Here is a 144,179-nt window from a genome sequence, read left to right as displayed (position 1 = left end):
CATCCTGATGGAATAAGCTATCATGGCATCTGTGTGATGGCATCATTGCACATGAGTCATCATTTTGACCTCACTTCACTTTCCTGCAGCTATTGCCGATAGGACTAGGCAAAGAAGTTCCCTCATATTTTGGGGTGTGTGTATACCTACTAATTTTCAGTTAGTTTGATGAAAGAGAGTTTGCCTTAGAAATGTTTTAAAGGCAATGACTTTGGGGAACTTTCTATTAGTGAAGTGTGTTGTGTTTCTATTAGTGATGCATGTGTTGATTATCAGTTAGTCAAGGTGTGTGCATGTGTGGGTAATTCCTGTCTTTTATAGGTACCATAATAATGTCTGCAGCAATCCTAAGACTCCTTGGCTTCTTATGTTTCCCTTAAGTACCAATGGGAACTCCTCCCATAATATTTATCAGCAGCAGTCCTACTCTACTAACAGGGAGTTCTTTTTTGACAGAGAATGTCAAAAGGCCATTTGTGTCCCATCTTATATGAAAACATCTATCAAATTGATATGCCAACACCACTGACTTCACAGGAGCTTTCTTTTTGACACTGAAACTTCTATGGTGTTTTTGGAGTTTCACTGAATAAGCAGTACACTATTTCTAGGCTGAGAAAAAAAAAAGTAGGAACCATTAACTTCCGTCTGTAAGACACTTCCTCAGTCCCTGTCCATTCTGTGTTGATTTCGGCACCCTGATTCAGTTTGTGTGTGCCATTATAATTCTATCTAAATAATAAAGAACATGTTTCCTTTCCAATTTCTCCTCTGCTTTTTGATTCTCCCAGGATGCATTGTCCTATGAATTTGTAGTTCTTCAGATCTCTTCTAGAGAGCTAAGTCAATTAAGATGCATAAGTCAATCTGTAATTTGGTTCATACTTAACCACAGTGTGGCATGCTTGTTTTTAGTTTACCTTACTATACAAATCTACCCATTGTGATTTAGTGCTAGGTATGAACCAAGCCAGTATAGTTGATCCAATAAGCCAGCGGCCCCCAACCTTTTGGGCAGTAGAGTTTGATACCGTAGAGAAGGTTTTTTTCTGTAGACTGGAGGGGTCATGGTTCTGTGTGCTGCCAGCATCCCGCCGATGGGGTTTCACTTGTTTGTGCAGAGTGGTTGCTGGCATGCCATGGACCAGTGCCGGTCCATAGTCCAGGGGTTGGGTACCCCTACAATAAGCCATGGTTTACAATTCTGCTTGAGGTTTATCAGGGAACCCAGCTTATCATGATGTATGTTACTGTTATATATATTCAGAAGTCTGTCTATTTTCCATAATAAATGAATGCATAACAAATTTTGCCTTAAATATGTTTCTTATAGGTCAATTTTGAGCTAGGAAGTATCACACAATATTTGAAGGAATGTGCTATCTGAGGCACAACTATTGCAGTCTGTGTATGGAATACACAGAATAGATTCCATTTGATTTATTTACTTAAAATTATAGAGCAACAAAATGATTTGACTTCCCCTCTCTTTCATTTCATTTTTTGTTTCCTTTTGGCCATTAGCTTCAGGATCTAGAAGAGATTATAAGAGACGTATACAAGATACAAAGTATATATAGTTGGCTAGTACAGCAGTAGGAAGCTCATTTATTCTGAAATTGCCCAAATTTATTTTGAAGTGCAGAACTATACAAACATCTCCTTTAAAGCTACTCATTTCAAACTTTTATAGAAGCCCAAATAAGGAACCATGTTAATTTTGTGTTACTCCAATAATTCTTTTCAAGATTTCAGTCTTATTAATGAAGAAACTTTTCTTCATCCAAAATAATGACATAATAACACTATGATGCACATTCATTTGTCAGTTGCCTATCCTATTTTTCATTGAATAACTGAATAAAATTCTTCACTTGTTCCTTTTGCGTTCTGCAATTTTCATGTTCCTATTTTCCCTTTTTAATAAATCACCAATTATAGTAAACTATTATGGCGTTGCACCAAAGGCACTGGCTTTGTAAGATCCATAACAATACATCAATATTGTATATGAGATTTTTGTCTATACGTCCTTGGTTTAAACCTATTTGTTTATCAACAGTTTGAAGTTACTATGCCCTTAGAAAAAGTGACTGATGATCTATCCTTTCACTTACAACTGTGATACCATTCCCGTAATCAAGTGATCATAATTCAGGTCCTTGGCAAATGGCTCGCATTTACTTATATAGTCCAATATGATTGCAATGTGCAACCTCCCCAGGTGGCTTCCAACAAGCAAAGTCAATTGGAAAACTGGATTCACTTAACATTCATGGAAAAAATGATCATAACGTTAGTTTTGTTTATGTGATGGCTCACTTCACAACCATGCTGACTTTTCATGCAATTGTGGTTGTACAGCTGTTTAAAGGCTTCTTTGTCCCACTTACGTCATTCCTAGTGCTATGCCATGTATTTGAGGAGGCTGTATAAGACCTAACAAGTGCTATGGGAAGGGTTGGTCAGGCATAATAGAAGCAAATGACTTTGTGGAAAGTAGGCGGAAGCTTGCAGCCCTGCAACTAGACAGAAGGGTCATGTCCTCAGCAGCCTGAATTGATCAATATGATATGGACGGGTTCCAGCTACTGACATCACCAGTGACCAAATAGTCAATAAAACATGCCAGATCATATTCACAGCAAAAAAAAAAGATGTTAGGAAAATGGGTGAGGGGAGGACATGAAACCTCGTGTATAAGCTGGGGGTGAGAATGAGGCATCTCCATGAAATTGCAGGAAATGGCAGAAAAAGTAGTAACCAGGACATATTTGTGCCATGGTTAGGAATAAATGAGGAAATGCCCAGTTTTATTTGTAGTTCATTTTTAGACAGTAAATACTAACCAATGGATAGAATTATGGTAAATTGGTCGACCTGACCCTGACTTCATTTTAATGCTGTTTGGAAAAGTGACTTCTGAACGCACATTTTCTTCTGCTGAAACAGATGCCAATTCCTTTCTTTTGCTCTTGGGGCTATTGGTAACAACTTCTTATTGTCCTTATTTATAAGGTGCCATAAACATTAACCACATTTTACAGACACATAAAGGATAAAATTCTTGCTCTCAGAGGAGATGGCAACATTGCTCAGACTGAAAAGATAAATGTAAGATAATAATTCAAAGTGATGGTGCTGAACAGGGAATTAACTACAGTGGGTCTTTTCATATAAGCATCTGTACAGAAACATCGGTGAAGGAGAAGAAAATCCTCTGGAGCTATGAAATTTGGAAACCAGCCCAACAGATGTTGTATCATATGCCAAAGCGGGAAGAGTAAAAAAAAAGGTGTTGAAATAACTATTAGATAGAAGAGCAGGTAAGGGCCACATGGGGCAGAAGGACAGGGAAAGGGAAATAGGGTTTCTCCAGTAACAATGATTGTACCTTGGTACCTGTGGAATACAATAATGACAGTTGCATATGTTGCTGAAAATTGCAGGCTAGGATCTGTTAGGACATATTCATTTCTTAAGCCTTCTGAATCAGTTTGAAGCATTGTGGTTGTCTTCAACTCAGCCTGTTTCAAATGTTTGAAACAAACGCACACATTCCACTTCACTAAATCTCCTTATCCCATTCCACACAACAAATAAATGAATTGCTCACATACCTCCTCCTCCTCCTCCTCCCTTCCTTTACATTATAATGTGTTTTACTTACATATAATGTACATTGAAGAATGGGGCCAGAGGGTGCAGTAAGCATTCCATAAACACAAAGACTCACATGAAAAGGACTGTTATATGTGGAAATAACATATATGTATTTGCCTGTTACACCTAAGAAAATATGGAATCAAAGGGACTCAACTTTTGTTTAAGATGTGACCTTCTGGAAGGATTACTGGTTATATAAAACTGTATCTAACAAACAAATTATGTTTCGTAACTTGTTATGTTGTTATGTTCCAAAGTAAAATGTCACGTTCCTTGGCTGGAGTGGGGTTGTATATCTTGGCTTAAGAGATGCTACTGTCATTTTGACCTGAACAGAACTGGTTAATGACTTATTGTGTTCAGAAGACTTCTAGCTTACCTTTGTGCTATTTGTGCAGACCTTCTCAAGATATTACAGCCTTTTCTTTTGTATAATTGGTGCATATTCATTGATCATGTACGTTAAGCAAAAGCTGTAGTGACATGTATTTAAAATAAGAGTGGAATTAGAGCAGTTAAAAGTATGCCTTTCAAAACTGTTAGGGATAGAAATAATTGAATATTGTTCAATCTTAGAATTTTTTTAACTGGTTGATTAGTCCAGTTTTCAAGATGAGTGCATTTGAAATAAAGGACTTCGCCTGTCTTTTATAGATCAGAACTGCTTGGAAAAAAATCCAGTCCTATTTATTTAGAGGGGTTTCTGATACCACAAAAAAATCAGAACCAAAATCAAGACTCGAAGAACCTGTTTGATATTATATCAGATTACTCTTAAGTATGGTTAAAAATGTCTTCCACCATAAGTTATGGGGGATGAGGTGCCGTTTGCAAATGTCCATTACAGTCCCTAAATTTTGATATTACTTGCATTATTCTTTGAGCCCATAGTTTATGTCTCAAAGGCTCCTAATGTGCCATATTCCTTCTGCAGGACTAGCTTTTGGAACTTAAAATAAATTATTAATAAGGACAGGAAGGATACTTCTGGGCAGATATGCCCAACTTGAGCTCTCTCATTTAGAACTGCTAAATGACTTCTTATCACTTTATACTCATCTTTCCTAGGGCAGACATCTATGGCCCATCAGTGTTATAGATGTCGTCAGTCACTGGCATGAACATGATTAGGGCAGCAAGGAATGGCTTAGATAGGGAACGCTTCCTTATGGTAAGCATTTGCCTGCAGTGATTGATGCTGATGTACCCTCTAAACACATCTACATTTTGCATTTTAAACAAAGCTATTGCAACAGAACTGCTCTCCGTCAATCAAGGCAACAGACGTTGCTTTCTCGTTGTCTACCTGGAGTAGATCTTTTTTCTACTAATCTAGGACAAACAATATGGGGAAGTACAGCAAGGATATTCTACTTTGCTACTTTTAACATTCAGTTAGAACAAACGGGGGCATCTAAATAAACATTGTATATTATTCTGACAAAGTAGTGAAAACAGGCTTCTCAATGATGTGGGAAAAAGTGGGGCCAGTATTTATTAATTTTATTTATTAATTGCCCCAGACTCAAGAGATTTTGAATAGCTTATGAAACAAAGTATAATAATGAAGTAATACTGCTAATAAATAATCATAATAACCGACATCCCGGGACTCCAAAGGGATCTTTTGGAAGAGTGAAGTCTTCAGAAAATGTAAAAGTAAGGACCCCACTCTTAGGGGGCTTTCATGTCAGGGGACAAACTGTTCCAACAGGGTCAGCTCCACACAGAATTAAACTGCTCTTTTCATGGCAGAGCAGTTGGGTCCCTCAAGCTTAGCCTAATGTCACCTAGACAGAAAGGACAAAAGACTATATAATCTTTAACCTGAAATCATGTAACTGCATCATTAAGAGAAGAATGGCACTTGTAATAGCACAATTACTATTTTTCTAAATATTTTCAGGACACTCAAACTAAGCGTCAATAATGAGTAAGAAAGTCAAACAACTTCCATGGATAAGCCCATTGACAGATAAGTCAACCCTCAAATTTTTATCCCAAACACCACGAAAAAGGCTACACCCATACATAAACCAACTGTGAACATTTGAAATGGAATCTGTTCTGGAAAACAATATTTATTGAAACAAAATATGAAAAAAGAAGACTCAGAATATACTGAAATAACAAATGCAAATTTTGAGGGTTAGCTTCTCTCATTTTCCCTTTCTTTATCCTTTCTTTCTCTTTGGTCTAGGAGCCATTGGATTCTTTCCTTTGGACCTCAACAGATTACCTATGAGAGATGAGAAAGAAAAACAGATCGACTATGTGGGTCAGTGGTAAGATGTTCGCTAAATTTCTTTGAGATAAAGATGAGGTTTGTAGAAAGGCCTCTGTTGCTAAAGCTTGGAAGCAGCTGACAGGAGTAAGTAATGGTAATGGTAATTTGTAGTGCATTATCCACAAAGCAGCCCAGTGACAAAGCTGCAATAAAGAATGTGTCATGGCAAGTGACATTCATCATTTGTCCCTAATGGGCATTCTATTCACATTTTTTTGTCAAGAAACTAGAGCTCATTTCCTTCCCTCCCTCCAATTTGAGTGAGCTGAGATCACATTTGAATAAGCAAATTGAGGAAACTGGACACAGTTCCCCGGAAGACTCTGCAAACTTCATTTCCCTCTCTTCCATTCTTTGTTTATTCATAAATAAGTAAAGATATTCATTCATTCAATTTCTACCCCACCTTTCTACTCTAGCAAGTACTCAAGGTGGTACTCATGCGGCTGGCTTATATTTAGGGATATGCAATTGCTGTCTGTGTTAGTTCTCTTCTAGTTTATAAGTGGATTTCTAATAAAAATCAGGGGAAATCTGCACGTTTTTGCCATTTGTTGTTGTTGTATGTAGGGCTTTAAGTAGGGCAAAGATCCGATAGCAGAGGGTGAACCTGAATGTGCATATTAGGCAGGAGACCTCCAAGAAAAGTTTATCAGGAGACAAAAGGAACAACCACACAGGGAAATTTCCTCCAAATCAATTCCTCCCATATTGAATGTCAGCTAATTTCAGTCCAAAGTTATGTTTAGAGATTTTATTTTTTTTAATGAAAAAAGAAAGATCAGGAATCTTGAACATGTCATTCACAGTAAGCACCTGGACAGCAAAATCGTCCTGGTCATAGCCTTTCCTATTAGGGTGGGATGTATTTTATACTTCTTCAAATGGTAGCATGACTTTCTAAATTTGTATCTGCATATACATCAGCATGGGCAAATTCTGTGCCAACCAGTGTTATCTTTTGCTCATTCTAGCTACACATTAATCCTTACCAGAACAGATCTTGCCAAACATATTGCTCAAGAAATCTTATGAGAACCTCAGATTAGGAATTAAGAGACATATCCAAGAATCCCAGTGACAGCACTTTGTGACTGTCTTAGTCTATTGAATTGAAAACAATTGCTCCATTTCTGCTCAGGCAAGCGGGATCCTTTCATTTTGCCTAAACAGAATGCTAAGAATAGTTATCTTGTGAATTAACAGAAGGAACCTCAAACCCGTTTAAAGAACAAATTAAAGGGTAAAATGGCTCCTTGAAACTTGGTGCCCGGCAGATACAATCTGGCTATGAACTTCCATATTCCCATCCTTTAGCTATCTCCTCTGAAATATTGCCATCTGGTGGGCCCTCAGAAAGGTTCCTTCTGCATGGACTGCCAGCCTGGCTCTTCACCCAGGCTTGGGGCTAGAATAAAAGTGGGACCTGCAAATACAAGAGTATGTAGAGATTATCAAATGTTGTGACACTGTAGTTGAGCTATACGTTGTTCTCATGTTTGGCTTGTTTTATTTATTTTGGGCTTTAAAGACTATTATTGTGAATCACCTTGAATTATCTTGCATAAGATAGGCAGTTACCTATATTTCTAAATAAATAATTCTGGAGGTGCCATTCCAACATATTTGAAAAACAAAATATCAAGCTATGTTCTTAGCTATTTTGCAACATGTATTTTAGAAATAGAGATAGAGCAACAAAATAATAGAAATCCCTAAACAATCCCCATCTTTGGATAGTCTTGGATTTATTCTTAATTATAATCTCATGATCCAAGGCATAATTCAAGGCATGTTTAACCACACAAGTAAATGTCTTAAAGAGAGATAAAAGACTTCAAATTTTATAGATATATGTTGTTGTTGTTTGTTGCGAAGTCATGTTCGGCCCATCGCAACCCTATGGACAATGTTCCTCCAGGCCTTCCTGTCATCTACCATCTTCTGGAGTCCATTTAAGATCAGGCCTACTACTTCAGTGACTCTATCAAGCCACCTCATTCTCTGTCATCTTCTTCTTCTATTGCCCTCAATCTTTCCCAGCATTAGGCTCTTCTCCAGTGAATCCTTTCTTCTCATTAGGTGGCCAAAGTATTTGAGTTTCATCTTCAGGATCTGGCCTTCTAAAGAGCAGTCAGGGTTGATCTCCTCTAGGACTGACTGGTTTGATCGCTTTGCAGTCCAAGGGACTAGCAGCAGTCTTCTCCAGCACCATAGTTCAAAGGCCTCAATAGATATTGATATATCGATATATGTGGAACCACACATATACTGTACATAACCTCCTAACCCTTTTCTTGTAAGGAGAATAAGCAACATTTAAAAAATGCATGAAACAGTCAATGTCTGAACAAAAAACATCTTCATTGAACATTTTACTATGACAATTTACTACAAGCAAACATATAACAAAGAGACAACTAATGAAAATCTAGGTCAGTTTTGACAACAAGATAAAGCCTTTTGTGAAGCATCTTCATATGTAGTTTGGTTTAGTTCTGCTTTCAAAAGAAAACAAAACATGCTGACCTAAAAGATACTTGTCCTGGCTTCTAAGTATAATGAGAGATGCTCTTTAAAAGAAAGCAAGTTCCAGCTTCCTTTTAGTAGTTTTCATATCATGTTGCCATTAAATCAATAACAGGGATGAGACACAAGCTTTTTATCCCTTGTGCCCTAGACTTGCCTAAGTGTCCTTCACGTTAAGCCAGAACTCCAGAATTCTCATCATCATAGTGGAAAACGCTGCTCTTCATAATCTCATGCTGGGAAATACAGGCAGAAACTACTGAATCCTCTATTCTTATCAGATGAATTAATGTATGTAAGCATGTTTCTATTAGCTCATATTCTTGGAATGCTTTATCATGGCAATCTAGATAGTCACAACTGGTTCCAAATCTTTGCCTAATAGTCATCAAGCAGAGTATTTAGTCCCTGAAACATTCTCTATTGCTGATTGATCACAGACCTGCAACTCAAGTGCTTTGGGAAGCTTACGCACTTAAAAAAAAAAAAAGAAATAGCAATTGTTGTAGATTGAGCAATGAGAGGCTAGACCAGGGCATGGATGCAACAAGACTTTATTAAAGTAATAAAGGACTGAACGTGTTAGCCCTGCCTGGAGCAGGCTCACAGCGAACAGCGGCTGGCTGAACCCTGCAGCTGGCTTTTATAGCCGGCTGTCGAGGGAGGCCAGCCAATGAGGGGCAGCAAACGCCCCGCAGCATGAACGGACCTGGGTGGGGACTTTGGCAAGTTCCAGGGACATAACACCCCTTCCCCCAGATGCGAACACGCATAGTCATTTAAATAAGCGGGCGGTCTGTGCTGGCGCCCGAGCGTCGTAACTCCGGTGAGTTACCAAGTGTCTCAGAGTTCGAGGAAACCGGTAGGGTTGGTGATGGGGTGCAGCCTTGCTCTGAGGTCTGCGCTGGTACCGGTGCAGTGCTTCTGGCCGGCGATGTCGTGGCCCCATCTGCTGGTTCAGGTGGAGGACCCATCGGGCAGTCCCGGTCTACTGCTTGCTCCCTTGGCTTGGGTGATGGTGGTGAAGAGCCTCTGGCATGGTCTTCGATGAGAGTTTGGTGAGGCACCTGGGGGCCGACCTGAGCCCACGATCCGGCACTGGCGAAGGTACCCTGTCGCTTCCTTAGCTGGTCCAGGTGCCTTCTCCAGATGCGGCCGTCTTCCAGCTGGACTCCGTATGACCTGGGGCCGGTGATGGCTACTATCACTCCTGGAATCCAAAGTGGGTCTCCGGCATAGTTCCTCGCAAAGACATGTTCCTGCAAGACAAAATCTCTGACCCCCGTCATTGAAGCGAGAGGGGTGTCAGGGCAATAGTGAGGGTGGAGCCTATCTAACACAGTTCTTAGGCGTCTACCCATCAGAAGTTCAGCAGGGGATTTGTTGGTGACCATGCAAGGGGTTGAGTGTTGGCTTAGCAAGAAGCGGGAGAGTCTGTGATGCCAATCTTCTTTGCTGAATCTGGCTAACGCTTCTTTTGTGGATCTAACGGCTCTCTCCGCCAGTCCGTTGCTGGCAGGATGAAAGGGGGCCGTGAAGATGTGTCGGATGCCAAGATTGGTGGCAAAGCGGCTAAATTCTGTTGAGGCAAACTGGGGGCCATTATCCGAAACTATGGTATCTGGTAGCCCGTGTGTTACGAATAGGTGGGTCAGGACCTTGGTAACCGCTTGCGTGGTGGTCATGGATAGTTGGGCCACATCGATCCATTTAGAGTATGAATCTCACGACCACCAAGAAGGTTTTGCCGTGTATTGGTCCCGCTAAGTCAATGTGTAGCCTTGACCAAGGCGCGTTGGCGCTCTCCCACTTTGTGGGGGTGGTGACTGGAGGGGATGGTCTGGATTCCTGACAGGGTTGGCAAGAGCTTACCCACTTGACGATGTCGTCGTCCAAGCCAGGCCACCAGGCGTAACTCCGAGCCAACGCCTTCATCCGGACGATGCCCGGGTGGCCCTCGTGTAGTGCCTCTAAGACTGGTGTGCAAAGTGAGGCCGGAATGACAACTCGGGTGCCCCACAACAGGCAGCCCTGTAAGCTAGATAGTTTCTGTTGACGGGTCTTAAAAGGTGTGAATTCGGCTGCGAGGTTAGAGCCCGGCCACCCCCTCTTCACCCAGTCCAGTACCTGGGCGATTGTTTTGTCCGTCTTGGATTTGGTGGCGATGTCGAGGGCGGTGACAGGAAGGTCGAGCTCGGTGACATCGAAGATGGCATGGACCGGGCCGGGTCCTCAGCTGGAGCTGGCAGGGGCAGCGGCTGAGGGCGTCTGCGTGGCTTAACGTTTTTCCTGGGTGGTGGATGAGCTTGTACGAGTAAGCCGCCAGGAACAAGGTCCACCTCATCATTCTGGGAGACAACACTTGGGGAGTCTGCTTGTCTCCAGATAGAAGACCCAGGAGAGGCTTGTGATCCGTGATTAGTTCAAGTTGTGGCCAAAAAGGAATTCATGAAATTTCTTTACCGCTGCCACTGCGGCTAAAGCCTCCTTGTCGATTTGACTATAGTTACGCTCTGTTGCTGAGAGCGTTCTGGAAAAGAAATTGATTGGTGCCTCGGAGCCGTTGGGTAGTCTATGGCTTAATACGGCTCCAATCCCGAAAGGGGATGCATCCGCTGCTAGTACCAATGGGAGGTGTGGGTCAAATTGAATAAGGACCGCGTCTGATGTGAGCAGTGATTTGACTGCGCGGAAAGTGGTGTCTTCCTTGTGTCCCCAGTGCCAAGGTGATTTTTTATCTAAGAGCCTGTGTAAAGGCTCTGCTACTGATGCTTTGTGAGGTAGGAATGACGCATAAAAGTTCAATAATCCCCAAAAGGCTTGTAGCTCGGCTTTAGTGGTTGGCGTGGGTGCCTCATGGATTGCCTTGACCTTGGATTCTAGGGGGTGAATGCCTGAGGCGTCAATTCTATAGCCCAGAAAGTCCACCTGTCTAGTGGCAATGGCACATTTCTCCCTTTTAATTTGAGGCCATGCTGTCTGAACCTGTCTAACACTGCTCTGACTCTCTGGAAGAGTTGGGGCCTGTCCCTGGCCGAGACCAATATGTCGTCAAGTAGGGCACTACGCCTGGGAGGCCCTGAAGTATACGCTCCATGAGAGATTGGAAGATGCCCGGGCAACACTTACGCCAAACTGGAGACGCCTGCACCGGAAGGCACCCTGTGGGTCACAATAGTTTGCAGTTCGGCTGTTTGGTTGTCAACAGGGAACTGTTGATACGCTTGTGACATGTCCAATTTGGCAAAAATGTTGCCAGGCTCAAAGGTATGCAATAAATGTTGAATGACCGGGACTGGGTAAGCGCTAACTTGTAGAAAGCGGTTAATTGTTGTTTTGTAATCCGAACAAATTCTCAGACTGCCATCCTTTTAAGGGGTGTGACAATTGGCGCCTCCCATTTGGCGAAGTCTGTCGGCTCAATGACCCCTTGCTTTAATAATTTATCCAGCTCTGCATCCAGTTTAGGCCGAATGGCGAATGGGACTCTACGAGGTTTCAGCCGGATTGGAACCGCTTGGGGGTCAACTGCAAATGAGATGGGGGTACCATTATAACACCCCAACTCATCGCTGAATACGTCTGAGTAGTCAGTGAATAAGGAGTCAGTGTCAGAAGCTGAGACAGCATGGACTCCTGTTAACCCTAGGCCGAGGTAGGGGAACCAATCAAGCCCCAAGAGACTGGGGAGGTTGCCGTTAACTACCACTAGAGGCAGGTGGCCTTTGAAAGCTTTAAAATTAACAAGGAACTTGCCTTTGCTGAGTACTGGAATGTCCTTCCCCTGATAGTCCCTCAAGGTGATCTGGCACTTCTGGAGCTGGTTTCTGGATAGTCTGGGCTGGATTTTCTTGAGAGTGCTCCAAGAGATGATTGAGAGCGCTGACCCCATGTCAACCTCCATACGACAAGGTTTACCTTCTAATAAAATGGAGAGTGTGATTTTACTAATAGAATGACAGGTGTGGTTAGCATGGTAGCAAGTGTGACAATTTAGTACTTGCCTTTGGGGTCCAGAATGGGAAAAGGAAGGAACCTTTTGTGCTGAGTTGTGCGCGGCCTGGCAGACTCTGGCGATGTGGCCTTTTTTGTGGCAATTGTTGCAGATGGCACCTTTGAATTTGCACGAAGCTCTCAAGTGAGGTCCGCCACAGGATAGGCACAGGATGATGTGTTTGGGTGCACTGTTGCTTTCTTGCCTGGTTCCTGCCTGTGGTTGTTTGGCATGAGCGAGGTGGTGGATGTCTGTTTGATCGTTGGGATCATATTCGTTGACCACCTCTTCTGAGTGAATGGTGGCGCAGCTTTGTTTGGGAACGGGACCTTGAATTTCGGTGGCTGACTGGGTTGCCAGTTCTGCAGCCAAGGCTTCCTCGACGGCCTGGGAGAGGTTGAGATCCTTCCTGGCAAGTAGTCGCCTTTGGAGGTGAAGGTCTTTGACCCCGCAGACGAGCTGGTCGAGGAGCATGTCATCTAAATAGTTCCCGAACCCGCAGTGGAGAGCTGCAGTCCTCAAGGCGGCCATATACTGGTTGACGGTTTCCTTTTCCGCTTGCTTCCTCATCCGGAAGGTGAAACGCCTCGCGATCTGTGAGGGCCTGGGGGAGTAATGATTGGTGAGGATCTCCAGCAATTCTGCCCAGGGGACATTCTTTAACTCACGTGGAGCAACGAGTGCTGTGGCGGTATCAAAAACGATGGCTCCGCAATAACTGAGGAAGAATGACTTCTTTCTGTGCTCCCCAGCATCAGCCAGACCAATGGCATCGATGTAGTGGTTAAAACAATTTTTGTATGATTCCCACTTTTCTTCATCAGGCTTGAACGGTGGGAAGGCTGGGTTGGAGTTCATGTTGAGAACTTCTGCAGGTTACACTGCTGTGAGATCTCTCTGGGACAACAAATGGCCCTTTGTGCTCTTGTCAGGCTAGTGACTTCAGCTCTTGAGAGGTTACACAGAATCTCTCTGTTCTCTCTGGGTTACGCTATGGCTCAGGCTGCAACGGTCGTTGGCAGCGTTATTTGAATTTCGCGCTCCTGGAGAGCGTAGGCGGTAGTGGCTGACCGCAGCTGACAGTGATTTGAATCTCGCGCCCTGTGCTGGCGTCAGAGACTCCCGGAATGGCAGCACCGCGCTGTATTCCGACTCGAATTCAAACGACAGCCGTTTGAATTCCGCGCTCTTTTTGAGCTGAGCGGCTGCGGCTCGCAGCGCTTCACTTTCCCTGTAGCTTGCTAACTGAGCGGCTACAGACGCTCTTCCTTTCGCTTTTGCTGACCGAGCTCTCCGGCGGCGCGGCTGCGGCTCAGCAATTGAGTGATTTCAGCTGTTGCGGATTGCCTCTGGTAGCCATCCCACCCTCGTCGCCAGTGTTGTAGATTGAGCAATGAGAGGCTAGACCAGGGCATGGATGCAACAAGACTTTATTAAAGTAATAAAGGACTGAACGTGTTAGCCCTGCCTGGAGCAGGCTCACAGCGAACAGCAGCTGGCCGAACCCTGCAGCTGGCTTTTATAGCCGGCTGTCGAGGGAGGCCAGCCAATGAGGGGCAGCAAACGCCCCCTCAGCATGAACGGACCTGGGTGGGGACTTTGGCAAGTTCCAGGGACATAACAGCAATAGCACTTAGACGTATATACCACTTCACAGTGCTTTACAGCCCTTTCTAAGAGGTTTACAGCTTTGCTGGCTGAGGAATTCTGGGAGTTGAAGTCCACAAGTCTTAAAGTTGCCAAGGTTGGACACACCTGGTTTACAGAGTCAGAATATTGCCCCCAACAATCTGGGTCCTTGTTTTACCGACCTTGGAAGGATGGAAGGCTGAGTCAACCTTGAGCCTGGTGAGGCTCAAACTGCCAAACTATTGAGCCACCCCCAAAAGACCCATCTCTGACTTCTTCTCTTCATCTGCGTTAAGCGCTTTCTGAAATCTTTTCTATTCAGCTTTTTCTCGCAGGTGGTCCATTCTTGGTTGTAAGCAAAAAGTTAAGAGGAAATTATCAACATGTGAATAGCTTTATTAAAAAAAAGCTGAGCATATTTTTCAAGCTGCCCATGCATGTTTTTAAATATTTTCTATCTCACCTTTATTACATTTTTATAAATAAATAACTCAAGGCAGTGAACATTTATAACATTCCTTCCTCTTCCCATTTCCCCCTTTCTCTTCACAACCCTGTGGGGTAGGTTGGAGTAAGAGAAAATAACTGGCCCCAAGTTACCCAGCTAGCTTTCATGTCTAAAGCAGGACCAGTGGTGAGATTCAGCTGGTGTAACAACTGATTCAGTGAAACTGGATCCTACCTGTTAGGAGCCAAGCCAACGCATTTTACAACAATTGCAGCTTCTGAGTTGTATTCCAGGGCAGCCCAATGTAAAGCATGTTGCAGTAGTCAGGCTCATGTGGGCATGGATCTCAGTTGTGAGGACTTCCCAATTCTGATTACATTTGGTTTTAATCATTAAGAAATCATTATGAAAGGTTTTAGTAGTGTAAATCGTAATATATGTTATCTGCAAGATTTAGTGGCTTTGGTAATGTATTAAAATTGAAGTCAATTTACAACTCTGAAAATGGAATTGTTTGAAGTGATTTAATCTAGCTTTAGATCATTTTCTGCCCCAAAATAGCATTCTTCAGTCCAGTATAATTATTCATAACCAGCTTGCTGCACTCAGTTGAATTGACAGGCTACAGGCTGTGCAACCTCCTCCCTCCCGTTGCCCTGTGAATATAGCATTTATCTGTGTGCGGGTTTTTTTTTTTTACTTTACTATTACATTGAGGGTTGGGTTTATATCACTACCATCCCCACCCTTACTGATTTATTTTCTTCTTCCAGCTTGCCTCTACCTCATCTGATCAAAGTTGTCTTTGTATCGAATATATTAAATATATATTGATAATATTCTGAATATTCAGTAAAATATTATATTTTACTGAAATTAATGCAGCTAATAAATCCATGTTCATGTTATTAAACAGAACAATTTTGGGCAGGAATTAATATTATTAAAATTATGTTATTTTGGTGGTGTTTCTGAAATAAGCAGACTGAAAGGAAACTTGATTACTGTATAGCACATACTGACATATTTAAAACATTTCTACATTGTTAAAAATTAGAGCAATATCATATGACAACCACAAAATGTAACCTGAGGTTGATCATATTGGTGAAACAATTTCTTATTTTATCTTTGGAGTTAAAACAAAGAGCATTCCATATAAAAACTGGTGAAATTAAAGGGTTGGTCCCAATTTGTAAGCAAACTGACCAATTTTAGATATCAAAACTATTTTCTGGGTTTTGTACTCTTTTAGGCTCCATGAAATTTTGTAATACACTTACAAGCTCAAAAAAAAAAAGAAAGAAAAGAAAATACACACAAAATATTTTAGATGTGTAGGATGATGTGTAGGAAAATAGATTTAAAAGTCAGTTTATAAATTTACAGTATTATGTCATTTTTTATTATATTATTAAAAATGTCAAAAGCACTATGAACATTAGTGTAATTTTTAAAAAGGAATAAATTGATATTCAAACGGAAGAGAACTGACTTATAAAAGAACAAATGTGTGCACAGGGTATGGCCAAAAGAACTAAAATGGCAGCCACAATGATGTGGTCATTCATTCGTTGATTCATTCATTCAGTTTTATTGAACTTGTATGCTGCCCATCTTGTTGAAGGTGACTCTAGGCAGCTTATAGACATTGAATAAAATACAGAATAAAACATTAAAAGGGTAACAGTCTTAAATTTTAAAATACAATTAAAATAAAACTAAACAGGATGGAGAGGAAGAAAACAAAGTGCTCATAGACAGGACGTGAGGTGTTCTCTACTCCATCAGCCACCTCAATGTGTCACATCCCCGTTAGGACCCCAGGCTAGTTCACATAGCCCTGTCATCAAGGTCTTTCAGAAGGGTGGAAATGCATCTGACCTTGGGGGAGGGGCAAGATGTACTAAAGGTCAGGAGCCAAAGCAGAAAAGGCTCTTCTTCCAGACTCTGACTGCCAAAATTCCTTGGCTGACATACCCTTCCTTCTGTGGCACAAGAGAGACAGGCTAATCCCATCAGAGTGAGCCAGACCCATGCCATAAAGGGCTTTAAAGGTGATAACCAACACCTTGAATTGGACCCAGAAGCAAACTGGCAACCAGTGCAGCCCGCAGACCAGTGATGTAACATGGGTTATGTGACAAATGTTCTGTCCTTTTTTTTGCACATACGTTGCACAGACAACCTCTCTCATCCTAAGAATGCATATTGAATTCTCACTTATATGGAGAAGAATTCTCTTTTGATGATGAGCCTGCTTATATGCTGAGCTATCACTAAATCAGTGCGGAATGCAGATTTCCTTTGATAATTCATCCACATTGTCATCAGGGAATAGTGATGCAAAAAACTTCTCTGTTAAAGATTTATATTCCGGCTGTGCAATTCAAATTGACATACGTCAGTCTTTCTCTATTTTTCTTCTGCTGCCTGAACCACGTGGAAACTATGACCTCTGGCACATCTGAAATATTCCAAGTTGGAGAAGGCTACATTAAGAACATAGATAGTCCTTGACATATGACCACAGTTGAGTTCAGAATTTATGTTGCTAAATGAGAAATTTGTTAAGTGAGTTTTGCCCCATTTTATGACTTTTATTGCCACAGTTATTAAGTGAATCATTGCAGCTGTTAAATTAGTAACACGGTTGCTAAGTGAACCTGGCTTCCCCATTGACTTTGCTTGTCAGAAGGTCACAAAAGATGATCACATGATCCCGGGATATTGTAACAGTCATAAATGTGAACCACGTGTTAAACATCTGAATGTAAATCATGTGATCATGGGAATTCTGCAATGGTCATTAGTGTGAAAAATGGTCATAACTCACTTTTTTCAGTGCCTTTGTAACTTGGAACTGTCACTAAATGAACTGTTGTAAGTTGAGGACTATCTGTAGTCAAAAATGAGTTAAAACCATAAAGAATACAGTAAACCATTAACTTCATAAAACTGAACCAGATCATATCTGAAACCAAATCATATCTGCACATCATAAACATTGTTCATTCTCCTATTTAGGAGCCACTTGCTTTTATTAAAGCAGTTGCTTTGGTAGTCCTCTCTCTCTCCTCCAGGGTGGATGTAGCATGCTTTGTTCTTGTTAGTTGGGGAGTTATGTCCGACCCATCGCTACCCCATGGACAACGTTCCTCCAGGCCTTCCTGTCCTCTACCATCTTCTGGAATCTATTTAAGCTTAATCCAACTGCTTCAGTGACTCCATCCAGCCACCTCATTCTCTGTCGTCCCCTTCTTCTATTGCCCTCATTCGTCCCCAGCATTATGCTCTTCTCCAGTAAGTCCTTCCTTCTCATTAGGTGGCCAAAGTATTTGAGTTTCATCTTCAGGATCTGGACTTCTAAAGAGCAGTCAGGGTTGATCTTCTCTAGGACTGACCAGTTTGATCGCCTTGCAGTCCAAGGGACTCGCGGGAATCTTCTCCAGCACCATAGTTCAAAGGCCTCAATTCTTTGGCGCTCAGCCTTTCTTATGGTCCAACTTTCACAGCCATACATTGCAACTGGGAAAACTAAAGCCTTGACTATACGCACTTTGGTTGGCAGGATGATCTCTCTGCTTTTTAGTATGCTGTCTAGATTTGCCATAGCTTTCCTCCTCAGGAGCAAGCATCTTTTAATATCTTGGCTGCAGTCCCCATCTGCAGCGATCTTGGAGCCCAGGAAAATAACATCTTTCACTACCTCCATTTCTCCCCCATCTATTTGCCAGGAATTGAGAGGGCTGGATGCCATGATCATAGTTTTCTTAATGTTGAGTTTCAAGCCAACTTTTGCACTCTCCTTCTTCACCCACATCAAAAGGCTCTTTAGTTCCTTTTCACTTTCTGCCATAAGAGTGATATCATCTGCATATCTGAGGTTGTTGATATTTCTCCCGGCAATCTTAATTCCAATTTTTGATTCATCTAGCCCTGCCTTTCTCACGATGTGCTCTGCATATAAGTTAAATAGGCAGGGCGACAGTATACATGTCATGCTTATACATGGCATGCTTATAAACTCCAAATTATACCATGGATTAAAATCGGCCACAATTCTAATTTTTCCAATGTGTCATTGGAGACAATGCAAGTAATTTAAATGGTAACTAATTCAATTGCCAGGCTACTCAAGGCAGATTTTTTTAAAAAATATGGAAGACCGGCCAGACTGCAGCCAGACTGTGGGCTCCATTACAATATCAGGATCACTGAAAGTACAAAATGCCAAGCAGAGGACCTGGAAAGTAAAATAAAAGATTATCTCTGAAATAAGGTTTATTAAAGATAGGTTACCAAGTTACAGTGATTCATAGCATAAGAGAAGTGGCTAACACCAATGTCCTTCCAGTCAAGTCATCTAAGGTACTAGACTCTGACAGTGATCAGTCTGGACAGCCACTACCAGAGACAGAAGTCTAATTCTATATTTAGAGACTTTTAGAGTACACTCATTGAAATAATGGCACTTACTTCATAACTAACTTAAGGCTCATTGATTTATGACCGAAACTGGGATGCAGCCCAGAGGATGCAATTGATTCAGAAAATGTGTGCAGTGTTTTTTTTTAATTACATTCACTGATTTTTCCAGCCAGTTTTTTTTTTAACTACAACCAAAGATTCCCCCTTCCCCCTTCATTTTCTACTGTCCACTTCTGCTTTAGGAGATTCCTGAAGTAATACCTTTCCTGAATCCTCAGGGTAGGTGATAACGCCCCCCTCTTCTGCCTCCAAACCCTGGCTGTGTTAGATGTGATCAGGAATTGACAATTTCTTCTTCAACTCCAGTCATCCTGGTCCTAACACCCAAGGAGGAGATTTCTATTGGCTTTGGAAAGGCCACTGTGGTTGGGACCAACCAAATGTCAGAGTGAAAACCATTCCAGAAGACAGGTGCCAGGAGCAGAAAAGACAGACCTCCTAGTCTCGTCAGATGGTATAGTTTTAGGGAGGAACCCTGGGACACACCCACCCTGTTAGACAGGTGGAACAATCAGATAGCATTGGGGGCAGAGGTGGTATTCAGCAGGTCCTGACCATTTCTGGAGAACCGGTAGCAGAAATTTTGAGTAGTTCGGAGAACCGGTAGTGGAAATTTTGAGTAGTTTGAAATACCACCTCTGACTAGCCCTACCCCCATCTATTCTCTGCCTCCCAAGTCCCAGATGATCGGCTGGATCTTCGTTTGTTGCCCTGCATAGGAAAATAGAGCTGGAAAGCAGGTTAGTGGGGTAGGTAAGTATATCCAAACCATTATTGGCTGGACTAATTTACATGGAAGCTTATGGCATAAATTTAGGTGTTTAGTGTAGAATAAAAAGGAAAGGATACCTGGTAGGGCAAAGGTACCAATGCCGTGTGTGTGATGATGCTAAATGCTTCATAATATGCAATAAATGCCATTTCAACCAGATTTATTTGTACATTGTTTTATTTCTCAGTTTGAAATTATCTGCAGCACAAGAATACATTTTTTAAAATTTAAACAGGTCCTTTTTCTCCCCCCAAAGAGAATAGAAGTTGAGTAGATATTGTTGATTTTACTTCTGAACTGTGACACCTTGCTTAAATGCACAAGCTTCCCATTTTTGGGGGTGGGGGGGAGAGAGGGGTGTCTCTTAAGCATCAAGCTATAGGAGCTGAGCCTGGTTTGGGCCACAATCATTTTAGGCTACAGGTTGGAAACTCAGCTCGAACATGTAAAAAAATTCAACTGCTTACATTCTTCAGTCTTTCTTTATAATCGCACCCCCCTTTCCCCTTTTCTTTTAGTTGTTTTAGCTTGGTTTCAAAATACAGTTTTAACCGTTTCAGAACGGGCATCTAGTTATGAAGAACAACACAATGACCCCTATTTGGCATAAACAATCTTGTTTGGCTGGGGGTTTGAAGTTCCTTTACGTTCCACTCCAAAGTAATGCCCGTTATTTCTCAGATACAAGCGGAATGAGTGATCTGAATTGATCTCCATCAAATCGAGGAAGTGTTTTTTTTTCCCCCATTCAAGGCCAGAGGTCTCTATTCCCAGAGAGGAATGTAAAATAAGAGCAGCATCTGTTGCCTTCTGGGCTCACAGAAAAGGTTATGTCTCACAGACATATAAATATAAATATGCAAAGCTTTGGAAGGGACAGAGTACATCACAGGATTTGGGTATAGGCTCAGCAGAATGATGTACCGCTTTGGGAAGGTGCAGTTTTGCTAGCGTCATCACTATATCCTAATTAGGGCACTTACCTGCCTGCCTAATCTAATCCTGGATTAGCATTTGGATAAGATTTCAGAATTGCTATAATTGTACTTGCAGATAACAAATCATTCTTGAACTTAAAGAGACTTTCCTCACACTTAACCATTGTATATGCAAGATTGTTTAAACTGCTGTAAAGAACAAAATATATCTTTGCACATTCGCAAATACACTTCCATATGGGGTTGCCTGTTCTTATTGCTGGTTGAGGGTATTCAGCCCCTCATAAATCACTGCTGTGGCAGATTATTGTAGTTTTCCTTTGGGACATGACTGATCATGCTAAACCAAAACTGCAAAAGCCCCCTTACGCCCTACAGAAGGCCAACTGGATCACCTACAAATACGAAGGAAAATGCTTTTCTTTTTCTTGGTCTCTTACTTTCACTGAATATTATATGGACTATTTAGTACAGAGTGTTGCAGCTGTGGGCTTTAATGATCCTAAAAGGGCCCAGTAGTGAAACAGGATCTATATTTCTCCTAAGACATATCGTACACCTACAGAATATATTCTAGATGGCTCAAAGATATGGGCCCAGTTTTTTTCCATGTCAGAGTCAGAAATTCTGCTGTTACTGGTGATTGAATGCTGGAAATTGTGGGTCTGGGTAATTTAAGAATGGCCCCCCAATCAGTTACAAGGCTAAGCAATCTTAATTGATCTCAAAAGTGATTTAAGATCAAATGTGATAAGTAATTGGATATCACACTCCCAGAAAATCTTAGAAATGTAGATTAGACTGGAAGCCACCCCCACCCCCCCAAAAGCCCACTTCCATATTACTACTAAGAAAACAGTGGAGAATGCATCCATCAAGTCACTAGGAGTTAAATTTAAGGTGAAGAGATTTTACTTTAGCTTACAAATGACTGCAGGTTGTGTACAATGAAAAAATAGGTTCACACATTGTACTAAAATCATAATGTGATTTGTCATCTGAATTTAGAATTAGAATCACAGAGTTGGAAGGGGCCTTGGAGGTCTTCTAGTCGAACTCCTTGCTCAGGTAGGAAACCTCACTCCTATAGCATTGTGGTTGTCCAATCTCTTCTTTAAAACTTCCAGTACTGGAGAATTCACAACTTCTGGAGGTAAGTTGTTCCACTGGTTAATTGATCTAACATGTTTGGGTTTGCCTGAAAAATGCCATACGATCAACAGTTATTCAAACTCAGACTCAATCAAGATAGAATGATGAAGGAAATTGTGGCTTTAAAAAATTTAAGCAAATCATAGTTTCATCCATACAGGAACAAGAAATAATAGTTTCTACATTGATCTTCCTCTTTCCTGTTTGATTTTTTTTTTATTATTATTATTTTCTCTAAGTAACAAAGAGGCATTCTTCTTGGACATGCCTTTGAAATGTACCTCCCAACTGAAATTTAAACTATGCCTGTAACATTAGGTCATGAACAAAAGAAACTATCTTATGAAATAAAACTATTGCTCCAGCTGGCCCAGCATCTAATTTTTGGCAGTGGCTCTCAAAAATCTCCTTCAGTCGATTTGCACATCTGCAAACAGAGGCACCAAAGGATACATCTGGGAATTTGTATAAGAGGAACAGGTAGCCTGTTTTTTCTTCTACCAATGATTAGTGTCTTGGAGAAAAACTGTTGTTAGGACAATAGTAGTAAGGGAACACACTGGAATTAACCTAGAAAGATCTTCTCCCTCCTTCCACCCTATGTGAAGAGAGGAACGAAATTTCAAACTTTGAAGAGTAAAAATGAATCAGCGCATCCTTTGCCATTCCTCTGCAAGTGAGGTTTACACTACCCCAAACAAAACTGCGAGGACAATATAATAAGACTCTGCTATTTTAATGGACTTTGGCCACAAATAGTTGCCAATGGGTAGCATAGCAGTACTTCGTTTATGATCAAATGAAATGAAGGACATTTTGCACAATTGGGCATTCTCTTGTTTTCCCCTCTTTATCTTTTTTTTTTTAAATCCTTTGGACTACAATATCAAGATAGCAGAGATTAATTAAGAATACAAAGATTAAAGCCTCTTTTCTCATTATCTGTGGAGAGGAGATGGGAAGAAAACACACAGCATCCACTTGGCAATAAGCTTTCCCCCCAATATGTCTTTTATGTCTTTTATTGGGGTTTTGGAGTGTGTATATGGTAGTTTGTGCGTTTGGCAACTCCTTTTCTAAACCAGCTTCAGTTGTTTTGTTACTTTGGCTCTTTGAGTATAATTAATTGCTGGAACTCAAAAAGTGCCTGAAAACACAAACCCAAATACCATCGCCTTTTGTTGAAATATTACAAATTCGGAGAAAAGATTTAGCTGTGCTTTTGGCACCAGAGGGCGACTTGATGAAATTCAACTAATCTCCCAAAGGGATAATCTGGACCCAGGTCAACTTGGAAGACAATTTTTGATGACCCTGAAGCTCTACTTCTACCATCTTCCACCTGGTGAGGGAAAACATACCAGCAGATTTTAACCTGGCATTCATAAGAGCTGAGAGTTAAGTCTGCAACTAAAGAAAAATCGAGGCTGGACAACTTCTGCCTTTCCATCTTGTGACCAAAACCCTGGCAAGAGCGATCTGTCCTCCCAATGGCAGTTTTTTAGGAAGTGGGCTTGTGGTAGAAAGGAAGAGAGATAGAAGCCATCCCCATATACTGCTGACTTTGGCACAGCCTGAAAATAATTTATTCCCCTAGACCAGGGATGTCCAACCTTGGCAACTTTAAGACTTGTGGACTTCAACTCCCAGAATTCCTCAGCCAGCTTTGCTGGCTGAGGAATTCTGGGAGTTGAAGTCCACAAGTCTTAAAGTTGCCAAGGTTGGACACCCCTGCCCTAGACTCAGCTATTCAGGTTGGATTCAGATGAATGGCTAAAGATTAAAAGAATAAGTATTAAATATCTCCCTTAAGGAATTTGATATAATTCTCTTAATACGGAACGTGAGTCCATATTAAGATTTGAGATATTTTTTTCCTAATCCACGAAAGGATCTATCTAATATCAGGATTTGCTGAAAGAGCCGAATAAAGGCCCTAGTTCAGGACACCTTTTCATTTTGGCTTGATTGTTGTGGGCAGTCCGAGTCTTGAGATTCATACCAGGTGTTGAAGAAAGAAGGAGAGTAGAGGTTTTTAAAATAATATCACACCAAAGAGAAGAAAGGAATTGTGCTGGAATTATTATTATTTTTTGTATAAGATAGGGTCTGGACCTGTTCTCTCTGCATCCTCTGAAACGCTAAGACCTTCCTCCCCCAAAAAATGTACTGTATCTCCAGCTTGTGTAGCAACTATCACTGAGAATGTTCTGATTGCACAAGAATAGGAAAAGCCAGATGCTCAAGATCACAGAATATCTTACACAGTCACACCTGCTCTTCCCAGTAGGAAATAGGCCTCTATGTACACATTACAAATAACTTGAATTTGGCCTAAAGGTGCTCCTTTCCAAAGAAGCAACTGGCACCTGGGCCTGTGCCTTGACACCCCGTATCAAGTGCCAGGTCTACTGATGCCCACATTTTTTTAAAAAAAAATCCTCTCATACCACCATGCTATAAATGCTGTGTTTGTTTGTTTTTTACCCCATCATTTCCTGCTTCAAATCTCCACATCCTTTCCTCAGAAGGTGGAAAAAGCTAGGAATCAGCTGCCCTAGATAGTGCAAAGAGCATCACTGCTCAAGGACTCCAAATTTTCCTTGGTTCCCTCTGCAAGTGCAAGAGCTTAGTTGCAAATTTCCCACAAATTAAAAAAAAACCAAACTTGATTAAAAGAGTTTCCATCTCTGTACATGATAATCTTCAGATGGCAGGCTGCCAGATGAATGTTAAATAATTCCTCCACAGTAAATGATTGAAAATAAAAGCTAGCTGCCATTTTTGGTTTCCTTTTCACGGCTGCTTCTCTTTCCAGTTTGTTTCCTGGGCTCTCCAGGTGGGGTGGGGCAGGTCAGACCTTGGCCTCCAGCATCTCAAGGAAGAGTTTGTGCATGGGGACTTTGCCTTGCAGTTTGATGCTGTAGAAGTGCTGCACAGCTTTGGCCGCTGTTTGCCGCAGGAGAGGCAGGGTCAGCAGCAGCTTTCCTGCACGTCGTGGTTCCTCATGACGTTGACTCAGCTCGTAGTCCTGAAGGGCTTCATGGAGAAGATCTTGTAGTTTCTGCACTGCCTCCATGTCCTCTATGTGCATTGAATCTTTAGAGGAAAAGCAAAATTAAGGAGGTAATCAGTCTAGATAAACGGGCAGGGAATATATTTAATCTCAGAACATAGTTTTTCATGAGAATAGAATAGAATAGAAATAGGATAGGATAGGATAGGATAGGATAGGAGAATAGAATAGAATAGAATAGAATAGAATAGAAGAGTTGGAAGAGACCTTGCAGTCCAATCCTCTGCTTAGGCAGGAAACCCTACATCACTTCAGACAAATGGTTATCCAGTCTCTTCTTAAAAACTTCCAGCGTTGGAGCATTTAGAACTTCTGAATGCAAGTTGTTCCACTGATTAATTGTTCTAACTATCAGGGAATTTCTCCCTAGTTCTAAGCTGCTTCATAAAAAAGAAGCTATCGGGAGAACCAAGAGAAACAGCTTCTGGAAGGTGTATCCTATCTGAGAATCTATGCAAAAGGAATGTTGGAAGAAACAGACATACCACTAAGTCAATCTAATTTTTTTGCATTAAATTATGTAGCAAAGTTTTTAGAATATGAATAAGATTATACCTGAGATATACATTCCTCTCTTCTTACATTTAATCTTTTTGATTTCAAAATGAACAACAATGTCAGCCCTTGGAGCTTTATATCATGAGCTCAAAGACCGACCTAATTAATGTGCTACACTAACATTCTACATTCTCAAGAGATTTCTCCTTCTAGATCAACTTGAAAATACTGAAAACTAATTTAAGAAGCCTTGAAAAATTGGAGGGGTTTGCCTGCTTTTTGCTAATGAGATATCAGTTTGTATGTCTATATTTCTGCTTTCTAATTTGTATACCAATACGTGGATTGGAAGAATCCTCACTAAATTATTTTGAAAGCTCTTGCTGCAATTATGTGAGCTAGTAACATGTAGCAAAAAAGAAAGGCAATTAGGAACAAAAGCAACAAAAGCACTAATAATATATTAAATTTATATGACTACCATATCAGGGAAACTCAAAATCAGCCAAAACATTTATTTTACATTAAATTAAAAATAAAAAGCTATATTTACTGTACTTTACAGTTCATTGTCTTCTATTTTTCCAAACGACCCAGATAAAGAGGTGAAGGGAATGTTTATCAAATTTGCAGATGACACAAATTTGGATGGGATGCTAACACTCTAGGAGCCAAATAATTTCAAATCAATTCTGATAAGTCAGAAAAATGAGATGAAAACAATAGAAATATTTTTGTTGTTGTTTCACTTAGAAAACAAGAAATAAATATATAGGAATGAATGAAACGGGGAATATCTGGCTTTGTGTTCATGAAAAAGATCTTGGAAAAATAGTTGATTGCAAGCTCAGAATGTAATTTATAGTTGTGTCAATTGAAAAACAAATTCTGAATCACCGGAACTTATTTTTCATTTTATTCTGCTTTTGTCAACCCACTTCTGAATCTCTCTTCTCCTGCAACTCGTACAAAGAAAAGATAGCTGAGGCGGGATTTGATAGCACTTTTTAAATACCTGAAATAATATCATGTAGATATCACCTGCATTCTTTTGTTCCAGAGTGCAAGACATGAAATAGTGGGTTTAAGTTAGAAGAGGGTAGATTTTAACTGAATGTTAGGGGGAGAGGGGGGAATCCTCTTCCTAAAAAAAAAAAAAGCAGTTTAATAATCAAACTAATTGAGGGATGGTGGACTTCCCTTTTATTAGATGTGCTCAAATGAAGGCTAGATAGCCATTCACATGGGGTGCTTTAATTTGGATTCCTGCACTGACTAATGAGTAGGGGGTCAATGGTACATAGCCTTTTTCAATTCTGTGATTTTATTAAATTATTGGGTTTCTCTTTTACCTCTGCCCACAACACTGGGAATTTTTTCTAGTAGGATACTGGTATGAGCAGACAAAACAGTCCAAAATGCAGATATTTGGACTGTTTTGTCTGAATTAGACTTTTGGAAGGCAATGGAATTTTACCAACATGGTGACTATAGAAATATGGGGGAACATGAATGACTTACTGTCAGGGGTGGGATTCTACCAGTTCGCACCTATTCGCTAGAACTGGTTGTTAACATTCTAAGAAGTTTGGAGAACTGGTTGTTAGAAGAAATTACTGGCCTAATCCTGTAAGGAAGGCAGGAAGGAAACATTCTGGTGTTGCTTACAGAAACTGCTTCTCTGTTAACCCTTATTACATTCTTGGCAGGACTAGACTTCCTATCTCAGGAACTTCTCTGGAGTTTTTTTTTTCCTCCTTTGCTGGTACTTTGCTTGTGTGGGGTGACCATTCAAAGTTACAATGGCACTGAAAAAAGTGACTTATGACCATTTTTCACACTTACTACTGTTGCAGCATCCCCACAATCATGAGAGGCCAGGCGAGGAGATGCGTGCCTCCATGTGAGTGATATTGAGTTGGCCACGCCAGCCAATAACATGACCACCAAGCCATGTCCACCCAGTCACATGACCACCAAGCCACGCCCACCAACTAAGCCATGCCCACAGAACTCGTTGTTAAAAAAAATTGAATCCCACCCCTGCTTACTGTTTGTTATTTTTGAACAGAATAGAAAGGGATTTGTATTTAGATAATACAAAGGAACAGGTTTAGAGACATGGTGCTTGTTTAACTGGCTGGTAAGCAAGAAAATAATTGGCTGATAGCTCACTGTACTCAGTTTTTGAGCAGAAAGTAAAATAACTGATTGGCTGCTAGGTCTCTGTAACATTAGTGTCATAAATATACATAAACATGCTAGGCTTTTAGTGTCCTTTGAGCCGAAAGATCCAAAAATAATCAACCCACCCAGATCATTTTCACGTGCATTTAAATAAACAGTTCAAAAGCTCTGCAAGATGATAGGTTGGTGGAAGAGCAAAAAAACAACTACAACCAAAAACCCGTATATAACAGTTGTATAGTAACAAATGCTCTTATCAAAGAGGCAGTTGTAGACTCATCAAGCTTTCCACCCTTTTTTTCTCAAGTGCACAGAGGACCTAACTTTGATAAGTGATTATAGAAATGAGCCAATATTATGGGATTTATTTCTAGCAAGCCAATGCCGAACTGTTATCAATATAGCTCTGATGAACTGTTAATTACAAAATCAATAATTGTTCTTTCTTATAGAGGTCAGGAGATGGGGAGCTATTAGCCTGAATTCAGATGGAGGGTACTTTCTTCCCAAGTTGTAACAATGGGCTTATTCCTCCTTTCAAAGCAAATGTACCATTTTTTTACTCTTACCAAAAAAAAAAATCTCCCCACATTCCCAGCTGCTAATCCTTTTGTCCACGACGTACCTGAATTGGCCAGAGCCAGAGCCTTCAGAGTGACAAACTCTTCCTTCTCCACCTTCAGCTTTTTGTACCTCCGCACCAGCTGCAGGATGGCCAAATAGAGCTCCAGGAGCCCCGTCAAACGTGAATGTTCCTCATCCATGATGTAATCTTCAGCATAGACCAGTTTATCCTCATACGGTAATGAGCGATACACAATGCCCAGAATGAGGATTTCCATCCAGGCGCTCTGCAGTAAGCTCATCTGGTCTCCCAAAGAAAGGTTAGAAAATCCTGGCAAGGCAAAGGAACAGCAGATTAGGAATATTGGCTGAGTAAAGGCACTGGGTTGCTGCTTCCTAGAAAACTGGCAGAGGCAATTCACCTTATGGTTGTTGGGGAGTTTTTTCTTTTGACATAAGAAATTAACCCTAAAAACAATTGCAAAAATGGATCTTAGACTAACCTTTCCAAGTGCCGTTTTGTGACTTCAACTCGCAGAATTCTTTGGCTGTTACAGGAAAAATGTCCGTAGACAAACTCCCCAGTGGAATGGTTTTGACTCTGAGCCAGTCCTATAGGCACACTTCAATAAGACAGAGGCCTATTCAGATTTTCAAAAGAGAAAGCAGCTTCACATAAGAAGCTACTGTCATGCCCTTGTTGGAGTCTGACTCTGAGGGGGAGATTGAGCAGCTGACAGGGAGTGGGAGTGTGGCTCCGGTGGCTGTGGAAGAAATGAGGGAAGGGCACAGTCTGGCTGGGCATTCATAGAAAGTCCCAGGGCCATCCCCTCTTCATCCTAGGGCACGCAGGGAGGAACAGAGAAGGGAGCAACGTGGCTTATGAGAGAGAAGAAGGCCCTGATCCCTTTCATTAGTTGCTGCTGGGAGAACAGGATATAAGTGGGGTGTTTGCACACAGCTCATTGCTGGAAATAAAGCATGCTTTATCTTGGTTGAGGCTTATCTGAGTTTTGGCGTCCTCCCAACTGTGGGTGCTGCGTTATCCTTTGAAAGTCTGCAATTTATCATCCTGGCCTGTTGTGTTAATTACTTTAGTGTGATTTGTGTTGTTGTTTTATTTCTAATTATCTTTACTTTGGGTTCGGACTGCATTTCTGCCCTTCATAAACTGTTTGTTATCCAGCTGAAGATAACTGAACATTGGGGCCAAGTTGGAGGCATTAAAGGGAATCTATTCTACTTTTGTGACTTTGTTATTTTTGTGTCACGCCCCAGGTCATCATAGCTACTTCCTATTTATCTGGACAATTATTCCTAGAGCTGGGCAAAGCACTCCCAAGAGATGCTTCACCGAATACCATTCCTGAAGCGCTGGAACCTTTATTAGAAGGTCCTCCTAAATGACTCTGCATACAAAACCCCGACTTTCATCAGAATGAACAGCAAAGTGAAGTGGTGCAACTGTGCAAGTAAAGACAACGAGGAAAGTCTTCAAATTGGCTGCACTGATCCCTATGGAGAATGTAACTGCTTTAATATTTCAAAAGCCAGTGCTTCGGTCTTGCCAGCATGCCTTGTAATATGCCCTTTCGGGATGTTTTGTTCCAGTCTAGTCATTACCGTGTTAACATGACAAGGAGAGAAAGAGAAGGATGATGCGCTGTACTTAAAATCGTCCTACCCCTTGGAAACCAGTCAGTTACGTTATCACAGAAAACACTACTTCAAATGCACTTGTATTTCAGCAGTATCAACAGTTGGGAGGGAGTGAGGAGGGTCAACAAGGGCAAAATGGTAGTTGCAACAGCCTGATCAAAGCGTAATCTTTTGTATGTGTGTGCAACATTACTATACAGAATGTACAAACGGAGAAAGGTTTGACCATGACTCAAAGAAATAAGGACTTAATATTAGCTATCACTGAACCATGCATTATTTCTCCTCCTTAATAAAGAGTTGAGTAAACAGTTTACTCATAGAAGGAGAGGAGGCCTTATTGGAAGATATAAGTTCTCACCTTATCTGGGTAAAATACTTTGGTTAAGCCGCTTCATCAAAGCAGCAACATCTAACTTTAAGAAGTCAAACATGATTTGATTGGGAGCCACCCAGTGTTGGCTGAAAGATGGGCAGCTGTATACATGTTTTAAACAAGCAAACAAACATTAAATCACTTATGGAATTCCAAATACTGTAACTGTATCTTCAGGCCCAGGGGAAAAAGAACTGCCCTGCAAACAGATACACTGAATTAACCGTCAAAGTAAAAAAGGTAAAACACAAACAAAAAGCAACAACCTGTAACTAAGTCCATCAGAACCAGTTAAGTCTAATGACTGAGAACAAATCTGCTTTCCAACTGCAGATCTGCAAAAAATCAAAAGTAAGCTTGAAAAGGAATTGTTCCGTCAATGAAAACACAGTTTGGCATTCTAGCAAGTGTGGAAGAGGTAGCAGGGAGATTTTGTAGTATAAAACATAAGGAAGTGTAACAATAAACTTATCTCTCAATATTCCAATTTAAAATCCTTAGAAGTGCTAAGAAATTTACACCAGTATCACTAAGTATCCCACTCTTGAGATAAAATTACCATTATAATGATACTCAAGAGAGTGCCATACTATTTTCATTCTTGTAATATGAATATGTTTGCTTGTGGGATGCTCTTTCAAAATGATTGAGAATAGGCAAGAGTCCTTGTATAGAAGATTTCCCCCCTTGCTAGCGATACGAAAACAGAAGATAAAAACATTATTGGCAGCTACAGCCATGCCGCACGTACCTTACAATATGTTAAAATACCATCTCCAAATTTGTGCCTTTCAGAATATGAGAATTGAATCTCCTAACACTTCTGAAGGTACCAATTTGGGAAAGAATGTACTAAGAGGTCAAACCTTGGACGTATTGTGTGAAGACTTAGTTAAATAAAAAACATACATGTTTCTTCTATAGAGGATACTTCAATTTCATTACTTGGTACTAAATAGTATATAAAAATAAAAAGTATCAGCAGTTTGGCATAAAACTTTTCCATGTGTCTTATGAAACTATTCTCCTCTTCTTATTTTAGTCTAACTGCTTTCACTGTTAGCCTAGAGTTCTTTTTTATGACTTAGCGATGTGCATGTCTCATTAACTGTGATCTACCCTTATCCAGAAGCCTTTATTCCTTCCCCCAAAACCCCTCAGCTCATGCAGTTGTGTGTGCCTTCCTGAACTGGACCAAGGGAGCCAGGATGTTTTGATTCCTCTTGCTATCAACCTAGCAATTAACAAAAGAGCCAGTGATTGCTATATTGACTGGTCGGGAGGTCTATTTTTCTATCTCAGCTATCTCAACTAAAGGAAGAGAGGGCAGAGGGATGGGTCAGTGGCATTTATTTATCACTATACCCTGTTTTGTATTTGTGTTGCCAAAGGAGGTATGGGGTGATAATGGCATAGCAGTCCTTAGACATCCAATTTCCCTTATCAGGCCACTGAATAGAAAAGAGGCCGCAAGCCACATTAATTAACAGATACCAATCAGCTGTCACATGTTATATGTGCGTGTATGAAGTCTGACAGGTAAGTGGTATGGATCAATAAAGCACTAGAGAAGAGGGCAAGAAGAAATTAGAGGACAGCTGAAGAGGAATCTGGGGCACTCTGGAGATGAATTACAAATTCGATCTTTGTTTGGCAAATGTGGAAAGGCGCTTGACTTGGCAAAACTGGGCTGCCATTCAATGGTGACGACAAACTTTTGCTCTGTCCTGTATGCCTTCAACAACAACCACCTACAATCAGCCATGGTTGAGTAAAGGAGCTTTTTGACTGTTACACTACATATACTTAGCAACAAAATTATGTTCTTAAAGCTTTACATTATAATATATTACAATATACAAAATTCACAGACTATTTTAAAGTCCATGCTTCAGAAGAAGTTCTAATTTTGACAGTAAAATTAAAACATGAAGATTGCCCACCTTTTTAACACGTTAAAGACATTAAATCTACTCCGAGTCAGCAAAGAACTCAAAATCTGAAGATGAAGATATTTTGTGCCAACCACATAGAAAGGTCTTCAGCCAGGTGAAGGATTACATCAATTTTTTTCATTCAGGTTGTTCTCATTTTGACTGGTACAGTTAAACATTTTAACTATGCACTTTGTGCTTGGATCTTTCATTAAGATATTCATCAGACAGTCTAGCTTGTTTTTCACTAATTTCTGAGACATTGCTATATTTAAAAGTACATACAACTTCAGATTTTGGTTTCAGTATTCTCCAGCTTGAACCAGAGTGGATGATTAAAACTTCTTTCTCAGGTTCAGTTCTGTCATCTGTCATCTATCATTTATGTTTGCACAATCATGTCACCTCAACTAATATTATTAAATATTTTACATGAGACAAAGATGCTTTTACAGGAGGTAACTGGACTATCTTGTTTTGCTTTGAAGACGTTTTGCTTCTCATCTAAGAAGCTTCTTCAGCTCTGGCAGAACAGTGGGGAATGAAAGGATTTATATTCCTTGTAGCTGGTCATTTGTAGTTTATCTGTGTCCTCAGGATCACTTGAATAGTCTTGCTCCTGTAGTCTGCATTTTTTATCTGGAATTCCATTCCTACTCCCACACCATTCAAAGGGTGTTCATCCCAAATTGTATGCTAAAAGTAAGGTGACCAACTTTTTTACAATGAGAAGGAGGACACAAATAAATTGAAGAAGAAAAACCAAAGCCACTTGCGTGTGGTGCACTCATGTGTGCAGTGCACTCTTGCTCACGACTCACTCTCTCAAAACAATTCTGTTCCTAAAAGGAACCAGGAACACTACTCAGGTGAAGCTTCTTGGATGAGAAGCAAAACATCTTCAAAGAAAAAACATCAAGTTACCTCCTGAAAAAGCTCCTTTGGGACAACCATGACCTGGATGACTGAGAATCTCTACAGAGGTTTACATGAGAGTCTGATGTCACTTTTCTTTCCTTAGTTAATAATAAAAAGAAATAAGTGTTGTTTATTCCTCACTGATCAAACACTGCATTCATAATTTCTACTGCTCTGGTGCTCTTGAATGACTCTCCAAGAGTCAACAAGTGCCTATTAGGCTCCTGTTGAACACTGATTCCTTCATCCAGGCCAGAGGTGGTATTCAGCAGGTTCTGACCAGTTCTGGAGAACCGGTAGCGGAAATTTTGAGTAGTTTGGAGAACCGGCAAATACCACCTCTGACTGGAGATTTTACTCCTTCCCCTGCCACACCCACCAAGCCACGCCCACAGAACTGGGAGTAAAAAAAAATTGAATCCCATGACTGATCCAGGCCTCACTGAAAGTTTATTGTGGAGGAATGATTTTCATTTGTTTGGTCTGCCTTCCCTTCCCACATTTTAATGAAAGTTCTTTTGGCATTGCTTTATTTCATTTTTATTGTTGCAATTTAGTATTTTTAAATAGTAAGTATTTGTGAGCTATTTTATTTTGATACAACACTGAATGAAGAATAAATTTGTAATGCATTGCACCTTTTCTGAGGCTCCACTGCAGTGATTTCATTTCCCATCTTTCCAATACAAAATTTGAAGAGGAAACACAGGAGACTTTGTTTAATTCCCATAAGAAAAAAACAACTATAATTAAGTATAAGAAAAGAAACCGAAAGCAAATGTCTAATGTTGCATTTTATAAAATCTTGACTTAACAGGCTGTTTAAGAGGAAAGAAATATCCATTAAATCTAAATGTCTATTAAATTCAAATCTGTATCATTGACATAATTTATACCATCTGCCCAATTACAGAATTGACATTTGTATATTTGTATCAGGAAGAGTGATTTAGATGATGTAAACATGTGATTTTCATAATTACACAAATGTCATTAATTGACACAAATGACTTATATTATGTAAATTGTCCAGTTCTTCAGAAGCAACACATGTTGTCTAGTGTAGTAAAAAAAAATTGCTATTGCACCAAGAGTATGCTTAATGGAAGTCTGGAGAATCAAGAGTTTACTGTATATGTATCTTTACTGCAGTTCATGTTCAATAGTGCAAATCAGGTTTGATCTGATTCAAATTCCAAAATTCATTTGTAAAGTTGAACCAACTTGATTTGGACTTTTGATTTTCAAAAATCAATCTACTCATAAATTTTTGAATTGATTTGGACTTTCAAACTGATGCATAAAAATGTGGTTTTGCCCATAAACAAAAGTCTTTCAAATTTTCAAGCCATGTTTATATCTTTCCAAATCCATTTGGAAATGCAATCATTTTATGTTTAAAGTAGCTCATAGATTCAATCTGAAAATTAATTTTGGGGGGGCAGATTAGAAACCAAAAAATTTTACCCTTAGTGCAATACTTAGATGGAGAACTGCTACAAAATTCCAGGTTTATAGATTGGATTGGGAAATTAAAACAAGAAAGAAAAGTATTGTATAATGGCCAATTACTTATGCCACTTCCAAGAAAATGCATTAATGTAGTCACCAAGAATCAAGTTTGACTTGAGGGCTTTATTTTTTTCAAAGATTAGCATTCTAAATAAGAACATTTTTTATTAGAAAGAAAGGTTCGATTGACTAATTTATTATGTTTTAAAAAGAAGATCATTGTAGGTGAATCATTAGCTTAAAATTCAAGACATATAAAAGAAAAGATGAGAAAGATTTCATGCATGGATAATCAAATTTATGAAGATTACAGTAAATTGGTATCATTTAAAAATGATAGAAACATTTGATCTATTAATAAGTCTTAGACAAGACACCTAAGATAGGGCTTTCATATTCAGTGACAGAATGTCACCAATAAGATGGAAGATAGAAGAAAACAGTAGATATCTGTTTATACTGTGATTGGTTTGTAAAAATCACGAAGGCATCTCATACAACTATTTGAAACAAAAGACCAGAATTAGATACAGAATTCAAAACTGTTGTTCTGGGAACCAGGAAAATCAATTTTGCCCAAGCTGTGGTTCAGAATCTTCAAAGACACATCAGGTTGGACCATTTCTTTTCTTAATCTTTTTCACACGGAATGGCTTGTAAATTGCTTTTTGGATATTAAGAATCTACAGAAGGACAACTTTTATTATACTGGTGTCCTTTAATCCTCGGTTAAAGAAGTTTCATATAAGAACTTTGTTATTTGGAAATAAACTTCTGGAATGTTACTTAAAAGGAATAACATTAACACTTTTAAAAATAGCAGTAACAATAGCACTCAGACTTATATACCACTTCACAGTGCTTTTACAGCCCTCTCTAAGTGGTTTACAGAGTCAACATAATGTCCCCAACAATCTGGGTCCTCATTTTACTGACCTCAGAAGGATGGAAGGCTGAGTCAACCTTGAGCTTGGTGAGATTTGAACTGCCAAAGTGCAGGCAGCCTGCAGTCACTTGCAGTAATGCATTCTAACCACTGCACCACCAAAGTAAAAAGATTTGTAAAGTTGGCTTATTTGACCAAGATTAAATGTGTTTTTTTTTCCCCTAACAGCTTTTAATGTTTTTTTCTGGACCGGAGCTCCTTCTCTTGGAAGGACCCCCAGATTAATGTCAAAGCTCTTCAATTACAGTTGTAGTATTTAAATTCATGAAGTCATAGCCTTACATTCTTTTTTAGCATTTGAAAGCCAGAGTTTTCAAAGAGAGAAAATGCATAATTTGTAGCAAGTAGTTCATAATCTATTAATTTATTATAATTTCTGTCATCCTGGAGGGCCATTAGCAGCTGTAATAAAGAGAGAGGTAATTATAGCATCTGAGATCACTATAGACACATCTGCTGTCATTCCACTAGCCGTATTTCATTCTGTGTGTGGCTTTCACCTTCTTAGCCAGGGTAGTAGCAAAATAGGTACCTGGGGAGAGCCCCTCTCATCACAACCTCTAAACAGACATTTCTTCTACTTGCAGAGACTTATCATGGAAGTGGAAGCAACATCCCAGCCATTAATACAAAGGGTAGTTGCAAAGCTGGAAGGGATGGAATGCAGTTCAGTGGTGAGAAGAGAAAAACCAAATGCACAGGTGTAGAATAGGTGGTACCTGGTGCCAGCAACATACATGAGAGGAGCCCTAGTCTACAAACACTGAAGTATGAGCCAGCAGTGTGCTGCAGCTGCTCCAAAAAAGTTAATGTCCTAGTGCTATCAACACAGGGATAATATCAAGATCATGAGAAGTGACAGTGCTGCTTTGTACTCCACTAGTGAGATCACTTTTGGAATACTGCATCTAGTTTTGATCACTATACAACAAGGTGTTGAAGTTCTAGAGATAATGCATAGAAGAGCAATAAAGATGATTAGGGGACTGGAGGCTGAACCATAGGATAAATGGTTGCGGGAATTGGGAATTCTAGTCTACTGAGGAGAAGGATTAGGGATGAAATGATAAGAAACCTTCCAGTATTTGAGGGCTGACTCAGAGAGGAGAGAGTCAAACTATTCTCCAAAGCACCTGAGAGCAGGACAATATGTCATGAATGAAAGCTTAACAAAGAGAGATCCAACCTAGAATTAAGGAGAAATTTTCTGTTGGTGAGAATAATTAATCAGTAGAATGGTTTGCCTTCAAAAATTGTGGGTGCTCCATCACCGGAAGTTTTTAAGATGAGATTGGACATTGGTTTGAAATAGGGTGTAGGTCTCCTGCTTGAGATCTCTTCCACCTCTATCATTCTATAATTCTGTATAATACTTAATAAACCCCATAAACACATACGGTATTTTTATATATTCAGAAAAGGGTGTTTAAGATTTTTTTCTCTGTCATAGTTTGATACTGCAGGGAATTTGCACTCGAATAACGAACTTCTAGAGGCAGGTTTTGGAAATATGCAGACTTTAAAATGTGTGCTGTATATACACACACATGTCTCAGTCTGTTGGCAAACAAAAGGAAAGTGTCACTATGCCAAGTTTAAAAAATCTCAATACACAAGTGCAATTAACTATGTGTATTACATGTAGTTGAGCCCTTCCTTTCAACTAAATATTATTGATGGATATATAATTCTTTATTAACAGGGAATGCAAATAATTGAACTGAAAAATCAGGTCAGACTGCTAAATTTTGTTAATGAAAATACAATTTAAATAAATGTTGTATAAAGTACTGTATTATCTCATATTAGAAATATCATAATACAAATATGGATGCTTAGAGCAAACTGCAATGATGATACACATGCAGTGAACTCATGAAAGAAGAGTCACCATTGTGCACTTGGGTTCTGACACCTGACATAGTATGTCACTCACATTTTTGAATCATGTTGTTGTGATATTTGTTTCGTCACTTCCATCCTCCCAGCCCCACCCTTCCCCACTTTGCTAGCTCCTCCAGATGCTATTGGGGGGTGAGTTATAATGCACTGACTTGGTAGGTGTTTGTTTAAAGTCTTGGATCGGTTCTGCCACTAGACAAATGTACCTACAGCTTCTCACGACCATCCACATGTTTTCCAATTCAGTTTCATTAATTTCATTAAAACAGCCATCTTCATTATTTCACCTGTGCCTATGCCAAAAACAAAGAACTAGCAAGTGAATTATATGCTCAGAATTTATATCCCCAAATGCAAGATGAAATCCAGAAATGATTCAATTACTCAAGAAATCAACTTCTTAAATAACATGTCAATTTCCAAATAATGGACTTCATTTTACAAAATGGCACATTTTGCTTCTTTAATAAATAATAAAGAAGGATGCAGTCAACTGTGGATCAGAGAAAGACAACAGCAGTCCACATTGTATCCAGAAAAACAATGAATATATTATCTGGGAAATGCTCCATATATTTTAGGTAGATACATACAACGTATAGCATATGCCCCAGCAGTTAAAAATGTGTTATTGCTGCAACTAAAACTCCATCTGGGCAATAGAGTGTCTAGTTAATTATGAAATGATCTCAGAAATTCTCAGGCAGGAAAAAACATATCAAAATGAAATGATTGGTGTGAGCTTTACAGAAGCCTTAGTAGGCTTTGGCCCATGATTATCCTCTCTATTAATTCTCTTCAGCCCTTGGGGTCTTCAGGCTGAGTTGCCTTAATCAGTAGCCTAACTCGGTTTGTGCTGAATCAGGTCCTGGCAGATTGTCCAACTAGTGAGCAGTGTAATCCCTAACAGAACAGGCCTCCTTCAAGAAGAGCACTACCAGGATTAAGATTTGCTGAGAAGCAGTATCTACAGACTGACCTCTTTCTCCAAATCTCTATCTACTTGGATTTTTCAGGTCAAAGCTAAATATATAGTGTAATCGCCAGGAGCTATGGATACATTAATTTACACAAATAAATCAATAATTGTGCTGGAAATCATACTACAAGCAAAAAGGATATTGAAGCTACAGTCTGTCCTCCTGTAACCTTTGTTTGCTAAAGATTGATTTTCCCTGTAGCCCCTATGTGCATTAGCTCAGGAAACAGAAACAACACAATAACAATAAACAAGATATATTTGCACAGTTTCATTTCCACCTCCTGTTCATCCCGGTGACATTAGAAAGTGGAACTCATAGATCTCCTTTTTAGTCCAAAATGTATGTTTCCCCTTCCACATATTGAAAGCAACAACAGAAAGAAATGTTTTGTTATTCATGACATGCTGAAGAAGAGTGGATTGCTCCTGTGCCGTTCAGCAGACAAAAGATCCGTTACAGTTTACAATTCCCTTACATGAATAACTTTATCCCCACTTTGTGTCCATCTTAGCTCTCTCATCTTACCTGGGATGTGCTTTGCCCAGCCAATGATCACAACAAGCTCTCTGTCTGCCAAGTCACAGAGCGTTGTCAATGCTTTGATGTCACTTTCCGGCATGGTCGGGTCAGGCATAGCATAAATCTTCTCTGGCTCAGCCACCAGCAAGTGGGAGACTATTTTAGTCACTGAAAATCCCAAAGCAGAAATTAGAATATATTTGTGGTGAATTCCTGCAACTAAAAAAAAATATTAAAATCTTTACAAAAGAGAGAGCAAGACTTTTTTGTTCCTCTATTTGTTTTGCATATGCTACTTGAAATCTATTAGAAATATAGTACTTTTCATCTTGATCCAGCAGTTCACTGGGCAATTCTTCACCTGATATTGGGTCCTTTTAAAATGGAAACTTCATGCTGAATCTGTAAAATTAAGCAGGCAAACTATATATCCTACCACCAAGTTGTGACCCTTTCCTGATCCCCACGTATCTTTAATCATGTTTATTTATTTATAAAACATTTTAACTGCCCATCTTACTCTAGGGTAACTCTTGACAAATTTAAGGTGATTACTGATATCTTTAAGATTCTTATAGAATAAATCAAGTTCCATTTCTGAAAATGGTGAATATTGTAACTAACCAGTATCATATTGAAATGAATTTTCTTAGGATACCAGTATCAGTGCATATTTTCTATAAAGGAAATGGAACTCTCCTGAAATAAAGTGAGGATAAAAAACAAAAGAGCCAATAACCCTTAACCCTGTGTCTGAGAGAAAATACAAATGAATTATGATTCATTTCTCACTTCTCTCTATATATTTTTCTAATTATTCATATGAGCAATTTTTACGTGAAGTGCCTTAGATTCTGTTAGTACATGCACACAGAACATAATTCTTCTGATCTTGTTGAATCTATTAATTACAGACACTGCAGAAGCAACATAGATTCTTTAGGGTTCTCTAATGAGGACAACGCCCCTATCACAAAGGGGCCTTATTTTTTTGAGGATATTTTCAGTAGGTACATAATTTCAAGACGAACCAAGAAATTATTAAGAGGACGCATTAAATTAGGGAAGAGCAATATTTGATGATCAGGAATAGCATTAATTTGGAAGTTAGAAGGGAGAGAATTGGGAGGTAAGAAGGGATGCCAACAGTGGCTAGTATCATGTTTCATATATGGATTGAAATTTTAAGGATGGACAAGGTTTTTTAAATGTTGACTTTAATTATATTAAGGTTATTTTAGACCTCTTATCATAATTTCTTGTCTTTATGTACACACTGATTTTCATCAATCACAATCAGAGGAGGTTCTGGGTGGAAAAAGGAAAGTTTTGGAGCCATATATAGTTGCAGGGAGATAATTTGCCAAATCCTGGTCTAATTATTGTACAAAAAGCACTCTGTTAATCTATGGTACTAGATAATTAATCCACAAGCAATAATATAAATATATTGATGATGAAGAAGGACTATAATTAAAGCGTATGCCTCATACAGGTAAAAGCACCAAGCTAAATGTCCATTTGGTGTGAACATCAGAACTATTTTTGTAGTCTGCCAAATGCTTCCAGAATCAAATATCATTACTACCTCAATGTCCTATCATGAAATACTTCAAAAATTATTATCAACTGTCTGAGGGAAAGAGTATCAGCAATGGACAAGCTGATAAAGTAGCAAGTTTAAAAAACACCTTAAAAAAAGACTTAGTGATGGTAGGTCATCATATCTGTGTGGAGGCTGATCACTACATGGCTACATGAGCTGGGAAATAACAGTGTCTTCCTTATATTTATACAAATATTTTCAAATTGAAAAGTATGATCATGCAAACATTATTGTCAGAATGGCCTTCATTATTGAATCAGCTCTGCTCTCTCATCCTGACACATCTCCCAAATTTATTCTGCCATCCTGTGAAAAACAGAATTGAGAGATCCAGAAAGAAAAGGTGGAAGAAAATGTTGATTGTGTCAGTAGAAATGCTTTCTATCTAACATTTAATTTAGCTTTAGACTTGTACACTATAGCCTCAGATGACCTTATTTAGGCCATGGTATTTAATTGCTGTATAATTAAAATTATTGAGAATTTGATTCTCTCAATGAAAATTTCAGGAGATCAATGAAAATTGAAGGCTTAATCCATACGGAGAGTGTGCAACTGGCACCTACATGGTTTTTTGGCTGGAGGGGAAATCTGTAAACTCAGATAAGTACTACTTTCGGAGTCCAGTCTTCTTTTGTACTTCTGGCGGCCTCCACGCACTCGATCCAAACGCACTCCTGCAAGCAAAAGAAGGAGATCTTAAGGATCTTACGGGAGATTCTGAAAGGGGGGGATGGGCATTTCTTTACCATCAATAGCAATTATAAATGGAGAAAGATCGATACTACAAAAAAAGGGGGGACACAAGTATTCCTAGTTTAACTGTCAAATATACATAAAATGGCTTCTAAGGTTAACAGTTTAGATAAAAGCATAAAATATATGTATTCACATGCAATTCTTTGACAGTTAATTGGAAAAGGAGACCAGCTTCTTCCAAGCTGTGCAGGATTATAGGACTCAGTATATAAAACAGAGGCAAAGCTACATCATTGTTCCTGAAGTGACTCAGGAATTAAATAATTTCCTCAACAAATTAGTCTGCAAATACTTTCTAAAACCAGAATTTCTGAGGGCAAAAATTGGGGCAAAAGATTTAATCTTCCTTTAGTACAAAAGATGCCCAGTATGGCATACTATCTTTGATAATATACTTGTGGTAATCTAAAAAAAACCAATGTATTTTTCCCATTCAGTAATACTGTTTTATTTCCATTAATGTCTGTATATATTTCAACTAATCTAAATATAGTTTTCAAACAATCAGCCCAATAAGAAAAAAGTCTTAAAATTGCATTATTAATTAACTCCAAAATTGGGTAAAACCATTTTAAGTTTTCTTTCACTGAATATTAATGAATATACATTATTTCTTCGTGCCCTCTTCCAAATTAGACATAAAAACATATTACACACCTTGAATGTTATCCTTTCCTGTCTTTCTAAATCAATAGACTTGTTTTACTTTTGTATCAGTTGTTCATTAATATCTATGACAACCTGGCCCAACCATTAGGCACAATGAAGCAACCATCTCAAGCAGCAGATACAGGAGAGCAGACAATGGCATTGATTTGGAAAACAGAGCTGGTCGTGGATGGTGCCATCTTGGCTTTTGCCTTAAGCAGAAAAAATATTTGGGCAGGGTGAAGAGGATAGCAATAGTTATTGACCCAATTCCCAGAACACCAGTCTGATTCTTGGGTAATCTATAGTTTGTAAAAAGGAGAAGTAATTAACCTTCATAAATATTACTGAAAAATTGCAACCTTCAAATCACAAGGAATTCTTCTTGCCAAAATCACTCTACTTTTTAGCTGAATTTGTAAGTGCTTTCTATTTTACTTCACTGACAATCTGCATCCTTTTTATCTCTTTCTTAAACAAAGTCATGCTGAACTTTCATTCAGGCTCATAGACAAAACATTGTTCAATAACCTGAAAACATTACCATTTTATTTTAGGAATTTATATATGAGTTAAAATGCTACAGCTTTGGTCATTAAGGGTACAATCAGTTACCAAAGTACTGCCATACCCCTGTTAGAGCCTGAGTCCGAGGAAGAAGACAAACAGCTGACAGGGAGTGGGCATGTGGCTCCGTTGGCTGTGGAGGAAACTGGGGAAGGGCAAAGTCCGTCTGGGCAGAGCAGGGAAGAGGTAGAACAAGGGAGAGGGAGTTCAGAGGAAGACCCAGGCCCACCCCCTCTTCATCCTAGGGCATGCAGGAAGGAATGGAGAAAAGAGCAATGTGGGTTGCATGACTTACAGGGAGGAAAGGGCCCTGATTCCCTTCATTAGCCACAGCTGGGAATGAGAGGTTAAAGGAAATGCATGCTGAATGCAGCAGCTGCTGGGAGCAAATGTGAGTTTATCTTGTGTTGACTTTGCTTATCTGTGTTCCTGGTGTCTTCCCAACCATGTTGAGTTATTACTGTGCCTTTATGTCTAGAATTCTTGCTCCTGCCCTGTCAGATTAATTACCTCATTTTGATTGGACTTATAGTTACAGTTTTTGTTGACCACGTTTTGGACTTGATTCTCTGCAGCCAAAGGCTGTTCCTGGGAGAGTTTTTCTCCAGCCAGAAGGTAACCAGGACAAAATTGGAGCTAATAAAAGGACTCTTACTGATTATCTGACTGTGTTGCCTTTGTGCCACACCCTGGGTCATCACAAATACATTCAGATTAGAACACAGTCAAGCAGGGCTTACAGGTCAATCTTTTCACATGTATGTTGAGATGTAAGCTGCACTGAGTTTCATAGGACTTCTAGATCATATTGGAACAATGAAGCCTTAAGATGTGAAATTGTTTTTTTTAAGTGGGATCCAGTTAAGGACAGTTTTTTTTGTCATCTTTAAATACCATTAGAAGAATGGAAGAACTACTTATTCTAATGGTATAATGCTATTCTAACCTAATGTTTAGACAAACATGAAGCTAGATTATAGAATAATTGTTGACAGAATAATTTATAGTAACAGCTTAACTTTATTCCAGGTCCCATGCAGTCTTGTACAGTTAGTAGTGCAGCCCCACAAGAGTGTAAACTTTTAAAGGACATTTGTTGTTTATCAGCTATATTATATATTTTATATATGGCCCAAGACAATTCCTTTTCACTCAGGGAGGCTCAGGCAAGGCAAAAGGTTGGACATCCATGCTTCTTACTGTATATTCTTAATTTAAATCTGGATGCATCGGAGATCCAAATCAGGACATTAATATTTTGTTTGTTTGTTTATGCCATGTATATGGCTTCCCAACCTGCAACTCTGAGTGACCAACATAAAATAAAAACTTCATAACTTCTCAAAAACTCCACAAAAACCTAAAAACAAAACATGTAACAGCACAAATTGAGATCAAGATCTTCAACAACACAAATTATTAAGGAGATAGGGTTACTAATATCCCGATTCAGTGTGAATTCAATGATCCAGTGGATAAAAACCAAGTTTTAAAGTTTTATTTAAGACCAACAGAGCCATCTAAATATTGGGGAATGAAATAAAAGATGACTATGTTGTTCCAAAGGGCAGAAGCTTTATCAGTAAAGGCGTGCCTTCTGAGTCCATTAGATGATATTAAATTTAGATTAATAAAGAAATCCAATTTATGCCTTGTTGGTTAGACATCATGATTCAGGCAGATGTAATCAAAGATAAGCAGTCCCTGTTCTCACTCTGTGCTGTGAAGAATTTTCTAGGTAGTGACCAGTAACTTGTGTTACACCTGGAAACCAATAAGAAGCCAATGCAACTCTGATGTTCCATGGATGCAACCATAACTATCTATTCTGCATTCTGGACTAAGCACAGATTCTAGATGATCTTCAAGGATGGTAGAATACATTGCAAAAGTTCAAGTGGAAGATGACAAAAACATGAATAACCATGAGCAGCACCTCCTGATCCAAGGAATAGTTATGCAAACATTCTTTTGGCTTAAGCAAAAGACTCTTTTTATAAAGTTATGAAAAGACTTTTTGGTTGTATCTCCTTTTCAAGCAGGAGCTTGGAGTCCAAGTGAAGATCCAAATTGTGTACCAATTCTGACTGAGAGGGTGCAACACCAAACAGAACTAAGACAGAAAGTATCTGGGAAGGACCTAAAGCCCACAGCCACTGGAACCTGCTTGAGCTTAGACAAAACATAGTTATGCCCATCCAAACACCAGGAATATTTTACTAGCATCATTTAGCTGACTGGGAAAGAGTTTTATAACTGCATATAATCAGTGAACTGATATTTAACTCTACGCTATCAGGTATTATCTTTCATCTTTTTGCTTCTTAGTTCTACACTGATCACACAAATGGGTATCATCATATCTCTTTACATGATGAATGGTAAAATTCATCTTATCAATGCAGATTAATTCAAAAAATAGTTTAATGTGCATATGGCATTTTTAACACATCTGCATAGCGTACAAATGGTGAAAACTTTGGCTGTTGCTGTAATTCTGAAAATGCTAAGACATCTCTAATCCACATGGTACTTTCAGAAAAATATATATTTATTATTATGGTTTTCATAACATATCATATCATATATCTACAGTAATAATAGTCTACAACTGCATCGAGCCAATGGATATGGATTTTGACATTCTGTCTGAGAACACACTGTATATGTGCTTATATTTGTAGTGGAGAGGGCTATATGGGTATGCAAACTGTATTGGCTAATGTATATACCAATGCATATGAAAGAAAAATGGTTTCTGCTTGCCATGTTCCGACTGTCATGCACTTTCTTTTCAAAGGTGCATGCTAATGTCTAATGTGGAATTTTTCAGGCTAAGTTCTGGTATTGAAAAAAAATGAACAGATAGCAGCCAAATAATACTGAAAATAAAATACAACACAACAAAAAATTAAAACATGAACCACACAAAATCTAATAAACTATACAGATTGGGAATAAGTATAAATACATTTAGACCACTCTGGAATTATCAGTATGTTTAATGGCTCTGAATTGTTCACTATATGTAACAGGGAACATTTATACAAGGCTACGTCAAATGCTATGATAACTTGGCCATATCTTCCTTAGAGCAAGATTTGGTTAGTAAATTGAACCATCCAAACTTCAGTTCCAGGAGTAAGACTCATTACAGGATAAGGAAAGAAGTCACACAATTTACTAAAGAAATATACATATATATTAAAACATTTTGCCCTCGGTATTTGGCCGGGAATGTGGCTGCGCAGGTTGCAGAGGAATTAGGCATTCTCAATCAGATTAGAGAAGCACAAAAGAACTTAAGTGTATTAGAAGAGATAAGAGACAGAAATGCAAGAAGATTTAACCTCCACATCTCTTTTCCTTGTTGTGCATATGTCTTTTCATTCAAGGACTTTACCTCATTAATTTCCAACAAGACATTGTTCTCCTCCTGTTCCTGCATCCTGTTTGACACTCCTTGAGACAAACACTTTAATAAGGTCACTGTTGTTTCATCCCAACACAGACATCATCACAGACAGTGTTAAAGAGACAGGATGTAGGCTAGCTGATTTATAAACATTTCATTCAGCCTTGCAGATGTCATTCAGAGAAATTCTAAGTATTTGGGCAGCAGAGAAATGAGCTCCTATTTATTCAACCAACAGGCTGAATAAACAGATACATCCATGCCCTAACAAGTTTGTAATCTCACTTAAATTTATGGAAATGCAGCTCAGCGTGTGAGGAGCTGCATTCTGAATGTAGCTTCTCATCCTCCTCATCCTCAATGAAAACAAATGAGAGAAGCATTAGGAAATTGTACAAACTTGTTGGATAGCATAAACATTATCAAAAATTATTAAGGTAACAGAAACATTAGGGCACTAGATTGTAAGATAAGCACTCAGTCCATTCTACCACAAGACCCCTCTTAAGCATACTTCATATGGGCAGATTCAATTCTGGCAAAGCATTGCCTGATATATCCTAATCCTTCACTGCATCCAGGGCTTTGAAAATAAAATCTAGCACTTTGGACAGTTCCTTCAAGACTACTGGTAACAAGTTCATTAACTTCAAAATTAGTTTACCAGGACTGTCCTGCAAGCAATCTTACTCTCTCCTATTGTATCAACTGTAACCAGCTGCCTAAAGGCAACCACATTGTCTTCTACTTGAGGACAAAATAGATTTGTCTCTCCCTCTTTCTAACTTGCTCTACCCTTGAGTGAGAAAGACTTCTAAAAAAACCCTCTTAAATTCATACAGTCAAAATACAATCTCTTGAACTTTAATTTCAATTTCTTTGCTCTCCATCAGTCCATTGTAACTTCACTTTTAAGCATCATATTCTTCAAATGTCAACCTACTGCCAGAAGTGTAGACTTCTTTCCACCACTCCATGGCCTGACTTGCACTGGATGAGAAATTTAAGAGAGAAGCAGACACTAAAATGCTTGCATTTAGCAGAGACGGACAACTTACCAGATAGGAAACATGTGATTTTTCAGATTATTGCTGAGAAATGGCCATGATCTATAGATTCTGGAAATGTATATAGAATGATTTATGGAAATTATATAATTTGAACAACTTACCTTTTTAAAAGTCTCAATCCATTGAAATTAGAAATGGAGAAGTAGATGATGACAGAATTGAAAATTTGCAGAAACAGGAACAGAAACAGGATGAATATACTAAGCATAAGATGCCAACAAGAGGATGCCAATTGAAAATGAGATCATAGTAAGTTTCTGCTTTTAATGCTAACTGCTGAGATTCAAAGTCTGACATTAGCTAAAATTTCATAACAGAGCCAAGTCATGATCACTGTGTGAGAAAAACTGGGAACTGTTAGCAAAAGGTTCTGCAGTGCAAGCTGACATTCTACAGTACACCTGATCTAGTTTGTTGCTTCACTAGACAGAAAACAATAGGAAAACAAATTCTCCTGCTACCTTTTGAAGCAGCTACCAACCATGATTTAGTACTTTTGCATTGGGAGAAGGAGGCTATCTTAACACAAAGCTGTTTTAAACAGTCCCAATTAGTTTACTTGCCTAATTAAAAGAAAACAAAATTCATTCTCAATTGTAATTTATCTGAATCATTAAATCTCCATGCATTTAAATGACTTAGCATATGAAGATAATAAAATGGTTTTTCCCCTTTGGGAAACATAATGATATGTGTGTGTGTGTGCGTGCGTGTGTGCGGGCCTGTATGCATATATTGGTACATAGAGTGTTATGAAATACAACACTTAACCAAAAATTTTCAGAAGAGACTTTTCAAAGGGAAAATTCTAAACCTTTTTTTTTTTTTTAGCTCTATGCCAAAACAGCACATTTTGTTGAATATCTTCAAGATCAACAATGGTAGATCTCTGGGGAAGAAGGCAGAGCCTCCTTGCTGACGGACCGTAGATTGTGACTCTCTGCGGCTATGGTCCGTGCTCTTTTGTTGGAGAGCCCCAATCATTACGATTAGGGGCTGAAGCTGCCTTGGAGGGGCGGCAGAGTAAGGGGAAGCCACAAGCCAGGTTGAGGGGAGCCACATCTCCCCCCCCCCGGGCTTGGTCTTTTTCCCCCCGAAGATGACTGCAGCAGTGGTTTAAAATGGCCACCCCAAAGAGGAGGACTCAGCTGGATTAAGATTTGTGCAGGAGAGAAGAAAGAGGTGGATAACATCTGAACTGGGACAACTGGGCAATACAAGTAAGCAAAAAGTACCCCGGGATTAAGGTAACATGGAATTTTTAAGAAAAGAAAAGTGAGCGGCGAAATTACAAAGGGACAGGGGGGGAAAAAGAAAATATTTTTTACAGCTAAGCGGGGCTTCGAACGGGAAAGGAAGAAGCTGGAACTAAAGATTTAACTAAATTGGACTAAAATATTTTGGGAATAAACAGGCATAAAATAAAGCTGGATTTAAGATTATCAAAAAATAATAATAATAAAGTTTACAAATTGGAGACTGGACTGTGCTGGAATATTGAGGTTCGAAAAACCCTAAATAAAAAATAGGGGGAAAAGGTGAAGTGCCACCTTTTGACAAAAACCTGAGCTCAAACAAAAGGGAAAGCATCCTATTTCTGAATGAACTTGTGTGGATATAACACTAAAGAAATATTGAAACAAAGTAAGAATCTTAGAAAGTGAAAGCAAAACCAGAATAAAGAAAAAAGCAAGGAAAGACTGACTGTGGGATTGATTGATCTTTTTGGTATAGACCCTGGGCTGGAATAACTGAGAACTTTAGAAAATTGAAAGAAGAAAGAAGGAAAGTAAAAGTGTTTTTTGTGGACTTTAACGATCATAAAATATAAGAGTGTGTAATGATAATATCTCTTCAGGAATTAAAAATGGAACTTAAAAATATGAGAGAATTACTACAGGAAAGAGGCAAATCACTTTGCTCTGTGTTAGAAGAAATGGAAATGGCGATTGAAGAACAAGAAGAAAGAGCTTCAGAGGAGGAGGAGTCGATTCAAGGAGAAGACATTTTAAATAGACAATCAACACAAAGAACACTACAAAGAAGTGGGGAAAGAAGGAAGGTTAAAAAGTTGAGATTTAAGAAGGCAATCAAAAGGGGGAATACCTGTAAAGTCAGGAAAGGCAGAAAGACCCAGCAAAAAAGAGGAAAGGAAGATATTAAGAAAGAGAGGGGTATAAACTGGAATGAGAAAAGATATGAGGAAAAGAGGAGGAGGAGAAGCAGTAAGAAACAGGTGCATGAAATAAAGAAATACGGAAATAGTAAAATGTTGAAAAGAAATTTTTTCAGAGATAATGGTTGATGAATTAAAAAGGGGATTCTGCAGGGTGACAAGGGGTAATAAGAATATTTCTGCAATTAAAAATATTTAGAAAATAGGGTAATATAGATACTGATAACTCTTCTTAAAAATCAAGGGCGGAAAATATGCTGCGGAATCCAAATGAAAAGATGTAATGATTATAATTGTAACTTCTTAAAAATAATGGTTTATTGGGAATCAAGATGAGGGAATAAAGGTATATTTTAATCATTGAGGTGTCACACTCAAAACAGTAAAATAGGGGAAACCTATACTTGTTTTTTTTTAAGTGTAAAAATTTATATTAATCTAGAATTTATAAAAAGAATATGACAGACTAAAGTACCAACTAAGTTAATAAGTTAATATAGACTATTAAAAGCAAGGAGAGACATTGGTAACTTTATTATTATTATTATTATTAGGCAAACACATATTGTTTATCTTTATTTTTAAAATAAATATTAAAGGATTATATTTGAAATAATTGAAATGAAACAAAAAGATGTTTCGATTGAGATTAATGAAAGAGGCTAGAATTAATGTGTTTGTTTCTCTCCTTACTGAAAACTTGGAATGGAAAAGGTAATAATAGAATTAAGTATGCATATATGAATGTATAATTGCTGTCATATTTGTATGTAAAGGTGATGACCTGGAAATATGTTGTCCACTAAAAAGAGATTTTTGTTTTTAATGTGAAAAACTGAATAAAATTTGTTTAAAAAAACCAAAAAACAATGGTAAATCTGAGGCATTGGGGGAGATTCAAAATGCAGCTGGTCTGCCAATATAGTGATTTAGCTCTGTGAATGCTGTCACTTCTGAAATACATTCATGGAGGAGAAAGGATCAAAAAGGAAAGAATGGCTATCCCTCACAAGTAAAAATGGGAAATATTCTGAGAATTTGCTTCCAGTTCTATCACTTCTGAAGATGATGGAAATACGGGAACAGCATTTAGTTCAGTTCCTACATTTCACTATTTTTATGTAAAATCTGTTAGATAATGTTTTGAGGCAATAAAGCCTGCACTGCATGCTAGAATGACTCTTCCATGAAAGACCATGGTAGAATGACTCTTCCATTAAAACCTGCTCCTCACTAAACGCAAGCTAAACTATTTGAGGATGGCCCTCGGGTATACCTTTGACTAATCCCTCTTCTTTTGGGATGTCACTATCTTCATGCTAACTTTATGAAAGAAAAAGAAAAAAATGAATTCAATTTTGTAGAAGGAAATTATTTATAGGAGATATGAGCACCTTTTGGATAACCATGACCCCAATGACTGAGTATCTCCATAGACATAGGAGATATGATGAAAAACAGCAGACCAATTCTGGTGAAGGACAAAATACAAAAGCAAGTAACTGGGCACCTCTCTGGGCACATCTGAGACTGTAAGAACTGCTCTTATTATAACCTCAAAAGTGATCTTCAGCAAACCTGTCACAACCCTACAGCCAAACTTTAGAAGGCCTGGTCTCCTAGGGTTGCTCAGTACCCATATAAGAACTGCTCTGAGTTTGTCAGATGAAAGCTGGGTTGTATTTCCAAAAATTAAACATGAGCACTGGATCGGGGAAGGGATTTTTTCATCAAATAAACTTATATAATGATCAGCTTCATATGCTACACTTGTTCCTATTTATCAAGGTCAACCTCTTTCATGGTCCTTGCATCTCATAAATCACTGCCCCTATCTCTATTTCTTTGGGGATATATCTAGGGAAGTATGAAATGCTAATTGTTGCTATTTTTCAGGGTACAATCTCCTTACTCTTGGAAATCTCTAAACTTTAAATACTACCTGTGGGCATGTGGTGGTAAATGCATCTTATCTTGTATACAAATGGACTATCTATATGAATACTAAAGCACCAAGCAGCACAAAGTCAATGAAGTCATATCCTGCAGTTTGACTGCTTTTCAAAGCTCTTGGTAAGTGTAGAGAAAAAAAAATATATTGTACCCAAAACAACAAATAGTTTCCTGCCTTTTAAATTAGTAGCAAGGCAGCTTTTAAAAAAACAAAATCATATAATTTCCCAGCCTGCTTTCTGATGTTTTCAGAAATTCTTTTCATTCCTAGGCTTACGCTTTCTGATTTGTTGTTTTGGTTTCTGAATAAAGTGCCATGGCATGGAATCCAGCAATAAAAAAAAAATTCTGCCTGCAATATGACATTACCTCATGTTTCAAATAAGGCTGACAATTTTCTAACCATCCTGTTGGTGCCACTTATGTCACAGAAGTTCGTTAAAAACATCTGCGCTCATATAACTCCTCTGCTGTAAAAGCAGCTGTTCTGGGGATCCATTCAAGTGGCAATTCAGTGTGGCTGAGCCAGGTGACATCTGCCCAACAAGTTTGAGATCAGATGTTCCTTCATTGGTCTGATAACAACAGCTTTTGGAGAGAGGTATTTTTCCCTCTTTTCTTAATGGATATTAAACAATTTCACCATTTTGTTTTTTTTCCAAAGCATTGGCTAAAGACCCAGTTTGTTACAAGTGAAAACAGCCAGATGTGTAGAGATACACATACACGCATACACATACAAGGTTTCCTATATGTTAACTTATAATGCAACAGAGGTACATGAGATAGTTGGGATCAGCTACTTTACACTATGGTAAAAGTTGTTCTTAACATAGCTCAGTGTCTTTACAAATACACTTATAGACCCTAAAATAATCTGTCTGAAAATGGGTGCTGTTCAGTGAGAAAACTCTACATCATTGGCTTCATTCATCTAACTGTGTAGAAAAATGGTATTTCTGGCACAGGATTGAAACAGAATGCTCTATAAATACAAAGCCATTAAACCTGAGGCAGCAGCAACCTGATCAGGGCTGCCTTTTAATTTCCTGACATGAGCTGGCCACTAACCCAATTACCCAGAATCCCCGGAGGAGTCTTCATCCTTCCCAGGAAGCACAAAAAGAAAGCACAAACATTCTGTCTGGATGTCAGCGGAGCTTTCACTGAAATCAAATATCCTTCAGAAAACACATGGAAATCGAAAGCTGGGGGAAGGGAACTCAGCAGGGACATTTGACAGACAGACAGTGTTCTAGAATGGCAGCATGCCACTGAAAGAGATTTAAGGAGAAAATAAGGTGGGTAATTGTTGCCAACTGAACATTTATTTTTTAACCAAGTACCTTGATTACAAGCAGTGGCTATAGCAGAAATGACTTTGGATTTCTGGTGCTTGCAGTATCCTATTCAGTGACCTAACACCTGTCTTGGTTTCTCTGGCCTTGATCTTCCCTCTGCCTTTGAGAATTGCATGACAAGCAGAGATTTAGCAGCTGAAGCATTTTTCACAATGGAAATGCTATCAATAGGAAAGCATTATTGATAAAATTTGGCCTGTAAGTTAATGTTGAAGGCAACAAGGGCAGTATATGGAATAGTGCAAGGTCTTTGCAAAAAGAAGAGCAGCTTTAAAGTCAAGGCTCGGCTCAAACCATTTTTAGTTGAATTTTTGTTCAGAATGCAGCCAACCTACTGTGTATTTATTTCCAATTCCGGACCATCATTCAGCAAAATCAGAGCTCTGGTTTTCAATCAATTGTTAGAGAGCAAGTAGGATCTCAATTTGTTTTTTTCACATACAGAGATATGCTTTGTAGTACTCTTTAGATCTTCCTTGTAAAGATAAATGGCAGGATGATGGAGATTATACCGCAGTATATTTAGAAAGCGCCAAATTGGGAAAGATTTCTATACATCAAAAATCACATCTACAAGAGTCTTTGGGAATTTCTGATAGTCATCCCCCATTTGAGCATAAAGCAAGAGCGCTGGCAGAGGGCTGCAGGAGGCCATTGCCACTGAAAATGGAATCCGGACAGCCCCCGCAAAGCCCTCCTAAGCTCTGTTTTCACTGGCAGAGGCACTGTGGGCCAATCCTTTATTGTTTCCAGGGCAGCCCCATGGGCCAGATCTAAGCACCCCACAGGCCAGATCTGCCCCGCAAGCCTTGAGTTTGACACCCCTGATCTAAGACATTCAAAGCTTTCCAATAACTCTCTCTCACACAGAGGAAATATTCAGAATAGCATTTTTCTTCACCACTACTTCAGAAGTTCAAGATCACAAAAGAATGGCCTCAGCATAATACAGAACTGAAAGGAAATATATATATGAATACATGACATTTGAGCTCAGTCATCCATTAGTGTGTCTCCTGGTTTTATTAAAATAATACCAGAATTTGTAAAACAAATATCTAGTGTCTTCCAACATATCTTCTCTATTTCAAGCATGCTTGAAGGTCAAATTCTCCTTGCCAAAATCTGGAACCAATTTTTTTCCTCCAAGGTCATTTCTGAAAGCAAAGCTGTATATTCAGCAAAAAATACTTTATGCCACTTTGGACAATCTCCATAGATTTAAAGCCCCTGAAGGAATATTAACTGACCATTTTTTTTGTGAGAAGGATGATTAACTATAGGTTAATAACCAACATACTGAATACATGTGCTCTGGACTTGTATCTTATAATTTAAATAGGTAATTTTTCACTTAGAATTTTAGCTATCTTGGTGAGTCTTTACTCTGCAGTATAAAAATGGAAGTAATTGAGCTGGCTCTATGCTCATACATCCTTTTAGTTATAGTGCATTGATTAGGGTTCTCTTAAAGAAAACAGCCACGATATCTGAGAAACCTATTGATTGTTCACTATGTCCCTTCCTGCTTTTGTTTCTTATTCACTTTCTGCATTGCTCTACCAAGCCCCAGTATCTACATCACACGGGTAGTCTTTCATAGTCTTAAAGTGTCCCTTTGGAACCTTACTTTTTCCCTTTTACTTTCCATTGACCCTATTTGCCAATATGAATGCTTATCTTCTGTCTTTTCTCTTTGAGGATGTCAAAAATTATTCCTCAGTAAGCGAACAATAATATGTAGATGATAGAGTGGGACTGAAGGGCTATGGTGCATATGTTATTAAATGTGTGTGTGTCAAGCATGAAAAATGTTGATTTCCACTGATGCTTCAGAGCAAGTATCAAGATTTATTTTTAAAAAATAAATAATAAAGCCTTAGGATACAAATAGTTTGTATAAAATTTGAATTTAGATTTGAACATTCTGTTTCCTTTCCAAATGAAAATATATAACAAAAGATAGGGCTAAGGCCTATAGCTGGTGATATTCAGCTGTTAAACTGAAGCGTTTGGCAGACAATATGGGGAGATTAAACAAATTAATGGAGAATAAAGCTAATCTTGTTAGCTCTAGTCATGCTGGCTACATATTGCCTCCAATAAGGAAGGTACAAGGCAGTGTGTCTTTCACTAAGGTACAGATCTATGTGATACTATTATATTCATGTCAGCTTTTTAGTTTTGCTAGTCCAGCCAGACATCTGCTGAGAAAAGAATGCTGAATTAGACAGGACTGTAGTTTGAGGCAGCAGGTTTCTTGGGGTCTTGTAATCATACATCTACAATGATACTGATTAAAATGATTGTAATCATTTTATTTTCATCCAATTTAGAGAGGTTGAAATAGCCCTAAATACTGAACATGGAAAAATGGGGAATTAGTATTATTGTTTGTGTGTCTATCAGTCATCATTATAAAGATGAGTCTTAGGCAACAAGAGAAGCAATATTGTTTTTTAAAAAAACTAGAAAATAAGAAGACAATGTAGAAAACTGATCTTTAATTACAAGATATCCTATAGTCTGGGGTCATTTCATTTTCTGTAGTATATAGACTTTTACATGCCTTTTAGAATAAAGGCAAGTAGTGTTTAATTAAATATTAATAAATGGCATATAGGGAATAGTTTGATAAGTTAATGCATTTACAAATACTTCACTTCCCAAATTTTCCTGAGGCTTTTTACCAACTGTCTTAATGCAGGGAGAATGAAATGACCAACACCATCAGGTTATACTTCAAGCACTGTATTTCTGAATCTTAGAATTACAGTTTAGACAAATGGCAGCTATGTATATCTAGTTCTGCCATTATTCTATTAATCCAAAGATAAGCACACTGTAGGTCTGAGGTTATAAGTGCCCCCTGCCCTACCTCCCTAGCAGCCTCAATTCACTTGGCTACAATTTGGTACTGCAATTTGGCATTCAAATGTCAAAATGTCTGCAGGCTTCAGTCTGAAATATTTTGTACATGTGTGTTTAGAACATACTGTATATCCCTTGAAAGCAGATTTTTTTTTGTCTGAGGAGACATTTAACATTGGATTCAGCAATGCAGCTTTTTACAATTACTTTAAGATCTCCAGCTTTTAAAATACAAAAATGGTCTAGTTTCATCTGATCTTTTTTCTCCTTTCTGCCCAAGTACCCATTTATGTCAAATAAGGATGAAGACAGATACAGATAGCAAACAGAATCTAACTCCCCCTCCCTTTTTTTAAGGGATATCCTAATTATGTTTTTCATCTTAGTATTCTTCAGGGCAGTCCTAGAGGCAATCTGAAACTTTCACCATATCTAGCACAGCCTAATTTGAATGGCTGTTTCCTCTTCACTCATTGCATCTTGAGAGCAACAATACAGAGACTCAATCACTCGAACATCATCCATCTTTTAACCTGTTTTCCTCTTCACACCTGCTGCTGCAGATGGAGAAGCCCTGAGGACTCAATAGCTTGCATGCTGTATTCTGTGGAGGATTTAATAAAGGAATTGCCCTAATAATAAATGGGTAAGAGAAGGCTGTTACACAAATGAGATCTTTGCCAGCTCATCAGAGAAACAGAATCTGTAGAAAAAAAGTTTTTTTTCTCTATCATCTTCAAACAGCAAAACCAAGAAAATGATTTCTCTGTGGTCAGTTTCTTTGAAGTATTTATTTATTTGCTTTACCCATGATAGTTTACAAAAATAACCAAAATATAACTTAAATAAACAAAATAAAATGAAAACAGCATGTCAGATTTAAAAAGTGACCATATTTGATGATAATGAGCCAGAACACCCCATCAATACATATCTGCTGATGGGCTATACACACTGTATACCCTGGCCAAATATCATTTAAGGTTGGGGTGAGTAAAACAACAACAAGATGATGGCTATGACTGAAATCCTGCAAACCACAATACTACTTCAATGGTGCCACTCAATCTTGACTTTTTAGAAATCTTCCTGTTCCGTTATCTGAAGACCTCCCCTTGGATCCTCCTGAAGCAAGAGACCGTGAGGTCAGACTAATTGAACTGCTTGTTTTTCAGCCATTCTCCTATTTTGTCTCACTTTTATATTCAGACAGAATGCGGCCCACCTTACCTTCTTTCAGCATCCCCACTTTGAGGCATTTCATAAAACGACAGGCCTGACAGGATTTGCGCCTCCGTTTTGTGATTTCACACTCATTGGTAGCTGGACAACTATATTCAATGTTCCCTGCAAATAAGAAGCAAAACAAAAATAAGGACAGATGTAAGGATGCCCTTTAAAAAAAGCTATCCTGAAAACAAATAGGAACAAGAGCATTCATCAAAAATTTTCTGCCAGAATCAGAGGAATTAGAAGACTAGGAGCACCAATCTATCAATGTTCCTTGGACCAAGTCACTTTTTGCCTTTTAAATATTTTAATGACAATATTGTCTGAGGATTCCTATACTGGGCCCATTATGTCAAAACATAAGGGTCTAAATAAAACATTGCATTTATTTATAGTATTTATTTATCTTGGGATAGAACAATCCCAAATGGTGCATGTGAATCCCAGTCATTTCCCAATGAGTCTCCATTTCCCCCTCTGAGCTGCTTTATGGCATATTAATACAGAGGTGGTATTCAGCAGGTTCTGACCAGTTCTGGAGAACCAGTAGTGGAAATTTTGAGTAGTTCGGAGAACCAGCAAATACCACCTCTGGCTGGCCCCACCCCCATCTGTTCTCTGCTTCCTGAGTCCCAGATGATCGGCTGGGTCTTCTTTTGTTGCCCTGCACAGGAGAAAGGAGCTGGAAAGCAGGTTAGTGGGGTGGGGAGGGAATGGGATTTTGTAGTATCCTTCCCCTACCATGCCCACCAAGCCACAGCCATAGAACCAGTAGTTAAAAAAAATTGAATCCCACACTGTATTAATATAGGAAGGGTAACCAGCCCAAGGAGAGCTTTGTGACTCAATAGGACTAATCCTCAGTCTCCAATGAGAAATTGGCTGTATCACACCAATTCATAGTAACGACTTTTGAAGATGACATAGTTTCAGTAAATAGTTTCATCTTTAAGACAGATAGAAATAGCGGAACTTTCAGGGCAATATTTTGGCTTCATTCTTTAGGAATGACTCAGAAAGCACACGAATAGTTGAACTGGCTCACCACACTGTGAAGTGATGTAATGCATGTTTCTCTCTAAAGAGCATCCTTCTGCCCAAACACCATTTAGTCTAAAGCTGAACTACATATCTGGAGGCAAATATTTCTTTCCTTCTCTTGGACACATTAATACAAGCACAATTACGTAAATGTAGCTTTAAATTTTTCTTGGCTCTGATTAACTCTGGCAATCAAGACAGTAGTTTGCAAAAGCCCTTTGCACAGAATGAGGTTTGATGAGATTGATGGAGAAAGAAATGCCAGAGTTCTTGGGCAATCGAGAATTAATTTCTTTTGCTTTCTTATCAAAATAAAAACACTGTGTGCACAAGCTAAATCTCAGCAAGGAAACAGTGAAGAAACTGAAAGTATTTCCCCATTTCAGCTTCTTAGTTTGTGGTGTTAGTGGCTTTTGAACAAAGTTTTCACCAGTAAACCATCATTCCAAAGGAAGCATCAAACACACCAGCACAATTAAATAATGTAAAAGATAAAAGAGATTTTAATAGGCTGCTCTAAAAACCACTTTGTTGCTCTAAAACCAAACTTGTGAATTTTCCTGCCATCGTTGTAAGATCCTTCTAACGCAGGGCTGTCAAACTCCTGACTCATGGGCCGGATTCATCATGCGCGGCCATGCTCATGCCTGGTTTAGCAAAGGGGGAAACAGTCTTGATACGTCACATGATGCTGCCGTGACGATGTGATTTTCACGCCCCTGCTCTAATGGGTCTGCCTTAACAATTTGGTAAATACATCAAAGGGAAAGGGATTCTGGGGTCATGAATGAAATGAAAAAGTAACTCCTCAGTTGATTCATTAGAGCTGATTCTGAGAGTCAAACAATTTTCAGACCTCCAGGCCTCTATGTGAAATCTCCAGCAATGAAGTCCATCCATTCCCATCCCCATTCCCTTCCCTTTGAATTTCCTTGCACTGTCAGATTTTCTCATGAGGACCTGTACTTCCTCTTGGCCAATAATATATGGTCTCATGCTTGAATTCAGAAACAGTACAGTTATTAGAATAAGTACTGTGGCTGAATGAACCCATGACAAAAAACTGTTTATTGCATTCCCTTCAATATTAGTAACTGCAGCCTCAATTTCTCACAAAAGACAGCATGTGTTTTTCTCACAAAAGACAGCATTTGCTGATTCAGGACCAGGCACAAATACAAACAGGAAAAAAAAAAAACTCTGAAGAGCAAATTATGTGATATGCTAAATATACTCCCTGTACCATCTTTACTCAAAAGTAACTATGAATACTGAACTGGATTAAGATCACCATGCATAGGAGAGCAGGAATAACTCTCTCCTTTCAATTTAGGGCTACCACATCAGAATCCATCAGGGGCAGCAAAAAAAGTCTCCACTCTACTTAGAGAACCATTCTAGGAAGATGGAAACTATAAAAGGAGGATCAACCTTCTGGATACCATTCCAGGCTGTAATATCATAGGAAAAGGTGATTTAGACTGACACTGTCCTTGCTACATGCAAGAATTCAAATTAAAGCATGCATGACAAGAGATTGTCTAGAGTCTTATCAGATACATTCCACCTCTCTGATGACATCTATTACATATTAAACTGGTCCTAATTTTCAGAAGTATTTATCATTTGACTAGAATTAGTCTTGCAGTAAAGTAAGATCATTATTTTCCAATCAGTACTCTGGGATGATAGAGACTAACTCTTGGTATTTAAAAAGTGCTCTGATAAATTCTCCCAGTCTTGTCTTTTAAAAGCTACACATTCTTCAGTGGCGGGATTAAAAACTTTTTGCTACCAGTTCTATGAGAGTCGCGCTATGAGAATGTCCGTCTTAGGTCCTGGATGGGTTAGCACTTCTCCATTTGAGATTGAACAGACTTTTGAGTTTTACCGGAGTTGCAACTATTGCTTGAGAACAATTTGCAGTTAAGGTAGGAAGACCTTCATGCAAGTTCATCTTGTGCGCTAGCTGAACCTCTTCCTGGTCTGGGAAAGCCTTCAGTCTCTCATGTGCTAATAGGGGCTGCCCTTGAAGACCATCCAGAAACTTAAGTTGGTCCAGAGTGATGGACATACCTCTGCTCTATGAGTTCTATTAGTTGCCAATTAGGTAGGCAGGCGGGCAGGAAGGAAGGAAGGAAGGAAGGAAGGAAGGAAGGAAGGAAGGAAGGAAGGAAGGAAGGAAGGAAGGAAGGAAGGAAGGAAGGAAGCGTTTGAAGGAGTTTTTGAGGTTTGCCCCTTCCAACATTACTGCCATTTTAATTCCACAGTTTCTAGAGCATCATGGGGCATTTTACACATGGCTCCTAGCCACCTGACATTGTTAGACAGCCTAGAAAATAATTAAAGGGAACACAAGGGGAGTATTAGAAGTGGACTGTTCTTTGTCACTGGAGTTTTGATATTTTTCTCATACAATGTACCTAAAATGAATAAAGTAGGGGAAACTGAAAATTTACAATTGTTTCTAGTTCACACTAATTGGATTTCTCTTATACAGGAAGTACAAATAGTGCTGACATGTCAACGAGCAAACATAGCTTTCCCTGTTAAGATCACTTTTACCTAAAGGGGAAAAATCTGTTTGGGAACAAAACCAGACATCAGTAACATGAGATCATTCACTCTAAACTTTTTCCCAAGATCAAACTATGTGTTGTACCAGGAGATCTTTGGGAGGGGAGGATGAACAGAAAGCTCATGGAGACCATGCGTTTGATCTTAGATTTGATGCTGTACTGGGACAATGAGCAGTTGACTCTATAAAGATTGTCTCTGCAATCCAAACTGCTCCCCTCAGCCTTCCTTTCCAAAACAGGCATTGGAGAAAGGGGAATTAAACAAGCTAACAGATACAAATACTTCTCTGATACATTAGCAAATAATAATTTTCATGCATTCAAAGAAATAGCTTAAGAGGCTCATAGGAAATGGAAGTCTCAAGTGGTATAAAATGGCCTAAGAAATATTTTATTTTTGTATTTATTTATAACAAATTTAGCCTGCTTTTCATTAAAATTAGTACCAAAGAGGATGCAATAAAACAAGCCAATAAAACCATACAAAATGCCATTAAAACAATTCAAAGGCATAATAAGACAACTACAGCCTCACACTAAATGATGCATCAGCATAAATTAATCCTTATGGTGAAATAATTAAATCTAGAAATGGCACGGTCTCTGCCCAGAGGTCTGCTGCCTAGAATGAGACAAATATGTGTTTGTTGGAAGAGGAGGTTGCAGATGTCTAAGGCGGGGAAGTGAATTGGAAGATTATGTTGCCAAGGAAGAGTCATGAGTGTTGTGCAAATGCTTTGATGTAGACCTGGTCAGATATTGCCTTTTCGCATACCTGCAAAGCAGTGGTGGGATTCAATATTTTTTACTACCGGTTCTGTGGGTTTGGCTTGGTGGGTGTGGCGGGGAAGGATATTATAAAATTTCCAGTCAAAGGTGGCATTGGCCAGTTCTCCAAACTACTCAAAATTTCCACTACCGATTCTCCAGAACTGGTCAGAACCTGCTGAATACCACCTCTGCTGCAAAGACAGGCGCAACGTCCATATACTCTAAAATGCTTTCTTTTTTTACAAATCTGAAACTTAGCATATTGCAAGGCATGTAATTCTTACTCTTTCAGCAATGAAGCATTAAATACAAAACTGAACTCTGCTAGAGAGAACTGTGACATATGCGATGAAGCCTCACATATGGGTGTTAATATGAAAGAATGACTATTTGCTGGCTGAGGGGAGAAATAGTTTGTTTGGATTGCCCCCAGACACTTCCACTTTTAAGTCAGGAGTCAGAGTGATCAGACAAGGGTCTCCACCACAGCAGAGATCTCTGTGGTAAAGAGGGAGATGCCATATAACATTTCTGTCTTTTTTAGGGCCAGACTCAAATGGATTGAAACATGCAGCAATTGAAAGAAATATGATTTGGTTATGATTTTGACATAAGAAGTTAGGACCCACTTAGGATCAACAACAGGAGCAGCTGTTTTCCTCCTTGTCGACCTGTATGCTGACAACCTTGCTGCTACTATAGATTTACATTCAGGATACAGATAGATTGGTCAGAAGTTCCATAAGCTATATGCATCTGTTTCCATTCAGTCTACAATCTTGGCACTGCACAGTAATTTCAATAATCAGGGCAGTATCAAATATCTCTAAAAGCTGGAATCTGAAATGCAGGCTTGATCTTCAGTTAAGAATTGAACTTCAGTGGCAAGGCAATCAGTCTATTCAGCTGCAAACTTACTTTTTCCAAGTTTGCAATTGGATGGATGGATTACCTTGCCATTGCAGTTCAGTTCTGAATCTTTGCCTTTTAAATGCACAAGAAGGTAGAATTTAAAAAACAGTAAATTTGCCCTTTCCATATTCCTGCATTTTATCTTCTTTTCTTTTTTTTTTACAAATCTCAGAATGCAGTTCCTGTAAAGTATATTTAATGTGCAGTCAATTTCATACAGGAAAAGCAGTGACGCCATTATACAACTGGTCATAGTTAGGTTGGATGTCCTAGGACATAGCATTACAATTACAATTCCCAGCCCATATTGCCACTATCCATGGTGCTTGGGGCTGTTGGAAGTTGATGTTCAACCATTCTATAATTCTATACCTTCTTCTCCAGTAAACTAATGGAATGACCCTTCTCCACTTTTCCAAACTCTACCTAATCGTGTGTGTGTGTGAGAGAGAGAGAGAGAGAGAGAGAGAGAGATTGCATGCATACACCTCCCCCAGATCTCACCAGCCAGTAAGTTGGAGCTTTTTGTTTAAATATTGCTTTAAGTCATATTAATTAACCAGACTGTGCCTGAAGATCATCACATTTAAAATAGACCTCATTCAAAAAGGAAGAATCTAAACAAACGCTCTCAAAATATTAATGCCCACTAGGTGACTTTGTATGTATTTATAAAAACAACATGCTGCAATTGGCGAAGATGGATAAGGACATTTTATTTATGAATGAAAGTGGATCAGCCTGTTTGTTAGGCTTCCCATACACAGCAATAAGCAGAGTTTCAAGAAAAATGCAGTTTTCCTATTGCTCTGTCAGTTTATAAATTTAAGTCTGCACAAAATTTATATCCATTTTTGTATATCCCCCAATTCCCCCAATACACGCATTGTTGCATGCAAATGTTCTGCATATATGCATTACTACTGTCTAATTCTATTCATGTGTGCATTTTATGATTGGAAAACTGCAATGCAATGTGAGCCAAAGTAAACAGCATTCTGGTTTATATTCTGGAAATTATATATTAAGGTTGTATTAAAAGAAAACAAATTTCTCTTCCATCCTTTACTCTTATCTGAGGAAAAGCCTACAAAAGCAGATGATGTATTCCCCACAAGCAAGCAATTCCAGGACAAGCTAGACTATTGTCTTCAAATATTTAACCAAGTTCTCTGCTCTGTTGTTATTTTATTTTTACCCCATCACAAAGTATGTCAATTTCTTTTATGAGTCCTGGGCTGCCTGCCAGAAGAAAAGATCTACTCACACCACCTTGCAATTTCTGTAAGTGCCTTGTGATAAAGTGATGAGATTAACTCATCAGGATTCCAGTAGCCTTCTTCTACCTGGCAGTCATGCTGTCACTTCAGTCACTGTGGACTAGGGGCAATCTGGCAGACAATGATGGAAAGAGCTCCAAGGTATGCTCAGCAGCTAGAAGAGGAAGCAATGCATGCCAATGAGCAAGGAAAGCTACATGGATATTTGCAGGCTTACATTTGTCCATGAGAATATGCTCTCTGAAAGTGAGTTATTCCACTGTACCACATCTAATTGAATCAAATGAACATTTCCCAACAATGCTTGAGGAGCCACACGATGAAAGTGGAACCTAATCTAGGAAGCAGCTTGTCATGCCCCTGACTGAGGGAGAGGAGGAACAGGGAGTGGTCTACTCAGGAGGAGAGGGCCATGATCCTCTTCATGGGTTGCAGGTGTGAGATCTGCATAAGAGTCTGGACCTGCATGCTAACAAACGCTGGAGACAAATTAGTGTTTTATTCCTAGAGAAGGTTTATCTTGGTTGGCGTTCTTCCAGTGGACTGTACCTGGTTATGTTCCTGAAGTTGGTAATTATTTATCCTGGTCTGTCCTGGAACTTTATTCAGTGCAGTTTGTTTTTGTTTTTTGCTTCGTTATCTGCTCTTTGAATTTGAACTGTGTTTCTTTTGTTTGGAATGTGATTTTGAAAATAGTTTAATCTTCAACTGCGAACAATTAAACAGTGAAGCCAAGTTGAAGGCATTAAAGGACCTTTATTTATGTTTTGGATTTTGTTATATTTCTGATACACTCCGGGTCATCACACAGCTCGGAGCTTTTTCAGATACAGAAAGAGATAAGGAAGTGTGAGATTTAGCCTTCCTAGGTTGGTACAATTACAATTACAGTCCTTGAACTGCAAAATATGTGCCCAAAGCCCAGGTTTTTTTTTTTCCTGGTGGATAAACAAAGTCAAATGTGTGATCCTGCAGCCCCCAGAAGTTTGGTAAATAAGGCAGGCAATCTCATGTATTAACTAGAGGTACCTTCTAGGACAGGTGTCATACTTGTGTCGTCATGTTGGTGTCATGTGATGTTTCGGGACTTTTTCCCCCTTTGCTAAACCGGGTGTGGGCGTGGCCAGTGTGTGACGCATCCTGCGGCCTGCGAGTTTGACAGCCCTGTTTTTAGGCCTTATTCTACTTCTACTTTTCCTTTCCCCTACCTCACCTTCCAGGTCAGAAAGCTGGGACTAGAAGCTACTATCTACTATTTTTATATTACCATGCCTTTGGGTATCAATTGTTTTGAGATAAAACAGTTGCTTTTACTCTTTTGTATGGATTTTGTTTTGAACATAATCTACGCAGAATATTTGTTAGAAAATGGTAAAAATGCTGAAAAATAAATAAATTGTTCACATTCCATGACTGAAGACTGTCATTTTTATTTCCCACAATTTTCTCAACTATAAGAAGACTACTGAATGACCATTGCAATATATTGGTTCCTTCTGATTATAGAACATCTTTGCATGTTATTAGGGACCATCTGCAATACAAAATCCTTCATGGAAATCCTTAGAGGCAGACCCATTAGGCTACTTTAAGAGCAGTTTCCACATGCTTCTTTATTTTATAGATTGTTTCCAAATGGTTTAACCAACTGGAATGTATCAAACAGGGAAACTTCATCAAATCACTTTTTAGAAACTAGCTATTTAACAGCATTTATATATCATCTCCAAATGAATTATACTCTTGAAGGTTTCCAAGATTTCATTCATAAGGTATTCTATTCCTCTGAAGTAATGATTTATTCTTCCAAATGGCCACCAGGAATCACAGGATTGAAACAGTCTCAATGTTAACAATAAGAAACATACACTATACTCAAGCAAATGCCATATGCCCACGAATCTTGAAGAACTGTCCTTTCAAATAACTCCAAGGATGCATTCTCATATAACCTGGTGACCATTTATGAGGACTGCATCATATTACTTCCCATTCTTTCCCAACCACCTAAAACACATCATAATATTGCAGCCAATAGATAAACTTCCAGAAAATGTATCAACACTGAAGGACTTATCAGGTTGGAAGCTATACCTGCACTAGCAGTAAAGCCATTACAATAGTACAGTCACAATGGGCTGATGACAAATTAAAAACATTTTATTCCATTCCCTAGAGTATGATTCAAAAATCCTTCCTCTGTTGGGATTGAATAGTACATGGTTGCAGTTACACTAATGTACAGATATTTCTAATGTAATTCAGAAACTATTACTTGAAAGTAATTTTCCATTAAGTTCAGGAGGAATTTCCATCATTTGATAGACATTACTGCCTCAATTCAAGATTAATACATCTATCATTTTCTATCTAGTTTTGAAAAGCAATAGGTACTAAGATTAAATGTAAACCTTCAGCCTATCTGGTGTTCTTATCTTATAGGTTTATTAAAGTAATAATTGAAAGCATGGGGATCCACTGCGAACAGAAGTTGCTTTGTCTAAACTCACTTTTACAAACAAAATGTTGAACTTTGATGCACAATAACAGGCAAGACTAAATGGTAAAGTGTCACAGACTCTAAAAATCTGTGCACAGTTTTATGTAACATGGTTACATTCTTATTTTAAATGGAAAAAAAGTGGCTGGGTTAATCAAAACTCTTCATTAGAACTTTTCCATCACTTTTAAGAAGCTACAGGAGGGTAAAATTTGTTACTGGAGCAGTTGCATTGGGAAAAGTTAAGCTTTTCTGCACTACTAACCTGGTTTAAACTTTTATACTCCAAACACCACTATGTAATAGGAAAAAGATAGACAGGAAAAAAGTACATGTTTGCAATTCTAATTGCTTTTCTGAGGGTTAATAGCATATTCAAAAGGAAGGATTTATATCAGAGGTGTCAAACTCAATTTCATTGAGGGCCACATCAAGGTTGTGTTTGGCCTTGGAGAGCTGGCCAAGATGGGCATGGCCAGCTTGACATCATTTGTGTCGGGGGGGAGTCCTGTGGTCCCCTGAGCACACTGCCTCTGAAAATGGGGTCCTGAGCTCTGTTTTCAGTTGTGATGGCCACCTGCAACCCTCTGCCAGCGAAAATGGAGCTTGGGAGGGCCGTGTGTGGCCCTCCCAAGCTCCACTTTTGCTGGCAGAAGCATTGTGGGCCAGTCTGTTACTGTTTCCAGGGCAGCCCCATGGGTGAGACCTAAGCACCCAGTGGGCCAAATCCAGCTCCAGACCTTAGATCATGGAAATGGAGCAAGGGAGCATCAAAAAGATCTGCATCTGCTTATCAAGTAAACAGGCAGTCAAAAGAATCTAACTTTGCTTTGGCTCCCAACAAATTAGGCAATTGGTTATAATTAAAATGTTCTCATTAATCTCCTACTGCTATCACCCAAGACTGGAGGGCCAGTTATGAGATTTGTTCCAACATAACTAATAGCTTTCAGAGAAAAGGATATGAGCTGAGAAAATCTGGATGATCATCTGTCCAAGATGTCATGTCTATAACTGATTATTTGTAAAAACCCATGTGGTTCATAGGCAGATATAAGGATTAGTCCTGGGCCTGGTACTCTCTAACATTTTTATTCATGATTTGGAGAAAAAAGGTGAAGGAGAATGATAATCGATATTCAGGTGAAAGAAAATTAAGTGGAATAGTTTACATTCTTGAAGACAAAAATGAAATTCAGCATGCTATTCCTCTGCTATAGAAGTCAGCTAAAGTATTAGAGTGAAATTTAATAGAGACAAATGCAAAGTTCCTCACATAGAGGAAAAAAAATCAAATGGACATATATAAGATTAAGCATACAAGGTTTGATAATAATATGCCTGAAAGAGGTCTTTGAATTCAACTTGATCTAAACATTAATATGTGCAAATGCAAATTGCATCAACAGAAATATAAGTTCTATACAAATTGCAGAAAGTAATAGTTCTAGACTACCAAGCATTGATCAGTGTCATCTTGGAGCACTGTCCTCAGTTCTGAGCACGACAGTTGAGAATTCATGAGAACTGGAACAAAGTACTATGAAGTACAGCCATGTGGATAATCTGAGGATTATATACCAAATCCTATGAGGTGAGATTAAGAGAACTGCTATGTTTGCCCATGAGAAAAGACTCCAGAGTGGAGATAGAATAGCACTTGCCAAATGCCAGAAAGAATGCCACAGAGAAAAAAGAATTATTCCATAGTGCAGGACATAGGATAACAGATGCTGCTACAGAGGGACAGATTTTGATTTAATGTTAGGAGAATGACACAGTGGCTGAAGATTGGAAAATGTCAATCTATGCTGCAATGCCAAAACAAGAAAACTTAACACTGTTCAAACAATATAATATTCTTATAATTTCACATGCTAGTAAAATAATGGTTAGGATCATTCAACACAATTTAGAGCCCTCCATGGAAAAAGAAATGCCAGTCATTCAAGCTGGCCTTAGAAAAGGCTGGAGAACCCACAATATTATTGGGGATGTGTGTAGTCTAATTTAGAAAGCCAAACAACACCAAAAATAAGTCATGACATAGTTAATGGATTGAAGAAAGGCCTCTAATTGTGTTGATGACATCAAACTGAAATGTGCTCAGAAAATCTTATTATCCTCATGAGAAATTTATATATACTATGAGCAGAACATGATTAAACAGGCTGGCTCAAGGATGGCAAAGGAGTGTGACAAGGCATTCCCCCTCATTTATTCCATCTATATGTCAACTGTATATTGAAGGAAGGTGGATGTAAAAACATGACCATGGTTTTAAAATCAGAGGAAGAAACATTAGTAACTTGAGCAATGCTGATGACCCTATCCTGATAGCCAAAAATGTAAAGGATCTGCAAGCCCTAGTAATAAAAGTGCAGGAGCACAGTTGAAAACATGGGACTAAAATAAAATTTAAAAAAATGAAGACGCAAGCTAATGACAATAGGTAGAAAGGTAGAACAAACAATCCTTAGAACTGATAATGAAGATACCAAAAAGGTGGATAGCTTCTGCCTTTTTAGGATCGACCAACAATACTAAAAGGAACAAGCAATCAAGAAATACACTGCAGGCTAGCACTTAGTAGATCAGCCATGAAGACATTGGAGAAGATATTCAAATGCCACAATGGGTCTATACCTACAAAGATCAGAATTATATAACCGTGGTATTCTCTGTGATGCTATGGAAGAAGAAGGTGAACTTTGAAGAATCAGGATAGGAAGAGCATTGGCATCTTTGAAAATTAGGGTTAGAGAAGATCTCTGAGAAAACTATGGATAGCCAAGAAAACAAATAAATAGATTATTGAACAAAATCAACTCAGGGTTGTCACTCAAGAGACAAGTGATCATGTTAAAAATATAATTAGTACATAATGTGTACATTATGTGAAGACTGAGTTCTCTGAAAAAGGCTCTAATACTGGGGAGAAAATGAAAGGAAAGAAAAGATAATAAACAGCAGCAAGGTGGGTGAATTCAGTTTTTTAAAAAGAAGTTTAGAAATGAGCATTTGGAAAGAAAATACATCTAAAGAAGCATATTTGGGAGAAAATAGATTCAGCATTATAAGCTGGTATAGAACTTTTATATGAATTATTAGCAGATACAGAAAATAATGGATTTATGAATAAATATGCAAACATGACATTGATTAGAAATTAGCTGATCCATCAAGCTTTAGAGAAAGATAAATTGTTCTGTGACAATTTAGTATTTCAATATTAAAGGTCTCTTTTCTCATTTTTAAAAAACCATGAGAAGATTGTGGAAAAAAAATAATCATTTCTTATATATGTTGAAACTTTCTTTTGTTAAATTGTGAACACTAATAACTTTGTTCTCAGGTTCCAATGTTCATGAATATGTTTTAAACCAGGGGTCCCCAGCCCCTGGGCTGCTACTACAGCTCATTCAGAACTGGGCCATGCAAGTAGGTGGGCACTTGTGCAAGCGGTGGGTGCTTACAAAATGCAAAATATTTCAGATTCATCAATTGCACAACTATAGGTAAGGGAATGCATGTTATAATACACTGAGTCTAGATAAGATCCAGTTTAGTGTAGTGGTTAAGGCATCAGGTTAGAAGCTAGAAGACTCAGAGTTCTGGGACTGCTTTAGGCATAAAACCAGCTGGGTGACCTTGGGCCAGTCACTCTCTCTCAGCCAGAGGAAGTTCAGCAATGGCAAATCATTTCTGAAATCTTGCCAAGAAAATGGCAAGGACTTGTCCAAACAGGTGTCAACACTAATTCGAAGGGACAAAGAAAACGTCTGTATGTACAGTATTGATATGCACACATATTGAAAAATGAAGCAGGTATACTTTTGTAGTTTGAAATGTATTGATTAGAAAACTGACAGAATAGCAGATTAATGGCTACAGTTTACCACATTATATTACTATAATAAGGTCAATAAAACGCAGAGATTTTTGCAGCACTGCCATTCTCTGAATTGAAGGTTTAAGCTTTATAGCACTTTTCAGGTGCATGCCCTTGTAACTTTTTATAATTTTTCTTTCAATGTAAGATCAATTTTCTTCCTATATTATAGAAGGGAAACTGAGTGTGATCTCTACAAGTCAGTTCAGCTGGAACAAATTCAGTGTTTATCTGTTGGATTATATTTTACTTGTTTGATGCATGCATAAGAACTAAAAGCAGCTAGAAAGTCAAAATGTCATATTTCTTTCACAGATGGTTTTCACTAGTGGTTAGTTACTGCTGACAGTTTCAACATCAATAGGATATAAAGAAAATAAATATGTCCATTTAAGAGATTTAGTACAATAATTATATTACGTGATATAATTAAAATGATTACCATCATTTTCTGTTTAAAAAAGAAGTGGCATTTGAATGTCTAATTATTTATCTGGGTCTAAGAATAACTGTTTCGCAATAATTCCTAAGCAGCGGACCAGTAGTTAACTTACTAGGATGTTTACAGGAATGGTTAAAAAAAATCAAGATGGCAAGCTTGCAATGGAATAACTTTGTGGTCTTGAGAAAAGAGAAGGAAAGATTCTGCCTAGGACACAGACAAGAGGGCCTGCCCTAATGGATCAGGCAGTTAAAACTGGTAGGTGGGAAGAAGTTTGTACTTACAAGAGCAATGTCAGCCCCACCTCCCAGGCTAACCAGATAGGAAAAGAACTAGAGCGGCAGTAGTCCTTTATGGTACGGCTACATTAATAGAATCTTTCTGTCCCCCTGGTTTGATTGTTCCCTAGGCAGCATCTCTCCTTCTTTTTCCTCAAGGCCACTAATGTGCTCCATCACATTGTCACAACCATGCGATCAAAACTTACCCCCCCCCTTTTTTTTGCATCATTGCAACACAGGTAAAAGAGGATAGAGCTTTGGGGGCTTCCATCTTCACCTTTTTTATTCCCTCATCCAAAATGCCCACTATAAATAACATTTTATTCTTGAAATGTCAATATTAATCTGCAAAAATATTACTGATTTCTTGGCTTGGCACAAGCTTCATAGTTCAAAAAAAATGTTGGTAGCTTAATACCACAAAAAAAGGCATCTATTTTCAAAAGTAGAAAATGTTCCTAATAGTCTAAGAATATTTCTCTCTTAGAGAAGCGACACGAACTGAATGAAAGAGTGCTTGAATCTGCAGGATGAAAAAAATTAATTAAACTTTCACACTGATAAGAAGAGAGTTAAACATCTACTTTTGAGGGTAAAACATTTAGCGACATCTTTGGCACTCACAGATTTATATTTGAGCCATGGTGTCCCAGTGGTTAGAATGCAGTATTGCAGGCTGACTCTGCTTACTGGCAGGAGTTTGACTGTGACTGGCTCAAGGTTGACTCCTCCGTCCATCCTTCCAAGGTCAGTAAAATGAGGACCCAGATGGTTGGGGGCAATATGCTGACTTTGCAAATTGCTTAGAGAGGGCTGTAAAGTACTATAAAGCTGTATATAAGTCTAGGTGCTATTGCTATGAACTAACATCCCCAAACATGCTGACTGCGGAATTCTGGGAGTTGAGGTTCACAAGTCTTAAAGTTGCAAAAGTTGGACACCCCTTATTTAAATATGCAAAATTTGCAAATTTCACTTACTGAGACTACCCAATAGCCTAGAGAGTTCTTTACATCCCATTCTGGAAGGTGCTACACCATCTCATTTGCTGTATATATCTTCCACGCACAGAAACAGACAGTTCTTCTGGCCTCAGAACAGAACTACTCTTGTATTAATTCCAAATTTTGGAATGCTTTTAGTTCAATTACTGATTCTCACCCTTAACATTTTGAATAGGATGTAAAATAGATCTCCTTAACCCAGTCTTATATAACTGGCAGTATTGTTTTTCCCATTATAGTTATGGCTCTAACTATTTTAATAGTGAAAGTAACTTTTTTGTCTAAAACACATTTGATTATGTCAATGAGGTAGCAAGCATAGAAATCATATAATCTGACTTGCCCAAAGTTGACAGCCAGGATTTAGAAAATGCACTTATGGTTTTGGTACCCAATTATAGGACGACAAGAAAAATGTTGCTATGGTTAGTAAAAGATACTATTATGCCTTTATTGTAATCCTATGCTATCTAAATTCACATTTTCTGGTTGCTCGCTTTTCAGCTCTAATCTCCTTGAATATTCAAAAATATTTAGCCATCATCAATTCCAAGATAAAACCCTATAGTGAATTCTGTCTGTCAGCCAACAAAAGCAGTGTTTTGATATAACCATTTCAGTTTGCTATCACCGGCCTCCTACCTTGAATTGTTCGTTTGAAGAAGGCTTTGCATGCTTCACAAGAGGCCACTCCATAGTGATATCCAGATGCAATGTCCCCACATACTAGACATAGCCTTTTCGGGATGGCATTGAGCATATATTCGCATTTAGTGGGTGAATCTTCCATAATAGCACTGGCACAGTCGTCATATCGCTTGCGGCAAGGTCCTCCACCAATCCCTGCGCTGCCAAACATGGGTGGTGAGTCCAGGCCATTAGAATGGCCACCTATAGTGATGCCATAACCACCACTGGCATCAGATGAGCCACTGGGACTATGGTGGCTGATGGCGTCAATTCCAGAGGATGGACTGGATGGCTCAGTCTTGATGAAAGATCCACAACTGGAGGTCAAGTGCCGCTCATCAGTGGACATTCTGCCTAGTAGCCTGTGGGTTGCAAGAACAGGAAAGAACCCGTTAGCTGAGAGAAACATTCTACCTAGTTCAGATAGATCCCATTCAGTCTGCTGAATAATGCAGTCAGAGGTGGTATTCAGCAGGTTCAAACCAGTTCTGGAGAACCAGTAGCAGAAATTTTGAGTAGTTTGGAGAACCGGCAAACTCCACCTCTAACTGGCCCCACCCATCTATTCTCTGCCTCCCAAATCCCAGCTGATTGGCTGGGTCTTCTTTTGTTGCCCTGCACAGGAGAAGGGAGCTGGAAAGCAGGTTAATGGGGTAGGGAGGGAATGGGATTTTGCAGTAACCTTCCTTCAGGAGTGGGGAGGGAATGGGGATTTTCAGTATTCTTACCCTGCCACGCCCACCAAGCCATGCCCACCAAGCCACACCCACAGAACCAGTAATAAAAAATTTTGAATCCAACCACTGAATGCAATCACTACTAGCATACTTTTCTGATAAAGCCCAGATAACTTGTGTTAAATCTAAGAAACAGAAAGCAGAAATAGAATAGGTTACACTTGGAAATTGAGCAGCCTTTGTACATTAGATTTATAAATAAATAAATTTTAAAACACAATAAAACTGAGGTACTGAAATTGACAAATTTAATTTCCTGAAATTTCCTCAACCAATAGATCACCAAAACATAGCTAGCCCTCAAGATTTACAATACTGAAACTTATAGAATTTTCCCCTAAAAACTATATTTGTCAAAGAGAACAATATATAAAACTGAATTGGGAAAAGTGGCTTGAAAAAAAATTAATTGGGCAAAAAAATAAAAGCAGGCTAAATGGACATGAACATTCATATGGAAAACAGTAATAGCAATCACAAATTGATATCAAAATATGATAGAAAAATATCAGTAAAACTAAAAGAAAGGAAATTAACAGATTCATTTGCCCTTGGGTTTTTGAATGATGTAAGATAGTTCTAGAAAAAAAAAAAGCATCCTTGACTATAACACCAAACTGAAAGAAATGTGATGTCCTCATTGTTCTTCATCAGGGCATCACATAAACTTTTTTCCCCAGTTCCTTCTCAATGAATCACTGTCTATGTTTTTACAATACTGCAACGTGATCCCAGGTGTTTATTCTTTTCTTCTGTTACATCTTTTTAGAAATACATATATAGCTGGGGGGGAAGCTGATAAATTTTAAGGACAGAGCAGACAGAGTGGCAGATGTATGACTTTAGGAAGTAGTGTTTCTCGGCTCCTCTATATGCATGGGACCTAGGCAGCGATGAATACAACTTTTGCCCATATTCAGCAAACATCTCTGACACCACTGTGGTACAAACACTGCAATAAGATTTGAGATTTCTGCTAGCTGCATCCATCTTTGTAAGTTCCATATGAATCATTTTCTGGCTAATTGGCACGATTAGTGCTTTAAAAGCTTCATGCAATTTTTAAAAGCCAGAGCAATGAATCATTATCACACCAGTCCTGCAGGCAGATAATTTTCATGAAATCATACTGAAAAGCCAATCAGGAGCCTCTTTCCAACGTCTTAAAATTCTGAGTATAGGAAGAATTAAAACAAAACAAATGCCCAGGTCTTCTCCGCAATGGAGGCAGACATGCAGTGTTTAGGGATTTATTTTAAAAAGGGGGAAATGATAGAAGATTGCAAAATAATGAATATTGTGGAGAGAATGAATAGGGAAAGTATACCCCTCTATTGGAACACTAAAATCCATGCAGTGGCTCACTATATGACGTACATTCAGGGCAGACAAAATCCCATGAAACTGATACAGAATACAACGAAAAGAACATTTCCTCATTTTTGCTGACAGATCAAATATCTTTCTCTCTCTTCCATCACCCTGTCAATTCCATCCGTTGGTTTTATAATAATGCAATTTATCTGTTCATCATTTTTTTCTCTCCCCATCCATTTTTTTCTTTTATATGATGTCTTTTAGACTGCAACCTTGTACAAAGAGCCTTCTTTCTATTTTTCACTTTTAAAAAATAAGTGCCCAGTAAGCCCTTCTAAGAGTATTCTTCATTGAAGACTGGAATAAAAACTCCATTAAATAAAGAAATAAAGAAAATGAAGTAACCAATACAAAATGAACCTATTGAACTCATTGTCCTCATATGTTATGATCCCTGGATGAGAGAGTTTTAGGATTTATCAAGAATTATTAGACTAAATATAAATATATAAATAGCTAAATAAAATCTCCATGTTCAGAACAATATTACTGTAAAAATGGATGCAAGAGACCAATAATACTGGAGAACCTTTGTCTTCTTGCAGTACATCCTGATGCACGATAAATAATCCTTGTAAAATTCTTATACTTTCATGTCCATCCTGCAAGGTTCATATTCAATGCACCCATCATTCTAATAAAAACACCAGTTTTGTTTAAAGTGAAACACCATCCCATATTTGCTCTTTTGCTGGGCCCACCTAAAATGAATGTACTGTAAGTATAAGGAAGGCACATAAAACCCAATACCATTTAGTAAGACAAGGTGGACGGGACTTCTTATCCAAGGATACATCCACAGCAAAAAAGCATTTTGCTTGGGACTGCTTACTTAAGCAAAGATGTTAAATGAGAGAGATTTAATCCAGCTCTCTAAGAATCAATGAAGGCATCTCCATATTTCTGGTCTGAACAGGCGTACAAAATCTAACCATGGCACATTTCATTCTCCCTTTCCCTTCTTTCTTTTAAATAATTTCATGGCTGTCCTCTGGATCCCCTCTAAACTGTCTCAGGAATAGTAATGTACCTAGACAGGAATATTGAAACTGAAATATAGATAGATTACTCAGGGGAACAGAGAGTCTGCTTCCTAAATCAGAAGTTTGAACTATTACTTATATAGTTGTCCCACTAGTTGCTCACTAGGACTTGTATCAGGTTGCAGACTGATATCATTTCTATCCCCTCAGATTTCTCTAGCACAGCATATTTTCCACTTTGCAATCTATTAGCTGTTGCAATACTTCCTGCTACTCTCATGACTACTGGCAGAACTTCCATGCGGTCCTAAAAGCTTGTTAGGCACAAACCTCTCCTTTCCCAGTATGACAAACACAAGCTGCTCCTGAGACACCCAGGAGACCATTCCTATGTAAGAAATTAGGCAGACCATTCCCTATGCAGGAATTCTGGATCCAGTCTCTCAAAATCATTTCTATATTGAATATAATATATTTTGAATATATTGAATAATGATGTATTTCATTGCACTGTTCTCAGCCGTTAAGAAATAAAATGGTCTTGATAAGCCTGATCCTTTTATCAAAATACAATTGTACCTTTTGGAATTCTTGTGAATCGTGTACTTATCTTATCTTATCCTACTTTGTTTGGGCATATTGTTGTTGTACATTTTGTTGCCTTTCTTCTCCCTTGTCTTTGTATTTACTCAGCTCAAGTCAAAGGAAAGGAATAGAGAGGGTTGCATAACTTAGTAATAGTGTATTGCAACATTAACAACAAAAAGTTTCAGTAAGCCTTTTAAGAGAACTAATTTGGTATATTAAGGCACATACTAGAAACTGAGAGACTGTGAGTTTTACTCCCACTTCAGGCATGAAGCCAGCTGGATGACCTTGAGCCAGTCATTCTCTCAGTCCTGAAAAGGACACAATGGCAAACACCTTCTGAAAAAAACTACCAATAAAACTGTAGGGATCTGTTCAGTCAGTTGGCAACTGACTGAACTGCCAACACAGACTTGAAGGTATCTTCCCCCCCACTACAAACCCCCCACAACCCCCTCTTTTTAAATAAAATATAACTCCCTGAATAAATTATAAGGAAAGCTTTCCGTTTCAATGAAGAAGTTCCTGGAGCTTAACATTAAACTTTTTCCATTCAAAAGGCAGTTCTGCTCTGATACTACAGAAGTTGAATGGGACACCTTGGCTCACCCAGCTCACAAGATTGTTTAAGCTGCTCAGTGCAGAAGAGGCAGAGATCTAGCAGAAAAAAAAATGTGGAAAAAATATAAATAACGCGAGTAATTATTAAGTTATACTCCCGTATCTGATTTCTTTTTTAAGAATTGTCCTAAATAGACTGAGGATAATAATGGACATTTGTAAATTCCTTTGAGAAGGTGACTGAAAAGCAATAGGCAGGATTAATGGAAAGAAGACTTTCACGGGAAGACGGCATTTGCATCTCTCTGTACTTACAATGAGATGCATTCAGTGGTTTAGAGGGAGAGGATATGATATTAATTGGCAAATTGGATTTGCTTGGAGAGTTCACTAATGAAACACCGGGAAGCTGGCGATTTTAGATCTTCTCATTTTAGCTTCCTCTGGGGATGAGCTGCATAGAAGATGATGAGGTGAATTTGAATCTCTGGGATAATCTTAGTCTTGGATAGCTGGGCATGTGATATTGTGGAATCAATAAATTAGGATTTCCTGTCTCAGGTTGATTCATGGGATGAGTTTTATGGTTTTAGAGTCCAAAGGGAAAACAAAAATGAATTTGCATCCCAAATTAATTAGCAGTATACTCAACTGAGCCATGCACATCGATAGTTTCTTGGTCTAAATATAGTTGTTGCAGCTTTTTTGATGCTGCAGCTGACAGTGCCAATGAATTAAAGCAGGAAAGTACATTCAAGGGTACTCAGGTTGGTTGGATTGGTATATTTTGATTTCCAGGTTTACACATAAAAAATAAGACTGAATATTACATATTGGATGTTGGAAAAAATCTTAAATAAAATTTAGAACTTTTCTGCCAACTGTATTTTGATTATCTACCATGTTCCTCAACATATGATAATTTCCAGAAGGCAGGCTGACAACAAACAGATATCCTGCTGGGGAATATGCTACCTCTTATCAGACCATTCCCTATGCAGACAGATTGCCTCAAAACTGAGGTCCAAAATTAAGATTGTCCTAAAAATCAACACGTTTTTATAAAGTAGTATTGACTGGATAGCTTCCATCCAATAGCATACCTCGAAATATTATTTATTAGAAAAGCCTCTCTCTTCTGACACTAGAACCCCTTTTAAAACATTAGTTTAAAAAGCTGCTCACAAACATCTCAGTTATATGCTGTCTATGGGCCAGTGGTTGATCATGCCTGCTTTTAAAATATTCTTTTGATTCAGACAAATGAATCAAATGTACTCCTTTGAAATAATAATGTAATCTGTCTATCTATCTATCAAAAAAATAAGTGATAAATGATAAAATGATAAAATGATAAAAGGTAATAGTCTACAGTAAACATAAATCCACAGCAAAAAAGGAACAGCATTATATAAATATAACCTAAAACAGAGAGATAAGTTATTAGATAATTTTAGATCTAAATAGTAGATCAAAGCTACAACTAATGTAAACTACATCTAAATCTAAAATATATTAATTCTTTTTTCAAAAACAAACAAGATGGAACAGAAATACACATTGGTATACATTTCAAAACCAGGAATTACAAGAACCAGGAAGTAGCAGAAAATTCTCTTGTCATTACCTGGACCTCAGAATGAGAAAATACTTGGGCAAGAAGAGACTATGCTGTAGCAGATGATCTTGGTAGCAGGGCAGATACAATTGGAAAGCATTCCATCAGAGATCCAGAATCTTGCAATTTAATACAGTTTTAAAAGGTAACCTGAACTAGACTGAAAATAATTGGAAGGAATGTAGGTGACTGATTTGCATAACATGATTGCTACATCAAGTCCCATTCAGATTGACTTCCATCTGGACCAGACACCTGTTCTATGCATGACAGAACTAAATAGCCATGACCATCAGGTACTGAGCAGACAAGTGGTCCTTGCTGAGCATTTTGTTCCATAAGTTATTTAAAGTCTCAAAAGCTGTTGCAACCCATTTACTTCCAGTGACAGGCTATCCTAATTGTTCCCCCACATGGAAACTGTCACTGTTAATTTATATCTCAAGCAGAAATGAACTGACAAACATTGTAAATTTTTCAAATATTATCCTCTTCCAAATAGAAAAAGGTCTACTACGTATTCTGATCATATGTTAAGACTGCACGTTTGCCACAATAGACAAATCTAGTAAAATATGAAGAAGCTAGGAGCTAATTCAGCACCCTGGACAGTTCTAAATGTACATTCATTGAAATCTATAATACTGAACAAATCTTGAGGTAGCTTGTGAATTTTGGGAATTGTTAACTTCTCTCAAAATTTAACTTTATATAAATTGAATTGGGGGTAGATTAGGAAAAACTATCAAATAAATGCCCCCATACAAATAAGAAATTTGATTTTTCTTTGGTTCTACTTTTAGAGGTTACCTCTCTTTGCTTAAGAATCCATTGATTATGCATTATTGACAAAATGGGCAATTGTTTAATTGCTTGGTATCAAATTTGATTTATTGAAAATAAGTTATCAATAGCTGTTATAATAAAAGGATTTGCTTAAAAATGTCCTAATGATTATATTTTAAAATGCAAAATGGGGCTAAACAACATTGCTCTGACATTAGCCTTTTATTCTATATTGTTGCCTTCCCTCTATTTAAAAAAGTAAGGAGATTAAATCTTAGTACATACTAAATTAGGTTGCAGTCCTGCCAAAGTACAATTGAATTGTGTAATATTTACAATTGAATAGATATGGGCATGGTAGCTTATATGTGCTTCATTAATATTAGGAATGAAAAAGCTCCCTTTTCCATCTAAACTCTTCTTTAAACTGCTACTTTCATCACAATAATACCTTCAGAGAATTTTTAGTAAAGAATAATATACTTACCTATACAGATAATTCTCAATTTACAACCACAAGGCAGCCCACAATTTCTGGTGCTAAGTGAGACAGTTGTTAAATGAATTTTGCCCCATTTTACAATCTATCTTGCCACACTTGTTCAGTGAATCATTGAAGTTGTTAAGTTAGTAACAAGGTTATTAAGTGAATCTGGCTCACCCATTGACTTTGCTTGTCAGAAGGTCGTAAAAGGGATCACTGCAACCGTCATAAATATGAGTCAGTTGCCAAGCATCTGAATTTTGATCCCATGACCATGGGGATGCTGCAACAGTCATAAGTGTGCAAAATGGTCATAAGTCACTTTTTCAGTGCTGTTGTAATTTTGAACTAAAAGAACTGTTGTAATTCAAGGACTACTTGCATTCGTAAGTAAATGAAGATCGAAATATTCACACCATACATTTTGAATGTTTAAATGTTTTACGTGCATCTATTCATATATTCAGAGAAATGTGTGCTTAAAAGGTAGGGCCATGCATATTATCTGACACTGGGTTCCTTCTGTATATTTCAGTCCCAATTCTCCCAAATGGATTTGCTTGAAAATTAAAAACATCTGAGATTGGGACCCTCCATAAACATGAATCAGTAATCTTAAAAATAGTAACATTTATCTGTCTTCATATATTCTGACAATAGGTTTCTCCTCTACTTTCATAGATTTTCTAGTTCCCCTCCAATTCACTTAAAATGCATAGTACAATATGGGAATTAATGTGAAAAAATATGCTTTAGAGACTAATTGAGGTTTATTTCCACAGGGGACAATACAATCAATAATAACCATAAGCTTGGTTTTTAATATTTCAGTGTATACTCAAACAAGTTTACAATAGAGGTTTACTTCATATATAAGATTCTGGGGATGTATCTTTTTAAAATGTAATAGAATATCTATCTAGATCAGGGGTTCCCAACCTGGGGTGCTCGCACCCCCTGGGGGTGCGAGACGATATTCCAGGGGGTGCGAGAAAAGTCCAGGTAAATAATAGGATATTGGCTATATGTTGGCATTTTTATTTATTATGCAATGGATTAACTTTGTTTTCATTTTAGAGTTAAGTATCGTTATTTAGTGGCTGTCACATACATAGCTGAAAAGATTCAATCCTACCATATATTTAACACGTTCAGTAGTTCCTAAAGTCTAAATTTCAGGGGGTGAGAGGTTCGAGTGAAATTTCTTTAGGGGTGCAGGGCGAAAAAAAGGTTGGGAACCACTGATCTAGATATTACCTTTACAGACAGCATTCTGCAACCTAGGAGATAAGGTGACGATTCCTTTTGCGAGACTGAGACTTGGATTCAGAATTTGGAATAACAACCAATCAGCAGATTAACTGTATCCAGCATGCAGGAGATGACTATTATCTGCCATCAAGTTGCCATAAATACAAAAGGAAAGCTAATATATATACACTGTAATTCACAGACCTAAATTTATCCATCCATGTACTACTTACCAAATCACATAATAAATAACATGAGGATATTTAGCTCATTATCAAGTAATTAAATCAGTTGTAAAAGGAATATTTTCTACTATGTCTAAACTAATTTTACAGATAAATTATATTAATATCATTAAGGCTAAATTTTTATACACAGCTAGGAGTAAATACCATTTAATTCAATGGGATGTACTTTTAATATGTTTTAGTAAAACATATTAAGATTATATTACTAATTCCCTAATATTTCATAGTTTTCTGAAGTGATCGATTGCTAAAACTTTGAAAACTAAATAGGTCAGATTCAGTTTAAGATAAATTGGTAGGTTGATTCTGCTCAAGGAGTACTATTGTCAGGCGCAAAAAAACAGGGCCATACATGAAGTTCACATTAATCTAATTTCTTACATGCCTAATTTCTTACATAGGAATCTATTCAACTAACAATTAGCACTATTTTGGCACTAGGAGAGGGTTAACAGAATTCAAGAGGGGGTTTGTGAGGGCCTCTTCAGACACTTCCCCAGACACTGCTCTGGACGCCAACTCAAACGAGAATGAGTCAGTCCCAGGCACATCAAGAGGTGGGGTGTCTATACATCTGGAGGGGCTGGTGGCTCTGAGCTGGGAGCAACAAGTTCAGGCATGGCAGAGTGGTCGCAGGGGTTATCAGAGGAGCAGCCAGATGAGCATGGGTCAGTTGAGGCACAGCTGCAGCAGGATAGCCCTGAGGCTTCAGATGGAGACAGCATGAAGCTGGAGACAGGCCAGTGGAGGAGGAGGAGGAGGAGGAGGAGGAGGAGGAGGAGGAGGAGGAGGAGGAGGAGGAGGAGGAGGAGGAGGAGGAACTGCCCCCCGATCTGAGAGCATGCAGGGTGTACAAGAGACAAGAGCAACAGAGATTGGCCTAGCTACTCTTGAGGTGGCAGTCTCGCCCCTCTTGATGGGCTGCACCAGTTGTTGGCTATTTAGTGCAGCAGGAGAAGGGACATGACCAGTGGTGGAATTCAAATAATTTAACAACTGGTTCACCCAGGGTCAAGTTGGCTGTTGTGGGAGGCATGGCCCATCCCCATCCCCAGCTGCAGTGCACATGCAAGATGGGCCTCCTGAGACGGCCAACCTGACCCTGGGCGAACTAGTTGTTAAATTACCACCCTCCATCAAAGTGGATCTTGGGTGCTACTCTGCAATGAAGAAATGGGCAAAGGAGCAGCTGGCACGAGGGAAGGAGGAGGGAAAGTGGTCTTCTCCTTCCCTCGCACCAGCTGCTCTGTTGCCCATTTCTCCATTGCAGCACAGCGCCGCACCCAGGATGCACTTTGATAGCGGGGTGAGTGGGTAATTTAAAAACCGGTTCACTTGAACTGGTGCAAATCAGCTGAATTCCCCCGGAAATGACTCTTGGAACAACACATCCCTTTTGGAGTGTACTGTTTGCCAATTTTTAAAGTGAGCTTCCTGACCCTGGCCGTGGATTTTAGACCGTGGATTTGTGCCTTGACTCTTGGAGCTGCCTCTCAGATTTGCCTTTGCCTTGAACCCTGTTCCCCAGACCCGGGTGGTGGACCTTGATCTTTGTACCCTGCCTTGCTTCTATTTTGTCTTGCCTTGTGGACTGCTCCAGCTTTGTGGATTCCAGAACTGAGCTGGGAATTAGTTTTGGGGTGGGGGGGTTGCTTGTCTTGATGCTGGACTGAAAGACTCTTGGAAAAGGCTGGAAAGCTTCAATAAAACCCTTGAATTCTCCATGCTGTGTGTGCATGTAAGTTGGAGCGGAGAGGGTTGGACTTGTTATACTTGTGGCTACACAGAGATTCTAGGCTGATTTTTCTTTTAACTCCTACCCCCCCATCCCAGGTTCTGCCACTCCTCCCCTTGAAAAGAACTCTTGAAAAGTCTGAAGGAACATCACACAGAAGAAAATTAAGTTTTGTCCTCCATTGTTTCAGATTTCATATCACCAAACAATGTATTTTAAATATAAGAAGATATTCTGGCTGGATGTTAGGACATATTTCTAACAACATAATTTGAAAAATTTATCTAGAGAGATGGTGGGGCATTTTTCATTGGCCATCTATCAGGGATACTTTAATTTGGATATCCTAAAAAGCCCCTTTCCAACAATAAGAATCTGAGGTTCTAGGACTGAAATTAACTTGATATAATTTGATTTTAACTTGAGTGGTTCAAGACAGGTGCTTACAGCATTGCCAATCAAAGGAATCATGCAATTATTCCATCCTTCACTGGACTCTTTCTGAATAGAAAATTTGCCAAAGTGTGAGACATGATAGAAGGGATAAAAATGGAAAATGACATCATTTTGTATAAATAAATGAATGAAGCAAGTTACTAGAAATTCAGCCTCGTCTGAAAACTTCTGTATACATATATTATGCCCACTGAATGTTACCCTGTTTTGACTAGTTCCTTATTCTCTGAACTGTTGTTACATATGAGAGCAACACATACATAAGGTCCATACTCATGTACCCTGCAACCTACTTATTCACAACATTTAATTATATGCTACAAACTATTCTGGAGCAAATTTTAAATGTTCATTGTAAGTCATAATTTTGTCTACTTTTCCTCATTGTAAAATAGAACTATGAAAAAGAATTCGCTATTTATACTGAATATAGCCACTGTAAGAAGTGAAACAAATGGCAAGGTAGAAATCAGCAGTTCTCAGGCCAGACAGAAGCTTTTATGTTAGCAAATGGATTAAGTTATATCAACTGAATGAATGGGTGCTTCCAATGTTATGACTATGAAAAGAAGGCCAACTCTGTTCTGTGCTGATTTAAAAAGATGAGACAAAAGGCTAAGAACTGAAACCCTGCAATAGACATATAAATACAGGTTTTGATTTCTGGATATGGCAACAGACCAATCATGCACACACACAAACAATTTTCACACCTTTTTATCTACGGGAGTCTTCTATCAGTAAGTTCCTGAATATGAAAAGAAGTGTTTGGAGAACTGAGGCACATTGCTATGTTTTAACAGAAGCCTGATACACACACAAATACATCATATTTTGAAATTTAGTTATACAAACACTTCTGATATAGAGAATTTATTTTGGGTTTTTTTAAAATATCCTTTGATCACCCTGAATATAATGAAGGAATGCTGAAATACAGATATTAGTATTGTAGGCTGGAAGTGGTTGGTGCAGTGACAGAGAAGGTATCACTGCCACTCAGCTCTAAACTTATAGTCTTCTAGTCTACATTCAATCTTTTGTAATTTTAATTTGTTTTCATATTTATAATAGTTTTTATATTTCTATTTATTATGTTGTAAGTCACTTGGGGTCATCTCAAATAGAGGGATGGATAGTATGTAAATTTAACAAAGAAATATAAATAAATAAACAGCTTATATAAGTGTTCGAAGAATTGTTTGAAGAGGAATCATTCTGGGAAGCAAGACGGACAATATACAAATTTAATAATAAATAAATAATATAAAAAAATAAAAATTCAACACAAATATCGTTCAGCATAATACCACTGTTGCAAAAGAAAGTTTTCTAATGGATTGTATTGATTACTTTGTATAGATGTAATAGGATTATAATATAGAGGATTATATTGGTACATTTAGATATTTATTTCAGCACCCACATATTTAATCAAGACAAAATAACCCAAGCCTGTCTAAAAAGCAGCATGGTCTTCTACCTACTTTCTAGTCTCAAGTTATTCTGTAAAATTTCTGTTAAAAAATAGCATACTATAAACTGAGAAAAAATGCAGTTCAGGCGGTTGAGGTTAAGTCAGGCAAAGAAAACCCAACTTTCATTTAGTGCAACAAAACCAACAAGGCCAAGAGTTCCCAAGGCAAAATAAACTGAACTTTTTTTTTGCATGAAGAACACATAGCATATAGAATTACATTCCAACATTTATACTCTAGTTGAGGCAGCCCATAGTGGTACAAAGAAAAAAGGGAGGGGAGGGGAATAACAAACAATCCTCTGCTAAAATAGGCATAATTATGAACATTAAAAACACATTATATCTTTCATAACTTCAACTATTGTATATTATGAATCAAATGTTTAAGATTAATTATTCCAAACTATTTTTAAAAAGCAATTGACCGATACTCAAATACAGCTCATCAGTCTGGAACCCACATTACATATCTGATATTAACACTGTTGAGAAAGTCCAGAAATATTTCACAAGAAGAGTTCTCCACTCCTCTACTTGTTGCCGAATACCTTATGCCACCGGACTCGAAATTCTAGACCTAGAAAACCTAGAACTACACCGCCTTTGGTCCGATCTAAGTATAGTGTATAAAATCATACATTGCAATGTCCTACCGGTCAATGAATACTTCAGCTTCAACCATAACAACACAAGAGCACACAATAGATACAAACTCATGGTTAACCGCACCAAACTTGATTGCAGGAAATACGACTTCAGCAACAGAGTGGTCAATGTCTGGAATACTCTACCTGACTCTGTAGTTTCTTCCCCAAACCCCAAAAACTTTAACCTTAGACTGTCTACTATTGACCTCACCCCTTTCCTAAGAGGTCTGTAGGGGGCGTGCATAAGCGCACCAACATGCCTACCGGCCCTGTCCTATTGTTTCTTTTATATATTTTTTATTTTTCTTATATGTATCCATGTGTTCATAACTATGTTTTTACTTATACCTATTATCTTGTAAGCAATGGACAAAATAAATAAATAAATTTAACATTTTCTTCTTACTTTAAATACAGTTCTTCAATATTCAATAATTAGATATTAATTCTTCTATTTACTACTTCTTTAACTTGACCTTTTGTGGTATGATGTTGCTATATTGCTAAAACACTGTCATCTGATTTGAGCACATCTTTTTTTCCAAATTAAATGAGTATTCTTATGCTCATTTTGTCCATGTTGCCATCTTAACAGTGTTTTTTTTCCCTTGATTGGATGCAACATTCTAAATATGACCTGTAATGTAAGGATACAAATTCAAATTACTATTTATTTCATCTTCTGAAAAAGGTGAGTAAATTCAGTTCACAAAAATTAAATTATAGTCAACACTGCTGAAAAGTATCTTTTTAAAAAAAAATACAAACTGAAGTGAATGTTCATTTCTCAGCTATCCATCAAGCCATCAGATCACTTTCTAGTCAGAGAGGAACTGCATTCAAAAGTAAATACGACAAATAAGAAGTTTATGTTAGATGTAAAATGAATATCATTTTTTTTAAAAAACCATAATCATGTAGTATTCTAAAAATCTTATACAGATAAGAGGGTCAAGGTGGAGGGGGAATGTGACTGAAAAGATGATTATGATAATCAAGATGAGAGAAAGTCAAGACTTTGCTTCAGAGAAGTGTGTGGTTCTCTACAGGCAAGCTGAAAAGTTTTTCAACATATTTTTCTCCCCATGGCAAGAAGCAAGTTGCTTTGAAAGTTAAGGGACCTTCAAAGATTATTTATCTTGTGATTAAAGCACCTGAGGGATGCGGTTAGTCTTACTGAGCCCATGAAAGCTACCTCTCCTGATTAAAATTTGATAGTTTGTCATCCAATCAGTATCAAGGGTTGTCAATGGAAACAATAAGGATAAATTCCATTATATCTTGTTAGGTCCTCTTACTTATAGCTATCTTACTTATAGTTAGGTCCTCTTACTTAAGGCTATACATAGACATGACATCAGAGAAATATGAATGCATCTCCTGTTGTGTATATGAGTGTGGGGGTAACAGCAGTTCTTCTGAGGAGTAATTTCAATGACAGCAAAGCATCTGTCCTGCATATTAATTACATAATGAATATAATGCTTCCCCATAGGCCTAACATCAGAACTGCTTGCCTAGCAACTAAAGAGGTTACCTGTTAAATGCCAACTAGAAAATCTTAAGGGACTTAATAAACAGAAATTTGGGGTTGATGTACTGACTTTCAGACGACAATATAACCTTTTAAATTTGATTTCTAAAAGTGAGCTGGAGTTCTTAAACATGATAATAAAAATATGAAGAGATGGATCTGGCTATCAAAAGCACATAAGGAGTAACAAAATATGATGTGCTTGATTCTATAAAGAGAAAAAAATAAAGTTAGAGATGAGAAAAAGTCTCTGTTGTGTATTCAGCTATCAGCAACAACTCACTGAGCAGCTATTACACCAGCCCAGGAAATGACATATTTACTTTAAATAGTTCATGCCCATCCATCCTCTGAAGCCCCTTCTTCCCTTCAAAGCAAAACAGAAACACTCAAAGCCTTACTAGTTAGGCTGTGCAAAGAAAGTACACACAGAGCACCTCTTTTTTAATCATTAAAGCAGCTGTTTCCTATTTCAGTCTGGTGTAACTGTTCCACATACTTCTTAACACTACCTTCATAATGTGTGCGTGGACAACCACTTCACTTTTTATAGTGAGATAAGACTTTTATTGGTTTTATTAGCTTTGTTGAAGTTGTTTACTTAAGATTTTAAGAAGGTATTCTTAGCTAATGTATTTGCCTAGAGTCCAAGGAACAAGACAGTTTATAACTGTGTGCAACAAATAATATATAAAATTATTACACCAGCTCAATTTTATACATAGCAATGAAAATCATCATAGATATTCTAGAATGAATGGGACCTAGACCAGAATTCTGCCCCTCTTGTGCAATACCAGAAAAGAAACTTTTCTCTCGTGGAATCTAAAATTGGATTTAATGGGTTATCTAAGTGGTGTTGGATTTCCTGTAACTACATGAGGGAAAAGCTGCTGTCCATGGTGAGCTGCTAGGAAGACAGCAACCTTTGAGAAGAAAGAGGGGTGGGAGCATGTTTTGAAGATACTGACCACATTGCACACCCCACCCTCCTCACTGGTCTTCCCTACTGTGCATGTTCTACTTGCCCTTGGAATCCTATCACTTATTATCACGCTGACTTCTCCAGATGGGGCATCTGGGCTATTGATCTGATAAATAAACAGCCTGCTCGCTCGATCAAAATGTTATTTTGCATTTCAATTACTGTTCACTAATGCAACCTTCATCCCGCCAAGAGTGCTGCTGGCAATGACACTCGACCTGGCATAGGCACTGTGAGGAAGCTCAGCAGCAGTGACTGCTACAAGCACCTAACGGGACTCGACCCCCTTCCATTAAATATACAGAACAGAAAAGGAAGAGAGTGTCCTGCAAGAAAAGAAGACAGAAGGGACAAAATGCAGAGCCTGCCTGAGCCTATTATGGTCAGGAGAAAGGTCACACATATCTGAATCAGAGTTATTCCTGGCTTTTACTTAATTGGAGAATTCATTAGATCTTTGGTGGGTTGTTCCGAAGCTGGATTGAGTCCAGTTAGTTACAACATCCAAGAATTCAATGTTATAAGGACTGAAAATCAATTTGCAGTGATGGGCCAGCAGTGTAAACATTGAAACAGGAAGGGTGGGGGTGTTGCAGTTGTTGCCGCTGTTTCGCTTGCCATTTTGGCAACAGAACTCCATCCAACTTTTAAATGTTCACTGCTTTTCTTTGCTACTCCCATCACCGTCAATGCCAGGACCACAGAACTGGCTGTGTTACGGCTTGGCTGACTGCCAGTGCTACAGCTTCTTGAGGGTGGCTACAAGGGGAAGCAAATCCTCTGCTTCCTTCCTGCCCTGTGATCCGAGTTTGACTTTGAAGGGCCATGCTTGAAAAGAGACATTAGCTTAGTACATCTGTTAGGGAATACAAGACAGGATGCTGGAAAAGATACAAAAGAGGTTTCCAATGACAAGCCTCTAAAGAAAAGTTTACAAATCAATAACAACAGCCATACAGAAGAAAACAAAAGGAAGCAGCAAAGCCATATTGCACCAAAAAAAAGAGGATACATTCTACAGACCATCAAGGTTTAGTATTTAACAACCATAAATAATTATCCAAGTAAATGAATCAGCTCTGCATTTCCTAAACCTTTGTAAGTGAATTACAATTCAGCAGGATCACCTACAATCTACAAATGTCCTCTGTCTCCCCTTTCCAGGTTTTATTGATTTTGTCACTTTTAAAAGATCTCTTATTATAACAGTAAACATGGCTTAAAACAATTAAAGGTCACATCATAAAAATCAATGAGGTAACAGAAAACACTATGAAAAACAGGCAGACCAAGAGAAGGACAATAATAAAGTGCCTGAAAGCCTCTGCAAAATGAAACAAAGTTAAATGCCTGGGATACTTCTTGACAAGCAGCAGGGGAGGGAAACTGCTTTGGGAAGCAGGATTGTGTTTTTAGTTCTGTTCTTTTGCCCTTGTTAGCAGCACGTCCACAAAATGACTCTGCACCAGTTCAGAAACAGTTCTGGATCTCTGTGATCCCACAATGTTGGCTGAGTTTGGTAGCGGAGCCAATTTATTTCTGATTCAGCTGCTTTGTAACCCAAACTGCAACTCTAGTTTAATCCCTCTCCTGGCTCCTCAAAAGCAGCTGACCTTTTAAGAGAAATGATCTCACCCATATTGAGTTCCAGCTTCTGCAATCTAAAATGTTTCTTTAGAACTAGCCACCTTCACTTCAGCTACCACAGCATTCTGCAACCATGCAGTGCAGAGTTCCAGCATGATATAAAAGTTAAAGTTTTGAACTGAAAGTGGGGAAAACTGAGGCATTGGTTTCCTTTGAACTGGAAACCTATCAGTGGCTCTCTATCCTTCAGTTTGTCTCAATCTCATCTACACCTCAAGGCTTTTGTTATGGGGAGAAATAAAAAGAGGGAACACAATATATGCTACTTCAATCTCCAAATAAAAAGCAACACGGAAATTCAATAGATGTTGATAGGCAGGTAGGCATTAGGAAAAGTACCTGCTGCAAAACTGATTGGATGATTTTATGCCACATTCATGGCTCTAAGAAAAGAGAAAATGATGTCTTGGTAGCCAAGCAGCTCCACCCTATGTATTATAACCACTCAAATTATTTGCAAACCACCAAATACACAAAACACGTACTGAAATCATAGACTGGGAAGAGTGCTACAATTTTATTTTATTTTATTTTGCATTAAATGGAAAGAGCGGATCCACTGCAAACTCCTTTGGAGGAGTACTGGAATGGAAAGAGTCCTACTAGTAATATAGAAATGCTGTGGAAGTGCTCTAATATCTGAAGAGGTTGAAATGTGTTAGTTCTTCCAATCCATAGTATTGTTCTAACACAAAGTGCCCTATTCTTTTTGCCAGGCTTTTCCACACTCCCCTCAAACAAGGGTCTCACTTCCTGAAACATGGACAAAAGTTGAGAAGAAGCTGGCTAAATAAGTGCAACCTTGAAATCACAGGGGAGAATATTGGATCTTTCTCAAGGACAGTCCTGAGAGCACTGCAATTAGAGGAACTGTTTTGAGAACAGAGCTTTCAAGGTGCATCATATACAATGTCTATTGTGCATCCTGTAGAACCAGGAATATTATTTTTGAAAATTGCCAGATATTACAAGTAATGGAGTTTATGCCTTTTATTTGATTGTTTATAGATTTTAAGAGAAAAAAACCAAATTCCAGAAACTCTGGGCTTTTGACACTCACAGGTAGAGTAAGAAAATCAGAGATAGGCACCCAGAGAATGAAAAATCATACCAGACAAAACCAAATCTTACGGAGACTCATCACTATCCTACCTTAAGACTTGGAGAATAACTGAGTTACAATGCCTTTCAGAACTGCATTCAAGTGGCAGCCCCTGGAGGGATACTCTTCTATAGGGTAGGTACCATGACAAAGAGGCACAATTCCAAGGTCCCACCAGATGACATGTTTAATTAAGAATATCTGAAATGTACTTACTTTGCCAGATTTTCATTCTTTTTCTTCTTAATACAAATGATTACAGGTAGTCCTTGACTTACAACCACAGTTTGGGACCAGGATTGCTATTGTAAAGCAAGATGTCACATGACCACATTGACTTATAAGAGCAACCACAGCACTTTTCCATCGAGATTGTTAACCACGAATCTCTATCCAAGCCTTTCTGGACTTGGTCCCTCCCTGTCCCAAGCTTTAGTAAGATAAGAGACTGCTTCCAGCTCTCACCACTCACCTATTTCCCGCACGTTTTCCCCTTGGCAACCCTGCCTCCTGCCTTGTGAGGTAGCAAGCAGGGACTGCACAGCTCTGGGGATGCTTCCCATATGCCGGGAACCTCAGCCACCACAGTCTGCTACACCCAGCTGCCTTCTTTCCTAGTTCCCCACATGAACCTTTCACCTTTTGTGCCCAGTTGTTTTGCTGTCTTCTTTTGACATCAACATCCACCTGAACACTATAACTTCTTCAATGATTGCTTACACATGAATCCCCAGCTCACCCAAGGAGCACAGTGGCAAGCTGTAGCTCATGAAACCCCAGCAAGCGTTTGTTTGTTTAGCTGCCTGCTCTCCCCACTTCCCACATGGTTCACCAGTTTGGCCAAGGAAGCAAACGATCAAGCATTCACTTGATAATTTCCCATGCTGACCTTTCATCTTTTTCTATCCCCTTTTCGGATCCAGCTTCTCCAGGGAGACACTTTTATAAAGATTGTGCAGTGTTCCAAAGGCTCAAGGAACCATGTGGAGGAAACGTTCGCTGGAGAAGCTGGGCACAGCTGCTTCAGCCACAGTGGCTGGGCAGAAAAGGTGAAAGGTCGGTGCCGAGTGAAGTGAAGGCAGCAGGGTGGGCAAACGCGTGCTGGACCTTGCTGAGCAAATAGTTAATAACTGAGGACTACCTCCATATTGCAGTTACACATTATAACTGACAAGCCAACCAAAGAAGATAAGCATTATAGATCAAAATGAATCTATTTTAGAGGAACCCAATAGATTATTCTGTCTATGGAGATTCTCAGTCATCAGGTCATGGTTGTCCCAAATGTGCTCCCCCCCCCCGCCCAAGGCAATTGGATTTTCTTGTTTTTCTTTGAAGACATTTTGCTTCTCGTCCAAGAAGCTTCTTTAACTCTGACTGGACTTCCATTGCCCACCATCCAGTCAGAGCTGAATAAGCTTCTTGGATGAGAAGCAAAATGTCTTCAAAGAAAAACAAGAAAGTCCAATTGCCTCTTGGCGGGGTGGAGGAAACACCTTTGCGACAAGAGATTAAATTAGTGCATAGGGTGTAGAGTATCTATCCCTGCCATAGGCCCAAGAAATATGTCCCAATGTATTTGAATAATAATGATCCATCTTTGCTTTCAGTGTTGACTATCATGTATAACAATCATGTGATAATATTTGGGAGATTAGGTCTCTTAAAATATCTCATTCCAATAAATGTTTTAAAATATTGAAAAATGAAAACACATATACATTTATACCAAGGGGAAAGAGTGGCATGAATTAAGAGGAAAAGCATCACCTTTTCAATATCAATAGCTGGTGCCTTCAGACAAACAGGCCTTGGTATGTATAACATCTCTTCATCTTTCTCTCCTCTTCCCTGTTTACAAGCACCTATACAATTCTACTATTAGGAGCAATTTTTGCAGAAATGGGAGACAAAGCTCCAGAGTGCAAAGAAATCACGCAAAGTTCTAGGCTATTTAACTGTATTACCCTTAGTGATATTCATATTTTTAAATATTCAGTAGTTATTTTAAATTTTATTTTAATCAATTGGTTGGAGGTTTTATTTAGCTATTTGTATGGATATTTGCACTCTTATTCTATTAATTTAATCAAGCATTATATATCTTATGATGATCCTGTTACAATTATATTGTAAACAGCAATTGTCAGATGTTAAGAAGTGTGATATAAAACACATTATAAATGTATCTAATAAACTAAGCAAAAATGAGAAGTCGGGAACATATATACTTTCCTCTATTTAAATGAACAGCAAAAGCAGCTTCCAGGGACTATAAATTGAATCCAAAAAGCAGCTCTTCTTACAAGCTAGATTGGGAGTGATGAAAAGATCCAACTGGGCTTTGAGAAGTAGCAAAAGCCAGGGGGACATGGAATCAGGAACATTTTGGGCAGGAAAAAAAACTTCCATTGATACAATATATTGTTCGTTCACAACCTTTGACGATTTTATCCACTTTTTAAAGTTAAGCATCCTGACTTGATTACTTGAATTAATATTTATTTGTTTGTTTATATCTTGCCTTAATTATTTTTACAAATAATTCAAGGCAGCATCCAACATATTTTCCTCCTATTTTCCCTGTGAGGCGAGTTGAGCTGAGAGAAAAATGACTGTCCCAAGGTTACCCAGCTGGCTTTTATGACTAAGGCAGGACTAGAACTCACAGTCTCTTGCTTTGTATCCTGGTGCCTTAACTACTATGTACAATATAAGATCAAACAATATTATTGTCTGATTTTCACAGTATATCACGGAGGGATGGCTTGGCTATATATTTGCTTGCATATACACACAAAGAAAGACATATTTCTATGTGTCAGGTTAAACTATATAAAGTGCACATTGTAGCATTAAACACTTATGCAATGTATATTTTCTGGAAAAATAATGCACATTTTGTCCATTTTTAAAAAACTTGAAACCTCTGCAGAATTGTGAAAGAAAAAAGTTATACATGCAAAAATGAAATGGACCAAAATAAAGTAATTCATCCATCTTATATTTAAATAGAGCTGCAAGATTTCATAATTATATTAATTTGTTTCAAGTCTTCTTATTTATTTAAAAGTTGCTTTTGTTGAATTGTGACCAAATTCCTTTTTTTTCATAAACACGCATATAAAATGAGTCCAGAAGATTTATTCTACCTTATTTCACATATAAAGGAAATTCTTCCAAAAGGATGACAGTTAGAATGTCTATATGCAGCAGCTGAAAATAAAGGAATCTTGCTTTTTCCTTCAAAATAATGTACCTATCCAGATGCAAAGTTCCTCAAATGATTGATGGTTTAAAGCTCCTACAATTAATCAACTTAGGCTGTAACCAAAAGTTCTCTGCAAGGTTTTGTAACGCTCAGACAATTTTTTAGATCCCTGCCTTCAAGGATAGGAGAGAGAACTCTGTTTTCAGAGGGTAATATTCTCAACCTTCCACCACTTTAAGGCCATAGAAAGGGGCGGCTTGCATTTGTAACATTCTAATATGTGGACAACACTAACAGGAGACATTTCAGGAAACACTATGGATCCCAACTGTCATGCCCCTGGTGGAAACTGACTCTGAGGGAGAGGAGGAACAGCTGACAGGGAATGGAAGTGTAGCTCCGGAGGTTGTGGAGGAGGCTGGGGAAGGGCAGAGGCCAGCTGAGCAGTCAGAGGAGGACCCAGGCCCATCCCCTATCCATCCTAGGGCATGCAGGGAGGAGAGGATAAGGGAGAGACATGGTCTCCTCAGGAGGAGAGGGCCTTGATCCTCTTCATGGGCTACAGCTGTGACAACTGAATAAGAGGACGGACATGCGTACAGGTCAGCGCTGGAAATAAAGTGTGGAAATATCTCTATCCTTCCCAGTGTGTGTTCTGTTATCTGTGGATGTTTTCTAGCCCTTATCTTGCCTGGTTTGTGTTGCTTTTTTCCCTCCTCTTGTAACTGTTTGTGTGGGAGTTTTTTTGTCTTCCGTCAAGGATATTTGGAGCTTGGAAGCAAAGTGAAGGAATAAAAGGGGCTTCACCTGTTTTCTGTGACTGTGTTCGTTTTGTATCCCACCCTGGTTCATCACATCAACTCTCCCATTCCATCACCATTCACCGCTAACACTAGCCCCATAAAAGTCTGAAATGCAAATAGAATTACTCAAATATTGAATTTCACTTAATTATCATCAATTAAGGAAAAGCTAATATGGAGAGAATACCCGCAAAAACTTAAGAAAATATGTATGTATGTATGTATGTATGTATGTATGTATATATGTATGTAATTCAGCTTTGTTCGGGTATTTTCCCACGTCATTATAGTTGTGCTTTTAAAGTTGTAGCAATGTTTCGGCAGAATCTCATCTGCCATCATCAGGCTTCTGTATTGTGTTCACAGCCGTTTCTGTTTTAAATTTGGTGCTAGCCTACTGCTGTGCCAGAATGGTTTTTTTTTTTCATCCTGATTGGTGGGAGTCTTGGTCTGTGTTTATTGGTCTTGGAGTTTGCTGTGTTCTGCTTGATTGGTGTTTCTAATATCTTCTGTCTGTTTTGTAGCTTTTTTTTGTCTTGATTGGCTGGCAACATTGTGTTTCCTGTATTGGAGGCTTTTAGTGTGGCTTGGCTCCAAGTAAATGGATGGCTATCATTTGTTAGGACGCTAGGTTTCATCTGGGTGCCTGCTTGGGGTGTGTTTGTGCTGGAGGTAGGGATCTGTTTGTGCCCAGGTGTTTGCCTGGCTTGTAGTGTGGAGATTTTTTTGTTTGTGAGTGCAGGCTCTCAAATGATTGACAGTCTGGTGGAATCATCTCTTCTATTCATGCTTTCAGGTCTTTTTTCAATCTCTATGGCTTCTCTGATAATTCTGTAGCTGGGGTTTTCTATAGTGGCTAGGGTTTTGGTGCCACTGAGTCGATGCTATGACCTGTTGCTTTCATGTGTTGGACTAGTGAGGAAGTGTGTTCCAGCTTTTTTACTGCATTTTTGTGTTCATCTAGGCAGGTACTTATTCTTCTATTGGTCTGTCCAATATATGTGGCAGGGCATGATGCACAGGGAATGTCATATGTGCCTTGGTTTGCCAGGTCAATTTTATCTTTGGGGTTTCTTAGGATGGCTGCTATTTTTCTGTCTGTTTTGAAGGCAGTCTTGATGTGATGCCTGTGTAGTATCTTACTGATTTTGACTGTACTGCCGCTTATGTAGGGCAGGACAGCTGTTCCATAGGTCTGTTCATCTTCTAGGTCTCCATTATGTCTCAGTGTGTTTTTGTGGATCAAGCCAGTGATTTTGCTTGTGTGGAAGCCGTTGGCTGTCAGTACTTTAGTCAGGGTGCATAGTTCAGTCTTTATATGTGTCTTGTCTGCCAGGTGTTTGGTTCTGGCAATTAGTGTTTTGGCCACGGAGTTTATCTGTGCTGGGTGGTGGTGGGATTGGGCATTGAGGTAATGGTTGGTGTGGGTTTTTTTTCTGGTATATGGTGTGTCCTAGTGTGCCATCTGTTTTTTTGTAGATTAGTACATCTAGGAATGGTAGTTGTTTGTTTGTTTCCGTTTCCATGGTGAATTTGATTTTTGGGTGTGTGCTGTTTAGGTGTGTTAGGAAATTGTTTAGGTTTTCTTTTACATGGGGCCAAATCACAAATGTGTCATCAATGTATCTTAACCATAGTTTGGGTTTGTGGGTGACATTGGCTAGGGCTCTGGATTCGAATTCTTCCATGAACAGGTTTGCAATGATGGGTGACGGTGGTGATCCCATAGGGGCTCCTTCAACTTGCTTGTATCTTTGTCCTTTGTATATGCCCAGGCAAACACCTGGGCACAAACAGACTCCCCCTGATACCTCCAGCTCAAACACACCCCAACCAGGCACCCAGATGAAACCTAGCTTCCTAATAAATGATAGCCGTCCGTTTACTTGGAGCCAAGCCGCACTAAAAGCCTCCAATACAGCAAACACAATGTTGCCAGCCAATCAAGACAAAAAAAGCATTTCCCGTGTAAGATTGACAGCATCTTGGCAATGTTTCGATGCGGTCCCACTTGCCATCTTCACGCTGGTGCTTTCGGCTTCATGTTTGTGTGAGCAAAGTGTGATTGGAGCCGCCATCTCCCCATATATACTGGTGGGGAGGTCAGTTCTTGATTGGTTGATGGAGTTGATATTTGCAGATTGGCTGGCTTTTTCGTAAGAACATGTGTCGCTGAGGTATTGGCTGTGTGTCTATCCGCCTCCTGTGTTGTAACGGATTGCCACTCACAATCTTACATGGGAAAAGACCCGAATACACCAAAACCTGCATACCTGTACCTGTAAAAATCTATGAAAACACAGACACACACAGACACAGACACACATATATATGGTATTCAGCTTTGTTTGGGTATTTTCCCACGTCATTATAGTTGTGCTTTTAAAGTTGTAGCAACTTGTAGAATCTCATCTGCCATCATCAGGCTTCTGTATAGTGTCAGGCTTCTGTATAGACTCACAGACGCGGGTACTTACATGTATGGCATTCAGCTTTGTTCGGGTATTTTCCCACGTCATTGTAGTTGTGCTTTAAAGTTTAAAGCAAAGCACAACTACAATGATGTAAAATACTGAACAAAGGTGAATGCTATATATATATATATATATATATATATATATATATATATATATATATATATATGCATGGAAGTCAGGGAATGGCAGAGATGATTCTGAAGATTATTAGGTACACAGCTTCATTGGCCCTTCAGCATGTAGCTGATGCTATTTACATTTTCATTAAAAAAAACATTATCCTACTTAGTAAATATCATGGCTCACTCATGTATTTGCTAGATATCAGTTCCCAAAATTCTATTCTATTTTAACAAAGAAAGAATCATGAGTTTCAGTATGCAAATTAAAAGTTGGAGTTATGCAAATAAGATTCTTCAAAGTCACCATGTGTGAGGGAAAGGTTGGCTCATACCGGGAACAGTATATAAAAAAAAAAGGTACATATACCCACCATTCCTGACCCTGAATAGCCTTGCTTCATTGACAGAATGCAAATCACCTGTCCCAGTGGAAGATTTCAGGAGGGCCTCGAAGCAGCCATGCCAACCTTTCAACAATCTGGGCTGCTTGGCTGCTTCAAGGAACAGAACTAGGAGGGCACTTGCCTCAACGAATGATTTGTACTGCTGTTGTCTACATGCCAAATGGGAACAATACCATCCCAAAATGAAACCTACCCTATTTTTAAAGTAGGGCACATAGCTGATATCACTGGAACTTATTACATACTCATGTTCTGCAGCCTGACTCATCACCATTACCAATATCTGCAAAGTGCTTGATTTAAATAGATTGTTGTGAAACAATTTATAGGTAAATTTACCCATTTCGTTTTGATTAGACAATAAAGGTTACTTGGTGAAGCCACTGGAACACTGGAACTTGAATCACTGAATTTTAAGCAGTTGAAGCTTGCAAAGGCCTATCAAGGTCAAAGTAAGCTAATTTAAGATTATGAAGACATAACTGAAAATTAAAGGGCTGGAATGATATAAAAAGCCTTTAAAGAAAGATTATTTAGACATAGATTGTCATACTTCTGACCCAGAACTAATCATTGCAATGCTTTCTACATTCCAAAATTGCCACAGAGAATTACAGTAAAACACTGCCAATATGATGGAAAGCCATTGTCAGTCCATATAACAATACTGAATCGATAAGATCAGTGCTCTGACTTTAAGCTTTCTATATTCAGTATGAACCATTTAGTTCTGTCAATGCCAGTTTCACTAGAGTTATAATTTTTCCCTATTTACATTTACAAAAAATATGTAAACCCCTGCATCACAGATTAGAACACCAGATTTCAGGACTATTCTGTGTATAAATATGGGCACAAAATCTGAACATAACTACTATAGCAAATTCTCACAAGACTAAAGGAACTACGGTTTTGTAAGGTTAAAAGATGCAGGGACTGTACCATTGGGCAGAATGAGGAGACTCATGCAAGAGTAGCATCATGCCATTAACTTTATAGCAACACATATTATTGGATGCTTCTTCAGTGTCACTCAGTGTTATTACAATATATTCTGCAACATACACTGCATCCACACATCCACACAGTTGACTATACAGGCCTATTGTAATAGAAACAAGTCTCCCAAACAAATTCACATTATAACAAATTTGTTCCAGAATTTACAAGTTTTTTATATTATTGATTGCTATTGGCATCAAGTTTTTGAGATCAACCTTTTCAATAGAATATCGAAACCTATCATTTTCAGCAATTTATAAAATACAAAGAATTCTGAGGTTCACCATTTGTATATGTTCAGTTGTGATACAAATGCTAGACCCAAATATGACCTATATAAATCCTGTATAAAAATGGAACTGTCTTTATTATTCTGCAATCTCATTGTTGAACTATAACAATTAAAAGGGGGGCGAGGCATTTTATTACTAGCATTGTTATACAACTATGAATAAATTTTTTTACTAATCTATTATAAATTACTCAGATTTTTCTCTACTAATACATGTCCTTCAAAATGCTATTCATCACTGAATCTATTCCACTTCAATGCAGTCTCTCCTTGAACATTCAAGGGATTGGAATCATGAAAGCATTGGGTTATAAGGTGTGCAATAACCTGTCAGATCACTGTTTAATCAATCGACTTAAAATAACAGTAGGGACTAATTATTAATAATCAAGGAAAATTTGATTATTTCTCTGCAATGCAGTGCTGACTGGATAGAAATGTACATGCAGAACTAAAGTTCACTGATGCAATCTAAGGAAGTTAAACTGCTGACTGCTGCAATTTGATGAAGAAGGTGGAAAGAAGAAAACACACTAAGCACGGACCGGTAGCATCTTCCAGATACATGTTCACTGCTATTTTTCAGACCCATCAACATTCCTAAGCATGAATATCTTTAATACCAGGCCAGACCAATATGACGCTGTTCCATATCATTTCCTCTTACTGACAGTGTTTCTGAATCTCAAGAACCATGTAGTATTCCCTAGTTATTAGTCTTCTGCATGCAGCGTCTATCTTCCAACTGTGATTCAGCTCAAAACAAGACAAACAGTCCATCATCTCCAGCAGGTGGAGCCTCTTTGGAAACCTGAATCAGTCTAACTACAGAATATAGGAATACAAGAGTTGGAATAGAACTTAGAGGCCTTTTAGTCCAGCATCCTGCTCAAGCAGGAGAACCATTTGGGACAAATGGCTGTCCAATTTCTTCTGAAAAACTCTTGTGATGGAGCACCCATAACTTCTGGAGCCAAGTCATTTCAATAGTTTTCACTGACAGGAAATTTCTCCTTAATTCTAGGTTGCATCTCTACTTGACAAGTTTCCATCCATAACTTCTTGTCCTGCTCTCAGGTGCTTTGGAGAATAAGTTGACCATCTCTTCTCTGTGACAGCCCTCATATATCGGAAGACTGTTGTCATGTCACCCCTGGTCCTTCTGTTCAATAGTCTAAACATACCCCATTCCTGCAATCATTCATCATGTTTTAGCTTCCAGCCCCCTGAAAGCTTTGGGGGGGGGGGGCTCTTTCTAGAGTCCCAATATCTTTTTGTATCATGATGGCCAAAACTAGATGTGGTATTCCAAGTGTGGTCTTACCGAAGTAGTATAACACTTTGGTAAGTGTTCACATAATCTTGCTACTATCCATCTGTTGATGCAGCTAGAATTGCTTTGATTTTGGGGGCAGATGCAGCACCCTGCTGGCTCATATTTAACTGGCTGTTCACTAGAGCTCCTAAATCCCCTCACAGTTACTGCTGTTAAACCAGGCATCAACCAGGTATCCTATACATGTGTGTTTGGTTTTTCTTACCTAAGTGTAAAACCTTACTTTTCTCATCACCAAATTGCATTTTGTCAGACAGGGCCCAGTGTTCAAATCTGTCAAGGTTCTTCTGGATCTTAAGCTTATCTTCTAAAATGTTGGTTATTCCCTCCAGCTTGATGTCATCAGCAAATTTGGCGAGGTTCTCTTTTGTCTCCTCATATAAATTGCTTATGAAGATGTTGAAGAGTACTGGGCCTAAGACAAAATCCTGGTATACCCTACTGCATGCTTCCAATGTAGTTCCACTGAGGACTACACTTTGAGTGCAGTTGGTCAGCCAGTTACGAATCATTTATGATACAGTTTCAAAAAGAAGTAGTTTGATAGCCAAAGGCAACCAAGAATTCCATGCAGGCAAATGAGTGGTTAATGGAGGAGGTTTATGTGTTTCTAGTCTTCTGTTAACTCATTTCTTGACCTAGTGTCTGTCTCTTTCTCTCCCCAACTAGAAAGAACTATTTTTTAAAAAAGAAAAAATTAGCCTAAGCAGCTTATAGCCTGCAATGCTGGTCACTGAATAGGAGGCTTTTTTTTCCCTACCTTCTTTCCAATTTCCCAACTTTTGCAAACTTATGAGATTCAGTAGAGGAAAAACAAGTAGAATAGATATCAGGACAATAATTTTGATGGTGAAGACTGGCACTTTTGAAAAACACCACTGAGGAATGGTGTTTAAGTTACTTCTTTTTTTCCCAGTAATTTTTAAAGGTGACCTATTTCCTGTAGCGATGTTATCTCATCCAGGATTGTTACACAAATAAGTGAGAAACCTACATTTTGTTAAAACACCAAATTTCTGGCTCTGTGCCTCCAACCAAGAGCAGCAAAAAACCATTGGCTACATAATTCCGCTTTTTCTGCATAGAAGGTTCGCTTATATTCACTATCTGAATCCCATTCATTTCACTTGAGCACCTATCCATGGATTTTACTCTCCATCCATTTTAAAAAGGAAAACAAAGTGCCTACAATGTATATCCTTATTTAACAATATATGACAGCAATAAATTAAAGCAGGTAATACTGTGATCTTACGAGTGTTCTATATGAGTAATACAGTTGGCGTTCCCTGTTCCTTACTCATTACCGGCAGGTCTGCCATTCAGATGGCTATTAAAATCAAAATAATCCACAGAGCTATTAAAACTAGGGGCCTTCAAACTTGACAGCTTTAAGACTTGTGGACTTCACCTCCCAGAATTCCTCCTCCAGTCATGTTAGCTCAGGAATTCTGGGAGTTTGAAGGCCACAAGTCTTAAACTTGTCAAGTTTGAAGACCCTTGATTAAAAAAATGGGACTAAAGATGTTCAGTAAAGGTTTGCAGCGAAGTTTGGAAAAGAGAAAGGAAGATTGTAGAACAAAGAAAGAAAACATGGTTGCGCACAGAACCCCACTGCTGGTTCTGTATGTGGCTGTGGGTGCTAATGATTAAAACTGCTTGAAATTTTTCTTTGTTGTTTATATAAAGCGGATAAAATAACCAGGAACATCTTGCCTAGCGTCATGACTGAAATCTCCACAGTTTATCAAGCAGATCTTTTCCTACCCCCCACCTCTTTGGAATGCCTCACCCTAAACGGGGCCTTCTGAGGTTGTTTTGCTAATGTATTCTCAAACCAAATTAGGGGCCTTGACTCTCAGTAAAGTCCTGAGTTAGTTGTCACAATGTACTGAATTAAAGATACCATCTTGGACTTAAATCACATTAAGAGCACCCCTACACACACATGCAAAAGCCCAGTTTCCAATCAATTTTATAAAGGGCCATCAGCAGAGATACACTAATGGTATTGAGCTGAGATCTTTAAACTTAGGTCTTCAGAAAGAGTGCAGAGATAAAACAGGCACTGTAATAAAGAAAGAGCCCTTTGCTTTTCCTTTCTCCAATGAGATTGCCCTACACATTACGCATGGGAAAATCATTTTAAAACACCAAACTCCTCCCCTGACATCAAAACATGTCATCCAAGGCCTCCTGGCTTCTCTGCATTATGTAGCTACAAATACATGCTTTTCTCCTTCAACCACATCGCCAGAACATTTGCCCTCATTTAAAAGACTTTAAATTATTTTATACTATTATTCAAATACCAGCACATCCAGTAAAACCATACTGCAATGCTTATTTAAGATGAATGTTTGAGCTCAGGTGTTTTTCTTTTAGAAGAAAAATTCTTGAGAAAACTGATGCATTAAATCTGACTGAGATACAAACGAGGGGTTACTTGCATTGATTTAAATATTAAGGATTCTGACTGAAAATTGCAAACCTTTCTCTCTTCACTGTAACAGCCTGTCACACTCATTACTATCATATTCAATAATTTCAAACTCCCTCCCCCAGTTCAGAAGATAATTTGGATGTGAAGTCTTTAATCCTCATAATGGGTCCTTCTTACCATTTCATTCCTTGGTGCAACTTCCATCACGTACCAGATTCATGTCAGAACCAACAACTACTAATTTACACAATACTCTGAAAAGTTGCTCAATATGGGTGCAAGATCAGCATGTCCAGTCACTCCAACCTTCATGAAGCCTCAGAAGGATGTGTGCTTCGCTGAAACAACAATTTCCTTTGTTATCAATAAAAACCTTCAGTCAGTGATCTGTCCAAAACCCTGTTTAGTTCTTGCTTGATTCTACTTTGGGTTTTCTCCTTCAAGAGTTAATGTTCAAATTTACCCACATTAATTGCTATGTCACACAGTCAAAAGTCATTGGTGTCATGACTTAGATCCCTGAGAATTCTGAAATGAGATGGAACTAACAATGTCATGCCTTTCCAACCATATCATATTCAACAACTTCAGGAGAACGTTCTTGTATATCATCACCATCCAAAGCAAGGAATACCAGCTAAAACCATACTTTTTTTCATATGAACTTGAAAGATAAGGTGCAAAACTAGAAAGCAGGAGATCATGATTTATAATACTTCTTTTAGGCTTTGAAGCTGGAGGAGAGTGTAATTATGTTTATGCCTTAAAAAGATGTTTTCATGCACACTTCTGAGGAGATAGGGTTGTGGGAAAACACATGAATTCCATCTACTTAAGTGAAGACATTTTTAAAAGTCTTAGCTTCTCTTTCTCATTTTAGGCTCTCTTCTCAATATGTCTACTATCTTTCAGTCAATAGTTATATGCGATAGAAGCAAAAGCTGAAGACTTTCTCAAAGGAAAAAAACATAATTGTGTACCAGGAGTGTGCTTGTGCTACAATTTATTTGTATATAATAGAAAAATAATAGAAAGCAAGAATTGATACCTGACCTAAAAACATTTTCTAACAATTTTCTAACTGGAAACACTGCAATTTTCAGGGCAGAAAGTAGCTTTGAGTTTTAGCAAATGACTAACTTCCTGAGTGTTTTCTAGAAGGACTGGTTTTTGTTACTCTACACAGATCCTAATGGGGCCAAACCTTGTGTAATTCTGCAGGACAAAATCCATACCAGCTTTGTGCAGCCTGATGTTTTCCTGTGATGGAGAAAGCAAAACTACTAATGTTCCTTTGCTTTTACTGGTATCTCGTTTCTCTCCCTCAAAGAGAAAAATGAAAAACGAACAAATCAGCGTAGGATAGATGTTGGGAGAAGGAGAAAACCTTCAGTCAAAGTCCTGTATGACAAATGGTTTGGTTGGTGATAAGGTTGAGCTTGCAAACTGAACTTTCTTAAACTACAGAAACCCAGAAATTCTTTGAAATATTCTATTTCCAAACACCTTTCAGAGGAATTGTTGCAATTAGTTGGATTTATCAATCAAGTAAAATTCAGCGGTTCCAATTGTAACAGATCTCAAACTGGTTGATTAGTTAATATTATTTTTAAATCATCAAAGTACTGAAGTTTTCTAAAGTGCTGAGAACTTACAGTACTGTACACTGCTACCTGATTGTAGAACGCTTAGTCTTGAAAATGGTTTAATATTGTAAATGTCCAAAGGATATATTAGTTCCAGGATTTTTGTTCATTTTCTTTCTAATCTATGATTGAAATTTGTTGCTGGCAATTACTCATATAGTTTGCTTCTTTGCCAAGCCATTTGTGTTGGCAACAGTTTCCAACCATTGATAAAATATCCTCAAAACAAGTAAAATAGAGGAAGTACTTTATAAATGAAATATTAAAAAATAAAATAAAAGCAAAGCTAGAAAGCCCAGTAGAAAGGATATAAGAAAAGAAAAATGGCTTTAATATTGTTCCTTTCAGGTATTTTTAAACACTTATTTATTGCTGTTTATTTTTGCTTCTATTCTGAATAATCAAAATCCTTTTGGACCTCCTCCTATGATACAATTTTGCAATAATTATACAGACAAAAGAATGCTAGCTTTAAATGCACTTAATTTTTTTCCATTTAACATAATGTTTTCATTGGCCACAATGATGGTGCAACCTTTGGTTTCACAACAGGTTCCTGAGAAGGAATCACATCATCTTATTTGTAAGCAGCTCCTTATCAGCATAAAAGAAGTAGACAGCGTTAAATTCATCCCTGTCTTTAGAGTAATCCAAGGACAAATCAAAATTCATTGACTTGTTGTGTGACAGACAAAAGGCTTCAAAAATGGATCCCTAATGGAAAGAAGCAAGAGTATATTTTTTAAAAATAAATTTTAGGGACATGGTGTAGGAGAAGAATAAGTGAAGTTAAAATGATATAATCCCCGCCTCCAGTTTATAATTCTAACAACATCTAAAATGCATCATTAACCATTTCAGAACTTGGTAGTTATACCATGGCTTTATAAAGCACCATATTCCTTGGTTTGTATAACAGGGCTGCTGTAACAAGTAGATTTGGATCATTAACAAAATAAATATAGGCAGTGGTGGGGTTCAAATAATTTAATAACCGGTTCTCTGCCCTAATGATTTCTTCCAACAACCAGTTCACCAAACTGTTCAGAAACTTAACAACCAGTTCTCCCAAAATGGTGCGAACTGGTTGAATCCCACCACTGAATATAGGTCATGAGATATCTGCATTTTCCTTAAGATTACTCACCAATAACATTTTTTTCCAGAGTACAGAGGCTCTTGTTTACATGCAATATCTTTCCTTACATGAAACCTCTGGGCTTTAATACAGTGTTATTTTTATTTATTTTTATTTTATTTTATTTGTCAATCGCTTACAAGATAATAGCTATAAGTATATACATAGTTATGAATACATGAAATGGGTACATATAAGAAAAATAAAAGAAACAATAGGACAGGAACAATAGGCATGTTGGTTCACTTATGCACGCCCCCTACAAACCTCTTAGGAAAGGGGTGAGGTCAATAGTAGACAGTCTAAGGTTAAAGTTTTTGGGGTTTGGGGAAGAAACCACAGAGTCAGGTAGAATATTCCAGACATTGACCACTCTGTTGCTGAAGTCGTATTTCCTGCAATCAAGTTTGGTGCGGTTAACCATGAGTTTGTATCTATTGTGTGCTCTTGTGATGTTATGGTTGAAGCTGAAGTATTCATTGACAGGTAAGTCATTGCAATGTATGATTTTATACACCATACTTAGATCAGACCGAAGACGGTGTAATTCAAGGTTTTGTAGGTCTAGAATTTCAAGTCTGGTGGCATAAGGTATTCTACAATGAGTAGAGGAGTGGAGAACTCTTCTTGTGAAATATTTCTGGACTTTCTCAACTGTGTTAATATCAGATACGTAATGTGGATTCCAGACTGATGTGTTGTATTCGAGTATTGGTCTAGCAAATGTTTTGTATGCTCTAGTTAGTAGTGTGATATTACCAGAGAAAAAGCTACGTAGGATTAGGTTAACAACTCTTAATGCCTTTTTGGCTATATTGTTACAGTGGGCTCTAGCACTTAGATCATTAGAGATGAGTATTCCAAGGTCCTTTACAGAGCTTGGATCATCAACAAGGTCTTGACTATTCAGCCTGTATTTTATTTTCTGATTTTTTTTGCCAATATATAAGGCAGAGCATTTATTTGTTGAGATTTAAAGTTGCTATTGTTTGACCATTCTGATACATAGTCAAGATCTTTTTGAAGGGTAGCAGTATTGTCTGCGGTATTGAACAGCTTTACATCGTCTGCGAAGAGAACGCAGTTGGTCTTAATGTAATCACAGAGGTCATTTATGTAGAGTATGAAGAGAGTTGGTCCCAGAACACTGTCTTGGGGGACACCACTATTGACAGGTACAGAATTTGATAGGACACTCCCAATTTTGACCATTTGTTGTCTGTTGAACAGGAATGCTTCTATCCAGTTATGCAGGTGTCCAGAGATACCATAAGATTTTAGTTTTAGGAGTAGTTTGTCGTGTACCATTGAATCAAAAGCTTTACAGAAGTCTATGTAGATTGCGTCTATTGTTTTGCCCTGATCGAGTTGTGTAGTCCATATGTTTTTGCAGTGTAAGAGTTGCAAATTGCAAGATAGTATTTTTCTGAAACCAAAATGTTTATTAGAGAGTAGGTTGTTTGTCTCTAAGTGGAGGATGATGGATTGGTTAATAATTGATTCCATGACTTTACAGATGATGCAGCATAAGGAGATTGGTCTGTAATTTTCAACTAGGCTGGGATCTCCCTTTTTGAAGATGGGGATGACCATGGCTTGTGACCATAGTTTTGGCAAGGAGCTGGTCCTGAAAGATTTTTCAAAGATTATGCTTAGAGGTTCTGCTATGGCAGTGGATAGCTTTTTTAAGAAGTAGTCACACATTCCGTCCGGTCCAATAGATAGAGATGGTTTTAGATTGCACAGTGCTTTTTCAACATTGTCTTCTGTAAAATCGATACGTATTAGATCATTGTAGTTTTCTGTGGTTCGGCTAGGAAATACTGGGCATGGTCCATTGCTGTTTACAAATACTGAGCCAAAGAACGTGTTAAACAGATTGGCTTTAATGGTGTCATCGTTGCAGTCTTTACCATTAGGTCCTATCAGGAGTGGGATGGACCTTGAGTCTTTTAGTTTGTTGTTTACAAAATTGTAAAAAGCACAGGTGAAATTGGTGCGTAGGTTTTCCTCTTGTTTGATGTGATAATTGGTGCATTCAGTCTTTATCTGGTGGCACAAATTTTTGTATCGGCTTTTGAAGTTGGCAACATGACCAGATTTGTTTTTCCTCCAGAGTGATCTCTTTTTGGATTGAAGTTTCCTTATTGTTATGGGTAATTTTTTTTTTTGGGGGGGGGGAGTTGTTATTGGTACATATAGTTTGATGACTCTTTTGACTTCAAGTAAAAATATATTGTAATGGTCTTCAGCAGTATTGCATCCAGTGAAGAGATTGCCAATCAAGGGATGAGAGATTGTTGTCTGTAAGATCATAGTTGCCTTTTTTGAAGTTATAATTGGGGATTATGTCAATGTGATGATTTTTGTGCGGGCGTATGTTGAGACAAAAGTCAATCATATTGTGGTCACTGTTAGAAAAGGGTTCTTTAGTTTGTATTCCATAAATTAAATTCAAACTATTGCAGAAGATGAGATCGAGGCAGTTGTTAAGTCTAGTATTGTTGGTTTCTAGTTGTTCCAGTCCCAGATTTGTAACAGCATTGTAGAAGGTTGCATGTATGGGTTCAGTTGTACATTCGTTTAGGGTCCAGTTAATATGAGGTAGATTGAAGTCACCAAGAAAGATAAAAGCGTGCGGGCGGGATGCTGCCCATGCTAGTAGTGAATTTAGCTTGTTTACATGTTCGATGTCATAATCAGGTGCTCTGTAACATAGTAAGAATTGAAATGTGTTCAACTATCCTTCCCACAGTTCTACAACGTAGAGCAAAAGCAGAAGGATAATGGCAAATGCTGCTTTTATCCTTTAAAATCCTGGAGAATCGCTAAGTTTCTATTGTCTCACTCCAATTGTGCATCTTCTCAGACAGCATGGCTCCTTCCTCAACCATATGTGTCTAGCATCAGCTGAGAAGGGACCGTCACACAGTTCTTTCAAATTATATGACAGCATTCCTGGACTTTGCCTCCTTTGCACTGGAAATGAACCCTGCAATTCTGCATTTGTTCAATCTAAATCCAAATTGTTGTCTGTCATCTCTAATTTACAGAACAAAGGGTATAAACAACTACTTTTAAGGTATATATATTTTCTTCAAACATACTAATAATTGCATGCTTTGTTAAAAATGTGATCAGTTTTGTTGTATATTTTAAATTTAATAGCCACATCATAAAATTCAAACAAGTACACAATCTGAGGTATAATTGCATTCAAATTAGTGTATATTCCAGGAACTGAAAATTAGGTCTGTTTGATTTAGAATCTAGGCTGGAATATGTTCTCCAGTAACTTTAGGTTTTAAAATTAATAGAATTATTGAAACAATAATAGTTTTGCCTTTTTCTATTAGAAATCCTGTTAGCAGTATTTGTTATTATTTGGGTTTCTTGGGGGGGGATTTTCTTGAATAAAATCATATGTCAAATGAAAAAGAACCTTTCATCACAGAGAAAAAATGAATTATCAAAGACATTCTTAATAGGAGATTACAAGTTTACCTTTAATATAAATGTGATGTGTGTAAAACAGGCAATTGTGACATGGTATATAGAAATACTGCCATGCAATCATAGAAGTTACTGCGGGCCAATCATCATGACACACTCCATGGCCACAGTCCAGTACTGAGTTAAGTGCACTTAAAGCTATTACATTGGCCAGTGGCCAGTATATGGCCTAAGAAGAGTGTATCTAAAGATGGTGAAAGGGCTTCCATGGACAAGAAGTGTAATATTTGAATTAGCCCTAAAGCATTCTGAAATCATCTAAGCTCTCATTTTTCACAAATAAGTTGCCTGATGGAAAATAAATCTATGCCCAAGGCTTTGTCTTGCTTTTTCAAACTATCCAGTTTTTCTTAAAATGCTGGTAGAAGTTGAGTTTCAAAACCCAAATTTTCATCACAGAGACACTGCAATTTGTTTTTAATAACCTTTCAGTTATAATACATAAATGACATAAATATCTATGTATTCCTAAAATGAAAAACATTGTTAAAGAAGCTTCTGGCAATCATTGTGCATAACTTTAACTATTAGCAATGTGTTTATTCCTATGCATCTTACTAACCGACTATCCCTACATTATTATTTTTTAAAGTGAGGTCTTCTATATCTTATTGGACCCAAATGGAAATAATGCCATCTGATGAGATCTAGGAGGCATACCCTTTTTTGTTGTGGTGCCTGCCATGATTTATGGATTTTTATCTTGACGTTACGTGGTTTTTATTTGCAATATTGTTTTGGGGTTGATGTATGCTGCACAGACTTGTGATTATGTTGGGTGGCAACATAAATCTTTAAAATCAATAAATACATTGAACTAGAGCAGCAAAGCATAGCACCTTTTAATCTCTGTCCCCAAATTATACTGATGAAAGGAGGAAAGCTTTGGGTCATCAAGAATCAATACGTGTGTATAAGAACCATAGCTCTCTTCAGTTTTGAGACTTGAGAAAAATTCATACTTTAATTTTACTTATATCCTTTATCAGATTCAGACTGGGGAGTCTTAAGAGTTCTATTTTAAAAAAAATAGATCTCACAAAGTGGAAACCATCTCAATACCGATGCTGAAATGCCATTTCTAAGAAATAAGGGGAAGGAATTTAACAATGAAAATGCTGTTTATTATAGAAATTGAGTGTACCTATGTTCCTGAGTGTTTCTATGCTGAAATAAAAGATTGATGTACTTCCATTGTTATTAATTTTACTGAGTGCTGCCATTTGGTGATTCTTGAAAAAAACAAACCCTTTTTGATTACACAAAGATATTAGCTGTACTGCCAGACACAAACATTTTGCTATTGCATGCTGGATCAGGCAATTCTTTTATAAAAGTAAGAACAAGAAAGCCGCCTAAATATTTGGATCAGCTAGTCTTTCGTGTCTTACTAAGTAGCACAATCAATGCATAGTACTTTTCTACTTCAGTTGTATCTGTGTTAGTGTGTGTTTGTGTGTAGTATGAAGTTTATCAACCCCTGCAATAAGTTATTGACTAAGTGTTCCTAAAAATCTGTAAGCATAAAAGACAATCGCCCATGTGGTAGTGACTGCAACTTGGTGTGATTCATCAGAGTCCATTCATACCTCAATCTGAGTGGAGTTAATGAAGTATGCTAATATCTATCAACTTCCACCCAAAAATTCAAACAAAACTAATGCATTTATGAAAGCTGCAGTTAAGAAAAAATATTGTACCAATTTTAAATTAGATAAGGTAACAAAGAGCTTATTTAGAGACAGTTGAACTTTAAAAAAATTATTATCAAATCTTAATAGATGTAAAGGAACGCCGCATAGAAAAATCTATATGTTAACGAAAATAGTCGTCCTCTGATGTACTTCAATTAATTTAATAATGTAGAATGTTTGCATTGCTTATTTATTCATTAATCATATGTGTATGCTATCACAATCAAAAGAGACTCTTGGCAGCTTACCTAAAGCAAATAAAATTTATGAAACACCCACAGTCCCCTTAAAACAACTACAAAGATAATTAAAAGAAACATACAATATTACATTGAGACCAGGGAACATTCAAGGAACAGGGAACATTCAGATCATGGAGTGCTTTCTGAAACAATTATTTCTTGGACCAACCAAGAGGGAGCCAGTATGCTCTCTAAGTGGTAGGGGGAGAAGTCTACTCCACAACATTGATGTTCACTCATAGAATAGCCTGGCTCAGTCCACAAATGGACTCTCCCAAAAGTACAGAGTTTTCAGCAGTTGTTCCCTGGTGAATCCAATTGGTTGGCCAAATACTGAAGTTAGGTTCAAAGCTATTTATAAATAGCTGGTGCAATTTGTTAAATGATATAATTTCTGCCTTTTCCCCCCTCTGAATTCATAATTTATTTTGTGTTTTCTCTGCACTGATAGGAGTAGTCCTAGGTCTGTGCAGGAATTCGGACTCAAAGGATGTATAGGATAGTTCAGCATGCACAAAAAAATCATTTCCTGACCTTGCACACCTGTCCTTTGCAGCTGGCGTGCGATTCTGGGAAAAGACGTGTTTCGTTTATAGCGCCTTCGACAGGTGCTACATGCATGCCAAATTGTGCCCTAATCACATTCTGCTCTTTGAATCTGCATTTCTGTAGAACCCTAATATATATTCCTGCCAACTTGCGATATGATGCAAACTTTAGTCCATAATAGGTGATGACTTTCTAAATGTATCAGTCAATCTGACCTTTTAACGGGCATCAGATTTTCTTTGTTTTGTTCCTCACTGCATTTAATTTTAATTTTAAGCATGAGGTACCTATTAATTAGACTGGGGAAGAATACTTATTGTCACTGTTAAAGATGATTATTTTTCTGAGGTTTTTTCTTCTGTTTCTCTTGGCACCAACTGTTTGCATTTTGTGAATCAATAGTGTGTGCAAAATATTTTGCTCTGAACCATTTTGAGCACAAAATTTCATGAAACTTCCCTTAGATTATTATTTTATATTTCAAGCTTTAGAGGTGTTCAAGCATCAAGTATTTTAAAAAATATTTTTAAGTTAAGTTTATGGGGGCAAATATATTTGTTGGCACTAGAGCTCAGATTCTACCCATGACATTGTTGGTTTGTTTGCCATATTACTTACCTTTGAATCCCATCAATTTCATTCCTGTGACGGTGGAACAAAAATTTCCCGAGTTTAAAAAAAATGGATGTTAATTTTTTAATTCAGATTCTACTTAGCTCACTTCTCCCATCACCATCAAATCCATAGTTTTGTGAAATGCTTAGTTCCCAGAATTCCAAATATATTCAACATTTGAAACAAGGGGCTTGGTTTTCTATGTCTTGCTCTTTTTTAAAAACAATAATTTGCTTCTATCAGTAATTCTGTCTAGATTATTCCGAGCTTGATTCCTGTTTTTTAACATCTCAGTTACATTTCCCATTTTTGTGCATGTGTACAATAAAGATCTCTCTTGAATCTACAATAAATTGCCTTGGATTTGGATTTCCTCTTGCTTTATGCCTGTTCTACATTTGAGCCCTTAGTTGTAGAGATCTTTATGTTTTAAATTTATGCAATTTCAGTGAGTTCATGCATCATTTCCTCTCTTACCTCATTTGCTTCTTCTATTCTCTGATTAATTTACCAATAAAAACAAGCCCCTAGTTGCTATTCTGGAATTTTCTGTATAACACTCCAAATTACTCCCATAGAGTTAATCGGGTCATTTTAAACACTGGAAGAACAATGAACCCAGAGCTGTAATTTCTCAATATTGCCTCTACCATCACTCAGAACCAGAGGAAGCGAATGATAACAAATTGCAATGTGTGAAGCCTCTGAGTTCCTGACATCACTTTGTTTCTCAGAATATTTCCCCAGGAAGATCTATTACAAGTATTTTTATCGAGTAGGAGAGGGCAACAATTTTCAGCCCTAAATCCACAGTCTTCAGCTTTACTTCATGTATCCCTTAGCCTCATTTCACTCACACGCACTCATACACAGAGTCTTATGAAACAATCATATCTGCTAGGAATTCTTTGTTCCTGCATTGCTACTTGGAAGAATAAGAGATTATCACAAAGATGGAAAGGGAAAACAGAATAAGTGTCTCCCCCACTCCCCGTCTTTATATATTCACCCCCATACCAAATAAACAATTCCAAAGAAATAGTACCTTCAAGTACAAAAATAGTAAAATTAGACACCTACATTTAAAATAGTGGCCTTTAACTGTCCTTCTTTCACATATCCAATAATTTAATCACCTGTCGTTATTGAGCTTTATGATTCATAAGTAAATTTGTGGAAAATTATTCAGACTTGCTATTAAACAACATACAATACTTAAGAAAATCCAGCTCAGTTTATGTGATTTCCCTCACTTGTGTCTTTAAAAAAAATAATTATTATAAATATAAAAGAATTAAACAGTATTTAGATGTAAAGGTTCCCTCTGTTTATCTGAAGACAAAGATACCCTTTAGACTTGCACTTAGAATCCAGAAAGTATTTTTTTAAAACAGCAGCTTTCTCTATTTTCATCTTGTTTTAAAATATTTTAAAACTGTTTAAAATATTTTGTTTTAAAATATTTTTTCAAAAGAAAAGAAAATTTTCAGAAACAGTAACTTTATAAAATAACCACTATTATAATTTAATAAGCAACAATGCACAGAAATAAACTTTCTAGTAGTTTAAAAAAAAATAATAAACTAATAGGACAGTTTTAAAAATCAGAGTTGATCCTTTTTTAATTCATTACTGATGTTAGGCATTTCAAAAATATGTTTAAAAATAGTACATATTCATATTCTACAAAATTGTTTTTGAAAATTTAAGAATAATTCATAAAGCAAAAATGTATTATTTTTTCCAGTGTAAAAAACAATTAAAATTATTTCTGCTTTAATGCTAACCATTTTACCTAGGTGGCTGCCCTGTCTTAAGCATTTTATAAATAATGCAAGGAAAGGAATCCTGAATTGTTGGATCTAATGTCTGTCAGAAGGATTTTATCATTCAATAATTATAGAAAAGTTGTCATATAAAACTAATATTTAATGCATCCTGAACACTCTCTAAAACCCTTGAAATTTTGAGCCTGCTAAAAGTTATTTGTTTTCCTTGACCATATGTCAAGTTTAATATCAATTACATTAAGATTAAATTATAAACATGTTAAGAGCAAAATGGTCATGTTATTACTTGTAGAAAGAAATACTTGTAGAATATTCAGCTCACAAATAAATTGTTTAGTTTGAATGGAAAAAGAAGTGCATTTTATCACTAATATTTTTACAATGAGTTAGATAGCTTACAAGCACTTTACTTATCTTGTTAAGACTCATGTGCCAAGGATAACAACAGCCTATCTTGGGCAACCACCAAAGTGGCGATAATTAGTTTGGTGGCTTAAAATGTCTATTAATAACATGCAAAATGAGATTGCACCCATATCTTGCTGGGCAGAATCCCCACCTTACCAAAAGATAGCCACTTTGAGAATCTATTTGATAAGCTTCGTTCAACATTAGAGATCTATGCCAGAGAAAAAAAATTGAACAAATACATCAGAGGAAAGCATTATTTTACCTTTTGAAACCACAGTGTAATTTCATTACCATTCTGGATCAAAACTGCACCAAAATGCCATAACTGACCCTCCACCCTCATAGCAACCGTGCCTCTTTGCTCTGTTGAAAACTGTGTGCTGCACAGTGTTAGATAAATCCTGCAGGGGGCTGCCGTGTTCTTCTGTATTCACATCTTATCGGTATTATAGTATAGGGACCCCAAAAGCAATCAGAGCAATTCAGAGGAGGTTTCTAAATATGTTAAGCTGAACTACTTTGTATCTGCCAAAACAAAGCCCTTTGTCTCAACTCCTCTAATAAAAGAAACAAGTTTGTGCCAAACAGGTCCCTGAATATACCTTTCTGACTAGGCTTTGGGGAAAACAACTTTGCATAACTGTCACAATGAATTTAGAATTTTCACCCTTCTTAAAAGATGTATTCAAAAAATTTCCAGGAGCCAGGCTATAAGAATATATGATTTGGAGGATAAATTAGGTGCATGTGTATTTATAAATACAGTATATCAAGAAATCTGTCTGTGTTCAGTGGATTTGCATTGAGGAGGGTGCTCGGCTACATTCTTACTTACCTCAGAATATGTAGGCATATAAAGGAATGAAATAGTTGTTGGTTTTCTCTTTGCATTATGAATGGAATTTCTTTTCACCTTCTGCTGTACCCTAGCCACTTAAGCAAATAATAATACTCCACATGAACAAGTATTCTTGTAGTGCCACTTATAAAAATGGCTGAAGTTTGATATCTACAGAAAACCAGGTTTTTCTTTTCCAAAGATAGTTAAATAAGGTATAATAAATAGGTCACTATAATGTAAATATAAATGTAAACAATAAACTATATAAATACTATCTCTATGTATAAGGAACTTTAAAGAACAAACAGGACAAGCCCAGGGATGAGTAGCTAAGAAAGTCAAATTCAATACAGGTTAAACAAGAAAAGGACAGCAACAAAGGAGATTATCAGGTAGAAATGTGTAACAGCCACAAAATAATTAGGACTGAAATATTTGGTGATCTAAGTGTCAAAAGAAATCCCAAACCCTTTTTATCTGATTAATATAACACCACAAAATAATTGGAAAAAATTACTTCATCATTTTTAATACTAGTAGTTAATTAGACTAGAAAATACTAGAAAATACTAACGAAACATTCCTTTCTGTCACTTTTCTTATGTACATACAGAAGATGTGTGTGGAATGCTTATTTTGTGATATGCATGTACCATCTAAAAACATCTAAAATCTGACAAAATAGCTTTATTCTTTGACACTATTATCTGTTGATTGGTGAATCACTGAATTAGTCAATTAAGATAGTTTAATGAGATGGCAGTCTTAAATCAACAGGGAAAAAGTATTCTTAATTTTTTATTGCTCATATAAAGAATATGATGTGGCTTCTACCTATCGAGTATTACTTATGAGGAATTACTGTGGGTGCTACCCTGCCTTTTCGCATCAGATCTTTCAGAAGAAAATTGCTGTTCTTGGTCTGTCACAAAAATCTACAAAGGTTCCAAATTGGTTTTAGAACTTTTGTAAAAATTCAGTGTTTATGTTTTTATTTTAATGCATTGTAAGTCCTTGCATCAAAGTAACAAGTTCATCACTTTTTTCCTGAGATAGAACAAAAGAATCAACAAAAATGATTTTGCACGCTGATGAATCCTACTAGGATTCCACCACATGCTACTACTGAAACTTTGGTTAAACAAGACACAAAACTCAGGAGACACTGCTCCAGTATTTTGGGTACATTTTTGCACAGGCATGTCCAAACAAATACTTTTGAGCTCCTTCTGTCTTTCCTTCTCTCTGAACTATGATCAGGGAACATAGATGAAGACTGTAGAAAACTGTGGTGTCTACACCATGTAATAGTAGAAGAAAATGAATACACTGGGGGAACACCCAGATCTTCAAACAGATTTCAGTGATAAGTGACAATCAATTTTTTTTCTTAATAATAGCAAACCCTATTCCTTATTTAAACCTGCTTATCATTCAAATCACTTTCAAATGAACTGAATTATCTTAGCTGGATGACCTGTATCAAGCACTAGCTCTCGTGATGTCTTAATACATCCAATACCAGTCATGTGAAAGCATGACAATTACAACTGTGCTGTATATATCCCTTATAAGATAAAGCAGTGAGACCCAATAATATCCAATAGTTCAACCACACTAGCACTAAGATATACTGTATAATTTATTCTGGGCAAAAACATATCTTTTACCTTTTAAACCTTTTAAACTTACCAAGGCTGATTAGTCTTTATTATTCATTAATTAATTTTTGTTTCCCTATTATTGCTCAACAACCCTTCTCAAGTAACAATAGGGAAACTGACACTGTAATTTTGTACAAGTTTAAGAAAAGAACCTAACAATTTAAACCTGATTTGTGTTTTCATTTTTAATCAACATTTAAAGAGTCTTCCCTAAATTCCTTAATGAAAAATAAAAAGGAAATAAAAATACAATATAAACTTGTTTGGGCATGTGCATTAGCCAAATGTATTTCTCAAGCATATTTATCAACAAAAACTCAGAGAACAAAACACTATTAGGATCGCTGCAGTGTTTGCTTTAAACAATATATGTTTCTCTTGGAAAGATTTCATTAAAATAAGAGCATGCATTTACTTTATTCAGTACAATTCTTTCTGCAATACTAAGATGAGGCTGATGGTTAAGAATTCAGCAAGAAACCACAATTAAATTGTAACTGTATTTTTAAAAGTTAAAAAGATAACCTGACATACTGAACAGAAATATAAAAAACTCATCCTCCACAACAATCCTCTTGTAGGGGATTCAAATATTGCAACACCTTAAAATATTGCAACAAAATTCCTGTCTTTAACCAATCATGTTTCTTAATGTTACTAAATAGATGACAATCTAATCACATTTTCTTATCATTTAACTCAGGAACAATATCTTGGATTTTTCTACAGTGTAGTACTTGCTCACTTTCTGTATTTATTTCTAATAACTCAATTCCACCCAAAAAAATTTAATATCCTCTATTTACATCTTTTAAAAAATCAATAATTTATTTTTTATACAAGTGACTTTATATTGTATCAAAACTGGGTTCAGACAGAGATTAAGTTTTATTCCTTACAACTCAATTTATTTAAAGATACCAGCATAGTGGTATCTTGTACTCAACATAGATACCGATAAATATTTACATTCATGCTAGCTGTAAGGAAATGCATAGCTAGATATAATTAAAACAGGTCCCAGTAATATGTTACAGGTCCCAGTAACATGCACAGACAGTGAATCTGATAAGCTTTTGTATGAAAACATAACACAGAAACTCATAATGAAAAATTAGATTTTTCAAAATAATTTGTGCTTTTATTCATGCAAACACTTATATGAAAAGGCAGGCACCATGTTTATTTTATTTTCTGCAACATTTTTAAACCAACTCAATCTACAAAAGTCTATGCTATTACATCTGACTCCATTTTTAATATTCTCAGAAAGATTTATTTCTATGTTCTCCTGATGATAAAGAAATTGCATCAAAGGACAGCTACTGTGACACTTTATGAAAAATGTAAGGGAAGCCAAGACAATGAATTATCAAATATGTTTTTATTAGAAAGTAATGTTAACAACTCCAACAGCGTCTGTCTATTGCTCTCAATTTAGACTGCATTGCAGGCAATATGGCCTTAACTGTCACCACTTTCTAAATTAAGGAATTACCTGTTCTTCTCTTCTGATACCTACATGCCCAATTGATTACTAATGTTTGACATTAAGGTTTTAAGTTTTGCTTAAATTGCAGCTCTAGAATATATTGCCCCATAATTAATCTGGATTGTTCTCACATATCACCAAATTTACTAAAATGGAAAGGTCATATTACATAAAAATAGGAGCACTTGAGATGTTGAATGAAATCAAAATCAAAGAAGTTCAGCAAATTTTCTCAAACTGTATGCCCCAAATAATTTAATGCCTATCATAGAAGAATGTGAAAAATCTTCTTAAAATTAACTTTTTGTCAGAAATAAATATCCAAGTATTTAATAGTCTTCTTATACCAAATTTATGGTAAACTGCATCACAAGATAACTTTTACAGATTTTGGACAAAAGAAAACTTTATTTGTCTAAAGACTTTCTCCTTTAAACTATTTTCATAGACATTTAAATTTTCCAGACCTAAAAAATGGTACAAATATCAGTGGAAGAACGATTTGTACATGATTGTGATACGCACATGGGACAAACACAATGAATTTAAAGATAACTATTTTGCAAATCAGCATAAGTGATGACAATAATATTCCGTTCTCTCTGTATTTTAGAGAGGAAATCAGCAATTTTTCAATTGAAAAAGTAACACTTTTTGTAAAACCATTCTTGTGATTCTGTTCTCAAGAAAGTAGAACAAAATATGCTTTGTGGAGCTGTTCATAAAGGCTGTTACACATAATTTAACTTTAAAATATAATAATGGAAAACTAGTTTATATGTAGATGTGTTTCACTGTCCATCTGCCTACCTACCTGCCTGCCTTCGTATAAAGGAATGCACAACACACAAATACGTTTTCAGGAGAAATTATCACACATGGATTATAACATAAACAATTTGTTAAGTTAATATACAGGGAAGACGCTAAAAAGATAATTTTAGTCTCAAAAGATAATTTTAACCTGATAACCTCATTCTAACTATTACTTAGAAGCACATAGAATGAAAGATCACACTTCATTCCAAATTTCAGTAGCCTTTCTACAGTATTTCCCTTTCCTACCCCAGAAACAGGATATAATGGTATGGAAATACCCTAAAAATCAGCACCTCACCAGCAGTGCAGAATCGGACAAGATACGCCGCCTCTGTCTATTCTCAATCCATTCCCTTCCACACTAAAAAACAAAACAAGAATAGCTTGGTCATGGCATGTTACTGCACACAAAAGGGGTAAAACAGAATCTCTAGCATGCTAAAATTTGCATGAGAAGGCAAATACCCTCTGAATATACAGTCAAAGTTTGTCACTTATGGATTACATGTTTGCTGTTAACAAAATATTCAAGAATATTCTGGTAAAATGAGGACTAGCTAGAAATATTGGGAGATATTACTTCAAAATGTAAACATGGATATTTTTTCCTTTTTAGGGGGCAGGAGAAAAGGACACCAAGGTGAACACAGTAGACACGAAGAATATAAGAGGAAAAATGCAGTACAAAATTGACATAAGTTAATGACAATAGAAACTGCTTTTTTGCAACATGTCCCTGGGAAACACAAGATAATGAGTGGCAAGGTTGACTGTCTGAACTGTTCATGTGCACCAGCAAGCCAATATACATTAGAGCAGTCTTCCTGCATATTGTTTTGAACAGTATCCAAAGCTCAGGAAAAGGACATCACCAATTCCATTCAAATGACATCCAGAAACAGCACCCAAAGCAAGAAAAAAATGCATATCTGGCATGGATTAAAAAGCACATACTACTCTTCTTTGGCTAACTTAAGGTTAAGTCATGTGCAGTGAAAGTTGCCTTAATCTGCAAGAGCTTGTTTATAATTACATTTGCAATTACAAACAGGGCAAAGATACTATTTCTACAATGGGTTCCACTTCAAGCGGGTATTATTTCTTAATAGAAAGTAATCTCAAGCAGCAGAGTTATCAAGTGCTTCTTGATTGACAAGTAATGGGCACTTACATAGAAGGGCCACTTTATGGGCAACTCAAGTGCTCAAAGAATCAGAGGATAGAGTAGAACAGATAAGGCAAGACAAATCCAGGCAGTCACCAGGAGTCAACACTCACTTTTACACACCAATAATAATAATAATAATCTGAACACCGTCAGCATTGACAAAATCACCACCAGTCAGTTGCAAAAGGCAGCTTTACTTGGAACAGCATACATCCTACAATGATACGTTTAACACCGTCAAACAAAAATATCTGCCAATCAGCTGGAGTATTTACTATTTCATTCTGAAAGCTGAAGTGTGTTTCTCTCTTACAAATTCCAAACACACCTGCCCAAAGAAATAGAAATACATCTGGATTTCTTTGCTGATGACCTGCAAAAGTTAATTACTACCAGCATCTGCTCTTGAGATACCCCTAAGTCAGCATCCAGGAAAGTCATGAATATTATATACACTAAGAACTAGGAATGACTGCACTATACAACTGATACTTTATAAATGTTGCACTATTTTCCTAAAGATACAAAAATATAGGAATATTTTTAAAACTTAAAAAAATACTTGTTTTGCGGATGACATAGAAAAATAATCTCAGTGTCACTTGAAACCCATTTATTTAGCAGTATGATCCAATGAAATCTATGTGATTGCACCTTAGTAAAGGACTGCAGCTTCTTTACAGTAAGTTGATGGAGCATCTAAGTATCCCTAGGGTACCCTAATACTACGTTTATAATACTCTTGCCCTAAGCACTTCTAAAAGTATTAGTTGTAATACAGAATGGCAGAATCATAAGTGTATCTGGCTTATTCAGCTTCATTTCTTTCCTTCTCCTTCCCTCAAAACGACGCTATAGAGTATAGAGCACTGCACACCAGAACAACTAGACACAAGAACAGTTTTTTCCCGAAAGCCATCACTCTGCTAAACAAATAATTCCCTCAACACTGTTCAACTATTTACAAAGTCTGCACTACTATCACTGTTAATCTTCTCATCACTCCTTATCACCCATCCCCTCCCACTTGTGATTGTAACTTTGTCACTTGTATCCTTACGATTAATATTGACTGTTTCCTAGTATGATTTGATTGCTTATTGTACCTTATGACTATCATTAAGTGTTGTGCCTTATGATTTTTGACTCTTGACGAATGTACCTTTTCTTTTATGTATACTGAGAGCATTTGCACCAAGTCAAATTCCTTGTGTGTCCAATCACACTTGGTCAATAAAGAACTCTATTCTATTTCTCTTTGCAAGGTAGAGATATTGTTAGAAGAAATCAGTTATTGGTGCATTCATGAATTTGGATTCTAATTCTATATTACATTTCTCCTTCAGCATTTATTAAAAGTAACTCTATCCAAAACAAAGATGTTATCAAGATTTCAGCACTTAATGAAAAGCTTCAGTGTGGCATTTAAGAATGGGGAAATTCTGTTTGGTCAAATATATAATTGAAAAGAAAAGAAAAGTAAGTCAGAATAGAAAATAATGAAAAGAAAGCAGAAAATTCAAGGCAAATGATTTCAAGCAACGAATATTGTTTTAGGAAAAACAATCCAATCTGCTGTAAAATTTCTATCCCAGCAGTTTTCTTTGATGTAGTGTTCTTCTCTCAGGCTAAATGTGATAACCAGTGATTCCTTTCAATCAATATAATGAAAAAATTCTTGTCAGGTCATTGTTTTGCCTAAAATGTTAATAATAAGGCATGTTGTTATTATTTTAAGTAATTGATATGGGAAAAACGGAAACCAAATACCAGGTTCAAATTTTCTTTTAATGTTCTGGGCTATATATACACAATAAGAATTCATTTCAGGGAAATTAACCAACTCACTTCTTTACATTAGAATTTCTTCCTGAATTAGTGTTTAGTCTCAACAGAGAGAGCAGCTATTGCCTACTATAGTTAGTAGTCCAAGAGTATCCAGACCACTTACAGGGTTATTCAATGACTCTGTTTAAATTTTCTTTTCGAATCACAGAAGTGAAATAGATAAATATATATATATATATATATATATATATATTTGTGTATATATATATATATATATATATATATATATATATATATATATATATATATATATATATATATATATATCTGTTCTCCTAGATTTCAGAAAGGCCTAGAACACAAGCAATAGATTCATCCAATCTTTCTGACTTGAATTTCTTCTTACCACAGAAGTATGATCCTACCATAATCCTTCAGAAACCACAATGATCAACAAAAAGCAACAAACATTAATAATGAATCTCCTTTCTCTACTGAGCAGAATCGAATAGTCCCGTCTGATCACATTTCTAAATTCCACAGCTGCAGTTATGTTTCATGTCTTATTTTTCATACTGATGACATATTGATGAGGCTAACATTAACGTGCCTTCTTTTAACCCTACCAACAGAATCTTCAAGATATGTTTATATATCAAAGTAGTCATCTTTATTTAATCTATTTGCCAGCAGACACTATCTTAGAACTACAGAAACTCCCTCTCAGCTAGAACTGGAATTTAACAACAAAGCAAATAAAAACTTGGAAATTTCACTTTAAGGAATATTATATGCATGACCATATGCAGCATAATATTCAATCATATATTCATCATGCATCTGGATAATAGACATATATACAGAGACACACACACCTATGCAGAATTCATGTATTACATAATTACTGTACTGCAGGGAAGCACTATCATTGCAATTGAACTAATTTCACGCACTACATCTTTCTTGACCTGTAAGACAAATTGGAGGCTCATTTATTTTGTATCCTTACTTATTAATCCTACTTTGGCCAAAGATTTTAATTTCTACTTTATTCCCCTTATTAAAGTAAAAAAAAAACTTTTATATGCTAGGTCTTAAAAATTACAGAAAATAATCCACTATGTGTATATAAAGGTCAAATTAGTAAAAGGACATAGATATGCCTAATGTTACATTCCTTAAGAGTAAAATCTTGCATTTTGTGAACTTATTCTGAGAAGGTGATTGTGCACAGTCTTCTTTAGTTACTTAAAACATTCCTATAACATAATACATCTGAACAGGTGGGGAAAGGTCCTCCTTAACCCAAAAGAGTAAAATGTAAGCATCAATAACCTAAACCTGATTTTCAGAACTAAACCACCTCCTGATTAGGAACAAAACAAAATCAGAATTCAGCAATGTATAGAATTTTGCCTTTCACTTCCAGTATCTTAATGGATTGAGGACTGACTGACATTTATTCATACACACAAACACACACACACATACATACACAAACACACCTCACTAGTGGAAAACAAATAAACCAAAAAGACAGTTTTTAGTTATACTATGCCATGCCCATTTTTAATAATGCAAAAGAAAAATACAGATCCTTTTTAACTTGACTTAAGTTAATATGATAATTAAATATATAGTGTTTATGTATAAAAATAACAACCACTGAAGAAAATTAAAGGAGCAACTTTATAATTGTGTAACTGATAAGTGGCCCACATGCATTATAGAGGTTTTTCTTGACAGGTGACACATATGTGCAGAGAGAAAAAAGATCTTCTACCAATATTACACATTTGCAACATCAGAGGAATTATTATTCATATAACTACAATTATAGTTATGGTCTTCTATACTGTATAAGCATGTAAACGTAAGTTGAAATAAGATCCAGGAAGGAAATTTTAGAAATGCATATTCTCTATTACCATTTTGCATTTCAAAATCATCTTAAAGATAACGCCTCTGAGTCTTATTTAACAGCCCTTCTTTCTCTTTAAAAACTGCAAAGTCCATTATTTCATAGCTGAAATAATACACTCCTCGTTCTGGATCAGATCCAGTTTTGTTTCCTTTCCTTTTTAATTGCAAACTAAAACCCAACACTGTTGGCTACTTTATACAGTAATCCTCTCAGTATACAAAGTCATTAAGAAGAATCAGGTGAGGGCTTTGTTTATTTTCTTGAACTGTTATCTACTTGCTTTCAACAAGATGGGTACAAACAACATGTTTAAAGGAAAAACACAATGTCAGTGGCTGTAAATAGTAAGCATCTTTTTAAAGGCAAGCATGCTTCACTTTTTTTTCCAGTTTCTATTCCGGTTAATATTTCTAACAAAATATTAAAAGTATCAAATACATTCTTACATTAAGCCACTGTTCATAAAACGTAAGCAAAGATTTAAAGATCTTTTATTCAGGAAGGTTAATTGGCACTTACCAAAACATTCATGAAAATAAAAACCTGAACATTTTTTACTGGCAAACAATGGAATGAACACTAAAATACAAGGAACAGACAAAAAAGAACAACAACCCTTAGGAACATTCAGTCTTTTCCAGGAAAAAAGAGGTGTCAAAAGGATACAAGAGAAACTACAAATTACTTTTAGTGTGGAAACTGTGGTTTTTGCTTAACCACTACTAAGGTGTGGGTGTTGAAATTATGCCATATAAGTCCGCCTAGCTGATACCTCTGGTGTTTTTAAATTGTTTACCGTCCAGGTTTTCTCAGATGAAGGTATAAAGGGGAATGGCTTAGGAACTCATTTGGTTAAAGAGAAGAAGCAGGCATGGGAAAGAATCAGAGCAACAAGAGCAGACCGGGATAACAAGCGAACTCAAATCCGCTTTCCAAAGTTCAGCATAAAACTCAAGACTTTTCGTCAACAACCTCACACAAGAGCGGCCGGCGCTCCTCAGCCCACCATCACACGAAGGGAGAAGCCACCGGCCAAGTGTCAAACTGGCATCAGTTCCAGCTTGGATCCCTTGCTTAACTCTAACCGCCTCTGCCCAGGATGCTCTGTGCACGGAAGATGCGGAGAACTTCCAATAATCCATACGGCTTCACTTGAAAACAACAACTCAAAGTATACCAAGTTTTTTACAAGAAAGCAAAAAAGCTCAGCTTTTTTTGGAAGCAAGTGGAAGGCGATCTGGCCGTTTGAAATCAATTTGCACGCTCCAGAAAGAAAGTGGCGCGCGCGTGTTGAGCAAACTGCTTCGCAAGTCTTTCTTTCTTCTTGCTCGCTCGCTTTATTTTATTTCCTTTATTTCTCCCCGTTAGGCGCTAAACCTTACAGTAATCGCGGACCCTATTCTATATAAGAGAAATTGCATTCTCTTCTGGCATTTCTGGACGGAGCAAAGTAATCATACACGCGCGGCGTCGCCTGCGCTTTCAGGAGATCGGGGATGGACCGGGGGGAGCCATCCCTTCGCGTTGCACAAGAGAAGGAAAAAAGTTTGGGCGCCCGTATGAAACACTCTCTCACACACACACACGTTCAACCCCCACCCCACCCCACCCGCCTCCCCTTTGCAACTCCAACCCCACCTTAGGACGCCTCGGAACCCGCATCCTTTCCTGTCATTTCTGTCAGAAGTAAAAAAAAAAAAGATTTTTAAAAAGGGAGGGGGGGGGGGGAAAAGCAAGACATTCCTGGCAAAAGAAGTTAAGCAAGGAGGGCACCTACTGGTTATGATAGCTGAGAGGATCTGAGATGCAAAGTTCGGAAATGTCCATCAGTTCTGTTTTAGCATTCCCAGTTGGCAGAGAGAGAAAAAAGAACCAACCCGGCTAGGTCGCGCCGAAGAGAAGGGCAGCGAAGGGGGAAAGGAGGGCAGGGGACGGCGAGGCAATTGAAATAAAGGCTAGAAGCGGGACAGCGGGGCTGGGGTGGGGACAAAACAAAACCAAACAAAAAAAGAGAGCGGCCGGGAAGGCTTATGGGGGGTGGGGGGGAGAGACGGACCAAAGGAAGCGGGGAGAGCGCAGGGTTAGACAGAGAAGGAGAAGGAGAGAAAGGCAGAAAAGCAGTCCGGCTCCTCCACCACACGCGGCTCTTCCTCCAATCACACTGAGGCGAGCCGGCAGCCGGGTAGCCAGCGAACGCGAAGACAGCGGCTGTAGAGATTTAGACGCCGCTAAACCCCTTACTGTAGCTTTAAGACGGGGAGATGGATGAATATGGCACCGCCGCTATTGGCTCCCTCTCGGGGGGTTGGACTTAAACTGACAGGACGGCGGCGGCGGCGGCGGCGGCCGCGCGAGGGGACGGGGGGGGGGAGGGAGGGAGGGAGGTTGCAAGGGGGCAAAGCGCGGGGAGTCGCTAACCTCGCCGCACGTGGCAGCGGAGGCCGCATCCCGCCTCACCCTCGCAGGCCGGATCCCAGCCGGCCGCTTGGACGGGGGGTCACATGCGGCGCCCGCTCATCCGGCCTCTTTCACACCACCGTCACCACCACGGGGAGCCTTTCGCTGGGGACGCGGCTGGAAGGGGAAGCCGAGGCGCGAGGCGGCCCGGATGCTCGTGGGCTGCGGGTGGCGGCCGCTTTCGAAGCCTCTGCTGGGGAGGAGGAGGAGACGCTTCTCGCTATGGCGCCCGATCCTTCGCGTCCGCCCGGCTTGAGTGAATCGGAAAGTGAGCGGATCAGAAGGGAGGGAAGCGGAGGCGTGTAGCCCTGGAGGAGCTGTGCACGGAGCCAGGCAGCGCCGCGGACGTTTAAGCTCAGGGCAGCCATCCGCCTGCGATTACAGGCGGATGGAAAGGGAGGCGTTGAGCTCCTAAACTCCCGTTGCAAGGCTGGAGGCAGACAGCGGTCACTTCGGTTTGCGATTAAATATTTATTTGCAACTTTTGAAAACTATTGGTTTCCGTCCTCGCGTAAATTGGCGGGAGATTATCTCAAAAGCTGCCGGCTGAATGAACCGGCCCTCCCGGTTTATCAGAGCGCCTCTCGGAATGATGCTCTTTCCGTAACCGGAGGTCAGAATAACCGTGTTGGTTTTTTTTTTTTAGAAATGTATACCTTTCGGAAACAAGGGTACCTTGTTTTGTTTTGTTTTTACATGCATGAATTAATAAAAACAAGCCTTTTGTTGTTGTTGTTCGTTAGGTACAAACACAGAGTTCTGTAAGGGGTTCGGGCAAAAAGTTTTTATTTTTCACTTCAAGATGGAAAAGAATGTTGTGTGTTAAAGGAGGTGCTACACTAGTGTTGGGATGTGTTATGATTTCTATCAGCCTGCAGGATGGAGGCCTCTTGGCTGAAGGTTATGGAGATGGAGGTTTTAAGCACATTGGTCCATAGTGGGTTGGGAGAAGGTGAGTGGCCCAAAATCACCCAGCGGGATTTCTCTCCTTTAAAAGGTATGTTGATTTCCCAGCACTTCCTTTGGGTTTGAATCCTATCCCAACATTTCAAATCCCCAAGCGAAGACCTTCCCGACAGGTTAAAACTCCCATCTCTCAAAAGCCAAGAAAGGCCAGAGCGATAGGGATTGGTACTTAAGGAAAGAGTCTTGCCCTCGTTCAATATTAGCATAAAAAAATAAGACACATAGAAAACCGATGGCAGAAAAAGATGCAGTAATCTACTAGATCTGCCCTTTGAGTTTTTTTGTTTTTAACTAGGTAACATTACTAGCCTAAGTACATCACTAGATGAGTACCAATGATTGCGTCTAGTAACTTCGCTAGTAACATCACTAGATGAGTACCAATGATTGCAAGAAAACAACCAAGCTCAGAGTACCAAGGAACCCTCTCCCTCCTCCCCCCCCCCCACGTGTGTGTGTGTGTGTTTGTGTCTGTGTTGCTGAGGAAATAAAGAGACCATGAAATTGAATCTTATAAGACTGCATCCAGCAGGCATTTTAAACATGCTAAATGTTAGCTGGATCATAAACATGAGCTGCATTCAACATAAAGGGAAGATGGGAGCTTGCTGTACACTATATCAGACTATTGGTGTCTTTTAGTGCGCCAAATGGCAGTCTCTAGTATTGCTCTCTGAGTAGAAGCTTTGCCCGGCCTTTGGTGTAAATGATTGGGATTGGACCTTGGACCTTCTCTCTGTAAAACATATTCTCTGATGATGCTCTGCCCTTCTTGTTAAAAATTAACATACTGAACTGTGGCATCAAATGTACTACTTATAAGACTGCAGCTGCACTGGAGTTAACTTTATTATAAAGTTTAATTACTATATTTGTTTTTGGTTTTTTTTTGGCATGAAGCAGATCACATATGGAAAAACACCATTAGCAAGTGTCAAGTCTAAAATGTTGCTTGATGGCATCCTAGGAGCTAGCAGCAAACAGTGATTTGTCAATCCAGCTTTGGCTCATTAAGTGATCTTAAGCAAGATAAGCATTAAACATTTTCCATGTTCACCTAAAGAAGTATTTATGGAAATCCTACGTATGAAGTACTGTATCATAAATGTAACTGATCACCTGCCCAGAGAGAAATGAATGGGCATACAAACGTGTGCATTTAAAAGGAATGTCATTTTACGGCAAAGCATCAAGCAACCAATACTGCAGAGGATGAGGAGCAAGTGGAACTTTATCCATGCTATTCTGAAAAGTTCACTACAAATTAAGGAACGCAAAATCATTTTGTAATTTTTATATAGAGGAATAGGCGAAAGTGGACAAAAGAGTAGACCATGAAGACAACCTGAAGTCATTAAGATTTTATAGCTGTAAAGTATCTTAACCTAAATTTGCACATGATATTGTGCAAAAGACATCATGTGAATACAATTGACACCATTTCTTTCTTTGTTGTTTTAGTCGACTAAAAAAAATGGCAAAAGCAAAAAAAATGCAAACAATTCTAAAATATTAGTTTTTAAACTATGTACTTAAAGACCAAGCTGAGAAACAGCATAGTGAAAGAAGCGGGGGGGGGAAGGGGGGAGAAAAAGAGAGATCTTTTTTTTAAAGGTTGCACCATAGTATGAAAGCTGGCTCTGAAAATTGAAACACACTTCTGGCATGTCTATTAGAAATACCCTCTATTAAAATAAATAAGATCCATCTGAAAGCAAAACTGAAGATAGCTTGCAGAAATATAAAAACCACAAGATAAAAATTCAACTCACACTGAAAGACTAAATTGTCAACAAATCTATAGTAGAACTTGCATGAAGCAAAAGTGCAAAAATAAGGATTTAAGAGCTTGGCATATTGTTGACTATGAAAACATACTATGATGTCAAGCTCAGAAAATAGCCAGATTGCTACAGAGAAAGGCAGAAATAGCCAGGAGTAGCTTACTGTATTGCATATAGATTTCACTTTAGCTAATGAAGACTGATATACCTAAAAGCTACAGTGCTCAGATTAATAAAATCACTTTTAAAATACAAGGGATGTTATGATGTTTTATATACCGTAATGGGCTTTTAAAGAAGCAAGATTTTATTAATTGATGTTCCATATAAATGCAATTATTTGTTGACTTCGCATGATGTAAATCTAATAGGTTATTCAGTTAAAATATATGAATGCATAGCAAAGGCATTATATACGTGTAATACATTGTTCATCAGTGGAACTTGCTGTTCCTGGAAATAATTTCAAAGGGGATAGATAATATATGTTGTAAGAGTACATGAAACCAATTCAATAGCCTTTGCCATCACATTGTAACAAATGCAGCATCTTTCGCTCTTAATTATTTATACTTTTGGTTTGAGGTCAGATGAAATTAAGCTGTTATTTGAAAAAGATACGAGGCGCACATAGCCTATATGTATCCAGTGTATGATCACAGAAAATCATTGTGCCCAAATTGGTTCCATGTTATGGTAGCCAGGTGTTTATTAGCTATTTGATACATTACGAGTCATGAACAATACAAAAATAGAAAAACTAATAAGCAATTTATTTCCAATAGTCATATGTAGGAGAAGCACATATCATATTTTTGCAGTGATCATATCATTCAGATGTCTTAAATGCAACACATCAGATTGAACTGCAAAAAATAAAACTGCAGTGATTTTGTGGTAAACAGATATTAGAGAAAAAGCTAAACATATTCTGATACTCAAAGTCAATGCCTCGAGAAATTAATTTATCTGCTTTCAGTTTATCTTTTTCGCAAACTGCTGTAGTACTGATGAGAGCAGCAAATGCTACTGGGAAATTCTGGAAATGAAACATAACTGATTAAGGATAGCAAAGAAGGCATGCGGAGTTTCTCTTTCTAAATATTGATTTAGACAGACATGCCTCAAAACTACAAATTTCCAAGAAACTCAACTTTGTGTCTCACAATGGAATGTTTCCTGTCCTGGTCCATTTCAAGACTGTTGGCTTGCCATTCTCACATCCCATAATATATCTGAATGGCAATCCATTAACAGGATTCACCCTTGAACAATTGCAGGGAGAGAGAAAAGTAACACTTGTGTAAATGTGGCCCATTATTTACATATTCTTAAGTGCTTAGCTGAACCTCCAAGAACAAATACTGAATTTTAAGGGAGGTACTGGCTTCCAGTAGCAAAAGTTTTTAATTTATCAGGGCCTGGTAGAGTAAACCACCTGATTGGCTGGCACTGATTTCATGTGGTCTAATTAACTGATAACAGAAATACAATGTAAGTTTGTGCTCAGATAATAGACTCTTGCTGACAGAAAAATGCCCATGTAAAAAAGAAAAGGATTTATGAAAAGGGCTCAATAGAACTATTACTGGTAAAAAAGTTAATTTTGCTGTATATAAGTGTAAAAGGAAAAATTGAACTTTCCTTTTTTCTGGACTCAGCCTCTAAGAAACCACTAGTCTGAATTGTCTCTATTTTTCATGAACTTCCCAAGATTTATACATAAGAATGGATCATATTAGAGTAAAATGTCTAGAATATTTCTCATATTCCTGATTTACTGTAGCTCTTTGTTATCATATATATGTTGAAGGCAGTGGGAAAAGCTCTGAAATAGGTGAAGATGGGCTTATACTAAGCTATATAGATCTGTTAGTACAAGATCCTCAAAATGAGTGTGATTTAATTTATGAAAAAAGTACATTTTAACTTCATGACAAAAATAACTATCAGTTTACCTGTATTAATACAATCCTATACATATTTGTTCAGAAATAAATTGCAAATAAATAGATAAAAGTGTTTCTATTTCATATAGTTCTCAGATATGTTGGCACAAAATAGTAACCTACATATACTGTACTTACACCTAGAAGTTTACAGCCTGATTATTACAGGCTGTAATACAAAATGTTGAGGCAGGGTTTTATCTGTCTGTCTATCTATCTATCTATCTATCTATCTATCTATCTATCTATCTATCTATCTATCTATCTATCTATCTATCTATCTCACATTCCCAAAACCAAATAGACACAGTTAACATCTTCGGTTGAACATTGCTAGGTCATGGATACCAAAGTATGTAAGATGCACAACCAATAATTTCACACAATGGGAAGTATTCTAAATCTGGGATGGAAAAGATTTTGGGCAACCTGACTGATAGCAATAGCACTTAGATTTACATACCAATTCACAGTGCTTTACTGCCCTCTCTAAGTGGTTTACAGAGTCAGCCTATTGCCCCCACAATCTGGTTCTCATTTTACCAACCTCGGAAGGATGGAAGGTTGAGTCAACCTTGAGCCTGGTGAGATTCGAACTGCTGAGCTGATGATAGAAAATGAAGTCCAATGACATTTTGAAGACTGCTGATTCTGAAACTAGTTCTTAAATAAATACTTTTATAACATCCTGTCTTTGACTTCTGAAAACATAACAATAATTTCTTCATTCCTGTACTACTCTGCAAAAATGTAAGTGTAAAGTAACTAAAATGTAGTTTCCTGTTTGTAGGAATTTCTGCCTCATCCAGTTTAGCAGATTAAATTACCAAAAGTAATTTCATTTCATCCTGTAGATCTCAGTCCATACTTGCTGGCTTGTTCTTTTTTGTGAATTCAAGCCACCAAAACAAACTGCTTTAAAAAAGAAAAAAAGTGAAAGTACTGCAGATGAAGAAAATAAGCACAGAAAGTCAAGTGTTAATATAGATATCGAAGAAGTCCAGAAAGTTTATTTTTTTTAATTAATTGATCATGCTAAACAATCAGTGTTTTCAGCTCTACTGTCAAAATGCAAAAAACCGAAAGCCCAGATTTTGGGGCTTTATTCAAGCACAGCCCTGCATGTGCCAAAGAAACACACTAGTCTGTCTGAAAGTCACAGCAATTTGAGCAGTTTGGTTAATAGCACCTCTTCTTCATCCTCTATCTTGTCAGACTTTGCAATGAGCAAGAAAGGACTACAGTGGCGTGCAAGTTCCCCTCAGAATAAACCCAAGGAAAGTCACAAAAAAGGGAAGGTCTCCCACAGCCTCTATTTCAATCAAGGGTCAACGCAAGAAAAAACAAAAAGAGGGGGATGCCCCCAATACTTTCTGGCTTTCTCCAACCCCTTCCCAAATTGAAATGCTAAAAGCTTTCCACTCTCCCAAGAATTGTCTCTCTTCTCTTAGGAAGATTTTCCAAACAGTTTTAGACCTTTATGAAGAAGTTCTGTCAGTCAAGTGTGCACTCTTAAGGCATGCACATCTTGCTGTGTTCATGTGGCTCTTGCACTCTTCTGCCCCTGGTGAGATGCATCAGCCTTTAAACTGAAGAAGCACAACACTGTGAAGCCTACAAACAAACTTCTTATGTCTGCCAATTGATAATTCCTCTCTGATCTTTATTGAAGGTGCAATTTGGTGGGCTCCTTCCAAATTGCCCCCCCCCCCCCATGGAACATTCATACATTTATATTCTTGCTTACATTTATATTGAAAGACAGGATAGAAATCATTTAAATTATCTGAATTCTTAAGCTAAGGAATGAAAAATCTGTAGCCCTTCTAAAGTTATTGGACTAAGTGCAAGTTTGTTAATCTGACTGAACCCGATCAGATTTGTTGTACAAAATATCTGAGGAATGCTGCACTCTATCCTGGCTTTAAAATATAGATGAACTTTGATCACACACTTCAGCAACTATCTTGACTTTTTGACACACAGAAACGCATCCCGTGTAGATGTTTCTGAGACCAAAGGCAGACTGAAATATCAGATGAGCCTTGACGAGCTTATTTAAAACAGTGATTCTCATCCTTGGGAATTCTGTTGTTTGTGCTTCAACTCCCAGAAATCCCCAGCCAACATGAACTGAAGTTCACACATCTTAAGTCAAGGTTGAGAAGCACTTCCTTAAAGCATACAACTATAGTTCTGGTTCTCAAGGGAGTTTTCTCCTAACTGCAGTTCCTAATTCCTATTAATGCACATCCCAATACCCTTCTGTTTTTATTTCCCAGTCTTTCTCCAACCGATCTATTTTGTTGATATTTATGTTATTCATTGCCCCATTTGTAGAAAGTGCTTCCACGTTACAATGCCTGGAGCTGTGGCACCATTGCAGTTCAGTCTTCTTATTGCAAGGTAACATTTATAACAATCAGTTCAGAAGCTCCAAACTCATAGTTTAGTTTGTTCAGCTTTTGATTTATATTTTCTGTTGCCTGAGGACATTTTCCCATGGAGGTAGGGAAACTGACCATCTAGGATTACAATGCCTAGTAACCTGAACCAAAATGGTTATCGGTGCAGAATGCCAAAGTTGCAATTTAACAGGAACTGGAAGGCCACAAGTTCCCTACACAAGTTTACATATAAATAAATGTGTAGTTTGATGGAAAATTAGAAAATACTATTATTTATACAGATATGTTCATGGTGTCTAATGCATTTCAGAAGTTCACTCTAATCCAAACCTCTGCATCTGCATGTTCAAATTGTTGTCCTCATTGGGCTGTCCACCAACTGATTTTGCTGATCGAAAACACTGAAATTTGAAGGCCAGTGGTTTTCTCTTAGTAGGAATTCCTGTTTCATCCAATGTAGCAAATCAAAGTATAATGAGTGAGTAATATGGGGATAGAAGGAAGTTAGGAGCAAATGAGGCTAAGTCAAATCCTGACTCCTCAGGATTTATTTTAGGTCTCCTTCCTATCAAACCATAGCATGAATTAAGACAATCCAGTTTGGTTTTGAATAAAAGTAAACAGGAACGGTTTTGATATAAGAATAATCACCTAAAATGGACATTATAGCTGACAGTTTGCATCATCCAGTGAATCACTGCTTAAGATTGTAAGGAAAGATTGCTACAGTTCCCCAGGTCTATCCACAGAAATATGAATAAAGGGGGTACAAATTTTAAAAGAGATGTAAGTACAAGGTAGAATGGTTTATTGCCTTAATTCAGATACAGCTTTAGCATCTTCACATGTGTTCATTGTGGAATGCAAATTCAACTTCATGCAGGACAAAAGAAAATTTAGCTGGCCCAAGACTGAGTGGCAATGATGTTAAGATTAAAACATGACCATAACAGATAACAATGTCTTAAGTATGCAAAATGGAAGGAAAACAATATCAATTCTGAACCAATGTTTACTTGCTTTTCTCTAGTCTCTTATCTCTTTAACTTTGACCTTGGATGACCTTGAAAAGCTCAAGAGGCTCAAATGTGGTTTTTACTTGGATGAGAGACCACCAGGAAATCCTGCAGCTGTAGGATTGCTGGGAAATCAAAAGACAATCTAGAAAGCAAGGGGAAATCACCTTTTTTTGCCAAGAAAACAACATGGATATGCCCATGATGTCTCCAAGAGTCAAACTCAGTTTGAAAGGTGAATGATGTCGGGAAGTAATTTGCATGTCAGAAAAGAATCCAGCAGTACATTATCATCAAAGGTATACTTTCATTTCTGAACTACAGCACTTCTAACTTAACTAGTGAGAAAGAATTATATCAACAATAAAATAGTTTCATCCCTGTTTCTGGCAAACACTGGATGCTGTCAGGATCTTGTTGATGACAATAATGTTTTTAATATGCTACATTCCACAACCAAAACATGATTTTATAGGATTGCTCTGAAGATCTGCTACAGCTTTCAAGTATGCACAGTTCTTGTGCTTCTCATTGCCACTAAATACACAGAAAGATACTCCCCCAGTATGTTTTGGTCTGTCATCAAACTCTGCTGTTTCTGGAGACTGGGCAACCTTAAGTTTCTAAAGCATGCTAATAATGAGGTGAAATTTGTCTCAGTAATCTTACTGTCTTAGGCCCAGTACTCTTTGACATCTTCATAAATGATCTAGATGAAGGGATAAAAGGAGAACTCATCAAATTTGCAGATGACACCGAGCTGGAGGGAACAGCTAACACTAGATAATAGACTCAAGATTCAGAGGAACCTTAACAGATTTGAAAACTGGGCCCTATCCACAAAATGTAATTCAGTTGTGAGAAAAATACAATTTTACACTTAGGCAAGAAAAAGCAAATGCACAGGTATGAAATAGCTGGTACCTGGGTCAACAGTAGCAAGAGGGAGAGGGATCTAGGTGTTCTAATAGACCACCACTTAAGTATGACCCAGCATACTTAAAAAAAAAGCTAATGCAGTCCTAGGTTGCGTCAACAGAGGGATAGCATCAAGATCATGAGAAGTGATAGTACCACTTTATACGGCACTAGTGAGACCACATTTGGAATGAGTGTTCATTTTTGGTCACCATGATACAAAAAGATGTTGAGACCCTAGAAAGAATTCAGAGAAGACAATTCTGTTTTCAAATCTGAAGATAAGTACCTGAATCTGGTCTTGGTAAAGTATTAGAAACTCAAGTAAAAAGGTAAAAACCCTTTAATCTGAACTTAACTCCTGGTGACTAAATAAGTGTGCAGGTGGGAGGGTGGTGATTTTTATTTTGTTTTGTTTTGTTTTGTTGGCCAATACGAATGGGATTGGCCAATGTCTTCTACAACATCCCAGTTTAACCTATGCTATGGGTGGTTTCCCATTTAACAACTAACCAAGTCCATCTCTGCTTACCTTTTTTCAAGATCTGCTAAAGTCAGCCAGGTGTTTCTGCTACTTGAAAAGGACCCAAAAGGCAGCAGCCTATAGTAGAAAATTTGCCAAGCTGAAGTAAAAAAAAACAACACTAGAGAAATAAAGTGAAACTCTAAACCCCACACAAATTCTCTGTTTTCTCTAAATGGGCACAAGGCCCCCCAAAATGTATAACCCTGATCTTGTGCCATGATATGCAATCAGACTGAAATTCCTGTCATCATAAGGCTCCAATTTCCAGCTGATGCATAGGTAAGATAACCATTTAATATAATAAATGGGCAGCCTTAGCTACTTCTAAGTGTGACCTTGCCAAAAGAAGGCAGAGGGAGGAGAACAGGAAGCATAGAGAACGGCAGGGAATATGTTTTATATGTAGAATGTCCCAGTTGAATCCCTTGGCATTCCAGCTCAATAAAACCATTAGAAAGTGGATGAAGGAAAAAGGTGTTTATGGCCTGTAATTAGAGAGCTATGGCCAGAAGAAACACTGCCAACTGTCTGAAGAGGAGAAAATGAAAACCAGCCTTCTTAGCAAAGAGGAAAATGAACCAACTTTGTTTCTGGAATAGGGGGAACTCTCATCTATCTGTTCCTGCTTGGGCAATTCAAACAAGTGTTTGTTGTGAGATTGTTGCATCACAAGGATAAGGAGTAGCTACACACACACACACACACACACACATACACACACACCATGCTATTTTCAGATATCAGTTTATGAAATTGGTTTTCTGCTCCTGCCCAGTATGATAGATTTATTTCTTACTTTTTAATTTTTAATTTTAAAAATTACTTTTTAACTTTAGATTTATTTCTTACTTTTTAATTTTTATGTTGCAGTAGTGGCCACTACTTCCTAATGAGTGACAAGATAACTGTCAGAAATTGCCTTTGTTATAATACACATGAGAAGCTGATAAGCATGCTACGTAAATCTGATTTTATTGCTTAATAACAAAATGTAGCAAAATAATAAAAAAGGACTATAAAAACTTGCATTTGCAATTGCCTTTTGCTGACATCTTAAGGCACTCAGGCCTAACAAGGTACTTTCTAGACATGTTGAGCTTGCAATTTTCAAACTTCCTAGCCAGTCAATTATCCACAATGGCTATTAACTTTGCTGGTTGGGAATTCTAGAATCGCAGACCTAAGACATTTGGAGGATACCATGTTGGAAAATTTGTTCCACTGAAAGTTCTTAGGGGGCAGGAAAACGTGGAAACATTGCACAGTCTTACAGAACAGGTTAAAAATCAACACAGTGTAAGTCACATGAAAAATAATTATATTTTCCATCAGATAAAATGGGCAAACTATTATGAGACTGAAAAGCGAAGAGTCAAGGAAAAAATAACTTCATTTATACATAATAATTCAAAGCAAAGCTATTCTGTGTATATAAAGTGTAGAAGAATTTGGGGCTTTAACAAAGATCTACGTAAGCACCAAAATGTAACCCAAATGAGGGCAGAGTTTTCATATTTTATTACATATATTGTTAGAAACATATAGTTACATAGTGCAAAAATCCAAATTCGAGCCCCTTACAGATAGCTGTCCAGTATCTATTAATGTACAATTAATGAAGGGAAACTCATCGTGTTGCTTGGTATTTGGGTCTGCTGCTAAACTGCTGCTACACTAGGAGGTTTTTCATTACATTTTAGGGGACTCTGCCTTCTTACGACTTAACACCATTCTACCTAAGATGATTGAGAACAAGTCCTGACACTCTTCTGTCTAAGACTAGAAGTGCTATCATCTCACCCTTCAATCATCTTGTCTCAAGGTTAAACAAACCCAATTCCTTCCGTTTTTCCTTGTACAGATGTATATGCTTCATTATCTCTCAGTGACACTAGCCAACTTTAGTTGCTCTCAGAAAGGCAAAACCAAATTAGCATGAGTGGGTTAATATGTCTGATGGGATCACTAGAAAATTCCAGAGTTGTATGCTGGACTGAGAAGTATAAAGAGAAATTGCAGAAGAAAGTAATAACAAACTCTTCCAAATTGTGGCAAAAACAAACAAAAACCTCTCAAAACATATGAATCAATATGATCAACAGGAGTTAAGATCTAGTCAGAGGTATTTTTTACATCTTAATAATCTTGTTTTTAGAATAACTTTTTCAAAAGTGGCATATACTGCTCTTTAATGAATAGCGAACTGATACTACACAGCATTCAACACCTGCCTAGGGCCTTTATCTGACAAAGTTGGAATCTGGACACAGATCTTCTGGGATTTTGTTTCCTTACTAAATAGCTAGATTTATGTCCCTGCCTTAGTTGATTTCTAACATTTTTTAAGCCACAGGAGGAGAGGGAGGTGATCATTTACAATTATAATAATGTCATTAGTTTTCCAAAGTTGGTAATTTAGTATTTACAGAGCTGACCCTTCATGTATAGCAATGAGCCATTGCAGATCTGCTAGGCAACATGTTACACAGCCAATCAATTACAATCAATTAGGACTCCATCCTGTTTTTCTTTATTTGCATACTCTCCTGGTCTCCTGGCCAACTATTGATTTGCTATTATCTCCATTCACCTACCATAGAGATCCACCATCACTTTTACTGCCCAAAAGTAATTGATGCCATTCCTTCAATGACCTCTTTGCTACAGACATTCTGAGAGGGTATTGTGGACGTGGTGGACATAACACTAGTGTTCTCTACAATAGCGGTATTATATAAAATATAGCGGTATAATATATAGTTACACAACTAGCTGAGTAAAGGGAGGAGGTAGCAGTATAATCCAACAGTATTATTAAAATTACAACTTGTCATTTGCACCAATGAATTCCATTGTGCATGTCAGAACATCTCCATTCTTTTTTTTTCCCCAAGTACATATTTTTGTTTTTGTTCTGTTGCAGTGCTTAGACAACCTTGGGAACAATTTATTTGGAATTTTTGTTCAATCTTTTTGAAATGAATAGGTGCTGTGCAAGAATGCAGCAATTTCCATTCATTTTTATGGAGCTAGCTTCTTAGTGAACTGTAGCCTTTTGTATGGCATCGTAAGATAAGATAAATGTTACCACACATCTCATTTAATACAAATTAATTAAAAATCTGGCTAATCACTATTCCTTGTTAGCCAGGCACTACTGCTTTTCTGTCACTGGGTGCCTTTTTTGCTCCTCCATTAATTTCATCATATTTAGAATCATAGAGCTAGTGATGCCTCATAGTTCATTTAGTCTAATCCTTCACCAAATCAGACCACCTAAAATGGAATTATTGTATTTAGCACAATGTTTAATGTTACAGTTCCAATTGGATCCTGTGTAATGTCCATTCCTGTTTGTGTTCATGTATATGAAAATAAATGTTCAGAGCCAGTGCCCATGCATTTGGCACTCTTCAAATCAATTGTAGTCACTCTTCCCAAAATGCTGGATGAGGATTCTACCAGTTGCAGCCTCACTGAATGTGGACAGCACCAGGCTTTGTCAAAACTGCTTATATGTGGCTATTTACAGTATAGCAAAAATAAGGCACACTTGGGTCTGCCCCCAAAGTGTATGCACGACAATACACCAAAAAACAAAGAGCTCTTAAAAAGAAGAGTGACAAAAAGGCATTCATTTTCAAGTATGGTCAAAAGCACATTTACAAGTAATCATCTTCAAAACATCAAGGCATTGCCTCATGAACATATTTTGTGTTTGTGGAAACTGGGAAGTTTTGACAGACAGCGTCATGATCCTGTACAGAAGTTGATCATCTAACAAATGTCATTTCAGGACTCTGTTGCAAAAGAAATTAAGCACAATTTTGCAAAGGGTTCTAGAAGAGGAAGGACACCTCTTCTCAGATTAACATTCCCGTTTTTATCTCTTGCTCTTGGTGCAAGCAGCCAAGAGAGGATGTTACGTTCCTGTCCTAGCTTCTGAGCTGTGGTCCTGGGTCAGCACAAGACATTTTGCCATTTGAATCAGAGCAGGAAATGGGCCCACCGCCACCCTGATCCAGATGCCTAATTGCTAAAATCAGTCAAATTATTTGCATATATTAGGCAAACAATCCAGAAACACTTTCTCCCTCTTAGTGGCAGTAACCATATATCTTAGATTTTGCTGGTTTCCCATGATGCGCTATTTCATTCTGCCTAACAGCCAGATCAATTTTGCTTGGCATCTCAAAATATGTCTCTACTCTTGTCAACTTAACCATGCCCTAAGATGATCAGTGGAAATCTTTTTTTCAGGTGCCCCTTTCAGTTGGAAATCCCAAAAGGTATCTCTGAGAAAGAAAGCTTTTTAAATTTCCCCTCCAGGTGTAGAATGCTTTATGGCAGAAAACTGCATGAACTATGGCAGTTCATGCAGTTAAATCAGAGATTTGCAGCATTATGGTTTAGTTTGCACATAAACACACATTGGCATTTCATCATTTCAAGGACACAGCAAGCAAGTTACAAGAAAAGATGAGCTATTTAAAAAAAAAACAGCAGTTAAATATTAAGTATATTTATTATAGTCACTGACTAGTGACTATAAACGACATTTATTTGTTTCAATTTGCATTTCCCAGATAGTTTGGCAACGTAAGTATTTCCTAACTGAGTACTGAGAAGAGCCAGTTTGGTGTAGTGTTTAAGGCAGGGGTCCCCAAACTTGGCAACTTTAAGTCTTGTGGACTTCAACTTCCAGAATTTTCCACTGGAGAATTCTGGGAGTTGAAGTCCACAAGTCTTAAAGTTGCCAAGTTTGGAGACCTTTGGTTTAAGGCATTGGGCTAGAAAGCAGAAAAACATGGGTTCTAGTCCCACCTTAGGCACAAAACCAGCTGGGTGACCTTGAACAAATCCCTATCTCTCAATCAGAAGTCAACAATAACTCAGAGGCAACACATAGACAAAAATGAGCACTGCAATGGTCCTGTAGTAGCATAAGTAGAAATTTCAAAGGCTTTTAGTAGATCAAGTAGATGTTAGTTACATCCTTCCTGAAATTTTCAGAAGCCCCTCCTTGTGCTCACATTAATAAGAATGACCTCTTCCTAAAGATCCTTAGATGAAAGATAGTGAAAGTTGTAATTGATGAGTATAAATAAAGGCTGATTTTCATCTTAATTCATGGATGAATGGATTCCCTTGATTGTCTGTGTGGACAGTTTTATATCTCTAAAAGAACAGTCATGTCAAGCAGTCCAGAGAATAAAAATCTTATTTGCCTAACCAATACAATAGGCAACATTTCTGAATAAATAGCACTAAAAGGAGAGTAAGCAGGCTCATAACCTATCACTCCATTTCCTGATCCATTATTTTATAGACTGACCAGTTTAGGAAAGCAGTTAATCTTTCTCTGCCTTTGTGGGGAAATAGGTATCTTAAAGCTGCCCTTGCAGCACATGGTGAGGGTTAATTAATTAATACTTATACATGGAATAAAACTGTCTTTGAATGATGGGCGATGATATATGTTACATGCTGAAATACCCATGGGAAGAAACGGCACATTGTAAAAAGTAAGAGCCTTGCTGTGTGCTCCCTGAATGTCATTCGGCCAGGCCTCCATCAGATGGCTGGGTAGAAGAGCTTCAAGCCAGCAAAGATTTCAGCCTCAAGAAGAATCACCAAAAGGACAAGACCACAAGGAGAGGAATAGGGAGGGGAAAGAACAAAGACTTGCAAATGCTGTAATCTAATGAATTAGCAGGTAACAAAGGAGGGAGTGCAAAAAAAAAAACAACCACTCTCCATGGAAAACATAGCACCTTGATCATGAACAAAATTTAGGTACACCTCCCAGAGTTTACGGTACCCCAAAATTGAACGTGGTGTTTGGATTGTCTCTCAAGAGCAGGACTAGCCCAGATCCAATGACTTTACACTGAGAAAATCATTGATTGCTGCCAAGTCACTCAGATAAAGTTCCCATACAGCTATGCCAGTATTGTTCTCACTCCAGTGTGTGTTGATGATGGGCACCAAAAGAATGTGGTCATAAATGTGTGCATTTGCCAGAAAATGCTTTTTTTAAAAAAATTACCAACATATTTGCCAGTGGTCACTAACAAATGTGATTGTTTAATAATGAGTGGGAATATTTCAGTACTGCATTATAAGATTTCCACAGCATGGTAAAGGAGTAACTTCTTCTACCATATACCTATGGTAGGTATATGAACTACCTATGAACTAAGTCTTGCTTCACTGTATCTCATTATATTGTAGACCTGGGTACACATCACATCAGGCTTTGCACAGAATGCCAAGAACGGCTCAAACCAGGATCGCAATTGTTGAGTTCTTCAGTACTGAAATAGTGCCTTCAGATTCTCCTGTCTTGAAACCCAGTTATCAGTGCAGCTTTTTAGAAGAAGAAAAAATGTTTTCTTCTCACAGGCATATTGGCTTTCGAACAATGCTGTCTAAAATGTTTAAAAGCTTTGCAATTGGCTGAGAGAACATTTGATACTGATAAGACTTTATGTATATAATAAACATGCAATTAATTGATTAATTAATTAATTAGATTACACATGAGATTAGTTATCCTCATTTACACTCCAAATGTTTCCAGAGCTGCCCACCCAGCATCAGTCATTGGGTTGCATAACAACCCAAAAGAGTATAAATGGAATTAGGAAGCTATCCATATTCTTTGCTTGCTACATTTATTAACCCAAAGACTTAAATTCCTATATTTTATATTCATACACACACACACACACACACACAGAATGTACTATTTTTAGGGAAGGTGAAAAGAATTGGATTCAGGGAAGCCCTTGAGAATGTCGGTCTGGAGGGGACCGAGAATGCTATGGGGGTAGATTGACAAAATAATGTGGGTCTTTCTGCCTCTTCTCCTGTAAGTACATATGTGATTTCAATTCCACATTTAAGTCTCTTAGGAGGATTGGTCTTAATGTAAAAGTTATGCATGTGTAGAACAGATGAAAATAGCAAGGATCTTACAAGGCAGATTTTTCACTTGTGAAAAATGGTCTTCAGATAAAAGATCTTATGTATACTTTCTGGAATATTTTGAAAGACAAGCTGCCACCTGAATAACACAGAGATGGGCTTAACCAAGGAAAGTGAGGAAGTTTGGTCAAGAGTGTTTTTAAAACAAGATCCAATGAATCTGGAAAAGGGGGGGCGGTATTTTCTTACAAGTTTCCTTTGGAGCTTCATATTTTCTAGATTCCATATCTTCTTCTTCTTCTCCCTCCAGAGAAATCCAAAATGTACCATGAGGCTCTTCTAAATTAAAAGCTAGAAAATGACTAATCCCCACTCTCCTAGCTTCCTAGATCCTAGGAAAGTTGTGGGGATGTCATTAACCACTAGAGGGTGCTAACCATCTCAAAGACGGAGTCAATGTCACGGAGCAAGCTCCCAAGTCACGAAATAATGGAGTCAGTTAAGAAAACCCTTATTTCCAGCAGTTGGAGAAATACGAGCAGAGAAAAATTAGAATATGAATAATAAATAAATCCGACCATGTATGTCTCTCCTTCTCCAGCTGCACCACACAAGCTAGAGAGTTTTGTCCCATTTGTCCTCTGCTGCTGTAAGAAGTTAGCACCCACCCCTCTCCTAGAAAAATGAAATATACTAGGAAATATTAAAAAGGCAGAATATTTCCCCTAAAAAGAATAGAAACTCAGAAGCAGAAATGCACCTCAGAAGTAGAAGCTCATCCACACCTTTGTTAATGGGTGGGCCATTAAGGCTTGGGCCAGAATTTTACATAACAAAGATCTCCAGGTAGAGCTATAATAGAAATTCCCCAAAGGCCTTTCATTACATCATCATCCAGTAAGGCTCAACCAAGCCTGGCACTCAGGACAGCTTACAGAGTTGCCCCTGCATGGCCCCATGGGAGTCTGACAACCAATCAGAATACAAGCTCAAATTCAAATCCCAACAGAAGGTATATAAGGGACTCTCAGCATCTCAGCCCTCCCTTCTTTTCCTTCACCCCACATCTTGAAGCATGTGATCATCCTTTTCACTTTGGAGCTCCAAGCCATGTGGTCCTGTCCACCATTAAAACATCTTTCCAAATAGCCTCCATGTTTCTAGTGTCTTTCTTCCCCACTTGGAACTGAACCCAGGAGGATATTTCTTCCAACACTGCTTTGCCTGCCTGAACAGTCAGATGATTCCCAAGTCTGGTTTATGCTTTCCACCTAAATCTGGAATCCAAAGCCCCCCCCAAATGAGCACTTGATCTGCATGAAAGACATCTGCATCTAGTGTAGAATCCCTACCCTAAAACCAAGGAGGATGTTTCTGCACCATAGCAAGTCATCTCAGGAGAAGGAAGGGCCTGTTAAAAAGCAAAGAAAGATGAATCCTACACAAGTTCTGCCAGACAAATCCTGTTCGTTTTTACCCCTTTTGAAATGGAAGACTCTTGCACTGTTTATATACAAATCCATATACTGGGCTTGCACTGAATACACTCAAGCACCACAGAGCTATCATGCTAATCTGTATTGTAGCATGAAAC

The 144,179-nt window shown here is 37.9% G+C and overlaps 1 protein-coding gene across 4 annotated transcripts; it reads right to left on the bottom strand.

Annotated features, from left to right (window-relative positions):
• Positions 1 to 23,643: 23,643 nt before the first annotated feature.
• Positions 23,644 to 125,835, bottom strand: ESRRB (estrogen related receptor beta). Of its 4 annotated transcripts, none has more exons than XM_026705271.2 (8): positions 125,409 to 125,835; positions 119,050 to 119,112; positions 71,981 to 72,390; positions 56,637 to 56,753; positions 41,153 to 41,263; positions 38,987 to 39,148; positions 28,293 to 28,562; positions 23,644 to 25,005 (listed from the first exon to the last, which is right to left on the bottom strand). In XM_026705271.2, the coding sequence occupies exons 1-8, from the start codon at positions 125,456 to 125,458 to the stop codon at positions 24,761 to 24,763; spliced, it is 1,428 nt and encodes a 475-aa protein (XP_026561056.2). In that variant the 5' UTR covers positions 125,459 to 125,835; the 3' UTR covers positions 23,644 to 24,760. The 4 variants fall into 4 exon arrangements, with proteins under 4 accessions (XP_026561056.2, XP_087778131.1, XP_087778132.1 ...); XM_087922005.1 differs by lacking the exon at positions 119,050 to 119,112 and adding an exon at positions 94,266 to 94,366; XM_087922006.1 differs by lacking the exon at positions 125,409 to 125,835 and adding an exon at positions 94,266 to 94,366.
• Between the last annotated feature and the right edge of the window lie 18,344 nt (positions 125,836 to 144,179).

The sequence above is a fragment of the Pseudonaja textilis genome, chromosome 1, assembly GCF_049901715.1.
Source record: "Pseudonaja textilis isolate UNSWEBS1 chromosome 1, rPseTex1.2, whole genome shotgun sequence".
NCBI classification, from domain to species: Eukaryota; Metazoa; Chordata; class Lepidosauria; order Squamata; family Elapidae; genus Pseudonaja; species Pseudonaja textilis.
The sequence above is the reverse complement of the archived record's forward strand: the minus strand, read 5'-3'. Positions and strand labels throughout refer to the sequence as shown.

Coding starts and splice junctions, on each gene's coding strand:
- ESRRB (XM_026705271.2), bottom strand. CDS start 125,458: ATGGACATTTCCGAACTTTGCATCTCAGATCCTCTCAGCTATCATAAC. Junction 119,113..125,408: donor CCTCTCAGCTATCATAACCA/GTAGGTGCCCTC, acceptor TTTGTTTTTTAG/TGTGGAAGGGAATGGATTGA. Junction 39,149..41,152: donor CCCTCCAGCCAAAAAACCAT/GTAGGTGCCAGT, acceptor TGGGATTTTCAG/TGACTAAAATAGTCTCCCAC.